The sequence below is a fragment of the Strix uralensis genome, chromosome 2 (genome assembly GCF_047716275.1).
Source record: "Strix uralensis isolate ZFMK-TIS-50842 chromosome 2, bStrUra1, whole genome shotgun sequence".
NCBI lineage: Eukaryota > Metazoa > Chordata > Aves > Strigiformes > Strigidae > Strix > Strix uralensis.
The window spans coordinates 127370132-127514310 of record NC_133973.1 but is presented as its reverse complement, the minus strand read 5'-3'; the positions used below and the strand labels follow the sequence as shown (position 1 = coordinate 127514310).

The 144179-nt window shown below is 38.3% G+C and overlaps 1 protein-coding gene across 3 annotated transcripts; it reads right to left on the bottom strand.

The window, feature by feature from the left end:
• Positions 1-30587: 30587 nt before the first annotated feature.
• Positions 30588-143227, bottom strand: SLC36A4 (solute carrier family 36 member 4). Of its 3 annotated transcripts, none has more exons than XM_074860293.1 (11): positions 143185-143227; positions 127551-127674; positions 126703-126793; positions 125454-125542; positions 124044-124139; positions 122042-122126; positions 110730-110957; positions 109382-109480; positions 92422-92591; positions 85490-85659; positions 30588-35545 (listed from the first exon to the last, which is right to left on the bottom strand). In XM_074860293.1, exons 1-11 carry the CDS (start codon positions 143210-143212, stop codon positions 35238-35240), a joined length of 1488 nt encoding a protein of 495 aa, XP_074716394.1. In that variant the 5' UTR covers positions 143213-143227; the 3' UTR covers positions 30588-35237. The 3 variants fall into 3 exon arrangements, with proteins under 3 accessions (XP_074716394.1, XP_074716395.1, XP_074716396.1); XM_074860294.1 differs by lacking the exon at positions 143185-143227 and adding an exon at positions 139268-139612 and having other exon boundaries at positions 127551-127693; XM_074860295.1 differs by lacking the exon at positions 143185-143227 and adding an exon at positions 139268-139290.
• Between the last annotated feature and the right edge of the window lie 952 nt (positions 143228-144179).

The following is a 144179-nucleotide window of genomic DNA, read 5'->3' as shown; positions in this document are numbered from 1 at the left end:
TGTTGCACAAGCACAGCATAGTGTTAGAATCACTGAAAAAAATGGTCACTAGTTTGATCAACTGTCCCATGATATGAGCTCCAAAGGAATAAAAATTCTTACATTTTATTACAAAACTTCTTTTCCCCAGTCTCCTCAGGAAAAGCAATGATCCCAACCACATTTGATTCCAAGCTCATTTCAAAATCTGAGCTGGGAGACTGGGATGTTATCAAAAGTTCTGAAGAAAAAAAGAGAAAAGCAAAAACTGAATAAAAGGGAAGGAAACAGTTTGTTGCCCCCGCCTGAAAAAAGTCTACCTCAATAAGCAATGATGGAAAACAAAGTATAGCCCACTGAATTAACCACTACCATTCCAAACCAAACATAATGGCATCAATTTGACAATTTTTAATAGAATCCAACCACTATTTGTAAACATGTGCAGTCATACAGAATGTCATCTAATCTGTCATTTCCTTTTTATTATATAATAAACGTTGTCCATTTTGGAATACAGTGAGAGAACAAAGACAGAAGATGGGTCTTTCTTTTCAGAAATGGATGGGATTTTAAAAAAAAATGTCTGAACGGAAAGAATATTTTGGGTGTCACTGACAGATAGCCACAGCAAGCACAGTAAGTATTCAAAGGTGTTTGTTCGTCCAGGGGTAGATCTCCATACTTCTAGTGCTGAAAGGCAAGTATCTGTCCCCCACAACGTGTATGGTCAGCATCTCTTACAGAGAGGAGTAAAACAAAGAAATGTCTGAACAGTTTAGGGAAATTCTGTCATTTCCACATTTGGCTTTACAAAGAACAAGACAAAGTTATCCTCTTTTTTTTACCACAGAATGAATTTGGAAATGTTGACTTTTTATTTTGATGTGCATCGTCAAAATAGCACATTTTGAAATTCACAATATTGACATATACTCTTTGTTTCACAGGGCACATGTAAATCATTGTTAGAAGTATTTTCAATTTTAATAACAGTTTTGTTTCAGCTATAGCCTTGTATATGCTGTTCATCTGTCTTCGCTGCCTCCCCTGACCATATTCCCTGGGCTACTATCAAAATATCCCCAGTGCCTTAGATAAATCTCATAGCTAGTCAGACAAAAATCAACACATTATCTATGAGTCTCCAGAGACCTATATCTAGAAGTAAACAAAACAGATACCTGATAAGAGAGATCCCAGAAGTAAATGTTCTAGAGAGAAAGGCACTCCACTGCCTGTAACTGGTTCAAAAGCCAATGCTTCAGAAACATGGACTTTATTGATGTATTTAGGTTTTAGAAGAACATTTTAGCTAAAAGCAATCTGAAAATAAATGTTTCAATTTTATTTCCTTATGAAAAAATGATATCAAAATTTAAGATTTCCTATGACAAACTTAACGCAAAAAACGCCCATATTGTGATCTGTATCTCTTGGCTATTAATGTCAGAGTCCATGGATAACAAATGGACATTTCTGACTGTATCCTGTCAAGGGCAGCAAGATATGTGTTAGCAAATCCTTTATGATGACAGTTACCTGCGTGCAAATAACTGTAACTAATTATTCTTTCTTGTCCATCCCTGTATTTCTCAGAAGTCAGGTAACTTTCAGCAGGACAGAAAAAAACCCCAACAAATTCAGGTGAAGACTGACACTTGAGACTTTTCTCAGGCTGAGATTTTCTAAGGAAGAGAACTCCAGGTTTTGAATCCAGTGATATCTAACATGCAACTTGAAGTCAAACATCTGAGCTGGCTCAGAGGCGGCTGCTGTGCTGAGTTCCTTTTTGGCACACATTATTTCAGACTTGACTTGCCTATAAGAACTCAAAGTGGGTGCAAGTCTCACTGCTGGAAAGCTCAGAATTTGAATTCAATATCAGCATAATAAATCAAAATTCTTTCAATTATAACAATGGAGTTGTGGAAATTGATGGTTCTTCTACCACAGTTTTCATCTTCTGTGGATAAGACAGTCATAGATCTATATATCAGAGGATTTTTTTTGTTTGTTTTGTTTTAATGGCTTAATGGAAGTATCTCTATTTTTCTCGGGCAGATCAGTCAGTCTGACTCTCTGAGTCATCCTGGACCAGTCATTGTAACCACTCCATGCTTCTTAATCCACTATAAACAGATATATCTCTTTGAAATCCTAAATTAACACAATGTTTTTACACTCATTTAAACTGAGTTGATGAGACTCATTACAGGCATAAATAGGTGAATGCCACTGCTCTTCATTACTGTTTGTAGAAACTCAACTGAAAAATACCATCTTCAACTGCCAAATATCCTCTCATTGAGACTGTTTTGAAAATAAACTTCCCCCCCCCCCCCCCCCCCCAAGCAGCACTATCCATGGCAATTTTATGTTTTAAAAACACAGCAACAAATACACTAATTGTATTGCTTTTGGCTGTCTGCTCCTTCTCTCATTCATACATCATTCAGCTTCCTTTTAGGAGGTGAAAACATCAGCTAATCTGTAGAAGGAGACAGCTGCTTTGAACCAATGATTTCCTATAATGCTCTTTTTTTATATTCTCCTGTGTGCCATCATGGTAGATCAATAATTTATATTGCATTTAATTATGCAATAAGGCACAAGTGGGCATATTTTCTATAGCTATTCCATGCACATCAACAAGGCCTTGTTCCCTTTAAGGCCTTGAAGCATGTCTAGTAATGTACTTATAAAACTTTCCCTTTATGTTATTTTAATTTATTTTGGGAGCTTTTTTTTTTTTGAAAGGGGAATTTTCAGGCCAAACTAGAGAATACTCTTATTGCTCTGGCTTCATCCTTTTATATGGCAAGTACATTAATAAATAGCACAGTGCTGTCCTGCGCTGAATTGTTATTCTAAAAATCTTGCTCAGGCTTCACAGGAGTGTACAGGAAGCAGAAATGGGATCTCAAGGCAGAAGAATCAAAAGTCATTAGGTTTGTTCCTTGTTACTTTAGACAAGACACCAGTAGATGGTCCCATTCTTGGTATTCCCTTTGTTTTCAACAGGATTCTTGGAACACCTGAGACTGTCACACTCATGCTCTAACTCACTCCAAATCTTGGGTTTTTCCCTCCTGCAATGGGCTAGGAGTGTTTGCTGACTGAGAGGATTCTTGTAATTCACCAGTAAGCATAAATACTTGCATCCTATTTCTGTGTCAAGCATTTTTTTGTATCTCAGATATTCCTCCACATCTGTGGAAATAGGACAGATTCACAAAAATATCCTGAACTGAACCTTCTTTTTTTATTTACAAGTGAATTCTTTTTTCAGAAAACATTTCCTTTGTGTTTGCCAGAGGCTTCACTTTGTTAAAGAACACAGTAACCGTTAGGAAGCCAGTCAAAATTTTCCTATCAGCCTGCCCAAGAGAAAAGGCCTTCAGAAATGGAATTGCTATCCTGACAAAACACTTCTTCTCTTTAATGAAAATCTAAAACATTTCAAAGAAAACTGACAATAAAATTAATCTTCTTATGTGTCTGGAGTTACAGCTTTCCTGGAAAAAATTAAACATTTCTCAGTCAAATCCATTTGTTGTCCAACTTCCAACTCCCTTTCCCTTTCCACAGACTAAGCAGTGACCTCTTTTTGCCCATGGGTTGAACTGTTTTCTCAAATATAATAGCAATTGCTCCCTTGTCACATCAAAATAAAATTTACAACAGTAGGGCAATGCCTTTGTGACACACAAAGCATTGCTGTGGCTGTTCAGTGCTGAATTTTCACACTTAAGAGCTGTTTCTCCAAAATAACTACAGATTCCTTTTGCCCTGACTATTTAGGGCCTTTGCTAAATCTCTCTCAGGAAAAAGGGCTTCATGGATATCATGCATGGTCTTTTCAGGTTCACATACAACTCTCCATCCAGTGCCACTGACTGAACCCTCTGTGCCAGGACACTGCAATAAAATGTGCCTTGGAGTGAAGTGTCCCTGCGAGGGTGGTTGGTCTTCCTCAGTGAGCTTCCTTCAAGCTATTGCTGAGGAACCAAGCAACACCTGTATCTGGCAAACTACTGGAAGTGTCCTCCAGGATAAGACTGCAGGAGAGATGCTCATCTGGAAGATATTGACTCCACAGCCAACACCCCTGTCTTCAATAACTGGTGGTGATATTGGCTTCCTTGGTTACACTATAGGCTACCTGTCTGGAAAATCTTAAAAACAAACAATTGATGTCTTAAATAAAATGTAAAGTTTTCTACCACAGAAGAAATTTGAAGTTAAAAAAAAATCAAGAATAATATAATGCAAACCTGCACTGCTTTAGCAAAGCCATTATCTTCCTATAGATTTTAATAATTTCACACTCCACATGCAAAATACTTTTTAAAAAAATTTTATTCTAACAGCATGGTACAATGGAAAAGATGACATCTGGGCACAGGGAGGGCCAGCTGCTGCTGAAGGGATAGGAAGCCAAGAGCTGAGGGTGACCCCAGCACAGGCCATGCCCTCACTGACCAGACACAGTCCTGAGGGACCTGAACATGGCAGACAGCCGGGGTGTGGTAACAGGGTCCTTTGACAGCCCCAGACATGGCAAGCAACAAACCAGGGCTGGAGTCCATCCAGGGAGACAAGTCAGGAGCAAAATAAGATGGAGCCAGAGACAGGTCCGGAGACAAGGGGCAATGTGATTTCCATTTCTGCCACTGATTTGAATGGTCTTGGAGTAATAAGTTAACCCTATGTGTTTCACAGTATTTTGTAAAATAAGCATAATAAAATCTTGCACTAACTACACAGAACTGTACTGTGAGACTATTAACAGCATTTCTGAAGAACTTTTATATCCTCAGGCCAAATGTATGTAATTGGCAATGTTCCTTAACCTTACAAGTGCCAATCTGAGCAATAGGAACCAAATTCTTTTTTTCCCTAAAGCCACTGAAGACAGCAGACCAAGTTCGACTCTCATACCTGATCACATCACATTTTAACCCAAATCTCTTTGGTATTGCTATTAAAATTTAGACTTGTTTCAAACCTGCAAAATCTTTAAAAAAAAACCAAACAACTTTTAGTGACAAAAACGGAGCTACAGTCACCTAAACACAGTATTATGCTTGTCCCAGTTTCAAGTAAACATCCTCCCCTGAACCTGTGACACATTTTCTATGTATAAAAGTGACACAACTAGAGACAGTAGAGTAACATATGTGATATTCAAATTAAAGCAGGAGGAGCCAGCTGCAGCTAGCGGATCAGAGCAGGAACCACAGCTTCTGGCAGCTGTTTCCCTTGCTGGTACTATTGCTGCTCCATGACCTGTCACTCATATCTTCTCTCCACTTTTTTTTTTTTTGTCCTTCCTATATACTATTTACATGGCAAGATCTACAGAATTAATACCACCTACTATATAATACTACCTGTATAGTAGTACCCAAGTGAGCTTGGTAATGCTTAGGGTTGTCATATAGCTTACTACAAATAAGTAATGAGCATGGGAAGAAAGCAAGTGGTATGTTTACACTGTACATACAAAATCTGTATTCTGCAGAGTGAAAGCTACCCAAACCTGGAATCAGAACACCAAAAATATATGAAGTAAGCACAGAATGACAAAAGAGACAGCAAAATCGCCACAGAAAAGAGAGGTGGGCGTGTCAGGGCTTTGGAGTGCTTGGAAGGAGGGAAGATGAATGCCAGAAGTTTTTTGGCTTTATCAGTGATGTAGTTTTATAAGAATAGGGAGAGTCAGGAATACTTAAGAAGGCTTCAGAGAGAAAGTTTGGCCCATCACCCTGTGTACCAAGCTATGAGCCCAGAGTTGCCTATCAAGAGAAATTGGTGTATAAGAGTTATCTTGTTTTCAGGTGTGTAACAGTATAATGTTATGGAACTTTCGTGCAGATTTTCCACAGTGGAGATTTACAGAAAAAAAATCCAAACTTTTTTGGAAACGATGAGTTACTTCCTCAGCCCTTGCAGAACACTGCGTTGGGCTGGTTAGTAAATTGGATCCCTATTCTGCTCACACTGGGGTGTGTGTCAATTCTCTTGTTACTTCTGGGTTCTCCCGGTATTATTTAATTAGAAAAAATTTTTGAAGCAGTAACACATTTTGGGGAGACAAAAAACAAAACAAAACAAACCAGTTCTGCAAAGGGAGATCCATTGATTTTGTATTAATGTTTAAGATTTTAGAACTTTCTTCAAGAAGTTTCCTGTATTATCACCATACACAGGGCACATCCCAAGCAGATGGCATTTACAGCTCTTGTCAACATTTTAAGAGTCTTATTTGTGGAAAGTAAATTAAAACCTACATTTTATTTTCTATTGAATACACAATAGAAAACATTTCCAAATTACATTTGGAAGATGCAGGTCCCTGTAAACACTCTTTGGGACCAGTGTGTTCTAGGATGATTACTTGGCTTGTCCATCTTGTTCCTGTACTTGGCCAAACAATTTGTTTGGCAACATGCCATTGTTAAGCTTTTCTTTGGGAAACTTATTGTTGTCTAACTGAATGTGCAATGAAGATATGTGAATATTTAAGCTGCAACAAGAAGGTAAGAATGTCAATGGTTTTGTAAGTTGCATTTTGAAAAAGCATGTCCTCGGCCTTGATGGACAATGACCTCCTCTAATTGACAAAGTTAGTGAGCAAGATTTTTAAATAAAAAAGCCACAGAAATGTAAATAAAAGCCCCGATGTTGATTCCAATGCAGGAGAGAATTTAGAGAGGAAATGTATTAGGTTTATCATCCTCACATGACAAGACAGTGCAGGACACATACATTTTTAGCAATGTTAATAATGAAAGTGAAGTAAATGTAAGTATCTGTCTAGAGAATGTAATTAAAAATTAAATTTATTTGCTTACCCATTTTTTCACTTTTATCATAACACTTGCAGTTGCTGGGTAACTGTAATGCAATGAGGGGATTAATGCCCAGTTTTCAATGATGTCCTATTCACTGCAGGTATAGAGTTGACACTCAGCTCTTGCTAGAGCATCCCTGGGGATCCTCGGTACAGAATCATTAAGTTTCATTACAATTCAATTTTCTAGTCACTGAATCATCTTCTCAGTCTCCTCTTTAAATATATACCAGATGCATTGGATTTGTCACCGTGCTAAGAGACAGGAGTGTTTTGTAACACACATCCTTTGCCAAGTCTGTGGAGAGGTGGTATTTGAACCCAGATTTCTAGGAAGAAATGGTCAGTGAATTAGCCATTCATATTGCCTCCCTAACGATATGTATGTTTTGTGTATGTATTATGAACAGTCATACATAAACTCAGCAAGGCTAAAGACAATATTTATAAATAATTATCACTTTTAGTCTCCTGTAGCTCAGCAAGACAATGAGCCTAGTTTAAAACTCAGTGATGATATTAGGAGGATTTCCATTGTCACTTGGCTTTGGGTCAGGCATTCATATATATATATTCATATATATATATTCATACATATATATATCAGCAGAAAGCCATTCTTGTGATCTTTGTCCATGCATCCGTCCATGGGCTAAGCCACCATCAGCAGTTCACATGACCCACTCATGAGACATAGATGAGAGTAGTTCTCTGACCAGGACAGAGAGAGAACGGAAACAGGCTTAAAACCTTGTGTTTGTGACTGAAGAAAAAGTCTTTTAAAAAAGCATTGTCTAATAACAAGAAATTGAGCTAGACAAGAGAATCAAATGCCAGCCCCATCTTTCCAGACATTTTTTTTTGTCAGTAATGTTTCTATATGGCTTGAGAAGTTTAGAATTGAGGGTCACCTGAAACTGCAGGTGCCTGTATTTAAGCAGATCACCTTGGAATCCCTTTATAGCTGATGAAGAGGCCTTTAAAACAGTAAAGAGGAATCCTGATTTAAAAACATCTTTCACTCATCACAGTTAAGATGAGGACACAAGGTGACATCTTAAGTGTAGACATCTGCACTGCCCATAAGAGAAACTGTGAGATGTGTTGCACCCTTCTACATACTTGAATTTTTTACTGTTTGCCTTGAAATCCCCTTTAAAATATTGGAAAGCAAATACTTTTTCCTATTTAATTTACATTATACTATAGTTCAGGTTTACATGACAAATCAATTTAATAAGGTTTAATTAAATTCTTAGCTATATCATCATGTATAATTATGTGTATATTATGGAAGACAATTAAAAATTACTAGAGACTCTTGAAAAAAAAAAAAAAAAGGAGGCAGAGCTAGGAGGAAGCAGCAAAGTGGAGAAAATACACAGCAAAAGCAGACTGCTGATGAAAGAATGCAGTAGTCATCATTGTGTGCACTGGCACCAAGCTGCACACCAGCATGTACCACCTCACTGAAACCAGCAGGTTTCAGCATCTTGGGATGCCAGCACAGGCTGGATTGGCAGCTACAGCCTTGGTTCTTCCATGGGTGAAACTCACTATGTCAAAAGTCCTACAAAGAGCAGGTGTTTGGGGCTCAAAGAGTGAGTAGGAATATAGTCAACCACTTCCTGCAAGTTCTAATTCACAGTACACAACTACATCTAATTTCTACTTGTGCTTGTCCTCTACGAGTGAGCTCGGTCACTGCTCCAAGGACAGCCTGCGGATGTTGCAGATTCTCTGGAACACCATTTCAGCTAATCACCGTGAAAGGACATAGGTGCAGCTCATTTGTACAAACTCCCATAAAGACTGTACTACAAGCTCCTCTCTGGCAGCTGTCTCTCCTGTTCGTTCCAGATAATTTATCTCAAAACAGAAAAATCTCTGAGCATGCACAAGTCAGATCTGAGATATTTCAAGAGAGAGTGAACCTCATATCATGACTGATGAACTATAAAACCAGCACAGTTAAATGGAAAATTGCTTTTTTTTTAAATTCCCTTTTAATGTTTCCTGTTTTCAAATATTGTGGATTAATTTATTTGAAAAATAAGAATAATTTATCAGAAGATTTACTAGACTCTAACATAAGATGATCATAACTGCAATATTTCATATCCAAAGATGAGTAAAAATACTATGATAATCACTCTGCCATGAGTATAGTGCCACTTGATTTGAAAGTATGAATTATCTAGGAGATGTGACTGCAACTTGAAGACATCAATAAACCATCAGAAATAAAATAAAAGATACCAGAGGCCAATGAAATAATGACTTTTCTTATTACTGACTGGAATGACAATGAAGGTTGTGTTGGACATCACAGAATGCCTTTACCAGGAAGAAAATTCTGCACAATGAGACCTAAAATTTTAGGGACAGTGAGTTTAAATTAGCACACTAACTTCACTAAATCACATGAATCCACATCATCTGAGAATCACACTTCAGGTTTAGCTAACATCTTTAGATAAATCAAAATTAATTTTGACAGTAATGGTAATTTGAGGAAGAATAAAAAAAGGGTGGTGTCCAAAGACACAGAGAGGTTGTTTTGGAGCTTGCACAATGCTCAGCCTAGGATGGAAGGGTGTGCAACACTTTCTTTTTAAGCTAATAGCAGGAAGTGCAACACTAGCAAAGTCTTCACTAAAAGCATTGGGTGGTAAGAACATTTTCCCTACCAGAAAAAGACATTTTAAGAAATTATTACAAACTATCAAGGAGCTGTTTTGTTCTCCTTATGCTCAGCACACTGGCTATGCAGATGATGTTATTCCTTTGAGTCTCTCATCTCCAGGTTGCAGCCATGCCTCCCCTGATATTTTACCTATAAGCCTTTTTCAGTCAGGGACAATAGTTACATTGCTTGTCTCCACAGCACCAAGGGATGTGAAGGATGGGATCACCAAAGCTGCCCAGCTTACCATCACTGACAGCCTTGATAAGGATGTTTAAGCAAGGGTGATCCACATCAGAGTTACCTTCTGTGTCCCTGTGCACAGCTGCTTGCAAAGCACTCCCCAGCCCCTCCAGTGAACCTACGGCCTAATAACAAAAACCACTAACACAACAAAAAGAGCAGGCAACACTGAAAGCACAGACAGTGCAATCCGTCCAACATTAGGGAATAATCAGGTGATGTTAGTGAATGCTGGTGGGAAAGGGCAGCACATCCTGTACTATGAATAAAGGCAAAAATTACAGTGGTCCCTGACAATCTGACCTCAGAGAAGATAAATTCCAGACACCAAATATGGGGATTGGTTTAGTCTATAGATGCTTTGAGAGGTTTTAATGGCATTTGAACCACCAGTGTATCCTAACAGCATAGATTTAGCAGCAGCTAGAACCAGGGAGATTTTAACTGCCCCATCTCCATTTTCCCTGTACCCACACCAGGGCTGGAAACACAGACTCACGAGGAACTCGACGTGACCAGTGACTTGGCCCCAGGTCGCATGCCATGGATTACTCTTACAAATGCATAAACTGAACCACTCAGAGGCATTTTTGCCCATGCCCACAACATCTGTAACTGCTGCAAAAGTGACGACATGGGCTGACCCATAGCAAGTTCCCATCAAACTCCCAGCACAGGCTGCAGCTCTTTTCTGCCTCTGTCTCGCAATGATTTCACCAGACTGCAGCAAGGGCTCAGGGTTCCTGGGTTTCTTCTTTCATTTTTTTCCATAATGTTTGATGCTTTTGGGGAAAGAAGGTGAAGTTTCTTTTCTTGCTGTTTTTTCTTTAAGACAAATTCTTCTTTTTCTTTCTAATCTTCATGAAAAAGATGTCCTATATTTGTTTTCTATTCAGTTTTCCCCTTTCTCATGTTTTTCTTCTCTCAGCATAATATGACATTTTGAAGTTTTCTGGGCTGGAGAAGTAAAACTGCTTTTTGCCAGTGAATCAATTTTTTTCTCCATCAGAAGAAATCTCTCAGCTTTTTTGACAGACAACAACGCTACCCAGACAAACCATATTCAACAATGGAGGTAAGCAAAAGCAATAAGATTAAATACTGTTTGGTTTATTGTTTTTGTTGAGAATGTTACCTATATACTCACTCTGGCTTCCTGATGAACACACAGAACGGAGAAACACAGACAGGGAGGCAGAGAACAACTTTAAAGTTAATATTCCATTAATACGAATATGAGTTGTTCACCACCACAGTGCGCTCAGTGTGAGGGATTTTGCACTGTAAGGCACAGGCTGCCTTCCGAGAATGGTTCTTTTTCTTCTCTTATATACACTGTACCTGGGATATTTGTGATGTATTATGAGAGACATGGAAAAACTGAGAATGAAAACTTTCCCATTGAACATAATAGGGGTTTTGCCAAAGACTTCAATTCTGCCCAGAGAATTTATAAGTAGGTATTTATCTAAGAGGCAGAAAATCTGAATTCTGCTCCTTAGTTTACTATTGATTTCTGGCTTGATGTTAGTATCTCGCTTAAAGCTTCATTTTAAAGGCAGTTGCTTCTCAACAGTTATAAATTTTTGTTCAGGTCCCAAAGAGAGAATTTACAATCTTCTGAAAATTCAGCCATTAATCTCTGCCCTCTAGTGCTTCATCTTTCATAAGTCTTTTGATTCCCACATTTTAAGTGACCCTCCTCTTCAGATTACAGGACTTTTTTGTTATTTGCCTCTATTAGGATGCAAGACCTATATTAAACATTTTTCCAGTGCCTCACTGTATCAGGCCCAAGCTTTGCATTATTAGACTTAAGAGAAATACAAATAGAAAATAATGATATATGTTGTATTGAATTTTACTGAGGTCAGTGAATACAACAGCTTTCATTTACTCAGAGTACGTGTAGAAGTGAGTGACTGAAACAACTGAAAATGAAGAAGGAATACCAAATTAAGAGTTCTATAACAAAATCAGAGGTGAGAACAAAGATACAGTCCAAGGAACTTCCCCAGAAACTAAGCAAACAGACATGCACATGTCTGTATCTGTTTAGGTGTACTGGGTTTATGAAGCAGTTTTGGTAGTGGGGGAGAGGAGTTACAGGAGTCATTTCTGTGAGAAGCTGCTAGAAACTTTCTTCATGTCCAATAGAGCCAAGGCCATCTGGCTGCAAGATGGACTCACCACTGGCCAAGCAGAGCAACAGTGGTGATAACATATTGATGAAAGTTTAATAAATGCTACACAGCAGCAGCTGGAAGACAAGAGTGAGAATATGTGAGAGTAACATCTCTGCAGCCACCCAGGTCACTGAAGAAGGAGGGGCAGGAGGTGCTCCAGGAGCCAGAGCAGAGATTCCCCTGCAGCCTGTGGTGCAGCCCATGGTGAGGCAGCTGTGCCCTGCACCCATGGAGGTCCACGGTGGAGCAGAGACCCACCTGCAGCCTGGGGAGGACCCCACAATGGAGCAGGTGGATGCCTGAAGGAGGCTGTGAGCCCGTGGGAAGCTCACACTGGAGCAGGCTCCTGGCAGGACCTGTGGCCCCATGGACAGAGGAGCGCACACTGGAGCAGGTTTGCTGGCAGGACTTGTGATCCCGTGGGGGACCCACGCTGGAGCAGCCTGTTCCTGAAGGACTGCAGCCCATGGAGCAGTTTGTGAAAAACTCACATCGGAGAAGTTCATGGAGGACTGTCTCCAATGACAGGGAATCCACATTGGAGCAAGGGAAGAGAGTGAGGAGGAAGGAGTGGCAGAGACAATGTGCAATGAAGTGACTGCAACCCTCATTCCCCATCCCCCTGTGCTGCTTGGAAGGGAGGAGGTAGAGAAAATTGTGAGTGAAGTTGAGACCAGGAAGAAGGAGGGGTGAGGGGAAGATGTTTTAAGATTAGTTCTTGATTCTCATTATCCTACTTTTTTACCAGTTAGAAATAAATTGTTAATTTCCCCAAGTTGAGTCCGTTTCACCATGATGGTAATTGCTGAGTGATCTCCCTGTCCTTATCTTGACCCATGAGCCTTTTGTCATATTTTCTCCCCTGTGCAGTTGGTGAGGGAGAGTGATAGAGTGGCTTGATGCCAGCCAAGGTCAACCCACCACATTAGGAAAAAAAAAAAAAAGAAAAACTATAGAAATAGAAATGAAGAAAGAAGACAGAAGAAAAAGACAAGCAGAAAGGAATCAGTACAAGTACAGTGAATTGCATTGCCTAAGAGAAAGAAAGGTCTTAGGGAAAATCTAGTTGAAAAGACAGTTGAGACTTTAAGAAAAGGTTTCCTCTTGTTTAAATCTTGAATATTCTGGGAAACAGAGGTATGAACACTCTTGGCTAATAAATGAAGCTGAAGTGATTAAATAGTTGTTTTCAGTAACAGTTCTATCTCCTAGCACATAGGACTCTGAACAATAAGCAAAAGGGAGAAATAATGGCATTTACTATTAAGCATTTACTCCATGCTGTAACTCCAATGAGAAGGTTGTGGAAGTAAAGATTTTCCCATTTTTTGAAATGGTTTCCTGTCTATTGCTAAATTTTTTCTTGGAGCTCTAGAAAAAAAATTTTTTTTTCATTCACAGAGGGGAAAAACTTAATAAGGGTTCATCTCCAAGGAGCAAGGTTTGCAAATTATTTTTGATGAATACATCCACTAGAAAGGAAAGAGGATAGTGTCCAGCAGTTTGATTAAAACCCAGCCACTGTAAATAAAAAGAATGGAGGAACCCCGATAACCTAATCAGAGCAAATGGACCCCCTGACACAACTACTCCCAGGGCTGTCTCAGGAGAGTGATCAGTCACATTTAGCAACTTCTAACAAACAGTTTGAGAAAAGAAAGTCTTAAAATTAGGAACATCTTTACAGAAGATAAAATCTGATGTATCTGCAGGCAGCAATGACAGACCAGAGGTACTCAGATTTTCAAAAAGCCAGTTATAGATTATTATTCTTGTGGTTGTAATGGTTAGTTGCTAAGGATGCAACTACCTGGCTTGCAACTCATAAATACTAGTAGGAATCTGGGTTCATGTCCTACATGAGCTCTCATTCCCTTTCCCCTACAGGGATCAGAGTCTGGCTCCAATCCTGTTTCTATCAGCTGTGCCTGCATTTCCTTTATCAATGGGTGTCCTTACAAACCTCTGTTACAGTGTCCTTTCGTTCTCTAGTGTATTTTGTAAAGTATGGTCCAATATTTCAATAGCATCCTTATGGGTGGATCCACCATCCTGAGGCTGAACAGTAATTGTTACACTAGGCCTGGAGTGCTTTTCAGTTTTTGGCTCCTTTATGCTAAAAAGACTTTGACATACTGGACTGTGTCCAACTGAAACCACCATAATGGTTAGGGGACTGGAGCACATGGCATCTAAGGAGACACTGAGAGCTGGGCTTAGTCACCCTTAAAAAGAGAAAGCTAACCATGGGGGGAAGATACTGCTATCTTTACTACCTAACAGGAGATATAGAGAAGACAGATACAGACTTTTTAAGAGATGCATAGTGATAAAACAATAGGCAAACAACAAGTTGGAGCATGAGAAATTCCAGATAAATAACAGCAAAAAATCTCCATAAGAATGGTCAGACATTGGAACAGAGGCCCATACAGGCTGTGGAGATATCCAAAACTCAACCTGACAATGTAACCTCCCTGGAGACTGGACCTACTTTGAGGACTACACAACTTCCAAAGGTCCCTTTCAGTTTCTGTGGCCCTGTGAAGGGACAGGATTTCAGAGGATGGGATCCAAGGATAAGACAGGGATTGCAGTAATCCTTCAAGTACCCAACCAGCTACTAAAATACTAGCACTGCTTTGGAAGTGCTAATATTTTGTTCAACAATTTACACCTATATAGTGATCATGGGAGGCTCAAAGTTGGATGGACTATGACCAGATAGTTCAGCTAATTGTAATCATCTCTCCTACTCCATGTGCACCACTTTTCTTTCTTCTGTCAATCCCTCAGCATTTACCAGCCACTTAGCTGTTCACATGTTCACAGGGCCTGTCTAAAGGGACCTCTTCTTTGACTACAGCCTTTAAAAGTTATTGCAAGTCTGAAAACTCGATGCAATGAGTTCTTGGTTGCTCAGAAAGACTGATAATAAGAGAAAGGATCCAGTACCTGTTCTTAGTAAAAAAAACACAGATTCTTGTAACCTTCTTCGTACTAAAAAAATCCTTATTCACAAATATTGCCACCATGGCTCTAAGTCAGAGCTGTATGTGGAAGGGTGAGAAGGATTATGGAAGCCTTTTTTGACATGTCATTTCAGTGGATAATTGGTTCCTGTCTGGTGTCATACCCAGTATAACTTGGCTCTAGCTGAAATGAGAAAAAAAAAAATATTCTGTGATTATCTGCTTTAAGTTTTTCCTTCCCGTATTCCCTTATGAGCAGCTTAAAGTAACACAAACTAATAACAAAGCAAAGGTACCACCTCCATGTAGCAAAGTGTATATGGGATGATCATTGTTGTTCCCCTTCAAGAGGAGGATCTCTCTAGTGAATGGTTTCGCACCCCCATGTATCACCGGCAGGGGAAATAAAGTTTGGAACTAGCCCCAGCATCTGGCTGACAGACTACAGTGCCATCGCCTCCAGCAGGAGGAGTTCCTCCCGGTGAATAGGGAACTTAACCTAATGTGAGAAAGCAGATTTGGAATAATTCAAAGCTTCAGGAAAGGAGGCAGTGGTTGTTTCTGGAGGCTGCTCCTCTCCTGACAGGTATATAAGAGTGCCAGAATATTTGGCATGAATCAATGGTCTCTACACTGGATGGCTAGAGAAGCTCATACTGCTGCCTGCTCATTAGCAGAGCAGAAGAGAAGGGCCCTTTCATCAGTGATTACACACTTTTTGCTAGAGGGAGAAACAGTTTATGCTCTTTAAAATTGCCTCTTTCTGAAGTATTTCTCATTATAGAAGACTGCAGAGGAAATTACAATTCTGTTATTTTTTTTTTCACCATGTGAGTACAAAATGAAATTATTCCCTTAATGAATTAATGTGATACCTGCAAATAAATGTGAGATAAGATCTAGGACAAAACCAATGCTGCCTAAAAATCTGTGAAACTCTGATGAGGAAATTGGGCAGACAAAAAAAAAAAAAAAGTCATTTGGTTCAGATACTAGAGATAAGCCAATGTGATTTTATTTCTTTTTTTTTTTCCTTCTTTCTCCCTCCAGGGAACTATATAGTTATAAAATGGTGTTTTGCCAGGACCAGGTGTTATTAAGTAAAAATCCCTCATGTCTGGATAAGTGTTTTACTCACTAAGCTATTACATAAAAAGCTGGTAGTGCAAATACTGCCCTTGCTTTTCTGAAAGGAAGGCAGTGGTGTATTATCCGTATTTAAAAGCATGATAGTTGCCTAGACCCAGAGACATTACAGGATACATTCAAGAAACCTAATATTCCGGGTATAAGTGGGATTGCAAGCACATTTTTCTCCTCTGCATTGCACCTCCCTCAGCTCTGTGAATTCATCCCACAGCCAGAAATGCTCAGTGGAGTGGGAACACCCCAGATCAGACTCTGCGGGTCTGCTTCAGACAAAGACAGCCAAGGTCATAGAGGAAGCCTGAAAAAAAAATCCAGACTCCTCATCTGCAAGAAGCACTTCAGAAGTACCAAACCAGACTTGTTAAGATGTCAAGAAGTAGGAGTCTCTTTCAGACCCACAACTATTTGAAATGCAGCTCTTACACCTCCTTGTCTTCCTCTCTTTACCAGAGTCACGCTAAGGATGTTGAAATCTATACTGACAAGAATTAAGGATCCATTTAACCTCTGTGCCTAAACTCTTTAACAACCTAAGCTACTTAATAGCATACATGTAAGAGAAGTCACCAACTTAGGTAGTGATTCCTTGGAGGGCAGGTTTCAAAGTTATTTTTCTACCAGGGTAGGAAGCAATTCAACATAGGAGAGCATGGGCTAAAATACTCTCATTTTAGGGTAGTATAATCTGGTTTTGCTTTAAGTCTTGCCTCCTTTCTAAGCAAAAATGATGTTTCCCACCTGTGCTTGAGCACGACCTGGTTCTCCAAATGACCCAGATTCACCAGCCCCTGTAGAATTTAGCAATGGCTACTGGGGCACGATTCTGGTTTCTCTCACATTTTAAATACAGTGTTAGGAGGTAACTGCAAACAGCTGCAGCATGCCTTCTGCCAGCTATACAAAAATCAGTGTTGATCATTAACACTATTGACTGCATGAGAAGGTGGTTTAAAAAAAGTTTCCTAATTGCCCCCTTTTCCTAAAACTCTAATCACTGCTGATCCCCTCACTGCTGCCACTTTGACAGCAGTCAGCAGCCTGTTAACACAGACATGAGCTGCAGAAGAGGAGCTGAAAATGCCACTTACTTTTTAACAACACAGTATTCCTTACCCAAATAAATCCTTACCCAAATAAATACTTTTCATTTATATCTTCAACAGTCTTTGACTACCTGTCTGTAGTTTCTGTATTTGAAATCAAGCAATCAATTATAAGTGTAATTTCAGATGCAAAATTCATTGCCCACTCAAAATGATTTGAGAGACTATCTGGACAGTTTGATGGCTGCCTCCAGTTACACCTAAGGGTTTCGTCCATCCTCTGAAAAGCAAAGTGATTATGGATAGCTAACCTAGGAAAGACACAAGCTAAGTCCACAGGCACGCAGTGCCATGAAAACCCAGAGCAAAGCAGGGTGCAGATCATATGAGAGTTAGCCCTGTGTTGTGCTGAAGTTAGCAGACGCTAGTTCTCAGCCACACAACACCAGTTTATTGGTCCCATGTGACCTAAGTCCAGGTTTTATTAACACAGGCTTCCCCACAATACCAGCTTCAAGGTCAGTATGGGCCAAGTGGGGGAGTCTGCTTGCAGCCTTTGCCTAGCTGACATACTTCGGAAGTGGCCAAGGAGCTTTCCAACCCACCGTTGTCAGAGGTCCATCTCCCTCCAGGAGATCTATCTCCAGACTTAGAAGGGCTAACAGAAGCCAACATTCTGATGTCATAAAAGGATTACAGAAAAGCAGAATGGGAGGAAAGAAACTCCCTCTTCCTCAACAATTGTCAAAGAAACTGGACTGTTTCTCACCTAAATCTTTCCCAAAGTCTCCTATGAAGTGCCAGCAGTCCTCTGAGCTCAAGAGAAGTCAGTGAAACAGAACTCTGCACTTAATGGCAAAGTCACTTTGACTGAACAAGTGTATTTCCATTAAAAAAAAAAAATCTATTACAGAATTTGATTACAGTCCTCATACTTAGGCATATAAGTATAAAGGAGATAAAAAATGTAAGCCATTAACCATTTGTTTACAGGTGCAGCCTCACCAAAGGCTTACTTGTGTTTTGATGATAACAGAAATATTCAGTAATCACCCATTTACACTAGCCTTCTCAGAAGGCAGCAGGAACTAACACTTTAATAAAATGTCACACACAGCTTTTACTTCAAAACATGTCAGAGCCTGCTGAAGTCAGGGCAGTGAAGTTTATCTTACCTAAATATATAGTTCCAGACAGATATGTTAGGTTCCACTTACAATCTATGGAGAGAAACACCCTTTTCAGATCATGATTCCTCAAGACTATTTCAGTCATCTGCTTTAGTAGGAGATGCATCACGCCAGCAGGGCCCATTTCTCCCTGTGGCATACAGAGGCAGTCTCATATGACCAGCCAGATGTGGATATCTGAGTGTGGTCAAATGAATTCCACTTTCCCAGTCTTTGCATTGACTTAGCAGGCTCTGGATGAGAGGTCAGCAATATGTTCTAGTAGGGTTAACCAGTTTTGGAGACTTTAGTCCTAAAAATATACATTGCATTGCAGTATTTCACACTTGAAATAAGCAGTGTCCTTTAGCCAAGCCACAAGCCATTTTGCTGGAAGACATTGTTTCCCTATTGCACTCCTTATAATAGTATCAAATTCACTGTTGGTTTTGACATGTTATATTTTCTTTTGCTGTTCTCATTTTGTTTAGTTCTCTAAAATCCACTGTCATTCTCCAGGATCCATCACTCTTCCTGACAGGCCATACCAGACTGCTCCAAACTGTGGTGGTCAGCCTCAAAACTTCTACATCTAATAAATCTTTAATTGTCTGTGATATTTCTTCATGTCCTCCCAGAATTCTATATTGCTTCACTGTAACTAACTTAGTTGCAGCCGGGATCTGCACAGGAGGGATTTTCACTTTGCTGACTGTAACAGGTCTGGCACTAATACAGGGTTTAACTCCAAACTGATACTGACCATCAGAAAGATTTAAAGTCAGACTTTTTAGAATGTCTATACCTTTTATATATTCAGGAATGGGGACAATCATGACTGAATATAATCATTTTGAGAGTTTTCCTATTTTCATTTCTATTTGTGTTTGTACAGCTTTAATTTATTTTCCTCCCAAACCTGTAATAATTACAGGTTGTCCTTTAAATTTCCTGGGATTCCCATATATTAAGGAGGCCTCCACTCCAGTGTCAATTAGGGTATTTACAGTTTTGCAGACACTGGTTGTTCTAAAAAAAAAAAAAAAAAACAAAACTTTAAGCTCTACATATGGCCGTCGGTCCTTCTGCACCCACCGCCCTGGAGCTTGGCCATTAATTCATATGTGCTGATTATAATATTGATTCACCTCCCTTGCTTCCTGCAAAGGGTACAAGTCAGAGAACGGTGCCCAATCCTCTTTCACCCCCAGAACCAGTGATCCAGGGAGTTAATTCAGGTAGCAGATGGGAAGGAATGAAGGAAAGAACTGAAAGGGCCGCATGCTATTTGTCAAGAATCATTTAAAATCCACTGGAATTTGTTCCACACGTAGGCCTGCCATCCATCTAGGATTTCTTGTTAAGGAATAAAATAGTTCACAGTGCCTGGTTGTTACTTTAAACCAGCCACCAAGTCTGTAGCATTTAAATCTGCAGAGATGCTCTCTGTTGCGTTAGCTAGAACTGTGGATGCAGGATAAATGATTTCTTCAACCGTCACATATGTTCCTGTTAAAAATCCAACAACTCCAATGACAGCTATGAAAACATCTTTAACTACCATCCATAAACTTAAGTTTTCCTTGTAGAAAGTGAGGATTTCAACCAGAGGTGGCAGAATCAGTGCCAGAGTGCTGCTGCTGACAGCTCCTACGAAAGAAATCACCAGGTCCAGGCGAGGGATCAAAACTGCTACAGCACCTGAAACACAAGAAGAGTAACAGTGCCTTCAGATTCAACATCCTCATGAAAAACAAAACCATGACAAACACATAAGCTAGTGGTTCAGGCTTTTTACGCAGTTCTGCCAGACACTACTTTTCCAGCTACAAGTGGTGTGCACTACACAGGCTGATGCATGTACTCGTGAGTAAGATACATCTTCATGCTCATGGGAGATACTCAGTTTCAATTCTGAATTTCTGCACGAGCTGGCAGAGCTTCAAGTGTTCTTGGACTTACAGGGTAAATAAATGTGGCCTGCAAATAATGGAGAAACATGAAGTTGTATGGAGATGTTTTGCTTTTTTGGTTATTGCGTTTTGAAAATGAAAGAACAAAGTTCAGGAAGAGCAGGGGAAGGGGCTGTTACATGCTGCCCAGGAGACAGTGGGCAAAAATATATTACTGTTAATTACTATATATCACTAGTAATCTAAAAGTGACATAAAATAATTCAAAATGAACCAAACTTGCTGGCCGCTTGGCAGTCTCACAATCAAAGTTTAAGTCACTTTTACCTACAAACTTGCCTCTTGAAAAATGTCTGTACCATTGCATGCAATTTGTGAAATGCCACTATAATAATTGCCCAGTTAACTAAACGAGAACTCGGCTCTGCCAAGAGACGAGTCTGAACACAAGGCCCACTAAGCCTCTTAGCACAGTGTAAAAGGAACAAGCTTTAGAAAACTCTTTTCTCTTAGGATATTATTAATAGCAGGAATAATTAATAAAGAGATATTGGTTTATAGATTTAATTAATAGAGCACAGGTGCTCCAGGAACAATACTGACAGTTTAAGATTGTTCAGAAGATAAGTAACCATGATGACCGAAGACTGCATCAGTGAGCAGTGGTGTCAGAAGAAGAATTGGAATGGAATGATGAGAACTAGCCGAAACTGTGGAATATAATGGACTTTTGCAATTGATGATGAATTGAGAGCTGAAACTTCCTGGAAAATCACCAAAGACTCTTTGTATTGTATGTTATGTAGAATCATATATAGAGAGGGCACTTTTTGTTAGCTGTTGCCACTCCCTGAGGTGATGGCCCAACTCTGAGCTGTTAATAAAGCAAGCCTAGATGTACCCGCAGTCTGATGAAACCCTTTAACAGAATTGGCACCCCAGATGGGACACTAGGACACAAGAGAGGAAGAGTCAGATATTCCTCTGGACAAACCCGTTACCAATACTCGAACTGCCGGCAAAGAAATAGTAGGTGAGTTCACCTAAGAGACTTGGGCACGGGTAATTCCAGATAGAATTATACTGGAAAACTCTTGTGTTTAAATTTGCAAAGAGAGAGATAAAAAATATATAGAAGATGGGGATAGCACCCAGCGTTGAAAGGGGGACACCCCTTGCTGATGTTTTAGAAAATTGGGGAAAGATACCTTTGGCACAATCATTACAGAAAAGAAAACTGATAATATTGTGCCAAGAGGAATGGCCATTCCTGACAAGAAATAGAGGAGGAGCACCAATGGATGTATGGCCTCCGAAAGGAATATTTAAACCCCATAAGCAAAAATTTCTAAGGATAATTTTGGAGGATTCTGGGAGTCAAGATATTGATTATTGGTATATTTGGTATAATTGGGGTCAACAAAGAAAGAAAACCTCTTTGATAAAAACTAAAGGGAGTTTACTGCCTTCAGCTCCTGAAGCTGAAGAAACTGAATTCGCTTTTAGAAGTGGTGGCATATATCCAGTGCATTTGGATTGCATCCTAAATCCAATAGCAGGCCCTGGTGCAGGCGCTGATGTCTCTCCAGTAACAGTAATGATGAGACATGAACCTTGGAAGCAAGGTGATTTAGTAGTTCGGCAGACAAAAAATGCCTCGCTTATGAAATGATGCTGAAAAATGTGCTTAATTGTTGTTGGGAATTGTCACTGATTACACCCCTAATTGGAATGATATGAAAACTTTATTATGAGAACTATTTCAAGCAGAAGAAAGGGAAAAGATTTTTCAAAAAGATAAAGAGATTGCTCAGAGACCAAGGATTAAATCCCTGGCCTGAGCAAGATTCAAATTGGAATTTAACAACTACTGAAGGAACAAGAGCTCACCGGGCTGCTATTCAACAGCTAATAGAAGAAGTCCGACAAGCAGGTGAGAGAGTAACTAACTGGACAGAAGTTTTAGAATGTAGACAAAGACCAGACAAGCACCCAAGTGATTATTGGGGCTGATTGAAGGCTGCTGTACTAAAGTATGGGGGTATGACCCGTGACAATTTCCAAGAGCCACTAGCTGTTAGCCACTAGCTTCCCTAGAAGCTCTACAGCTGACCTGCTTGCAAATTTAAGAAAAATATTTCCTCTTTTTATGTCTCTAGTTCCATACTTTGTGTTTTCGGTATATTTAAGTAGTTAGATTGGGAGGCCAGGGACCAGTCTTTCACTGCTTAACTTCTCACAACAGTTAGTGGAGCCCTGACTCATGGACTGTGTCAGCCCCAAACTGCCCCAAACAACCTCACATTGAATCTTTAATATTCAGTAGTTTTTGTTTCCAGTGTTATGTTTTCTCCATTTCCTCCTCTTCCACAATATGTCCTTAGTTTTACTTCTGCTCTCACTCCCATATCCAACATCTCTATCTTTGTCCAACTCCCTCTCAGTGTAGGACATTGTGGCGGTTTGACCTTGGCTGAATGCCAGGTACCCACCAAGTCGCTCTATCACTTCCCCCCCCTTTCCCCCTTTTTTTCTCAATAGGGCAAAGAAGGGAAAGAAAATAAGATAGGAAAACAAAACAACCCTTGTGGGTAAAACAACAGCAGTTTTAATATAAGCAAAGCAAAGCAAAGGTCCGCGCGCGGAAGCAAAAAAAAGAAAACAGATTTATTCTCTACTTCCCATGAACAGGCGATGTCGGGCCTTCTCAGGAAGCAGGGCTCCAATACGTGTAGTGGTTGCCTCGGAGGACCAAGGGTGACCCCACCCCCTTCCTCCTTTCTCCCAGCTTTATACTGAGCAGACGTCATATGGTCTGGAATATCCCTTTGGTCAGTTCGGGTCAGCTGTCCTGGTTGTGTCCCCTCCCAAGATCTTGCCCACCCCGTCCTGTGGGAGACAGGCAAATCAACATCGGCCTGTCATCTCTGCGCAGCCCCTGAGAAGCAGCTAGGCTTTGATGAGAAACAGGCCTTGGGAGAAAGATAAGAAACTGCCAAGTTGTGTCAAGGTGGCAGGGAAAAACAACGGACAGCTGCAACACTGAACTGTGGAAAAGTACTGAACTGTGACAAGTTACCGCCATGTGAACAGTGCGTGAACAAGAAGTTGATTGGTCTGCACAGTGCGTGTTGGAGTGGTCTTATGCTGATAGGAGAAAAGGTTGATAGCTGTCTAATTGCTGATTTTCTAATGATGAAGTAAGAGCTTTGGTGAGAGCATAAGTATGTACTATTGTAATAATAAAGGGTCTTTCCTTCTGCACTTCATGGAGAGTCCATGCCTCGCTGTCCCACTGTGGGGGGAAAATGTCGGAAAGAGCCTTGGTGCTGTGTAAGCACCACTCAGCAGTAGCCACAACACCAGTGGCTATCAACACCCTGCCAGCTCCCAACATAAAACACAGCACCATGAGGGGTGCTACAGGGGAAAACCAATTCCGGCTCAGCCAGACCTAGTACAGACATTCAATTGCATTAATACATATTCTTCCTTTCCTTCTGCATCATTACTGAAGAAATTACTTGACAACAGAAATTGCAAAGATCTTTGGCTTACCACCTCGCTCTGACAAAAATATTACCCTTAGTCCAAACCTTGTATGTTCTTTATTTCATTTTCATGTCCCAGGAGAGATCATAGTCAGGCTTATTTGAATTCTTTCTGAGCGTGAGATTTTTCAGACACTGTATTTCATGCTCACTGCTTAATGAAATTATATGCTATAATCCAATAACATAATAAACTAGATAAATTGTTTTGCTTTCAATGACCATCTTAGTAATTCCATGAAAAAACATCTGACAAGATTTATTCTTTATAAACACACTTGTTTTTTTCCTCATGTTTCTGAGGACCAAATCTTTTTCTCTGTTAGGCTATTTACATACTTCTCTATTAGGCTGAAATACCTCCATAAAAATAAATAACATTATGCCAACTTTGCACGAGGTATTTTATGAAAGTTTCTTCCTCTGCTTTATAGCCAAGAAGTTTTGGATACTGACCTTAACCAATATTTTTCAAAAAGAACATACCAACTTTTTCTTGGTTTAGAGTTTTGAGACATATTAGATCTCATTTTCAAGTATATTGACACCTTTGTTTGTTAGACACACAGAAGTACTAGAAAATTTAAAAAATATTAACTTTCCTCCTTTCCCACTGTCCATGAAATACAAATACTGCTTCACTATCTTGAAGGCATATTATGAGGAAAAATATGTTAGTGTAACTTAAGATCTCAGATACTGTGCACATACAGGTAGACAGCTCCATAGACATAATTTATTTCTTCCTCCCCTTACACTATTGAAAATTATTACACTTCAGCTGTGGTTATATTACTTGTGCTAACACATAAAATACCATTTTTCATCATTCTGTACTTTATCCTTCACAGACCCAGGATGGGTTGTTATCCCAGAGGAAATCGCTGAAATGAGGAACATGAGAAAGATCAGGTTTATGCAATACAAACCTGACTCAAAACACAATCTATACTTTTGTGCCATGTAGGCCATGTAAGAAGGCAAAATATACACTGTAATAGCTGCAATTTTTAGTTTATACTCATTAGGGTAAGAAGTTGATATTACATGTGATGTCTTTTTTTTCATTTTAACCAGAAGTCATGGGTCTTCTGAATCCTCCTCCTCAAATTGTTCATGGCACTTAGACTCCAAAATTACAAAGAAGTCTTCCAAAGTTGAATCAAATCCAGAGTAGAGGTGTTTCAGTAAATGAAACCATACTTGCTTTCATGCAAGACACATCTTTTGGGAGCTGCACATTAATCTCAGAACAAAAGCTCTCTTCTTCATGCGATATTTGCATAAGTACTTCAAAAGGTGGCTGGACAGATGACCTGAGCTCAGAAGAGCCTTCCCAGACCCTTCTGAAGGGGACAGTTGTTTCCAGCCCACCAAGGAAAGCAGATGCTAGGCACAGCTATAAGCTAAATCAACTTTTAAGCTGCAAAAACAGAGAGAGAGGCAAAAAAAAAGCAGCTTAAATTTGTCTCTATATAAAATATTAATAACTATGCCACAGGGTTCACATCTATGAGTTTACACTTCTTGTCATCAAGTCATCGTGCAGAATATACCTTATTCCTATGTATCATTTGAAAAATAACCCTAATTATCAGAAAACCAGTCAATTAACAGGAAGACTGATCCATAAAGAGCTAATGGTGAGCCTTCAAGACCTGCTGGTCTCTGGCCTTCCCCTTAAGGGGAACATTTCAAAGGTGCTCCTGCACTTTGTGTTGCAAACATCAGCACTCTTGTTGAAAGGCTTTCTGGACTTCATATTAATCAGTAGAAGAAAGACCATCAATGCCCTGTTTTGCCTATGTGAAACTGATAGCATAAACCAATTATTTTTACTTCACAGCTACAGAGAATTCTCTGACAATTTTCTCCACATTTCTCTTCTGATTTTGTGGTAGTAAGATCAAAGCCCCTGTTGAAAGGACATTGTCAACACAAGTAGTCTTTTTAATTTCAAAACAAGTTAAAAACAATGCATTGCCATATACATCTGCCCAATGTTCTTTTAGTAATTTTTTTTTTCTCTGCAAATACACTTTCCTATTTTATAGCCTATCTGTTCCCTCTCTTTTCAGATGAAAGACTATAAAAGCGGATTCTGGAGTGAGACCTGAGAACAATAAAAACCGCCAAGTAAACTAACTTAATCCACTTCATCCCACCAGTTATCACAGCTGGTGTTGACTATGTAAACAGGTTCCTCCATGAAGAATAAATCTAATGAAGCCTGATATCACACAGATCTGTGTTTAATGGTGCTTACAGCCTCTACTTTCCTTCCCTCCTTTACCAAAACTCCTCATCCATCTCCTAGAAACTGAAGGGGCAAAAGCTGATGGAAGTTGTGGTTGCTTGAAAGCTTTGGGAGTGCTGCTGCTGGAGCAGCATGCTGTAACGGCCAAGCATGGTGATAGTCAGAGCAGATGACAATCACACAGAGTTCATTTGAATGCCTTTCCCAGAGTCACAGTTTTGACAAGATTTTAAAGAGTATCTTTGACAAAACTTTGAAGGTGATAGCTATGCCCTCTGCCAGACTAGTGAACTGGCCAAAAAGTGTCAAGGTTAGTAAAAGGTGATAGGACAGGCAAAGATCTACATATGCAGTTACATAATTCATTGCCTTGACATATCAGGCTAAAAATCTCAAATTTTCCAGAAGAAAATGTCACCAGGGAGAAAATAGTGCAGTTGATGTGCAATGGACTTTTCCGAGAGAGAACAGAAACCTGGCATATTTATCCATCAAAGGGAAATATCAAGGTGTGATCCACACCTCCTTGAGGAATGGATGCAAATTATTCTCTCTTTAATAGATAAATGCCATATCAAGGCACAAAGATTATAGACTGAAGCTAGGACTATAAGGCTGAAAACAAAATGCAGCTTTTAAGAGTAAGGGACAACTTAAAACCTGGCAATCAGAGTAGATGCAGTGCTGAGAAGGCAAAGTGACTATTCAAGCTCTATGAAAATGTGAATATTGTTGCCTTCACACTTTCACAGCTGCTCCTTTTCTTGTTTCAGTCTCTAGACAAGTTGAGAAAGAATCCAACACTTTTTGTCTAGCTCTACTAAAAGCAGTCCATGTTTAATTAATACATATCCATTTCTGTTCCAACAGTTGCATTAACCAGTAATGAACAAAAGAAAAGGTTGTAGCCCCTTACTCATACTCCTGGGCTATTTTTACCTTTCCATATTTTTAGCAAATGCTAGTTAAACTCTGCAAAGTATGAAGTGAAACCAGCAAAGCAGAAGTGTATTTTCTGTGTATTTATACATCATTTTTTAAAATATATTTTGCAGGTTTTTTTCTTATATTGCTTGGGAGTCTGTCATGGTTTAACCCCAGCCGGCAATTAAGCATCACACAGCTGCTCGCCCCCTCCCCCTGCCCTGCAGTGGGATGGGGGGGAGCAATCAGAAAAAAAAAAAAAAAAGTAAAACTCATGGGTTGGGATAAAGACAGTTTAATAGGGCAGAAAAGGGAAAAATAAATTTAATAATAACAACTAATAATAATATTAATCATAATAGGTTATGCAAAAAAAGTTATGTGTAGTACAATTGCTCACCACCTGCTGACTGATGCTCAGCCAACCCCTGAGTCACAGTGTCCCCCAGCCAACTCTCCCCAGTTTATATACTGGGCATGATATCACATGGTATGGAATACCCCTTTGGCACGTTTGGGTCAGCTGTCCTGGCTGTGTCCCCTCCCAGATTCTCGTGCACCCCAGCCTCCGCTGGCAGGGCAGTATGAGAAGCTGAAAAGTCCTTGATTTAGTATAAACACATTGGTGTGTTATCAACAATATTCTCATCCTAAATCCAAAACACAGCACTATACCAGTTACTAGGAAGAAAATTAAATTTATTTCAGCCAAAACCAGGACAGATGCTTTTCAGAAGCATGTTATTATCCTGAACTGCATTATTTCTTACAGATATTTATTTTGTCCCTGTATGTATTATAAATCCAATAAAAACTGATTTAATAGAAAAGTTTTTTTAAAATGCTCCGATTTCTGAACTGTAGGTAATACAGTTATTACAGGTAAGTTTGAATGCATTTATCTTTCTCGGGCTCCAATTACAGACACCATTTAAAAAGCAGATAACAGTGTTCAGTGAGGCTGTGGGACATTCACAAGAAGAGAGGGGTGTAAGGGACTGTGTCAGCCATTTTGTCTCAGCATTGCTGTTATACCATTACCCCCCACCCTCCACCCAAACCCGAGCCACAGGGTGGTGTAAGATGGCAGCTGTCTGTTTCAGCCCCATGCCATTTCTTCGGCCGGGCCTCGGCGTCCCATTGCTGGGAGGACAAAATCTGCCTGGAGCTGGAAGAGCTGCGCATGCGCGCAGGGCCAGGGGGCGAGGGGGACGTCTGGAGGCTGAAGGCGTCAATGGCCGACTCCCCCCTCAGTACGAGCACTGTGGGCATCTGGGCATGCGCACATGGGGGAACATGGGGCGGCGAATATGAAATGAGCTCTGTGGCAATGAGCGAACTAGAGGGGGGGACTTTGTAAAAGGGGCTGCGTGCTCCTCCCTGTTGTAGTTTTTTGCCTGCTTTCCATCGCCTTCCGAAACTTCTCGCCTGCCGACACCCTCATCCCGAAGCCGTGGCCATCGCCTGCCGAAGCTCTCACCTGCCAAAGCTCTCTCATTTGTAATGCCACAGTATTCCTGGGACATTTGCACGAGTGCCATGCAAGATACTCCACAGTGACTAAAATGACAACATGTGCTTATGTGTGGGCAATATATCCTGTGCCTGAAGATTGGTATTGATACTTAAGTCCAGTTCAACAACAGCTCACTATTTTGTCTATATGCATCATGCTCACTGCAAGATCAGGAATTGAAAATGGTGAGGGATGAAAATTATTAAATTATCTTACTCATTTCTGATTGCCGCTTCATTCATGTGCACCCAAATCTCTCACAGAGGCTTTTCATATCTTGGAAATTAATCTCCCTCCCACATACTACAATTTATTCATTTTCGGCCTAATAAATATGAGTGTTTGAAAAAGGAAAACTACCTTCTTGCATTCATTTTGTGTTCTACACTTGTGAAAAAGTAGTTTTGTCTCACAGATATCTAAGCTATACAAAATAATCTAAAATGTGAAGTGTTGGCTATAATGTGCATTTTTTTCTTCTCCACATATTAGAGGAGAATAGTAGAATTTAGTATTCCAAATAACTAGCCACCTAGGGCCAATTTTTAAAAGAAATAAACAGACTTAAAGCCCTCACAAAATTTAGGAACTGAAAACTCAGGTTAAAAGGACTTGGAGTCTCAGAAGTAGGAGTGCTGCTGAAAGTCAACTTGTAAAGGTACATGTCCCTAACAGCCAGATCCAAGAGGGAATTTGACCACCGGTGTTGTGGCAGGTGCACCCGCCCAATGAAAGCAGAGCTTCTTGGCTGCTGAAGGGCAGCAGCTCCTGGCTGCCTTTGTTCTCAGGGCCTCGAGGTAATTGGGGCCTTTGGCCAATGGGAGCCGCTATTGACTACAGGTCAGATTGGGCCTGGGTATAAATGGAGTCCTCTGGGGGAGCCATTTGGGCTCGTCCCCTGGAGCAGCAGCTGCGGTCGAGGACTTTCCCCTGGGGTCAGGACGCTGCCCAGGGAAACTCCTCGAGGTGCCTTGGGTCGGGACACTGCCCTGAGCAGGTCCTCGAGGTTGAGAGCCCTCACTTGTCAGGTGAGTGATAAAGCGTTTTGGGTCGCTGTTAAACCCCAGCGAGTGGGGCTTTGTTCTGTGTTTTGGATTGCCCTTAAACCCCATAGAGTTCTTTGTTATGCGTTTTGAGTTGCCATTAAACCCTAGAAAGTTGTTCTGTTCTCCTCTCACAGACATTCAAACCTGTAACTTATGGAGAGCTGGTTAACTGTGTTAATAATTAATTTTTTATTTTTGGTGGTTAGTTGCTCATTTGGGAGCCTCTGTAACAGGTGTGCTTTTGCTTGTCCTTTAGGGAGATAAGGATTCAGAGTCCCCCAGGAGACTGAAAACCATCTTTCCAGTTGAACAGCTACAGTCTCTCTGCTGGTGTTAGAGGACTTTCAGAGCATTCTAGGTTTCTTATTGACAAAACAGGTTTTTTTTGGTGGATCACTCTCAAGGACATTTGTATATTATTTCTGTCTAAACTGTATTTATACAGGTGACTGTAATGGGTTGGGTGTTTCTGCATGCCTCACTGAGCACACCTTCAAAGGGCCTTGTATTAAAGTGGGGAATACAAGTACTTTTGCAAAATTAGATCTACAAATCATATCCAATAATTAGTGAGAACATGAAAGCTTATACTGCCACTTTTGTTATCAACTAGTAATTTCAAAGTTAGATAGAAAGTACAGAACTTTCATATCAATTTCTTCCATACCTATTATTCAACACTCCAGACTTAAAGTTAAGGCCAAGTCCATACCAAGTATGTAAGGGCTTGTCCAATTTTAAAAAGTCTGGCTTTTGCTTCGCAGTTTTCCAAATGGGGACTGGAATTTCAGTGGGAACTCCTGCCTTCCTTTGTACATTTAGAATTTAACTCATTTACTAAATCACCTCTAAAAAGATTCAGATGGCTAACTTTAACTATGCCCTCATGAAAAACCTTGGAGTGAAGGTGGGATTTTTCAGGAGTGCCTATATGACTTTGAAATGAGATTTATTATTAATGAAAAGGCAGCTCTTGAACTTGTCTGACAGTCTCAAGTCACTTGCCATTCCTTGGATAACTTTAAAGGTAAATTCTGCATTAAGACAGCTATTTCTTCTAGTGATGGAGTAGTGGTGACAGTGAGCTAGCAGGGTAATATTATTGTAGTTTTTATTGATACAGAAGATTTAAGTTACAGAACATTAGGCAAACCCATCCCCTTGTCCAATATTTGAGGATGAACAGTTACAAGAAAATGATCCAGTTACATATAGTGCAGCTAATGATTAAATTACACTAAAACTGTTAACAATATTATATTGTAAAATATAAGTGCATGTACAGTACATAAATACAATAAGCTTTCTGTTCCTTGCCAGGAACATAAGTCAATCACATACATTTTTCAGTTTTAATTTAGCTTGTGCTAAAGTACGTTTCCATCTTAAATATATATTAATGTAAACCATACCTATTAAATCTCTCAGTTTTACTACCTGCATCTTGCAATTTATATTACAGTACTTTAAAAGCTGAATGAACACTTATTATTCAGAAGAGGTTTCTGTCAATTTCCTGTCTTTTAAATCTTTGGCAATGTTTTGCAGGAACACTCTTATTACTCAGACTTAGTAGTTTTTACTACGTGACATTTTAATCTTATCCAAAGCAAGATACTCTTGATTCCTGACTCTTTCTATTTGAAAGAGCAGGCCGCTCAAACGCACTGTATGAGTGTTAAAATAACAAAAATCCTACACTGTAGGAGAAAATTGACATTGTGCAAAATATATTAATAAACATTTTAAAGATTCAAAAGATACAATATTGTCAGACGTGGCAACACTGGCGCATTGCATAAACACTACTTCATATCTGATCAGTCAGTGGCAATACATGGGTCTGAAAATCTGCTCCTTGACAGGCTGCTTCCCGGTCAGACACAGCAGTAAGATGTGTAAGGGTTTTTATTTGGGCCAAGTTATGCAAAGTTTGATGGCTAAGATTACATTCCTCAAACCTATCAAGCTCCTAAACAAGTCACCTGACTTTCAGAAAGAGATGCTGTATTCACCTGAATAGCAAGGCTGCCTATTTAGGTTCTAGGTACCCAGCGCAGCAAATCTTCACTGATAGTATCATGTCAGTATTCACTTGCACCAGCCAAAAATCACCACCAAACTCTGAAATGGTCCAGTCTTTCTGCACCCTGGCAGAAGCATCTTCTCAGAGCTGCTCACTAGGGTACAATTGATGCAGAACAGATGATATGAATGGACTCGATAGTCCTTTATTCTCCAAACACACATGGGTAGTATAAGAGTCGGTCAGAAGATCAGCGTTGTCTCAACCTTGTCATCAGGGACATGGACAGTAAGGTACCTGACAACGGCCTGTTTGAAACACAGTTGCCGATCCCAAGAGTGGAATGTGGTGCAAGGGCTCTTGAATACAGAACTGTGTGCTACAACGAGAGCTGTGCTATTCTTCGGAATACTGGACCTTGTGGTACAAAGAGTGCAGTGCTGCTCTTCGTACCTGAGCCATGCAGTACAGAGTGCTGTGCTATTGTTCAGTACCTGAGCCTAACTGGAGCTGACAGAGATGACCACCTAACTACTGTCAAAAAAGATGGATCACAACTTGCCATAACGACGTGAACTTTAGACGAACTTTGCTTCATTATAATATCAAAGCACACCTCCTGGTTGCAGGCTACCCACCTCTAAGACCGACCATGCCTCGGACACTCCCCCTCGTGCATGCACAGTAGCCTCGCTCGAGAAGGGCGGAGATCCCTGAGGCAGAGGAGGAGCAAGGTGTGTCACTAAGCATAAAATATGACTTCTGGACAATGAAAATTTGAAGCTTCCCCACCAAGGATCACCACGATCAATGACAGAGCATTAGCTGGGCCCGGGACTGTTAGGATGTCTTGAGATCAGCGGTGGTAGCTATAACCTCTCCTTCTCTCTAAACTTTACTTTTCCCCTTTCTTTCACCCATCTCTAACTATCACGTGCCACTTCACAAGCAACACAATAAAGTTTCACTGTTTGATTGATGCTATCCCCTTTGGTGTTGGTCGCCTTAATTTTGCACTTTCGAGATCGTAGCAAACGAACCATCACGAGTCCACTGAGTGGACCGTGACAGGTAGAAAGGTGCAAAACTAACAGGAAAAATAACTCTCATTAAAACTTATCAGTCCTACTAAAAATGTTCCATGTAGAAGTATTTAATGTCAAAATATGCTGCACAGAAATATATTCTATCAGTGTGCAGTGTATGGTTTAGGTAAACAACAGATTCATTATGAAACAGATGGAAACACTTAGATCCAGTGTCTTTTAGAACAGCTTACAGACTAAAAAATCTTTAAGATGAAAAGCTGAAGTTTGCCTCTCTGTTAACTGTGTTTGCTCCCCTGTGGCACTTTCACATGACAGGTTATCTCTATAGTATCATACCTGCAGAAACTCATCCATTTAAAGGGCCTGCCAAGTATTTAACTTTGTCCATGCTAAAATGAAAATAACAGCATTACTCAGAACTATTGCTTGAACAAATAACATGCAATTTGAACTACATGCTATAACAAATCCCTGTCAGAAATGCCCTCATCAACATGGTGATGGAAGTGTTCAAATACAGCCACCATATGGTAGATGACTAGGGAAATATTCTGAAAATATAAATATAGGTATATCTAGCAGTGTACAACTCTAGCACTGTAATGCCAAATGGTAGATTACCAAATGGTAGATTTCTGAGGAATATACAAGAAAAATATTACATCTATTTCTATCTTAATTTATATGAATACAGTAGAGAGGTTTTGGCATATCGTATTTCTTGGGGGAATGTTATAATTAAAAATATTTCTTAGAAAAAGGAGTTTCTTCATAACAAAAATTAGTATGATAAATACAGTTCTATTCTTGTACAAAATATAGAGTGTTTTTAGAAAACAAAACCAAAAATATAGCTTTAGCATTTGGAGTGAAAGTCATCGATGTAGTGTGAGTCACAAAGTCAGATAAGAACCCTGAAAATCAGGTTTCTGGCTGGGGGCTGAACAAAACTAATTTCCACCCAATAACCAATTTGTTCTTTTTTTCTTCCAAAATAGACAACAGAAGCAAAAATGAGTAAAGGGTATGTTAGATCCTATTTAAGGCAGAACATAAGAATGCAAAAATAATTATATGTTCCAATAGAAATACAGATAGGCAGTCTACAGACTTCTAGAAATAGGTAAAAACAAATCCCAGTATTCTGTACACCTGTATAGTTGAAATCAAGGATAAAGAAATAGTGTAAAAAACGGACACCAATTTCTATAACGTACAAAAATAAACTGCTTATCATTTGTGGTGTTGAATGGTTTTGCATCATGAAAGTAATATTCATCTGAAATAACATCCTGTAACTTTTCATTCAAAATCCAAAAGGGATATATGATTACTTTATAAAAAAAAAAAATGTTGTATTTTCACATGTATACCCTACGTCTTATATAAACTGTACCTCTCTACAAAGTACCAGTAGTTGAAAGCAAGTCCTGAGTCACTTCTTCAGACAACCTGCAGGCATGTGGTGCGCTTGAGGAAGAAAGTGTTTCAAAATAGACATCCTTGGTGCCCGCCTCAGCTCACAGTCCTGTGGAATCACAAGTTCTTTCACAAATCACTCACAGCTTATACACTTACAGTGTGAAAGTATGGCACAAGATCCATTCTAGAAAGCAGTGTCTCATCCTTTACTTTCTCATACAGAAATCAACATCATGAATCTTTAAGCTGCTCTGGACAGTCAGACCTCCATGGCTCTGCTGAGCACCACAGTTGCCATCTCCCTGGAGAAGGGGTCTGGCCATGCTGAACAGCTCATGGTACAGGAACATATAGTAACAAATCATGTAAAATGACAAGAATGCTCCTAACTAGATACCTTCTGGTATAATAAAAGATGCAGCCTTTACTTCTAAACCTTACCTTACAGTCTTGTACATTCTTTAAATGTTAAGATGGTGAGCATGAAAAAATGCCTTTATGCTTACTGTCATGTAACCCACCACCAGCAGTGCTCTGCTATACTAAACAGAAAGGGCTTGGTCCGTCCAGTTGCTTGAAAAACTCCCCCTGAAGCCAATGTGAAAAGACTGAACAAGAGTCAGAGTCATTTTGCACAGTGCACTCTGATTCCAGACATACCGACGCCCAGGAACCAGAGCCAGGCAACTGCAACTACCCAAAACTTTCTCTATGGCAAATATCTAAGTCCCCAGAATGGAAATGAAAAACTCAGCTGCTCTTTTTTAAAACTAAAGTGCCTCTGCTTCACTGAGGTGCAATTCACCCCGTCACAGACAGCCAAAAAGAAGGTCTAGACATCGCTGAGCTCCCACTGCAACCCTCACAACAGAGCTGCAGTGAAAACAGTAGAGCCTAGACTTGCTGACTGGATATGAGGAATGGACTGACTTCCACCTTTTCTGAGGAGGAAGGCATCTTGACTTCCTTATAAAAATGCTTCTTTTTGTCTCACAAATAACTTAAAATCATATTTCCTTCCTATTTTCATGTATATATCTTAAATCCTGACATCAATTCAGTTTTTCACCAGATGAGCAGAGGTTGAGAGCAGAGGAGTTAATTCAAGATGGGAAGGAATGAAGGAAAGGGCCACATGCTATTTGTCAAGAATCATTTAAAATCCACTGGAATTTGTCCCACACGTAGGCCTGCCATCCATCTAGGATTTCTTGTTAAGGAATAAAATAGTTCACAGTGCCTGGTTGTTACTTTAAACCAGCCACCAAGTCTGTAGCATTTAAATCTGCAGAGATGCTCTCTGTTGCGTTAGCTAGAACTGTGGATGCAGGATAAATGATTTCTTCAACCGTCACATATGTTCCTGTTAAAAATCCAACAACTCCAATGACAGCTATGAAAACATCTTTAACTACCGTCCATAAACTTAAGTTTTCCTTGTAGAAAGTGAGGATTTCAACCAGAGGTGGCAGAATCAGTGCCAGAGTGCTGCTGCTGACAGCTCCTACGAAAGAAATCACCAGGTCCAGGCGAGGGATCAAAACTGCTACAGCACCTGAAACACAAGAAGAGTAACAGTGCCTTCAGATTCAACATCCTCATGAAAAACAAAACCATGACAAACACATAAGCTAGTGGTTCAGGCTTTTTACGCAGTTCTGCCAGACACTACTTTTCCAGCTACAAGTGGTGTGCACTACACAGGCTGATGCATGTACTCGTGAGTAAGATACATCTTCATGCTCATGGGAGATACTCAGTTTCAATTCTGAATTTCTGCACGAGCTGGCAGAGCTTCAAGTGTTCTTGGACTTACAGGGTAAATAAATGTGGCCTGCAAATAATGGAGAAACATGAAGTTGTATGGAGATGTTTTGCTTTTTTGGTTATTGCGTTTTGAAAATGAAAGAACAAAGTTCAGGAAGAGCAGGGGAAGGGGCTGTTACATGCTGCCCAGGAGACAGTGGGCAAAAATATATTACTGTTAATTACTATATATCACTAGTAATCTAAAAGTGACATAAAATAATTCAAAATGAACCAAACTTGCTGGCCGCTTGGCAGTCTCACAATCAAAGTTTAAGTCACTTTTACCTACAAACTTGCCTCTTGAAAAATGTCTGTACCATTGCATGCAATTTGTGAAATGCCACTATAATAATTGCCCAGTTAACTAAACGAGAACTCGGCTCTGCCAAGAGACGAGTCTGAACACAAGGCCCACTAAGCCTCTTAGCACAGTGTAAAAGGAACAAGCTTTAGAAAACTCTTTTCTCTTAGGATATTATTAATAGCAGGAATAATTAATAAAGAGATATTGGTTTATAGATTTAATTAATAGAGCACAGGTGCTCCAGGAACAATACTGACAGTTTAAGATTGTTCAGAAGATAAGTAACCATGATGACCAAAGACTGCATCAGTGAGCAGTGGTGTCAGAAGAAGAATTGGAACGGAATGATGAGAACTAGCCGAAACTGTGGAATATAATGGACTTTTGCAATTGATGATGAATTGAGAGCTGAAACTTCCTGGAAAATCACCAAAGACTCTTTGTATTGTATGTTATGTAGAATCATATATAGAGAGGGCACTTTTTGTTAGCTGTTGCCACTCCCTGAGGTGATGGCCCAACTCTGAGCTGTTAATAAAGCAAGCCTAGAGGTACCCACAGTCTGGTGAAATCCTTTAACATACAGTATGGCCCATCTCACCTTCTGAAACAAAACCATTCATAGAAACAGAATCCATCATGTTGGACCAGAAGCGCTTCTGGTTTTAACCCCTTCAGCTGACAAGCCTAGGCAAGCTACCCTAGTTATTAACTCAGATACACCAGTTGTCATGTAATGTTTTCAGTCCTGTATTAGAAAACAGCTTTCAAAAGGTAGCTGAGCACAGGCCTCTATATGATCCCCTGTATGTGGTGGAAATGTCTTTTTTCCCTTCCATGAATACATCACCATCTAGCTGTCAGACATTAGCATAAACATCCAGAGCATCTGCCTGCTTGCCATTTCCTATCACCTCTCATCAAGACAAGGAAGCAAGCAAGAAGAAAGGGAATGGTGAAAACTGGTGTAAAAGCCACCAGCAAATCAAAAATACCACATAGTGTGTTTTGGTTCTTCCATACCTCCCTTCTTAACCCTTAAACCATAATAAAAGCATGTTTGGCTTTACAGCGACTCCTCCACCAATCAAATATTAGGCAGACAATGTTTATGTCAATAAACTAATGGAACAAGCAGGAAGGAAATCCTCACATAACACGTGAGGATTTCCTTCCTGCTTGTTCCATTTCATCGTGAGGATGAAAACGGAAATGGATCCTTTCATCGTGAGGATGAAAACCAGAAGGTGCGTATCAGCTTTATAATTTCTCAAGGTGAGCTTCCTATTTGCAGAGCATCTTTGCAGTGGACTGAATGCTACCAGATGCCCTGAATTTTGACAACTTCTAATTCTGAAAGGCAACATACTCAAATTATGTTAGGGTTGATGCTCTCCATCGAGAATATCTAACTTGGGGAAAACTGCATTGGCAAACACACTCAAAATTCACTTGCAGAACACAATAGTTATCTGCTGCTACCAGGTTTGCTACACGTTTTAATAAAACCCCTAAGTACAGAGATCTCACATAAAAAGGAGGTAAGACTGAAAGTATAAGCCCACAGAGAAATAAAGGATTCTCCAGCCCATCCTATTTGAAAGAAGCATATCATGAACAGATCTGCCATGAAAAATCAATTAACTTGTTCTTGCTTGTCATTACTAAAGTTTATTAACACTTTGTGTTTCTACAGAGATATGCGAGGCACCACATGACCAAAGGAGGCTTGGGCAGAGACACAGGTGTCCTTCAGGAAACCTTTGGAACACCCTGACACTCAAAAATAGGTAAGACAAGTTTTTTATCCCAGTGTTACGATTGACCTACTCAATGCCAAACAAGCTGTTTCTTCCATTGCATGAATACGACATTTAAAGACTGGATGTGTCACATGTTTATGCATTATCTAGGACAAAGCTGAATGAAATGAGACAGGAGCCATGCCAAAGTTAATAAGAGTCACAAAGTACCCACCTCTAACTTTCGCAGCCATAACTCCCATTCAAGCCATGAAAGTAGGCACCATGAATGCTCAAACAATATAGGATGAGTGCTCAGACCAGACTGACTGGCAAGCATGCTTGGTACTTGCACAGCAATGCACAGTCCATAAGTAATTGAAAAGTGCAGCTGAAGTATATTTGCAGTGACAGGTAAAACTCTCAGCTAATTAATATTTTGAATGTGTTCTTATGAAGTAAAAGAGAGGGCTGCACATTTATTATCTTGTCAATTTAATAGGTGGTGGGGTGTATTTGTTAAATATAGAATTTCAACTACTGTAACAGACCTCTTTCAATTCTACATCTGTCCAGAATTTAGAAGGCACTCATTAATTTATAGTTCATAGTTTCGTTTGAAATATTTTGATTTATTACAAATAATGAGAATATTTTTCCTATTTTTTTAATTGGAAAATACAAAATTACAGTTTATAATTGCTTCAGGTTACAGAAAAGCAAAATGCTGTGTGTTGGTTTGGATCACGTCAAACGTTTCTCTGGCTCATACGAATTTGCATGAATCTGGATATTGCTGTGGGAGGAAGCTTGGAAATGTATTTCAAGGTTTTAATTAGTGTCTTATTTATTCTCTAAAAATCCAAGAGAAATACAACTCATGTTTATTACCTACAAAAGAATGTCCTCAAAAGTCAAGAAAGGTGTCCAGTTTCCAGAATTAAACAAGGGGCATTCCTACAGGTAGAGAGACTGATTTTCCCAGCCATGCATAGGTTTTAAAAATACATCAAGAAGAAATTCTGAACCTTTATCAACAGTCATGAAACCTTCTGGTTTGAAAGCTCTGGGAATCTCAACTGAAGAAATAAGTCCTACAATATTAATATGACACTTATTCTTTGGCCAACAGTTAAATTGTCTTCAGTCTCAAATAAAAGAGCAAGGGCCATATGAACAAAGCATCCCACAGAGATAACAAGATACAGCATCATGTTGCTTATACCTTAAACTCTGCAGTCTAATCTCAAAAACTAATAATAATGGATTCTCCAGCCTTTCTCAGCTATGTAGTCACCCATTTGTGTCAGTTGGGGCTTTTCCAAGGGAGGAATACTATAGTTGAATGCTTCTGTTTTCTTAAGGGACATACTACCCCAGTGGAAAGATAGCCTTAATTTTATTCTGTTTATTTTATAGTGCTGCTTCTTTTACAACTTTCTCTCCTTGTTACAGAATCAGAACAATACTAGCCAGACTTGCTTGCTGAGGTAATTTCAATGATTGCTGGGGAAAAAAAAAATTTTGCCATCTTTACTACTATCCAACCTAAGTGCATTATAACTGCAGATGAAGTCAAATATGCAATTACCCTACTCCAATACTTCCTCTAGTAATAAAATATCAAGCTACTTTATTTCTATCAAAAAGTAATGCATATGCTATGCTAAATCTTTGAGCAAGACGGGTATTGCTATAATTAGGCTCTATGGATCTGAATAAAGATTGAATTATAATTTTGGTCCTGTCCATACACAGATCAAAAGCAAAACATATTATGACTTCATCAGGAGATTTTAATGATACAGCTCACTTAAAAAGCCTTTTTTACATGTTTCTAGTAGGACTTCATGTATTTGTAAGCATTTATAGGAAGCCAGAAAGCCATTTTGAAATTTAAAAGGGTAATAATACTGATAATTTCTACTAAATTTTCCTTTAGCCCAATAATAAAGCTGTTTGATATTTCTTTAATAAAATCATTAAAAGCAATTACTTTCAGATAGTACTAGATTTTAGATTTTATCTAAGTATTCAAACATAATTCAGACAAAAAAACCCAGGTCAGCAATACTTAAACATGTGCATCTGAAGAAAAGAAGTAATATATATCTTACCAGATCAGTAGCATGGCCCAAGCAAATTGTCCTAATAGCAGATTTTATAAATATGAATGGTCAAAAAGACTGAGGGCTTCTTAAGTATGAGAAATGTTGGATATTACTACAGAGTGGTTACTTCATACAGTTGAAGAGCAAAATAATTGTCTCAAGCGATATACAACCAGTTTTCTTCAAAGGTAGTGATGGTGCTGGAAGTCAGCACACCCCAGACTTACTCTCTATATGTACCACTTTTCCATGACCAAATCAGAAGACTGGAGCATTGATGTATTAAAGACGGGTGTCTGACATACATATGGCTTTCCAAAAGCACAAAACACAACTGTATTTTTAACAGATGCTTATGATACAGCAAAGAAAGAGACCCTTCCAGAAAGAAAAAATGCCTAGAATTAAATGTTTGCCAAAGAATTCTGCCTGTAGGCAAAATGGCACTTCAAAATATCAGCCCGAATCCTCCTTCCTATTCTAATATCCCAGGCTGTGTTCTCTATCCATCTTTCCTTACCACAGTAGTGCTCAGCCAGTCAAACTGGCATCCTCTTCTTCCCTTCACCCTACTGCACTGTTTCCTGGATCCTCTTCCCTAAAGCAGCACCTGCGTATTTTCTTCCAACTCACTCCTTTTCTGCAACACTCCCTTCCACATTGCTCAAGTTTTTTTCCTTTACCTCCTAAGAGAATAGAAAACCATTCTCTGCTACAGACTACCCCAGACGGCTTAGGAGGTTTGGCTGCAAGGATTTTACATGTACAGGCTGGACAACTACAAAGTCAGGACATCTACATCTTCTCAAGTGGTCATTTGACCAGGGGATCCGTGTTGTGTTTTCTGTGCAAATGTATCTCCACGCTCTGTACATTAGTCATATTTCCACCTTGGCTCGCAGGCAGGCAAAACAGTGCATGCTACCCCTTGGACATCAGCTGAACATACACAGAATCACAGAATCATAGAATGGTTTGGGTTGGAAGGTACCTTATAGATCATCCAGTTCCAACCCCTCTGCCATGGGCAGGGACACCTTCCACTTAGACCAGGTTGCTCAAAGCCCCGTCCAACCCGGCCTTGAACACTTCCAGGGAGGGGGCATTGCAGGCTTTAGGGAACCACAACAAATCATTTATCCGTCTTTTATAAAACAGTAACATACTACATCACAATTAAAGCAATTCACATTTTAAAAATAAATGACAAAAACCTAATAAAATTTAGTATTTCAATAAAAAGCTGGTCGTTTAAATAAATAACAAAAACTAATGCCTTCCCTGAGAGTTCCACAGTGGAAACTAAACTGTTTGGATACATATATACAAAGAAATATGAGACCAAGTGGAAACTTGTTACTTAAAATAAACTAAGGCAAATAATCACTTAAGATCATTTGTGAATAGTTTACAGAGCTTTGCGCACACGTAGAAAGAAATCTACATATTGATGGATGCAGTTTAAAAAAAAAGATTTTAGATAAAGATCCTGATATTACATAATTGTGAATTAGAAAATTTTTTTTTCTGACCAGAAATGCTAATTAACATAGGGTTTGATGTGTTGGTTTAGCTGTTGAGACATCAAAAGACTACAAGATACATACAAAAGATATTTTCTTTAAAAAATATTTAGATTCAGTTCACCAAAAATAATTTTCTTAATCCAGTTTCTTAAAAAGCATGCTTTTAAATACCGGCTCAATCTCAAAACCAAAACTAAACAGAAAAAGGAACAAAGCAGAAGATAAATTGCAGTTATACTACAAGGTGACAAATTCTACTTTCAGACTGGAAAGAAAAAGAGATACAGCTTGCACGCAGGACAACCACACACATCATATAGTTTGGCTTTATTCCCTTTGGAATGAAGAACTCTTTCATCATTATCTTTCTGCAACATACAGTATGCAGAGACAGAAAGTACTTCACATCATTTGTCCTCATGCTACAACTCACTGTTTATTGTTGTTTTGTCCTATGTTAGTAGGAAAGACTAGACTAATACAGGAAGAGATGGTTTAAATATCCTTATCCTTCACAATGAGATGTAATCCAGGACACTGCCCCGACACACAGCAGAGCCCTAATAACATGTTAAGGGAACAGGCAGATCCATCCCTTCGCCAGAGCCCTCCACATCAGTTTCTCAAGGATGTGTTAAGTCAATTCATTTTTTACAGCACTTTGCATCAGAGATTTCAAAGCTGTTTACAGAAGGTTTTGTATTTATAATATTTTATTCCTTATGCAAAAAGATGCATAAAGAATGATGTCAGACCAAACAGCAATTTAACGGGAGCACTGAGTCCAGTTTTCTTACCAGATTACCTAAAATGGCTACAGCCAAGGCTCAGGACTGGCACATACCACTGGTACGAGAGCCCCCTTCCAGGACAGCTTTCCCCCATGCTCCACTAATAAAATCTCTCCCCTTGAGTTGTCTGAGCTCTATATAACCCTAAAATTTCTGTATAAAATACAGAATAAAATTCTGTAATTTGTTCAGACTTCAGTTTCCAGGACCTGCACCCATTTTAAGCAGAACTCAGTGTCACAACAATCCCACGGAGGAGGAGGCTGCATGAGCAGGTATAGATTTACACGGACAGGGACAGAGGAGCAGTGATGCAGCTCTAAGGCAATGCTTCCTGCCACTCACCTCCTCGGGACCACTCAAGAGTGACTTGCTCACTCCTAGTCACATGTCAAAGTGGTAGTTAATAAACTGCCTGGCTTCCTCATCCTGTTCTGCCTGTCCCCCATCACATCTTCGGAATTAATATCTTTTTACTAAGCACACCTCTTGGATGCCAACGCACAAAGCAAACCAGGCAGCAAGAAAGCTCCTCATGCTGCAGGCTGCCTGGAGCTGCAACACCAAGTGATCTTCATAAAACCAGAAAGCACAGGTGTTTGGCATAGTACATTCTGGATTAAGTGTAAATGTTTTTCACCATTTAATTAACTACAATCCATGGGCTTACAAATGACATCTAGTTAAACTGTTACATTTGAAACACTGTATTTATTCATTTGTCTCTGCAGTAAATTTATTTGAGCTTTGCTACCAATACTTTAGCATACAACTCTTTCTAGACATACTTCAGAGAAATAACAGTAACATAACAGCTAGATTCAACAAATGAATGGAAAGCATGCAGCAAAACCTAAAAAAACAGCATAGAAAAGATGGAACAAAACAGAGATGGAACAGCATAGAAGAGATGCTATAAAAAAGTGAAATTTAGAAGCCTCATATGGACATGTCTGGATGGTCTCAGGAAAGCCAAAACTCCATTGAAGCCGAGACATTCAAGAGATGCCAAGGGCAATAAGAAGCGCTTTTACAACCACATTGTTAATAAAAGGCTGAAGAAGGAGAGTGTAAGCCTACTGCTGAATGGGGTGTGGGATTTAGTGACAGTACACACAGGTAAGGCTGAGGTACTCAGTGTTGCCTTTGCCTCAGCTGGTCTCCCAGCCGCTGTGATCAGTGAAAGAGCTCAACAAGAAGAACTGCCAGCAGTGGATGAGGATTGAATCAGGGATTACTTGAGAGAACTCAAGCCATAAAGGTATGCAGGACATGACTGGTTGTATCCAAGAGAGTTGAAGAAAACTGGCCAACGATCTTCTAACACAACTCCATATTGTCTTTGAAAGGTCATGGAAACTGGGGCAGATCACTGGTGACTGGGGGAACTAAATGTCATCAAGAAAGGCCAAAAGAATAATCCAGGGAAATATAGGCAAGTCAGCTTCACTTTGGTCTCTGGAAAAATCATAGAGCAAGTCATCTTGGAGCACATTTCTGGGAACATGAAGGAGAAAAGGGTGTCTGGGAACAGAAAATGGATTTATGTAAGATAATCATGCTTGACCGTCCTGATTGCCTTCTCTGATACAATGACTGGATTTATGGACGAGGGGAGAGCAGTAGATGTCATTTACCTCAGCTTTAGAAAGGTCTTTGACACTGTCTGCCACAATATTCTTGTATCTGGATGGAGGGAAACCAGATGGGTAAAACATACACTGGACAAAACAGTGGTTAATAGGTCATACTCTACCTGGAGGCTGGTAAAAATCCTACAGCTAGTAGGGAAAGTAAAAGCTTCTCGTAACTGATAAAAACATGAAATGATCACTTAAGATTACATGAATTATGTTCTTTAAGCCTAGAAAATGAACTCACTACAATACTCATGTCTCACAAAAACATCCCTGTAGCAAGCACAAAGTAACAGTGCTTAAAGTGGGTTGACATCACATTTAAGTCCAAGTTAATTTAAATAATTGATTTTTAATCATGATTCAAAGCTGGGTTTTTTTATTTCTTAAGTAAAATGGCTTAAAAATATATTCATTCTTGCTATAATACACTGTGTTATTTAAATAACAGCAGTGCTGAGTATCTTACAAACCAAATACTTTAGTCTCCAGAGAAATTTTAGCCACTCTCAAATGGGAAGCCACACTCTGATTTCACACAATGTTAAAAAGTTTTTCATACAAAGCAAATGCTTGGATTTTCATGTAGGTTTTAAGTAACTGAATTGGCCTGCTTATTTTGGGCTGTGAAAATGCAGAGGTTTTTGGTATGATCGGTACTTATTGCATATGGCGCATACTGCATTATTACTGACATGCTGATAAATTAACTTGTGAATTTACTGCAACATATCAAAAGCAAATAAAAAATAAGGCCCATTAAAAGATAACAATTGCACTGCAGTGGGATGACCGGTGCATTTACAAAATAATGCTTTGCAACAGCTAGTGTCACAGGCATGAGTTAGTTAAAGCCTGCTGTGTTGATGGATGATACAGAAAAAACAAGCTGCCAAGTGCCTTGGCTTCCCAGAGAGAATCACGTGCAGTAGCGAGTCGAGGTTCAGCTCCCTGTGTTGGCAGGCTTAGGCAGATTAAGTACTGAGTTATGGCCTGCAGTCCAAATCCATCAAAAAATGCAGTCATCTGCAGATGTTTTTAATCTTAATTTGTTGGCATTTCACCTCGCAAAGTGAAATTTGGAGAGAACGGCTTGCTTCATCATGCAGGAGAACTCGACTGCCAAATGCATAGCTGCCTACAGCTCAGCAAGGGGAAATTCAGGCGCAGTGTGTGTCTGAAGCACCGTCCTCTCCCAGAGCCAAGTCAGCTGTGCTCACTGCAGGCTAGGTCTTACTGCACAGGCCACTCTTTGCCAGATGTCTGTAAACACCCACTGCGTGCTATGCATGTCCAAGAGAAGGGGTCACCCTGCTTAGCATTCATTCTTAATTTTTTGTGACCCAAGTAAACCAACACCTAACATAAATATGTGACTGCATATCATAAGCCTGTACAGCTATATACTATCCTTTAGCTATAATTTTCAAAGAGCTCACTATCATCTTTTCAACTTGATGGGAGAGGGAAAAATAATAGGCTAATGCTTTAGGCTGTTACACAGAAATAAGGGGAGTCAGGTTTGATGCTCTCCTCAAGGGTTTAAAACCCACTTTGAGAGTCCCAAACACTGGGTTTATAGTTTTCACCTACAAAATTACCTTTCAATTATTTTTTTCTAAAGATAATGCTGTTAACTAAATCATGCAAAGAAGTGGCAAAAATTTAATTTTACTCTTGATTCAGAAGATTATTCAAGTTATGTCTTTTTTTTAAAGAGCCCCAAATTGCTGAATCACTGAAGTTTTGCCAGTGGAATTATCAAATTTTCTGCAGAGTTTTTAAAACACAGCACCATTTCAACATTTCTAGGGGAAAGAAAACATTTTAAAACCTGTGCACGTTGTCAACATACAAATGATGTAGCTATAAACATCTCACTATGGCTCCTGAACAAGGAGTTTTCTGAAAACGAACATGTTTTCTACCATTCACAACTTTAGCAAACTTAAAGTTACATTTCAAATCAGCTTTTTACTTAAGAATGAAGCAGTTTAATTTCCTGCCCTATAAAGGTCAACATAAAACAGCAGGCAGTTTTCATGTCAAGAAGTTTTCTGTCAAAAACAGTACTCGTAAGAGCCAGTGATTTGGCAGATCTGCACTGGATGTAGTCATAGGATGTAGGTTGCTCAGAAACAGCAGCACAGCAAACAAGCACTTATCTGAGAAGGAAAGACAGCAAAGAAGCAGAAAACATCTTGATGGACTACTGACTGGAAAATTAACATTTTCACAGTCTATCAGGATACAAGCAGTGCAGCTGGTCTAAAGAAATGGTCAGTGAAAGTGATTTTCCACAATGAAAGTGATCTTCCACACTGTACAAGTACCAGAGCAAGACAATCTCTCAAACACCTTATAAATCCCCCATGGTTCTAATGTTTGGGATTGTAGGTCCTGTAATTTTTTATCTCTGTAAGTAAAGGGAAGGCACCATATCCTTAGAACTAAAGCTTTTAATCTGTCCATAGGAAACCTATTTTCAGCATGTTTCACTTGCACTGGGTTGTTAGTAGCTTTGGGCATATCACTTCCCCTTCCCATGCCTTGGCTTCCTTATCTGCAAGATGGCAACAATAGTAGTGAGTTCCTTTGGAAGGCGCTTTGACAGTGACAGATAAAAACAATATAAAAATAATAAACTTTAGTATCATTCCAGTAGCTGTTAGGGCTTTAATGCTTATGCTGGAATTCCAATATCAAAGAGTATCAAAGACTCTTAACTGTCCACGTGCCTACATAACAAATGGTAAATAAGGAACTGAGCTGGTGTTACATGATCAGACACCTTGTTATGACTATCCTCAAATGCTCTGCATTCTGTTTTGGGGATGGTTTTCTTTCTATACCAAGCTTCACCATAATTCTTGGGCAAGGCTTTTAAGGGGACAATGAAATGATTATGTGAAAATATACTTTATAAAGTATGGACTCCCACAGGATAAAAGGCCATACTAAATATCAAGCACAAGATATTACTGTACTATAATGCCATTTTTTAACTAGCAGGCATTACAACCACCACTGCTAACATAATTAAAAGTATCAGTTACCCAAAGTAAAAATGGTGCCTGCCAGTAGCATTCCAAAGATGCATAAACCTGGCAAGTCAAGTGAGTATGCTTCCAGCTATAGCTCATCTGAGATGCGTGTGAAGCACGGTGCTGATGTCTATCCTATAGCTGTTTAGATAATCACTATCTAACTTTCCACAGGTAAAAAAAACCCAACTTTTTTTTTCCCCCAACAGTTACTGTTGAGTTAATATTTAAATGCAATCTCCCTTTCATTCTCAAAAAAAGAGTGTCTAAAAAAAGGTTGGTTTTCAGATGAAAGTCATTAAATAAACTTTAATTTAAATTAGTTATTATGTTTTTATGTAGCAGCATAATTAAACAATAAGCAATTAAAGACAATAGGATTGTCTTTTCCATCGTATAAACTACTCCATTACCCCAAAGTTCAATGTCAACATGACAGGACACATGAAAGGCGACACAGAACATAGGCATTGGCTTCAGTTTACCTGTTTCAGAATGGGCTCATACTGGATACAGCTTTCAGAGAACATTCTCCCTTGAACTTAGGAAAAAATACCAGGGTTCAGTACTGCAGGAGAAAAGGCTTTATGAGAAAACCTCATTCCTCTGAAGAACATAAGCCAGTTCAGACAGTCCCTCAAAATCACCATGCTTCTTTTGCAACTAACACTACTTATGTGATGGTGATACCAAGGGATAGCATCACTCTTTGTGGAATCCTGGCCATCTGGGACAAAGGCCCAAATGAGGAGCTGGTTTTCTGCTACACATATTCACAGTGCTATCACAGTAGCTAACCTGAGCACCTAAAAACCCACTACTCACATGAATCTTTCTGGAATCCTGAATTTCAATATCTCCATGTGTATGCCCCTTCCAGGCCCTGAAACAAAAATCTATTTTGATGGTTCTTAATATTTTCCTGTGGAGCTGAGTCCAGCCTAATATCCACATCTCAGAGAAGTCAAGCTTGCTAGCTCCTGTTTCCCAAGACAGTGCCAAGCATCAAGCCAGAGAACAGTCTGGGAAATAAGTATCATCTACCCTCTTTATAAACTTGTGTCAGAGAAAATACGAAATACAAAGGGTATAAGATCAAAACAATTCCCCAGCTGATTCCCCTGATGTCCTAGGCTATATGTTAGACATGGACATTTCACTGACAGATGCAACACAAATGAAGTTACACTACACACCTATTGTACATGTATGTGCCTATACTTGGTCACCTAAAACTTAAGTGTCCTTTACAAACCTGAATACCATCCCTTCTGGGAAGATACACTACCTCCATAGGTGAGCTACCTCTGTGGCTGAGTACCCTTACCACTGGAAGTTTGTGCTTTTTAATATGAATTTGTGTAATGACAACTTCCAGACAAGTAACCTTTGCTATGAAAGCTCTATCGACTATCACAAGTCACTTAACTGATTTGTGGGTATAGATAATAAACTGAACTTTATAATCCTCCTTCAATGAAGCCTACTTTCCATCATCTTCTTTGTTGTATATTGTTATTAATATAGGACACTCCTCTGCCTAAAAAACATTACTATGTACATAGTATGTACGATGTACTAAGTACCATGTCCTTGCCTCAGTCACAACACAGTACTTTTGAGCTCACGTTCAACTAGTTAATTACCTCTGTATCCCCCCTTTCTTCTTAGAATGCCATCTTCCCACAGCTGTTATAAGACACTATTCAAAATGTCTGTGTGCTATGTATTCTTCATTATTTATTAAGTGTGTCAGTTTTAATTCTAATTTTTAGATGATGGGCAAAAACACCAACTAGTGTTACATCTAGTACTGATTCCACCAGATACCCTTTAAAAATAGCCTGAATTCGGTATCTGGCCTCAATGACAGCTTCTTTGTGAGATATAAATAATTGCTACTGAATTAATCTGAAATGGTTACTTTACAATGATAAATTACCATAATTTTGTGTGATGAAAACTAAGTTTACATTTTTGTCTTTCTAAATTATTTTTAATCTGGTATTCCCACAGAAAAAAAAAATAATGTGATTCATTTGGCAAGATAACTTTACATAAAACTATTTTGACTGCCAGCAATCATATATTCATCTTTTTCTTCTAGCTAGCAGACCTCTCAAATAATATGTCCTTTTTCCATGACTGTTAACACTTGTCACTCCCTAATATCAATAAATTTCATTGTCACATCATTGCTAAGATTTATTTTACTTCTGATAAGCCCAAAATTAGCCATCTTATCTAGATCTACTAATAAAGCCAACAAAAAATCTTTAGTATGTAATACCCTCTGATACAAACACTTGCATTAATTAAAATTTACTGGAGTATTCTTATGGAAATTATTATGTATATTCGCTGTCTACAGTCTTTGTATTACTAACAGTAGTGTAAACTAACACAAAAAAGTGGATTACTGTAGGTTTGAAAATCATCAAGCCCCTAACTTTTTACTGTCAAAAGAATTGGTGCAATGACTTCATCGTTAGCTCTGGATCACACTGTATTTATAATGTAATATTCAAATTTAGAGGACTTTATTAAAGAAAATTAACTTTGTGGATTAAGTATGGGGAAGATCTTACACTGGTTTTTGTTCTCAAAACATTGATGTGGATGTTGGAACACCAATTCACTCTCAACCTAAATTAAGGGAGCAGTTTATTCCTTGCTAAGAGCTTTGTAAATATTGATTTACGGATGCAACTATAACCATGGAATTAGAATACTGATCTACCCATTGTCAGTATAAGAATCAATTTAGAAAACAAGTGAATTATTAAGAACACAAAATTTCCACAAGTTTTGTCAATTAGAAGAAATTATATTGCTGTTTATAGATCAGATGGGGAAGAATTTCCTTTCATTAGTTTTCCTCTAAAGAAAAGGTCATGAAAGAAACAAGAAAAAGGAATTATGAAAATACTCACAGCATAATGGTAATATCAAACTGTATCAGAATGGACTAAGAGGATTTTCCAATCTAAGTAAAAGAAAAAGGACGAAAAACTATAGCTGATGTGGATTTAAGCAAAAGGGGCTCATGGTAAGGTAGATCAGTATTGGCTGTTGCTTTTTGGGACAAATAAAAACTGATGGATGGATCAATCTTGAATGTAAACAGCATGTCACAGAAAATCATATTTTATAGGTTAGGCATAGCTGAACACCAGAGAGTACTGTGGAGGACTGTTAACATGGTCAGAAAACACAACAGATTAAAATTTTGCTCTCAGTCCCACCAGCAAATACCCATACTTTGGCAGTAACACTCAACATTTGTGTAAATGAAAGTTTAGTGTGTACCCCATGGACTGAATAACCCACTGGGTTTTGGGTAATTATACTTAATTATTAAAATATGTATTTTATAGAATTGAATTTATATAATTTGCATAAATTACAGACTAATGATTATAGTTAACTATAAAAAGAATACTTAATTTCAGTTATTGTACAAAAAGCAAAAAGATATAGCAAAAAAAAGAAGTACATAATTGCACTGCATGTGGACAGATTAGGCACACATTCAAGACTGGATTGCTCTTCCAGACTTGATGTCAGTGAGGTATATGAGATCGTCTCGCAAAGACCTTGAAGGATCTATTACAAGTGAAATGAAGAACAGTTTTTGTACTAAGGAATGCTCGGATTTTATCCCTCCCCTTCCTCCCTTTGTTATCACAAGGTATCTTACACACTCTCAAGATACGTGATTCTTTTTGGATGAGACAAAGCACTCGAGAACACAGTGTAAAAAAGAAAGTCCTTCAACGAAGAGGAAGAGTAAATGACAAGGTCTTAGCCATCGCTTCCACTTAGGGCATGAATTTAGCAAGTCTATCCATAGGAACAGATCATACAGCCGTTCATAAGCACCTTCCTCTTCAGAGGGAGTTGCGATATTTCAGTAAGGCAGGGAAAGGAAAATCACATAAAGTAAAACAGTAATGTAAGAATGTAACACTGCAAGGATGTAAGTAATTTAAATATGCTATACATTTTTTCTTGATTTTGCCCTAACATTTTAAGGCTGTATACCTTTATTATGACAAGCAATCTTTAAAGTGCTAACTGCAGCAGGCTGGTGAAGTCACTATAATGGAAGTCACAGAGGACTTAATTCTCATACCATTCCATCTGTATCTCAAGACTTGAAGTTAACTTTGCTGCCCATTATACATGGTAAGGGTAGAGGTAACAAAACAAAATAAAAATTTTAAAATCGCTAATTTTAACCGACAGCAGTTCAGAAGACACAGCAGCTGCTATCACCGAGCAATTGCTCTCCAACGCTTTATAAAACAAGCCAGACATTTGAAAGCCCGTTGTGAGGATCAGCTTATCAAGCCACTAATCATGAATAACACTAAGGCATCATTTTAGCTTTTATGCTTATTTGAAGCACTAGCAAAGAAAATGCCTGGAGTGACTGATTCCAGCTATGAAGTAATTTTTTAAGAAACAATTTAAAGCAAAGCAATGTTTCACTTTTATCGAAAAGAAAATCTTTTTCCAGTATACAAACTGGCAGAGAAGTTACACTTTGATGGCCCTGAGTATTTTTGTTACTGCTAATTGTTTTCAACACTCAGTGAAAAAGCTCTCAAATATTTTCAAGGAATGCTTATCACTACCTTTATCCTTTGCAATCTTCAAAGGGCTTACTTGCAATCTGCCTATCATTTCGAGCATCTCGAAAGAAACACTCTGCACATTTAGCTCTCTGAACAATGACCTATCTATGCATGAGCGAAAAATGTTTTTCCCAATCTATAAATTAGGAAATTATTTTGAAAATAAATTTCGAAAATAATTAGAAGTCTGCATTCAGGATCTCCTGCTAGTTGCAACACAACCTTAGCAGCAGATGTCCTGCTGGGGCTCATTTCAAGAGACTTTCAAATATTTCTGAAATTTTTTCACTCGGTATACATTAAATAGGGTATTTCACCAGTCAAATTTCAAATGCTCTCTCATGTTAACCTAATACAGATAGGGAAGAACAGTTTTCACTCATTTTAAAATGAGCTCACACAAGCCTGCAGTCAATTGGAGAAGCTGACTGCACTACCCTTGCCTTCCCTGGGAAAGCAGAGTTTGCTCTCTACCAAGTAGTGCTGTTTGATGCACTTTGATGCCCTGTCACTCTTAAATTTGTATAAAATCTTACCTAAATGCCTCTAGTTGGTTGGGTGATACCCAGAGTGTCACACACACATAATGCATAGAAATGTGTGTCAATTCTCCAGTGAACTCTCTGCACAGAGTCCATAGCAGGGAATTCACTGGATCACAGTTTGCCGCTACTAGAGCCACAGTTGAGATTCTTGCTGGTCTACTTACAGGTAGGAAAAATAATTACCACTAGAAAACTAAAACAAAATGTGAACAATTTGTAAACATAAAATGTATCCAGATATGTTTAGCTGAGTCATTTCCTTCTTGCTCAGTAGTCAAATCTTTCCATGTGCTGCATTTGTGGCTAAGACATTAAAACATGTGCAAATCCTTGCTTGAAACATTTTCCTAATCAGTCAGCTGTACTAGTTAGACCATTTTCTTCTACAAGCTTATTGTGAGGATAGCATACCCAAAGAGAAATTAAATCCCACAGACCATAGCTGGGTTATGGTTCTCTTTTCATCTTGTTTCCTTGTTTGCATTAGAAAGAAATACTCCAAAGGAAAAATGGCTTCTGTAGGTAAGTTGCAAAGACTGATAACAACATCTCTCAGAATTTTGCTCCATTTTACATTTTACACAGATTCCTGAAGGGAAACAATCACTTTCAATGCTTTTGACAATAATTTTCAGTTTCCTTTCCTCATAGAATTACATTGCTCCCCAGTCATATTCATGCCCTTGCTTAGTAACATGCTTAATAGGTCTTATAGCATATATCTGAAAACAACTTGGAATTGTGTGTGTATTACTTTCAGAAGTATAGTAAGTAACATCATAAGTCTCATTATTAAGTGATAGACTTCATTGTCAATTAAAGGAATTTATTTTAACCTTTAACCTTTGCTACAATGTTTAAGATGTTTTCTCTAATTAATGACAACTTACTGTTGTACAATTACCAATTTGCAACTTTGGTAGATTTTAAAAAAACCAAACACTCCCCCCAAAAAACCACAAACCAACAGAATCTGTGTGATTTTCCCCACTTAGTCATTAGAAAACCCAAAACTTTCTAGAAAAGCTTAAGTATTGAATACTAAGACCCAGTGCACCTTTAGCTAGAACAGAAGCCTCAGACCTGGAACGCTGGCACTAGTTACAGAACATTACATGGTGCCAGAAAGCAGCGACCCTGAGAAGTACCTACAGGTTAGGCTGAGCAAGTAACTTGGGAGCAAGTCCCAGTAACACTGTGGCAAAAGGGCTGCTACACTCATTGGACACACACACAAAATTGTAAATCAGGACAGAAAAAATACGTCACTTCTGCACAGAACTGAGACTAGGAAAGAGGGAAGCGGGCACAAAAGAGTTCTGTAAACTAATTAAATCGGGCACAAACAAAATGAACAGCAAGAAGCCAAGGCCAGATGTATCTGGAAAGTACTTCATAGTACAGTATTTCCATCTTGCCTTGAGTTTAAGACTGCATGATAACTTAAGAAATGTAGTGAAATGTAGCACAGATACTAAAATTGAAGAAAACCCAACAACAATTCATCAGCCAGTGTTACTCATGAATTCAGACTGATCAACTACTGGTCTCTTCTTGTGTAATGTCTAGGGTCAAGAATGCAAAGAAGTCATTGATATCAAGGGATGAAAATAAGTCAGAACTTGAGGTTTTAAGAGAAAAAGATCAGTATCCACTAAAAATAAACAAAATCAGATAAAATAAACCAGAAATATAACATCATGTTTTTTAAGCCACTGACTTTGACTTTCCTGAATTATGAGCATTCATACCTGCAGCCAGATATTCCCTAAAATAAAGTTAACTTTATGGTAAAAGCAGTATTTTTTTTATTAGACTAGCTGATGTAGCTGGAGAAAGCAGGAAAGTTTGGAAGATTAGAATCCCTCTGCCAAGGGACAAATGATGATAAAGTCCAATTTGGAACTTGAGCTACATAACTGACAACAGTAACTGGACAACCTTTAAAAAAATTTACTCCCAGAACCTTCAGTTTATTTTTCTACATAAATAAAAGCATTACAGTTTGAGACCCCCCCATATTATATAGACAAGTTCAGGCAAACAGATCACGCTAGAACTTCTGTTACTACAGGGCCACCTTGACGCTCTTTTCCTGGCCCAAGTGAAGTGTTCAGCAATTCCTTCCCCGAAGGACAATACACTGATCATCCTTCAGAAGAGATTTTCCTATTCTTCATCACTGAGATGAAGAGTAGCTTCTATCCACACTGCGTTTCAGAAGGGATGAGAGGAGGTTCTTACTCAAGTCCTCAAAAAGTTCATAGATGATTGAAGAAGTAATTATCATAGCTCTGTAGAAACTCTGCAGTCCCATCAGATTTGTCCACAAGCTGTGACCTAATGGCCCAGGCTTTAATAAAAGGACTAATGGGGTACACAATTACTCAAAAGCTATGTCACAAGGAGACTTTTAATAAAAAGAGCTGGGGTCCAAGCAGGAATTTCAACAGAAATCCACATTAGCTACTTGCTCAAAGTGATTTGGCATCTTATTCTTAGTTGTCACACTGCAAATAAAGTATTCTACAGAAAGTGTATATAACACATACCTATTTTTACAGACTAAATCATCAGTACCTTAAAGCTTAAACAGGATATAAAAATTGCACTAGGCTTCTAACATAGCAGCCTAATTTCCAAAGGGAGATACACCCACTCAAGTTACAGGTGGGCAAAGGACCTTTGTTGGTTGCTGTAAGAAACTAAAATTAAGACCAAACACATTATTATAAGGTCTAAACTGGTACGGTGGATAAAGTTTTCTGTATAAAGTACAATCTCTGCCTGTAATTTAAAAACATATGAAGCAACATACAATTAAGAATGGAACAAAACTCACTGTCAAAGACATTTTGGCAAACAGAGCTTAAGACTCTTAAATACTTATGGGCTGCATTAGTCCATCTACAATCCTTTGTCTCTATGATGTTGAAAGGAAGTAAATACCAGCTTTTCTTGCAATCTCGTTACTGAATTTACTAAATGAAGTAAAATAAAACAATTTTTATTCTAACCTTCCTCCTGAAGGAGGTTAATAAATTACATGTCAGCTTAAATTTTCAGAAGTGATAAAAAGATATTGTTTAATTTCCTCCCTAGGCAATATGCAATTAAAAGAAGCAGAGAGGAGAAAGCATCTAAGGAGGAGTTGCAGTGGCAGGAAGATGAGGCACCCAGAGAGCCTGTCAGAAGTGCTGTATCATGCAGTTCTACTGCAATTTAAATGGCTGTCTGCTCACATTTTCTCAATGTTGGTAAAGAGAAAAATATTTCACTTTTGAAATATGTTCTAAACAGACATCACTTATTACTAGCAGACTTGTCACTCTCAGTTCAGTGTACTGAGTGCCAAACATTACAAAGTTGCATCAGTACGAGGAGCTGAAAACAACAGTGCACCGACGCATTCAGGTTCTTGCCATACTAATGCTTTTCTGGAAGCCCTGAATTAGCTGCAGTCAAAGAAATGGAGATGGAAAGAGGTGAAACAAAAGAGAAAGTAATGATTCTCAAGGAAAGAAAATATCAGTGATAATGAATGCAATGAGGTAAGACACTGTGATGATTAATATTTGGACATCTATAATATCACTATGGCAGGAATTTACTGTGCTAAATGTCATATAAAAAAATCAATTTTATTTCATACAGCTCCATTTCCTTCCAGAAAATTTCTCATGCCTTCAGCTGAACAACAATCTCACTTTTGACTTCAGCACAATTTTTTTGTAAATAGATATCAAGAGAGAAACATGGAAAGACTGTAAGAAGGAGGTAATTTTATTTTTCCTATCATAGAATAAAATTGGTGCAGAATCATGCTATTTTTTAAAGATAGTTTACACCTATTACATAGAAGTCCCTGCCCTGCAGAATTCATAATCAAACAAAAAGCTAAATGTAAGATGCAGTAGTTGCACATCAGGACAAAAATAGCTTCCTACTTTAATGCTAAGCATTTTTATATTTTGTTAGAGTTGTATTATAGTGTCAGAAATATAAACATAGTCTACTCTACATTATTGTTTAACTGCCCGTAAAATTGTACACTAAAAATGAAACCTTTCAGAAATGACATTGAAAAGGATCCAAAACAATTTCCTTTCTCCATTCAAGAAAACAAAAATGAATTTAAAGAAAAGCTTTTCCTGTATAATGCTACAGTTGAAAATGGTATAAAATAGAAACTTCCGAAACTTAGTGGTGTTGCTGGAGACCCATACTTTTAGAAAATATCTACTTCAGTTAGGTATAGAGGAGCAGCCTGAAATGCTTGACAAGCTGTAATCAACATCATAACACTGCCTAGTTATGTCTTCGGCAAGACCCATCATTAAAGCAGAATACATTCTGACTCCAGTTGGTCCTCGATGATAATTGGTAAAATTCCTAATAGATATGGGAAGCACACATTTCAATACCAACACAAGATGCCAAGAAGCTGGGTGTGCAACCTGGACACGAATGAGTTAAAATTACCGCAGTGAACGGCGCAAATGTTACTTGCCAAACTGCAAAAGTTAATTTATGGCTCCCTGGTGAGAAATGCATGTCATCTAAGTGAAAAATCACAATGAAAATATCTTGGGTTTTGACGTTTTGAATGGCTGAACCTGGCGCCTGCCGGAGGGCAGTGTGTGGTCCTTCGCTTCAAGTGCCGACCCCAACCCCGACAGAGATCAGGAGGCCACAGTGCGGATGCTCCCTGCAGCCCCTGCACTCCCTGACTCAAAGATTGCTAATGTACCACAATACCTGATTTCTGCTGGGGCACGAAATGGAAATTCTGAGGTAACAGCAGACTTGGAAAAATGGCAATTATCTCCAGAACCCACTCCCCATATAACTCCCCTGTCTGGCTGGTTTGGAAACCAGACAGGAGGTGGCGTTTAATAATTGATTATCTATTGGCACCTGAATGCTAATACAGCCCCACTAACAGCTGCTGCACCAAATATTGCAACCCTGACAGCCACACTACAAGCAGCTGCACACCCATGGATGGCAACACTAGATGTGAAAGAGATGTTCTTTATGGTCCCCTTATAAGAAAAGGATAAAGAGAAATTTGCTTTTACTTGGGAAGGTATACAATATACCTTTAACAGACTCCCACAGGGGTATAAACATTCACCCACAATTGCTCATGCTGCTCTTGCTGAACTTCTACAGTCTCACTCGCTCAAGATGTGAAACTGTACCAACATACAGATGATATTCTCATCAGAGGAATTTCCCCTGAAAAGGTGAGAGAAATGGTAGCAGCAGCGTGGCAAGCCCTACATAAAGCAGAAGTTGAGATCCCACCTGAGAAACCTCAAGGACCAGGTAAAGAAGTAAAATTTTAGGCACTTGGTGGATTGCAGGTATGAAGTGCTAAGGCTTAGACAACTGGCCCAAGCCAGAGTTGACCTATAGATGAATCCTGTATATTTTATAACTGATAACCATTGTCCTAATAGGTATTATACTAAGTTATAACAAACCAACTATTCTGATGTGTACTGAAGCCTGAGCAACAGGCCCTGAGCGGAAGCTGCTAACTCAGTATGTAATTAATGAAATATGCATGGAAAATGTAGCTATCTTAAATGTATCTTTTTCTTTCTTTATGTGTGGATAAAATAACAGGGTCGAGACAGTTGTCTGTCACTGTGGCCTGATGTGAGACCTTGCACATAATCTAATTAGATAAACAGAGGAACTCCCTGAGCTTCTCCCTTGAGCCCTGGCCAGGCTCTGGGGAAATCTAATGTGAGATTGCAATCAGATATTTCCACTTAAAACAAAGGTGCCAGCTATTCTGGCTTGCTGATTTTTGGGTATATAAGGCTGGACCCACTCACAGCGACTTTGGAAGCCTCACCTATGGGTGGCTGCACCGCGTAGGGCTTCCCACTTGCCGGGACAGGCTCTCCAAATCCTCGCTGTAACCGGGGCTGCCCAGCGCCTGTGGGTCTGGATGATGGTAACGGGTGCAAGTGGTGATGGATCTTTCTTAACCACTATTCTCTCTCTCATGTAGTAGTGATTTGATGCATTACCCTGTATTTTCCTATTTAAGTGCACTATTCTGTCATTTCTTACTGTATGTTTTCTGTATTATTCTGTTATATTATTTAGTTATTTCTAGTAAAATACGCCTGCTCTTTTCACTCTGGTGTCTGAGTTTAATTGGTATCCCTAATCAGCAAAACAAGGTAGTGCAGCAATTCCACTGGACACCCTAAGTAAAACAGAACAATTGCAGATACCACAGTCTAGGAATGAGTTACAACAGCTAATGGGAACTTTTGGATATTGGAGAAAACATGTGCCTGGATTTTTCTATCATTGCTCATCCTCTGTATTCACTTTTACAAAGGAGAAAACTGTGGAAATGGGACCCAGAACATGAAGAGGCAATCAAAAACGTAATACAGAAATTAAAACCATATCAATCAGTGGGGCCAATTCACCCCTGCGGTCCTATTACAGCAAAATGGGGTTTTGCTGAACATGGCACTTACTGTAACCTATTTCAAACTGGCCCTGACAGACTAAAGAGACCTTTATTATTCAGCTTCACTGCATTTAAAGAAACACAACAGAAATATTCCAAGTTGGAAAAGGAAATTTTGTCTTTAGTCTAAGCAGTTAAACAAGTTGATCCACTAAGAGGTAACCTGTCTGAAAAACCCCACTGAGTATTGTATTGTTTTCCCTTTCCAGGAATGATACCAGGAATGATACCAGCACTCTCCCCTGGACATCGGGCCAACCATCGAAGGATTGCTTATCCTTCTCACAGCAGTAGTCATCGCCAGCATCAACCAAGTTTGGTTCATACATCAACAAGCTCACCTACGGGTGGAGACCCTCACTTCTTTTATTTATGCTAATCAATATGGTAACTATAGCACATTCTGCACCATACATGTTTCTCAGTTGTAGTTACAATCTACTATAACACCAATTATAAGAGAAGGTGAAGAGAGCACCTTATCTGCTGAAATTTGAAAGTTAATCTGGGATAATGTATCTAAACGTGAAAAGGAATTCCAATCCTGGTGGCATCTAGTTAATTCCACTTATCAACCCACCAGCAATAAAGCCACAGCTTTAGTTTTGACAATACGCAATGCTTCGGCATATACCATATACCCAACGGTTGCACTGGGATTAAATCCCAATGGAACTGTACTCCATCCATTAGAACATAGAGTGTGGCCCCAGCAAAATGGAACCAAATGGCAAACTGTTGATATTGATGCATGTGTTGTACGGGAACAACAAGGATTAATTTGTGACAGTAATACCATTAAGGCCCAAGACATCTGTCCTGATACTGAACAAAGTGTTTGTCATTTTGAAATGCACCCCAATGAAATCCCTGAAACCAGAGTAGCATATACTGGAAATGGATGTGTTTGTATAATAACCCTCTGTAATTCTATATTTATATACAACACCACTGCAAAAACAAATAATCACTCAAATATCTGTATTTGTAATTTCACCAAAATTACAGGCTGCTACTTTAATTATTCATCTCCTGTCACAACCCACCAATTGCTACAATCAAACTACACATCATATCAAGATTTACTACCTACCCCCATTGGAATGAATCTTACATTGATAAGAAAACTGTTACAACTTGATGACCTGAATCAATTGCTAAACCAAATTCAGAACAACGGACAAAACCCCCTGATTACTGTCCATCTTGATGCAGAAGAGACACACCATATCCTAGAGAGAGTGAAAAAGGATGGAGAACACCACTGGTAGGAAACCCTTTTTGTATACTCTCCCACAGCAACTGGGACACACCTCATCGTGGTTTTATTGGCTCCTGTCATACTATGCTTGTTACTGAACATTGTTCTATACATCAAAGTTTGGAAGATGACAAAACAGTGATGCTATTACAAGAACCTCCCTATATATATTATCTAATCCCATTTGATGAAATAATATATATACTTCTTAAAAAGTTAGAGACACTTACCTAACATAAATTTTCACTCAAATTGTAACTAAAATACAGCACTGTCTATTTATAGGCAGAGAGGCAAGAGGTGACCACACCACCACTCTGTGGACAAGACAGTAGGGCTCTTGCTGGCCCTGCTCTGAGCAGGGGACCAGGGCTGACAATCTCCACTGGTGCCTTCCTACCTCTGCTGTTCTGTGATTCTAGATTTGCTTTCATGTTTTGGAAGATTATTTTGTCATTTACTTGTATAATGGAACTGTTTACATATATAGGTGCTATACATCTCAGTTCTTCCAGACTTTTCCTCTTCTCTTTTTTTCCCCTTGTTGGGACTAATGCTTGGAAGGGGCATAAAATAATATACACACTGTATACACACACACACATATATATATATGAACACTTGGAAGATCAAAATTTTCAAAAGAAAAAAAAAGTATCAGCTTAGAATAAAAATAATTTGGCCATATGAAGTACATAGAGTTGCACAGACAGATTATAAGAGCACAAGTAGTAATTTAAATGGTAATATTGAACACAAAGTAAGACAGAATAAAGGTCAACTTCATAAACTCTAAACTGAAGAACACAAGAAGTACTCACATTAACTTGGTAATATAAGCATTTACCTTTTTCAGTGTGATATTATAGCTAACGGTTTAACAGAGTGCATGTTTTCTCTAACCTGATTTTTGTATACTTACAAAATAAACTGAGTAAAAGGAATTTAACGTACTGGAATTATGGCTTTTATATCACATTAGAAGACTTTAAAAACTTGTATGGTTGTAACATATGTGCAACTCTGAAAGGCAGGCAAGGTGAATACCAGCATTACTAACATAAAAATCCATATTTTATACTATCTTATACAGCCTGTGTCTAATGATCTCTCTGCAAATGACTTAAGAGTGTCCCTTTGTCTCTAGACCCTGAACCACTCAACTAGCAACAGGGGAAAGGGGGATTAACTGCACTGTAAGAACATCAAGCAAAGCCAGAGTATTTGTAATGAGTGGTATGTGTGCTAAATGGCACCAATTCTCTAGAACTCCAAAGTACCCAGTAATTAGGCTATCTCTTGAAAACACTTGGACAAATAAGTAGATGGCAAGAACATAAGATGGTAACAAAGGCACATCTAATTTTCCCAGTATGTATATGCATCACCAGCTCAGTGGCCATCCCCTACAGAGCAGATCAGGCACAATGAAGACGGTGTAAGTACCGTGTTTTACATCTCCACTAGGCAAAAACATACACACTAGCATTGCTACTTCATGGAGGAAAGACACTACTGATGTTAAACAGGGGAAACAGAAATAACTGTCCACATTAAAAAAATGAAAATGAGACTTAACATTGATGAAGCCTCAAAACTAATATCTGGTTTCCAACAGTGGAATGTAGTGTTCATTTCTTCCATGAATACATCATATCCCAACAGAATATTGTAATATGAGAACACGGGAGAACATTTTATAAGTCAGAAAACTACGAAGTGAAGGTTTCTCATCCAAGCAAAGAGAAGATTCTGTTGTTACAAAAAGATGGTACAGAACTGTGTTGTGAATAAATGTAAGTATTTAGTTTTTAAAGTTTCCAATAAAGTAACTTTTTTCAACATTTTTCCATGCAATGAATTAGCACCCATAACAATATTTTAAAATATAATTTAATTAAACAGGTAAGACATTAAATATGATTTTGCTATGACCACAAAAAGTCCACATGCTTTGTACACACCTAACAGTGCAGGCTCTCTGGACTTATCTGGACCTGTATGAACCTGAGCTGATTTTAACTTGTCTTAACTGAGAGAGCAATTCTCTAGCCATCAGAACAGTCAAATTTACATTTGCCTAACTTGTTCTAGCTTAGTTCTGTGAATACAATATATGTTAACAATCTAGCAAATTCATGTGCCTACTGAGTAACCCTACATTGTGTATATCAATTTCACATTGTGCATAGCTTTTCTGTAATAATTCATTTGGACTATGAGTGTTAGCGTCATTATAACTGGACTAATAACAACTGCATTTTATTTTAGTTACACTCATAAAATATTAGACTTAAATAATAAATCCTTGCATCTGTGTATAACATGTTCTGTCTTAGCCCAGAGCAAAATTTTGAGTGTAAAAAAGAATGAAATTTAAGAATAAATTCTAACTGAGACTTGAGCCAACTGTATGTATTGTTATGTGCCCTGCTATTCTATCACAATAAAGAAGATCTAACTGATCACACAACTTAAGTCTTAACACACAGTATGTTGGTTTTACAAGCTAAAACATTGACAGTTTCAGAATAAACTTCATATAATTTAATTCAGATCAACAGCATTTTGCCATCTGCACCAGTCCACTTCCACACCTGTAGCTGCTGAATATTTTTCTTTCTGACATACTATCTCACATGTACTATGATTCTTGTCCCTTTATAACAATGAATATCTTTCGGTTCTCTAAAATAAGGATTCATCTTTTTCCATTCCTCCCCAAGAAACTGCTACAGCTCCCAGATTTATTCACCCATGTTATGCCTCAGATCTATAACAAAACACACATGAAGGTTCAGTCCCAAATTCAGTCCCAAACCCTTAATTCAGTTCACTGGCTTGGGATCAGGCCAATAGCTAGGAAGATTATTTTTGCTAAACAAAGTTTTTTTACTATCTATTGATAAGCATCAGCATTTATGGAACAGAAATACCCTACAATTACATTATAGGTTTCAGCTTTCTCATACACAAAGACCACTGGAACGAGATAGAAACTGAAAGATAACTGCAATACAATCCGTAAGACATAATTACTATCTGATTATACAGCATTTCAATACAAATACAGGGTAATTAAACAAGACTTAATTCAGACATTGCAGCAAGTGTGCCACTGCCAGCACTGTGCAGTGCAGCCTGGCTTTGACTGTTTTTTCTGCCTTCACTTCTGCACTGTGAAGGCACATCTTCAAAAGAACTCTGTATTTGACACTGAAATATACTTTTTTCAAACAATTTATCTTCTTATAATTTTAAAAAAAAATATTCCCACATGTCCTGGACTGTAGTAGTACCCGACCACTTACAAACCTCAGGAGAGAGCAAAGCCCTGCACTAAAAATCCAGAGATGCAGGCAGTAGTGCTGAGGACCATAAGGCTGGGAGTCAAACAAGACTTGTGCCCTTGTCCAGATGCTCCTCAGGTACTATTTTTACAGGTTGGAAGTCACTCACTAGAAGTATATGGAGTGGTTTTAGTACAACACTACTACAGAACTTTTCATTTCAGAATAAAAGTTGAAAACCACCATACATACATACCCTATAAACAACCTGGAATGGCTGGGCTCTGATAGCATAAAGCCTGAAAGAAATGTGCAAAATCATAGAAAACTGGAAGAAAAAATAAGAAAAAAAAAAAAAAGTTCCTTTGACTAATCTCTGCATTACATACGTTGGAAAGGAATTCTAGTACATGAAATCTAATCACATTCCCAACACGAGCAGTTGAAAAATCAATTCAAATGCCTATTATAAGGAAAACCGTTGCTTAGTTTTGAATCCTCTGCTACTTCTTAGAAGGGTAAGAAGCTATTGCCTGTATCTGTAAAACAAGTTATTTGAAAAAACCAACTGATCGCAGAAGTTTAACCATCATTTACACTACTGTAGAATGTTTGTTTCCCACTTCAGGAAAGCTCAGACCCTGAAGCCTCTCCTCACTGAGTTAGAGGTCAAGCAAATACATCACCTACTCTGCAGCTCTCTGCAGTGGTGCTGCAGTCAATGCCAGCACCCACTGTTAGAGAGCAAATAAAATTACCAGCATTTTTTCAGAATCTTGCTCCTTTGCATTATAGTTTGCGCCATTACAGCTCTACACTGATTAAAAAGCTTGTGACCGAAAGCAAAGTGTAATCTTCTGAAAAGGTTATGGAACTATGAAATCAAGGGAACTACAATTATATACTCAATTACCCAGTTTCATTATTTTAAAAAGCTATTGTGTAGTAAGAAACTCAATTCTAAATTATAAGCTGTAGTAACTCCACGTTCTAGATCAATTTAAGATCAAACTAATTTACATTTTAAGTAACTCGTTGTTTTTTCACTTTAAGTTAGTCCCAAGATTCTGGTGCAGCCTTTGAGTTCAAAAAGTAACTAACTAGATAATGAAATTATCAACCTCAAAAAGTTCACATGCATCTATAAATAAAAGATTATACACGCAAATCCAACAATTCCTTTGCTCCAAAATTTAAACAGTACCCTCTGTACAAAAATAACCCAATACAAGACTAAATCAACACAGAAGGGCTTCTATCAAAACGGAAAAAAGGAACAGTTAAGTTTAGCTTTCTAAACTTACAGGTACTAAAGATGGAAGAATGGTTTAGATACAGAAGCTGAAAATTATGTTTGTTTTTATAAATTCTCGTGCTCTCAAAACATATTATTACCAATGATTCAGTCCCAATATTTCTGCAAGTAAGACACCTATAAATATTAAAAGAGTCTCTCTCCTTCAAAATTACTTTTTTCTATGCTTTTTTATTTTAAGACTATTTATAGTGGACTTTTTTTTTAGAAAACATTGGATTTTTGTATTAGGAAACTGAAATTGCACAACCATTTATTTGACACTCCAATTTTCCATGGTTCCATGCACATAAAAGAAATAAAAGATTTTTAAAATGTTGTGCAGTGTAGGAATTTCAAATAAACTCTGTGACCAGAAAAAGAAAAGCAAAGGAAACAAAGAAATTGGTAATAAAAGAGATCCTGAAAGAACATACAAGCACAATCTCTTCCAAGTCATCTCAATACATACAGGTAGCCAGTTGAAATACCTGATAGCCCAGGCGACACCAAAGATCACAGCACAACTGCGTTCCAAGGAGAGGACAACAAAAGTGTAACAGCTTTTTTAAAAGAGCAGGTGTTTTCATGCAGAGAAGAACAGAAACAGCAGAATTCTTCCTTATCTTTCCATTTCCTGTAGCCCACTGAATTGCATCAAAACACAGATAATACTTTCCTAATGTTAAGTATCCCCACACAGGAGTTACTCTTTCACAGTCAAAGAAGAGTGAAGTAATTCTTGAAGCAACTACTGCAAGCATATCAGCAATCAGGCAAAAAAGTTAACTACAATTGTAGCTGTTATGTGTACTTTTGATACCAGCCATTATTTTGATGATTTATAGTTTTAGTCTATACACTACAGACTATAGCCTATAGTGTAAGAAATGCTCACCTACTCTCTACTGCTGTGTGAGAGACTCAGTGAACCTGGCTTTATACAAGAGTGGTTAGAGTCTGCTTCATAAATTTTCTCTCTCTAATGTTTTGTGGTCTGCATGAGAAATATACAGACATATATCTCAATATATGCAACAAAACAAACTACTACATAATGTTTTTTGCTTTTTCTTTTCATTGTGGTATTATTAGAGAAAACTATTTTGATTCTCAGCTTGTGGGATAACTTTCTAGTTGTACATAAACCAGCAGGCAGCTTTATGGAAATACTAACCTTTTTCAAAATATACTGTTTCAGAATAGCAAATATTAATGATATTCTAAATAGAAACTCTTTCTCCAGTTTTCTCTGACACATCAAAAGAGATTGAGCATGTCTAGTGTTTGCTAACACACCACACAGAAAACACACAGAAGAACCACACCAGTTCTTCTAGGATCTTCCATTTGTGAAGTGTAACTATTCCAACCGACAGAGCTGAAGAGGTATGTTACAAAAAAGTCAGCCATAACTTCTCTCTGTTCCCTTTTAGTTAAGAAAAGGCCTTCAATACCAACTGGAAACATTACCTTGCCTGACTGCCTAAGGATATAATGTTATTATGTTCCATATCCTGGCAAGTAAGATGGGCAAAACTCAGCATTGTGAATTAATCTGAACTCTGCTGAATGCTCTGTGAATGCTGCTAGGTTCATGGCTTTTAGTTTCAAGTAGTGGCACCAAGAACCACAGAACCCAAGATCCTTTTGAGAAAACCTATCACGCTATTCTTTTTTTATTATATGCAGTCCTTTGTTACAAAGAACTTGAAGGCTGAAAATCTTTAGTGAATTTAAAATGCTACCCTGTACTTTGGTAACCAAATCAGTAATAATATATTCTTGCTTTATTTTGCTATCAAGCACTTTGTTTATATTTAATCATAGCAATTATTTCTATTGTGCTTACCCCTGGTAATTTTATGTTATACAGAATGACAGTTATTTCAGCTAACACAATTGTTCACAATAATTTGTGTGTTTATTTTTATTGTGATTATTGTCATTCCAGTTCTCTCATTGCAAGAGTAGAGCACTCAAAGTTACGCATATACAGACCGTTTAATATCTAAGCTGTTCTTTTCCTTGGGGTTTAACCACCTACTAAAGAAAAAACAAAAAAAACCACTATGCAATGAATGAAGAAGTAAATTAAAATAATGTTATCTTCTGATCCCTCTGATAACTGCCAATAAAAACTGTAATAGAAAGATGAAAATAGATACTGTATTATTTATTTTTGCATTGAACTATCAGGGTTGGGTTTTTTTTGCCAAGCAATGGCTTTTAAAGAGAGATATATTTACCAGCATGTATTAATAAGAAACTGAATCACACAGAGCTGAACCTGGGCTGAAGTCGGAGAACACTTGCTCTTCTACATATACTCTCTCTCACCCCAGTACATCCTTTTAAAAATATATAGATCAGACCTGGACTGATACTTAAAGCCATGGAAAACCAAGTTTTATATGGCAGCTAAACAATGTCCCGTGTCTTATTCTCTGACAATTTCACTGGCCTTTTTGCTGCCAGGGGATACTGGGCTGATGGTTTCAGAAATCTCTTGACAATGACTCTAAGATTCCTTCCCAAGTTTTAATGGGCACTTCTAAGCCCAGCACTACTGTAAACACAATTTAAATTGCCATCCTCTTGATGCATTACCTAACAATTTATCTAAAGTTATTTTCATCTGCCAGCTATTTGCAAGCTTCTCACATTTGCAAGCTCCTTCCACAGTTCCTCACCATTGGCATGGCATTCTACTACCCACAAAGTCTGATTATCATCTCCATCCTCACTAGACATTTCTTTTTAAAAAAAAAAAAAAAAGCACCAAAATTATATTGACAGCCTGCCAGAGTCCTATGGTGCTGTATTATTAACAATTCTGCATTTTAGTTCCTTCAGGACACTTAGGTGAATAAACTTAACAAAGAAAAATAGGAATACAGAAATAAGCTAGTTCACCTCTTGTCATGGAGGAAATCTACACAAATATCAAAAAATAGAACTGAATTCTTTTCACCTAAATCTGGGTGCCTACAGACAAAGCCAGCTGTACAGACTCCATTATATTAGGTAAAGATCTAGTCAACATCATATATTAAATTTTGGGTATAATTCACCTAACGAAATATGAAATTCTTCTTCAGAAAGAAAGACACCACCCCCATTACACTGCACTGACCCCATGGATTAAAACATATTTCACGGTAGTGGGAGCCGACACAACTAATTTAGATGTAAAGATTTAAAGATATGCGAGACATATTGCATGCCTAGATGTGTAATCTTCCAATAGTTAAAACTAGTTGAGGAGACTTTTGTGCTTTATGACTGAATTTATTTATGACAACTTTATGCTTTATGACTGAATTAAAGATATTGATACTTAAAACAATGTAAGATCTCACTAAAAGCATGACAGTATATGTAAATCTGATGAGGCTTATGAGGATCTAACTAGACCATTATACACCATCCTCCCACTGTGAGTTTAAGTTCCCTCTTAAATCTTGTGAGAACAAGTGTTGCACCTATGCATAAGATGACAGAAAGGCTGCCCATGAGAACTTATATACCAAACAAAATCATTTCAAGGGAAAGGAGGAGAGATGGCAGGAGTGCAGAGCACTTGCAGATGCAGCTGATGGCAAAAGAATCTGCTCTGAACCCACATGAAGAGCTGTGTTACATTATGCAATGCCAAGTATTCTGAAAAATGATATTCTAAATGTTTAAAATTGGGCACTTAAAAGAATGAGGTTGACCTCAGTTCTTCCAAATTAACTCTCACCTTTACCTGTAGAAATTCTGAACACACATTTGTGTTTATAATGTACTTAAAAACTAGTGTAAAGAAAAAAGACCTTGAAAGTTATTCAACTTCCAGACTAGATTTGAAGGGTAAGTGGATAATAATTTGCAGTTTGTTAATAACGCACTATCCATATTATGGCCTAAATGAGGGAAATATTCTGTAGAAAATCTACAATCTCAAAATTCCAAGAGTGATAAATATGGTTGAGTCTTAAAGGACATCAAAAGTAGCTATGAATATCTATGTAGAACCAGAGACAACTAAGACTGCACATGCAAAAGAAATAAACTGGTAACCCAGATCTGCTTATCAGAGAGACCATGGAAGTCTGTCACAGCATATGGCCTTTATTAATTCACTTATTAAAAGCTAAGGGAGTCAGCTTGAAAAACTTGCAAACAAGCAGTACATTATCTTCTCCACATTCTGCAGTATGGACTATTAAATGAGTTCAAAAGGAACAAAATAGGAATAAACAAATACTATTTTTTACAACACAATCATATTATTCTTCCCTAATATCTCATACAATTGAGCTGTAAAATAGGTCTTTATGCAAAAATTTCTTTTTTAAACATATTAGAAGTCAGAGTGAAGATGCCATACCTAATTTACATTTTCATGGGGCAGCATAAAACCAGTTTGCAGCATCTGACAGGACAAAACAGACTTGATGTGAATGTTAACCAACGGTACAGCTGAGCTACAGTCAGACCAGATTAGAGTAACTGTAAGTCTGACTGACAGGATAAAATTTCCAGAAAGTACTAACACATCTGAACTCAGTAAATTGCTTTTTGTCCTACAAATAAGTAATCATACATGATACTCTTCAGTAATTGTCACCAGCAGATATTCAACAAGAATTGTTTGCACTGAGGAATTAAGCAATGTTTACAACTGGCATTATTTGAGAATACAACTGGAATATTACATGCATAAGAGTTTATTCTCTGCTGAGAATGTGGCAAGTTAGATGCACGGTTCTCACCCACATTTATGGGAGATGTGCATTAATTTAGTGTTCCTGAAAAACAAGACTGTAATGGGCTAACAATACAATTTAGTCACTGTATGTAAACTTAATAAACTAGCTAAGTGGGTCTACGACACTTAAAATACTGATATTGAAAGAATTCTTTAGGAAAAAAAAAATGTGTGTTTAGTTTAATTAATATTTTATTGTATAATGAAACTGTGATGAATAGGACAAAACGTTGAGGTTTTGAATTTTTAAATTTTGTGCATGCCTTAACTTTCAGTAACATGAGTGAATGCCCAATGGATGTCATTCTCGTAATTAACGATCATTATTCCTACAGTGCCATAAATGTGCATATACTTCACATTCAGAGGAACAAAATGGAGTTTTAGCTTGAGAGAAGATGAAATGCCATATAGAAAAGTGATCCTGTGACAGTGTAACCATATTAACAAAGATGACACCTGGAATTCAATATCCAGTTTTAGACCTCCTTGGCACCAGACAGATATATGTACTGGAGCAAGATCTGCAGAGGGCCACAAGATGGCTGAGGGGCTGGAGCAGCTGCCTTGTGAGGAGGGAGTAGCTGCTGTATATACCCTGTGAGAACTTCCTAACTGGAAACTGCTGCATTCAAAAAGAAATAATTTCAGTTTAGGCCTCATTTTGACCAAAAAAATTTTTTAAAAAAATTGATCCCTGAACTACTCATTAATGACAGGTCAGTGATCACATCTTCCTTGCTAACTACTGAACAGTTCTCTCCAATGAAAGTCGGGTCTTAAACTTCAGTCATCTAACACTTACATCCTGAAATAAGGAAAAACATGTTTACTGTCCGAGCTGACAATCACTGTAGGAAATGGGAAACTAGAGAAAGCAATCCTGACACTTGGGGAATAGCACACAGCCCCAGGACTCCTAGTCTAGAATGAAAGACTTTGCTTTATCGTCTTGGGAACCATGGCAGCTACCCAGGTGAACGTGACACTGATATTATAGTCAAAAGCAATAACATGTTCATAAACATGAAAGAATATAAGGAAAAATAGGGAGGTTATTGCCCTGTGATGAAAATTGTTTCTGTTATGGCAGATGTGAAAGAGACTGTGTGAGTATTCTTTTATACTCTGCATAAAAAAAAGATTATCTTAAACAAGAAGGATTGGAAAATGCCTCCTACACTCAGTCTATTTAGTTTACCAAAGAGTAGACCAACTATAAATTAATTATAGCCTGCTTGCATTAAACACGTGGAACAAAAATATGTGGGAAGAAAGGATCCTTAAACCTAGCAGAAAAAAGATAAGCAAGCATAGTAACTAAAAGTTGAAACTTGATAAATGCAACACAGAAAAAAACTTAAATACACAAATAGAAGAGCATGGGTAATAAGCCACTAGAGTCATCTTTATAATTAAGACTGACACTTCAAGTATTTTTCTCCCCTTTGAAGCAGACAGAACCAGAGTTACACAGGATGGTGGCTCCTTCTAGCAATTGAAGAAAAAGCTTATAAAGAGCCATTCCTAAAACACTGATTCATGGAAAGGTGCCTGGCAAGACCCAAGACACAAAGGGTTCTGGTCCCTTTTCTTCCACTGAAGAAATGTTAATGTTGTCAAGCAATTCACAGTTTCTCATAATACCACATCAGACTGTTATACCCTTAGGAGGCAGGTTAATTTATCACTACTCCACAGTTTATTTGGCACAAAGAGGAATAAGAATTAGATCTAAGATATGCAGCTCAACAGAGCCACAAAAATTAATTATTTTCATTTTCATTCGTGATACTTTAACCTTTCCTTAACTTCAGCTAGCTGCCTTGCAATTTCTTTATAGCTCATTAAATATTATTTCAGATTGAATTTGTTAAAAAATTATAAAAAATTACTTCACTGTACAGACAGGGCTTTAATTTAAGCAATGACATCCAGAATGATTACGCTGTTTTCCCAAGAGTGACAAATCTAGAATACGTGCTTCTGCCATCAAAACTCCTTCAGGTCTCTGAGTTGCATATTAACTCTACTGGACATCTCCACAAAATATATAACTTCTAGATGGCAACCTTGAAACAAGATCAAAATTTTAAATCAAACTCCACATACCTTTGGAATGTACCATTTTACATTTAACTGAATAATAAATTCTTTTAGCCTAGTCTATATGTCTAAGCATTAAACTGTTAAAATTAAACTGTTACCATATTCTCAGTACACTTTGCAGCAAGTATTTGCAATCATTTTGCCTCCACATTCCAATAAGAAATATAGTCTGTAACTATCAAATAGGGATAATTAAAGGAAACATAAACGACATAATTGCAGCTCTCTTAGCCAAACCACTTAGACTTCAGATGTAGAATATATTCTGTCAAGTTGATTACTTGTCACATAATAATAGAGGTTCATTCTGTGCGTTTGTACTAATAATGCTCTGGCTCCTTGATTCACATTGCAGATTAATTACGTCAGACAATTAAAACAAAGCATAAAAAAAGGGGAAAGGTATAAAAATAAAGATGAAAAAAGTAAAACAAATGCAGGAAAGTTACAAAACAAAACTGTTTCGAATGCTGGATAGACAATGGATAAACACAGAACAAGAGACTGAGTGGCTTTTCCAACAAGTAGTAAAAATGGAGGTAAAGATATGAAAGGTCAAGGAGGATACAATTAGCAAAATCATGGGGAGGTACCAGTGGAGTGAAAAAGCAGTAGTTCACAGAAACAGAGCTGAACTGTGCAGAAGAACAAAAATGCAGCATTTGATCTTAATTCAGCAAAGACAGAGGGATTTAGCAAAGGCTACAAAGGTAGAAGTGTGACAAGACAGGAATTCTGCTAACCTGGAGCATGAGAAGCAACACTGGGAGCCAGGGAAGAGGGAATGAGAGCTGGCAGTGTGAGACGATGATACAAGAGATCTAGATTTTTTTCCTAACAAAGAGGGCAGTCAGCCTTTTTGCAATATATCAAAAATCATGTCAATAGTAAACAAGGGACTGAAAGTTGCCACAGAACAAAAATCTGAATACCTACCACATCGCATGTAGTATAGTATATATATGCTAGCTAAGCTATTGTAGAGTGTGACTTTCATTCTGTGTATGGTTATATTATATCTTATAATATGCATGGGTTTATATATGTATTTAAAAAAAAAAATCATAGGATGTAACGGTTAAAAATAGGTGTAGTAACTCCCAGCTGCATAGGATGCACTCCTACCGGAATGACTGTCCACAGGTTGTAGAGATGGAAGACTAACCAAAAAGGTAATGACTAGCTCTGTAGATTTAGCCAGTGCTCTTGATCTGCCACACTCACAAAAGTGTTTAAAAAAGGCAAAAAGATGCACAGAGATCCCATTTTTTTCTGTTCTCAGAAATGGCAGCCTCCAGTAAGTGGCTTTGATGCAATATTTCTCTGTTATTGAGGCACAAGCTAAATCTCTTCAGATACCATGATTCAGAATATGGTATGATCAATCACACAAATAAGACTTACCCAGAGAAAAAAAACTGTCCCCATCTACCCTCTCTTCCACTCTCCTTCCCCACCAATAGGCAGGAGCGAGATTCCAAAGCCCATCTTACCATCCTAGAGACTTTGGATACAACAAATTATTCAACCCTGTGAAACATTTTTCCTTTTTAAGATGTTTTTGTCCAACTACAAGTTTCTCATTGATTTACTTGATATTGGAATTCATCCATTACATAGAAATATTTGCACAGGAGGCAGCATTAGGACTTTTTGTTGTCAAGTCTAATAATATGGTGCAGCATGCTTTACAGCAACTTTCAACAGGCTTCCTGGAAACAATGCACAGTCATTCTTCCTTAACTTGTAAAGCATGGGCTGAGTTTTCCTTGCAGGAGATATACGCATGAGTAATCCAAAATGAAATATGCTATCCCAGCATTTTCCTGAAAGGAGATTCTGCTAGTGTTGCCACTCAACCTTCTCATGGATTTCTAACTTTCCCCCCAGATTCCCTTCCTCAGTTTCTCTTCCACATGTCCCTACTGCCCTCCTAACAGGCATTATCACTATTATCACTAGTAGTCCAGAGTTGAGCATTCAGGCTAAACATCTAACACTGAACAGAACACACAATATTAAATTCTACCCATCTTCCCAGCAGTAGAAACACCTGATTTTCCAACCCATACTTAAGACAAGTTTTATGAAAATTTTCTATTAATTCAATCATCATACAGACCACCAGCCTTCTTTCAGAAGTGGCTGAAAAGTTTGGCATTGGGCTAACTTTGAGCACAAGGTTGGACTAGATGGCTTTCAAGGGTCCCTACCTTAAATTCTTCTATTACTTTATGATTTTAAAAGCTACTTGTGGGAGGTACATTGATGGAACAACTGTGTACACCTAATTCCTTTGGAAACCTGACTTTGAACCAACCAGTCTTCAGTAGTGGAAATTATGTTTCAAACTAATTAGTCAATGTTTGTAGCTAAATCATCTTATATAATTAGACACACTTGCCTTGAAAACCTTTAATTAATTTTTATTGAACTGTTTCACAGAGTGAAGGCAACAAGCTAAAATATAAATAACTCCTTAGAGCTGGGACAAGTGATTCTACGGGAAGAAATTGTTTAGCATTTTTTCTCTCCTGGATTCTTCTTTACAAAACAAAACAACCTTGGCATTTGGTACATCCTTCTACTTTTCTGTTATTTTTATAAACTACTAATATGCCTGAATGGAATACCTTGTACTTTAAGTAGAATGCAACTGACAATAAGTCTCTTCATTATCTTGGCATACCATTGACATTTACAAGATTACAAAATACTGAGTTTAATGAAAAAGAAGAAGAAACTAAAATGTTACTTGAAAAAGAACTTGAAATATTGACTTTGCAAAAGCTGTTTAACCTCTCAAAACTGAAACACAAGCATTTACAGGCCTAGATAGAAAACTTTCTTTTACATAGCACAAAAGTCATGTTACTGCACATATCTTAACTGCTTGTCAAGTTCTAAAAAATGAAACCAAACAATTAAAAAAAAAAAATTTAAAAAAATCCATCAACCAGCTTTTAAGAACATTCCTCTAAGAATGTTTCCTCTCCTGTCGCCAGAACAGATGAATGTCCTTCTTTCAGGCATATCAAAGAAAGTACTAAACTGATATATGGGAAACATACCGTTTCAAAAAGGCCACTACACAATTATACAAAAGAAATCAGCTGACATCAACAAAATTGTTAAAATATTTTGAAATTAAACATCTCCAATTTTCTTTCAAACATTCAGGTAGGTAATACCAACAAATATTTCATGTAATCATGGTAATCATAATATAACTTCTTATCTTTTCAGAGCATAACATTGTCATCATAAAGGTTTTTTTATCCAGAAAGAGACTATTTATACAAGCGCGCAAATTTCTCTGTTAACTGTATTGCAGTGGCCCAATGATGCATGTGCACACCACACCACTGAAAGGATGGTAAACAGCTAGAATAATTCAAGAAAAAAAATAGGTATAGGTATAATCCAACTCTCATTTCAAGCAGGTACTGGATTATATGCAGTAAGTAACATTTATTTGATATGGACACCTCTGTCCTGAAAGCTAACTTAACTTTTTGACTCAAAAAACGTTTGCCATCTTGCACTGACTATCTTTATGAACCACGCTCTGCAAAAACTACACATCCATGCTACTCATCCTAACTGAAGCAATTTTGTTTCTATAACTTAAGACTCATTACAGTTATAGAACTCATCTGAAATTCGGTAAAGCACCAGGATGAAAATAATAGAGTATCTGCTAAGGGAATTTTAAAATTTACTCGCTCCAAGAGAACATAGAAACAGAATGAAACAATATATACTTTTTAGTCTTGTATCCCAAACTGCTGCCTCCTCCCTTTTTTCTTTCTGTGGGACATACTAACAGAAATCATCCCCTATGGTTAGCAATGCCATTATCCACAATTACAGAACATACTAGATACCATCTTAAGCATGACAAACACCTTATGAGATTCAGCTGGAGGACAAAGCTTCTGAAGGTAAAAAAAAAAAAAAAAAAAAAAAACACGATCAAAAGAACAATTTTAGTCTTATTGCGACTCCTTATTGGCAACGGTGAAGAACAACCCCAAAACCCCATCCATCTTGGAAGGTGAATAAACATACACAAGCTTTTTCCTCTACCAGTCAGGACTGTGGTGAACAGAAGTCATCATATATCAATGCTGCTCTAATCTGAAAATTTGACTATGCATTTCTTTGCTAGAAAACCGTCTTAATATTAAACAGCAGTTTTTAGGACAGCACACTCTTCTGATGTCCTTTTCATTTAAACCCACTTACTAGAGTATGTCTGAAACACTGCCCCAAAAAATCAGCCAAAATAGTACACAAATTAAGGCAGCTCAACCTTAATACACAATCAAAGCATCCAGTATATCTTCTGTACTCAGTCATCTTGTCAAAACTGCCCTCTGAGAACACGGAGTACCAGTAGATAGGACATTCAACTGAAACACCATGGAATATGTAAAACTTCAAAAGCAGCCTGCTGCAACTTTCAAGCTTGTAATTAAAAAGGGACTGCGTGATATTGTATGATTATCAGTTACATATACTTTGTTTTACCATAAAAATGCCTTGCTAATGAGTTATGGGTTTATAGGACAGTAACGTGATTCAAGGTATTTTTTACTGAAGGAAGAACGACAGTCTAGATAACCTTACCTGAAAAGCCCATTGAATTAAAAACATAATTTAACTTTGAAGAACAAGACACAGAATTTTTATTTTGCTGTGTTACAGAACAGCTTTGATCAATGAGCAATTACTGCAAGTCAAAACACAATATATTCCATCACTTGCTGAACCGAAAAATACACAAAAACGTTAAACACAGAACATGAGGGTTTGTGCTGATTAGTGAATCCAATCTGCTCTTTTCTGATTGAATGTCAGAGCCAGCATGAGGAAGAATATGGGATTACATGCCAGGGTAGGATAAATAAAAACAGAGTGAAGAGTAAGATATTCTACATTTGTAAGCACTAAGCTGTTAGTTTGACTCATGTATCATAAAACTGTACTGTAAAGATATTCCTCTTCCTCCCTCCATCTCCTAAACTCCAGAATACAGCTCTTCTGGTTGTGCCAGGACAACGGTCTGGGGGCCACAGTGCAAGTCAGGTCTAAGGTTAAAAAAATGAAAAAAAAAAAAAAAAAAATAGAGGGGGGGAAAAAAAAAAGTAGTTTTACAGGAAGCAACAGGGAAAAAACAAACCAATGAATCCTTAACTGTGACTTTGAAAACATCCCATTCACTTTTTAATCCCTGTATCACTTGTGCTACAGCTCCCTTAGACTTTCTGTAATGGTAAATCAATGTTGCCCATTATCACTACATCTACACTGTGGGACCTTATCAAGTGAAAAAGTACAGATAAATTTTAATAATATTCAATTCAGATCAACCAAGTAAGCATAGCACGGCATTCTATTACTTTTGATATTCCCATTAACACAATAAACCTTTTCAACTCTGTGTCGTTGCATATCAAAAGGGAGGAAGGAAAATATGTGCCAGTCTGAAAATAACGGGGAGATTTTTAACAATGTCAAGTATCATTATCTATTTCATCTTAACTGGGCACTAGGAAAAAGGGGTGTTTTATCATCTGCCTTTTCCTTCTCCCTTAGGAATCTTTGGATCTTACGGAAATTTCAAGTCTATGAACCACTGGATAGATGTAAAATGCACGAGGAAAACATGCAAAAACAGCTGCTCCACTCAGTAAGCATGACAGAAAATCACTGGCTCATGTATGAAGGCACTTTCAGAAGGCACCCCATAAATGACCTTCTCTTCTAAGCCAGTTCATGCATAGAAATATAATGGGCCAAAATAACGGAGAGATACAAAGTCATGAACATATTACAAAGTTCTCTTTCCATGAGCTAGAGAATATAAATATTTTTGGTTTTGGACAAAGAATTTTTGTATCACCATTTCATTATATTTGTAAGCATACAGATAGAAAATATAAAGTGGAACAAAAAATAAATGCAGGCTTGATTAGTTTTTAAACTATTGTTAGAAAGGGAAGACAAGATTGAATTGCAAGCAACTAAGCATGACATTGAGCATCACTTCTCACTCTTCCTGAGAAGGATTCATCATACCAAATGCCAGATATATTTCTCACCTATAGTCCTTCAAACAGCCCAAAGAAGGAAACAAGTACTTCTTCGGCCCAGTTCAACTCATCCAGAAGCAAATACGTAAAATAGATCAGACAAATTGTGCCCTTCCGCACCTATTCCTGTCACTTACAAGGAGTCTAGCTAGGATGACCACTGCAGGTGCAGAGGTCCAGAGAACAGACTTCTGCATGCTAAGCTAGATGACTTTTAACCCACATAGCACTTTGCAACTTATGCCATGCGCCAACTAAAATCTTCAGAGCATGGACTGGCACACAGGATTACCCTGTAAATGGTATGAATCTTCAACTTTCACTTCACATTAAGTGAATAAATGTTGCAAAGGAGCCTGTAAGAGGAACTATAAATTAAGAAGGAAAAAAAAAAAAAGCTCTGCTATAATCCAATTTTCAATTAAAATACCATAATACTTTTCCACAAGAATTCCTGCAGAGTTGTAAAATACATATGTAGTACAAACACTGAACTGTGGCAAGTAGGAAGGTCTGTTTACTAGGAAATAATTACTGCCCCAGAATAGGATCAACTATTTCAGAGTACATAAGTGCATTGCTGAACTATTTGTTCTTCAACAATTTTTTAAATAATAAAACAAATGTCTCAGAAAAAGCAAGCAGATTTTATGACAAAGACATTGCTGTTATTTTAAATTATTTTTAAATTTTCTTATTACAGATCTTTCAAAATTATCTGTTTTTCACCTCATTCACAAAGACCATACTTTTCTTCCTGTCCCATATCTACAAAAAATTTTGGAAAAGAGCTGCACTTCAAAATCTGAATTTATTCACAGAATCCTAATTAACACCTGAACGGAAGGAGGTCCAACCTACACAGTAATAATAAAATAAATTTTAAAAAGCAGGATATATTTTAACTTTTCAGGAATTCACTTCACAACCTTAACTTTCTGTATAAGGTTTTAAAAATATTAAAATCTGCAAGTAATATCTTGTTTGGGTCCATATCACAGTCACTGTTAAAGGAGATCTGATATCAGCTGAAACAATGGACCAAAATGAAGAACTAAAACAGTTGGCTTCATAAGGCTTTGATGAATACTAAAAACAGACTGTTTTGTGAGACCCTACAGTCACTTCTGGACCAATGCTAGTTTTAGAAAGAAAATCCCCAACCAATACGTTATCTCATACAACATATATTCACAAGTTAACATCTCTAGAACAACCTGTAATAAGAAACACTTCTAGCACCATTCGACTAATCCACAGACATTTGGTATCCATATGTTCAAATCAGGTAAAAAAAGTTTAATATTTGTACTGTGAGAAAGAACATTAGTTCCTATACGTACATAAAATGTTGCTTACACCAACGGCAATTCATAAAATGTGCCACAATTTGTAATGGCACATCAAAAGAAAGAAATCATAATCAGGATATAACCCTGATATTATGAGATACATTCTTCTTGTAAAGATACTAGAAAAGGTTGGAAGAAACTGTATTTCACATAGCTATTTCTCATGCCTAAGCATATGCCCAAAAACCACACAGTGATGCTTGTTCTCATCTCTCAACTGAAAATCACAGCACAGGATCTTCTGCTAGGAGGTAAGAATTATGCTCATAAGCCATCTATATCCAAAAAAAAATAAAATACAAACCCACACTGGAAAAAAAAATCTAATTAATTAATCAAATATTTCATTTTATTCCTTTGACAATTCATAAACAATTATTTTGTGTTTAAACCCACATTGAGGGCCCTGTTGGCAGTCCACACAAGTATTCAAAATCCCATCTGGAATTTTTTTATATCACAAAGTTAACTATTTGATTTATCTGTCATTAATATTACCCTTTAAAATGAACAAACTCTTATTAAAAAAATTTTGTGTCTAATGACTGATAGTCAAATCACTTCTGTATAAATGATTATCACTTAATCCTAAAAGCATGTATTAAAATCTATATAGATCTTAAAATTCCTTCATGTTACCTCTGCTGCAGCTACTCTAAGTGAGTATTTTATTGGCACAATGTCATTAAACAGTGTAAGATATCTGGTAAACATCATGTCACCTTGTATCTAACTGTTCAGCATCAAGAACTGTTCTTTCCTAAAACCACGTACAGTTAAAATGGGGAAATATTTAGACAAGCATAACTGATAAATTCAACTAAATGATGCGTTTATTCTCTTGGTAAAATTATACATTAAGCTCAGGCTAATTTTTTTTTAATGGAAAGCAGCTCACTAACAGCTCAGTTCACGCTCAGCTGGATCAGCCATTCAATAAACGTGTTTCATTTCAAGCTAACAATCAAAACAGCTGACAATTCAACTGGTATCTCCACATACACATTCAAATGCAGTATTTCTTAATTTTCATTTTAACAGGAGCACCATGGCTGCAGAAATACAGCCCTAAATTAAGCTATTAAAAAAAAGAATCTGTATTTCTTCTGTGGATGAAAGATACTATTAACTGTCAACTCCAGCTTTCTCCATTGTATTTGCTGATGCTCTTCAGCAGCTTTTACCAATTCACCAAAAAAATTCTTTCACCACTATCTTGAAAGCAATAAATCAAACACAACTTACTCTTTAAAAACTAAAGTACTGCTTAAATTGTTCTTTTCTATTTTATTCCTTTACTACTTACAGATTTGACACCACCATTCAGATGAAAACTATTTTCTCAATCATTACTTTTTTTTTTTTTTTTTAATTCTTCCAACACCTCCAGCAAACACAATTTAATTTTAGTGTCATTTTGGCAGAAGACATGAGTAAAGCCTTTGGTAGACAGTAAGCAAGAAATTTATATTTACATGCTACTAAAGTTTTTAACCACAATTTTCACTAAGAGATATCAATAGAAGTGAATATGTTTGACGCTATTTAGCATCAATATTGAGTAATGCTTGGCAGTTGCAGCTGATCATCTTCAGATCTCCTCTCCATCTCCATAAGATCAGCATAGTTTGACACTGTTAACACAGGAGAATTAACTGTTTAGGCTCAACAAAACCATGATCTCAGTGTCAGGTAAGCGTAGAAGAAGGAAGGAAGAGTAAAAAACTCTTATGACATAATGACAGCTTATTTCAAGCAATGCACTAAACAGGACTCATTTGGGTAGAAGGTAGGTTCCTTGTTCTCCAAGACTAACTGGTCTCTCAAAATATAAAAGTAAAACTTCTATTGTTCTATGTAAAGATATTAACAAAGCTTTTGAAAATTCAGTCAGGATGGTCCAGTTCTTTCAGAAGCAAACTAAAAAGCTTCACACTCAAATGGTTTATCCCAATATGCAGTAACCACAACCCCATCACATAACAGGCTCAGCTAAGGGCTGAGCCATGGGCAAGGTGCTGAACCTTTATCCAAGCAGATACAGCAAACAGAGATCCAAACTATTTTGTTTTAAAGATATAAAATCAGGGTAAATACTTTCAACTTTATAAAAATTCCACCCTGACAAATATTTTAAAGTACTGAAGTTATCTGACATTCAAATATCCCAAACACTAAGTAAAATCTGTGAGAAAAATAAATGAAAAGCATTTACACTTCAAATAAAAATGCATATGCAACAGTAACAGAACCTACTGAAACTGTAAGGATATGGTTGTAACATCTGTGCAGGATCAGATAGATTTTCCGTCCTCTTATGTCTTACAAGGAGTGTCTCCTTACTATTACATGCTAAACTGACCCACCAAAGGACAAAGCTGGCAAGTCATCAGGCAGAGGCTGCAACACAGGCACCTCCTGAAGACACCTCCTTAGGCAGGTATGTGGAGGACTCCTGAGTGATGAACTTCCAAGCATGACCTGAGGGCAGCTAGTGAGTATCCACACAACACTGCACCTCTTTATCTGTTCTCAGTGCTTTCCAAATCCTGTGGTGGCTCTCATCTCATTCCTTCTGTTTGTATGTGTCTCTAATTTCTAACTTTGCCCTTCACAGTGATGCTTAGTCCAGCTTTCAATCTTATTTCTGCCTAGCTAGCTACAAGACTACCTCCCACCTACTTTCAACAACTACCAAACCCAGTCTCCAGCTCTAGTCTGGTCTTTCAACACAAGCATAGCTCATCCCTCCAGTCAGTGCACAAGGTGCTCAACTGAGTTTATAAAACAACAGCTTAGTGTTATGATTTATGAAGTATGGTGTGACCTTCCAACTTGCTACACCATACACAGTGAAATTCAAGCAAAGGTGAAGGGATGTACATCTCTTGCAAATGAAATGAAGTGTTCAATATCAAATGAAGGGGAAACTCCCCCTCTCCCTCCTTTATCTTAAAATTCAAAAGCATCTGATTTGCATTTTTACCCATGCAATACTAAGATGCCATTTTAACACTAAATTGGAAGAAGGGAGAAAAGCAGTAGGGAACAAGGTCTGTCAAGTCAATTGCACTCAGTTTCCTTGTTCAAAAAGTACAAACAGGGGGCTATAACCAAAGGAAAAGCATGCTTCTGCCAGTTGAGCACTCTCCCAGCAAAATTACTCGTTACAATTTGCTTTTACCTTGAATAATAGCGTGTCAGTCTTGAAAAAGCCGCTAAGAACAGATGTGAAACTTCAGACAGCTACTGCAAACATTGTTCTTAGATCTATTTGTAACTTCCTTTCCAATATGGTAAAAACCTATCTTCTGAATAGCTTTAACTACCAATTCTGTCAAGAATAAGAGTCCAGGTGATTTCACTGCTCCTTGGCAATGGCTCAGTGAGTCAAGACTGACCGAGTCCCAGAGCAACAACCACCCAGCCCAGCCATACACTCCCCTGCTCCAAGCTTGAAGGCTTGGCTCAGACTGGTGACATTAGGAGTCAAGTATATTTTCCATAGCATGACCAGATAAGGTCTCTTTTGTGAAACAATACCAGAGGAAGCAGAACATGCAAATCTAAAAATACCTAATGTACTCGTCATCATCCTCCTGCAATGCTAAGTGCTCAAAAGTAAGCAAGTAAATCATGAAAAACCCTAGGCAATGCATATGGTTTTTTGGATGCATGTTACATCTCCAGTCATTTTTCAAGTCCTTACTTAAAACAAACCTCACCAGACAAAAAAAAAACCACCGGGGTATGCTTTTTCCCAGCAAAGTTTCTGATATAATGATAAAACAATAGCCTAATTTTTATTTGAGTAAACCCAAAAGCCCCCCAAATTAGTAAAACTGATTTTTCAAGTCGTCTTTTGAAAAACTAATGTGTTATTGGCAACACAACTGAAGTTTCTCTTTTCAGAGAATTATTTTCAAGGAAGCGGAGTCCCTTTAATCAATGTATGACCTCTGAATGGTACAGACATTACAACATATTCTGTCATCAATACCCAAACCATTTAACTTTTAAAACTCAATCTAAAAAGTTTTGGATTTTTTCTTTCTACTAAACAGTTTCTGAATCATTTTAGGAACCATGTTCTGCCCTTAGTGAAAGCAAAGCATTATTTAAATCAATTCTGTTTATAACCAGTGTTTCAATGAAAAATGACAAACAGAAGATGAGTGTAAGCATGGGAGCTTACTCACACAATTGTTGGTGAAAAACTATTATAGATACTGCAGCTATAGAATTTGTAGAAACCACTTGAAAAAAAATGAAAAGACAACTAGGATAAATACAACATATCAAACACTTAAGAGCAAACTCTTAATTTTATTTTTCTGTGCCTTGCAGCAAACAATTTAATACTCTCAAATATCCCAGTAACACCTGTAACACTTCAGCAGGTCCCCTTTAGAGATTCACATCACAGGTCAGTTTCAATGGCACAAACCAGGTCCAATTTTACTACACACATTTTTTTTTCAAAGAAATAAAGATATAGCATTCATTTTATACTGAATCATTTTAGAGTATTTATTATGCCTTCAGAAAAGAAACACCATTAACTGTTGTTTTATAACAAAAAAAAAAAAGTGAAAAAAATCACAATGCACTATTGCATGAAAAGAAAAAGAAGAAAGAATACATATCAACATACCTCTGGGAAAAAGGGACCCACCACTAATTAATGCTGTATTAGATTCTTCCTGTCCCAATTCACCCAACTGTAGTTAATTATACCTAATAGGCATCTTCTTCATTCTCAAGTCCCACTCACAAGGTGCCCCACCTCTGATTTGTTTTCATTTCTTTTCAGCTTTCACAGATTCCTCTTCCAGATTTCAAAGTTAATTTTCTTTCTTTTTCTACTTCCTTTTCTTGGAGTCTGTTACCCAGTTTTTCCTTCCGAGACTACCCAGTAATTACAAAGCTCAACAATAAAATTGGAAAAAAAAAAACCACACAAAAACAGCTATGGCTGAATATCATGGAGTCATTTATAATTTTCCCAAGTCAAACAGGGAACTGTGCTTTTGAACGTATTCAACACAGACTCTTCTTCTCAGACACATCTCCAAAAACATCTTTCACCTATAAACTCTCAAAACCTTCAGCTGTAAAAAACAGTTTGGATCTACAAGAATTTTAGTTTTTCAAACATACTGTGGTATCATTAACAGGGCAGGTTATAAGGGCAACATAAAGGACAACAGAGAATGAGTGGAAGTTGAGGGCCTCATGACCCCAAGATACAGTTAGGACTGGAGAGTTTACTGCGGTCCTGTAGAAACATTAAAAAGCATTTTGAAGCTTGAAGCATTTTTACCTAGATGCCTCTCAGGTATTACAAGAGCTATTCATCTACCCTCAATCTTAAAATCTTAGTAGGTTGGCTATGCACCATGAACACTAGAAGCAGAACACAGGCTATATGGTGCTTCAGGAGATTTGCACTTCATTATTCAAGAAAGCTTTTCACTTTTTTTTTTTTAAATTTCACATAGCAGATGTATTTTCAGAGCAGCAAGTTATTAGATCAATGGTGTTTCCCTTTGCTTACCGCAGTAATTAAATTGCACCAACATTAAACTGTTTCTCTCAACAGACTTGACCTTAAGAAGGTCTCACTGGATGTTCAAGTTCTCTTTGACAGCGAACAAATATTAGCTGCTGTCCAGCGCATTAGACACTGCTCAGCATTCATCAAAAGAACAGAGCCAACAAAAACTAAACTCTTCTCTTTCATCAATACTTTCCCCCTAAAAAATAAGGTTTAGCATTTTTTGCTTGTTTGGTAGTTTTGATTCTTTTTAAGGTAAACAGCTCGTTCCAGTACAAATGGTGGAGTCAAGAAGCCAGCTTTGTACTAGAAACAATTTTTTATAACAACTGAGAAAATGTTCCTATGTTATTCAGCACTTTAGATGGGAGCTGTAAAGACAAACCTAAACTTTCTCCTCAGTCCATTATCTTCAGGACTATTGACTCCTAGATGAGATCATGCTCACCATTCAGTGAGCACTGTTGATTACTGCTAGTATCTATGGTATCTAGACTAGCTGTGAGAAAAGCAGGGACACAATAGGAAGGATGGGAAAGAGTAGGAGACAAGAGAGAAAAACAGTAGGAGAAACAGGCAGTGAGGGCAGAGATACCAAATTACTTTGCAGCATTATCACCTAAAATAAGTGGCCCTCCATGAACACTCTGACCAGGCATCGTGTTTCCAGTGCTGTTTTAAGGATACAGAGCAACACACCTTAGGCTTAATCCTCACACCGACATAACAGAAAAAATATTTCTCCATGAGCAGTATGTACTGCAGATCACATAGAGGAAGGCTGACATGAAACTGCAGTGTGTGTCAATTACCTAAAAACTTTTATTCTAAGAAAATTATTTTCAAGTTGGCAGCTTTAGAGTATTATTGGCAAAAGATATGGTTATCAAATAACTGGTCACACCTACTAAAAAAAGAAGTGTGGTTAACATAGAAATGCAACAATAGATTCACTTGTTCATGAAGATCAAAACATACTGAATCATTGAAACAAAATTTCAGGTTTGATAGCCTCTGGAAAAATATATTACAAAACATGTACTTAAATAAGCAGGCCTCAACAATGCGTAATAGCAAGCTTTTTTATGGATGTATAGTATATGTACTGATGTAAGTATACATACTTACAGGTTGAGCAGACTAGTAGTGCTCTCACCACAAGCTCACTGAGTAACTTCCACTTCTGCTCCACTTTGGAGGTGACAGCCGGAATGAGAATCTCTGCAGGGACGTAGTACTGAATTGAATAGGTCACAAAAATCCCAAAGGAGTACAGAATTTTTACAGACTGATACAACCTGTTGAAAACATTTACAGACGTTCATGTAAGTTGCAAAATCTTCCTAAAAAAATTAAGATTGCTAATGGCACTAAGGTTTTATATATATATTTAAAAAAATATTTTTCCCCCAGCAAACAAGAACATAACATTATCTGCTCACAAGTTATAACAGCCTATGAAATTGCAGAAGATAAGCCAACTACCAAAATATGGGCCAAAAAAAAAAAAAATCATGCAATCATAAATGAATAAACTTAAAGCACAACAGGTTAAACAGATGGCAGTTATTTGGGAAAAGAAAATTCACATAAAATATAATCTGTACATTGATAAACCTTTCACACTGGCAGTAAACTTTAGACATTTTAAAGACAAATTCCAATATCCTCCAGATTTCTGCATATTCACAAAGTATTGCTAAAAAGATTTTTCACACTGGGAAGAGAGCATCTCAGGAAATTTAAAACTGGAAGGAGTATCTTCTAAGGCTAGAAAATATCCATAACCAAATTTGCTTGCTGTCCACACTCTCCTCTTCAAAACCACTAGGTACAGAACAACATTACGTTACTGTGCCATGTCATAATATTCCATAGGGTTTATAGCAACACAAAGGAGTACCAAGTTCTAGAGCTCCAAATTGTGTCAACCTTATGCCAGGGGCATGATATTTTACTATGAAAAAGAATGTATGTATGTGTGGAAGAGTTCAATTCTGATGCTCAAATGTCCTTCCAAACATAGAGGACTAGAGCTGCTGGAACTAGACAAACATTTTAGGGATCAAGCTATTTTTATTTTTTTTAAGAGACTGTGTATTTTCTTGAAAAGTTACTTTATGATGGTTTTAAATTCTGTGCCAAAGACAAGCTACTGTTTTTCACCACTCCAAGAGTTCAGTTACATAAAAAGCAAAATTATCTCTACACAGACTGGTAAAATACACAATTTACATTTTAAGAAGAGGGGAGAATTTTTGTTCTCATTAATCTCTCTCCATTCTAGTGTTATTCCACTCTGCATGTCATCAAAGTATAGATAAAATGTTCAGAAAATGCAACATAGTGTACAGTTTCTTTGTAACAGTATAGAACTCAGCTACATTTAACTTCTCTCTGCCTAAACTGGTTCAAAATACTACTCCAAAAATATTAACTGACTTCAGATCGTCCAGCTTTCACCTTTATGGTTTGGTTTTTTTTAGATCTGTGCAGAACCAAAAACCCTATCCTGTGAGTAAAGGAAAAGATTATCAGTATTGACATGACACTTTTTTTCTGATAAAAGATGAAGACAAAAAAGGATAAAAGTTCACATCTACCCTTATATAAACTACATCTCAGCAAGACATATAACAAAAGAGCTGTGAAGCTCAGGTACAAAATAAGCAAAATTTTTTTTTTAAATGCTGAAATGGGTTGGCAGCCTAACTTCAATATAATTTTGCAAGGACTTGTGTATCTTGCTTCTTTACGTATGTTGAAAAATAACCCATATATTGGCATTGTCTTGCCAAATTTTAGATAACAAATATCTTTTCTTCCCCCAAGATAGTTAAGATTTTTTAGATATCATGCTCATGCTCTTGTCTCACTTATCGTAACGCAGTAAAACCCATTGCTATATGGTTGTAGCATTATTGTTTTTTCCTTCATGATCTGTCTGAAGGTTTTCCTATATCTCCATCTTTTTGTAAACAAAATGTCTACAGATCTACTCCAAGGGAAGGACTCTGAGAAATCAGGTCAAGATTTTTTGTTAACTTTTCAAAAAAATAGAGTAAATCTTCCAAAAAACATGAAGTGCGGACACTCTTACCACCGTTATTTGTGGCTGAATAAACATGCCACCAACAGTTTTAAATTTAGATGTATTTTTAATCTATGCTGCATAAACTACAAGCATTTATCATAGGTCTGCTTACAGCCAACTGATAGAAGTTATGAGTCTTTTAGTATGATTTTCTTTCTAAGAATGCAACTAAGAACACAATCAAAGCTTTTGGGTAAAGTTTTGGTTCATTTGCCATGGGGTGTTGTATGTTCACAATGAGAGAGGAAGTATTTCTCATAAACAACCTGTGATAACAGAAGATGATGCAAAGCAAACCAAAGCACTCAATATCCTTTTCTGCTTCAGTCCTCAAAAAGAAGTCAACTGCAACCAGAAAGCACAGGCAACTTGCAACAGTAAGAAAAGAAAAAACAGCAGCCAGAGTAGGGAAAGAACCAAGTAGATCCTTGTCTCTGCATCTCTCAAAGCCTGGCAGGGGTCACTCAAAGTGTACTCACTTTGAGTATCATAACCTGTATCTGTTATTACTAAATAAAATCCAGCCAGGACTGCTTTTGGCCCCTCATCCTGGAGCCAAATGGCACAGCATGGCAAAATTTTTATCCATACAGTTCAGCTCTTTCCCACCACAACAGGATGCCTCCATCATCCTTCCTTCGACCTTTTGATGGAAGTGTTGAACACACAATCAGAAATGGTTTTGGTACACTGGATCGATTTTGCGCAGTGGAATACAGATGATGAACTCAAACAGCTTGGCCTTTCATGCTTCTCATCTCACAACTACAAGCCAGTTCATCAAGTTTTCAATTTTTGATGATACTGAAAGACTGCTAACAAAAAACCCCAGCTTTTTTATTACCTGAAAAAATATGCAAACGAATTAAAAATGTATATATGGGGAAAAAAGAAAAATACACTTTGACTAAAAATAAATATTGACTAACAGGTTCTAAGTTATTTGTATCAAAGGTTTGACCATCACTGAACACAACTCAATAAATCCACAAAGGCATGTTCAAAGGGGCAGAAAAACTATGATATCACTTTACATGGTGACATAATGGTGTAGCTAGTTTGGAAGCCACTGCTTCTGTGACACACTTCCTTTTGATTGCTGAGCAGCTTTAAGTAATTTAGAGGAAAACACAGAATCACTTTTCTGTCAGTTCTGCAACACTGTCCTTATTCCAGAAGCTTAGATGGATTTTATCTGGTTTACAAAAAGAAAAACTGACCAGCTACCCACAATTAGCCTGTAATCCTCAGGCTTCAGATCACCTCAAACCTTTACAAAAATAATTTTTTACAAGATATTCAAAAACAGGATTCAAACTTTAAATACACAGTAAGCATCTCCATTACATTATTTTTCTAGCTTTACAAGGATTCAAATATTTCAAATTAGGAAACAATTTTTATATTACTAAAGTGATTTTACTAGTAATTTAATATTATATTCCAGTCAGATAAAGATGGTTCCTTAGGCTACCTTTTAAAAAAAATCATGCGATATGTGCAAAAAGTTAACAAAAGTCTGCCTCTTCAATTCTATATTTTAGATTTTATTGTACCTCTTTTAAGGGAAAAACTTGGAAACTAGTGTAACAAAACTTGCATATCAATACAGCTAGACCAAATAGGACATTAATTATCCTAAGATTCCACCTGAACTAGTACCTTGTATCAATTTTGTTGAACTTTAATATGCTATAATATTTGTATGGTAGTTAACCCTTGGGATTCACAGTAAGGGAACTGTCGCACAAAGATTGTCACTTGTATCTTAACAAAGAACAGCTGGTGGAAAGAACCTTCAGACATAAGAAGATAAGACCCCAGCCAAGGACAAAGAAGAAATTTTTTACAATAAGGGTGGCGAGACACTGGAACAGGTTGTTCACAGAAGCTGTGGGTGCCCCATCACTGGAAGTGTTCAAGGCCAGGATGGACGTGGCTTTGAGCAACCTGATGTAGTGGAAGGTGTCCCTGCCCATGGCAGAGGGGGTTGAAATACATGGTCTTTAAAGTTCTTCCCTAATCCAAACCATTCTATGTTTCTGTGAGACCCTAGTCAAGGACAATACTAAGTACTAAAACAGAATTTCCCATAATCTGTATTTGCAGATGTCAGCAGGACTTGGTTTGAATTGATGGTCATGTGACAATAATTATGCACTTTTTGACTATAAATATGAATATAAATATGTTTAGGCAAACTGTGCCCCTCCTTGGCTTGGATCAGGAGGCACCTTGTGATCATGAATAAATCAAGTAAACTATACTCTGTGCCTGTGTGTCCTCTCCTCAGTCAGCAACAAACTGTGTAAAAAGATTCATGTCACTAGGTACTCTGCGTACTTCTGAGGATATGAAAAACAATTACTAAGATATTCTAAACAGCTAAACATAACTGCATGTAAAAAAAAGAAAAACTATTTAATGCAGTCAAATAGAATTCTTTGATTCCAGAAAGTTGTTATTAAAAATCAGCAAAAACAAGCTGAAAACTACTCTTTTCATAAAGTCAATTTTTAACACATTCTAATTAATATATTATGCTGAGTAACAATTTGTACTCCAAAACGCAATCTAGACTAGAACTGCAACAAGTCTCTTCTCCAAAAGCTCCTATCTAGCAGAATGTTTTTAGAATATAAGCAGTTCTCTATTTAAATTAAACTTAAGGACTTAACTGGTCTACGGCCTGCATATGCCTTCTGGTCAATTCATCTATGAGAACATCAAATAAAACTCAGAAAGCAGAAAAATTTTAATTTTCTTTATCAGGAAAGGCTTATTTTTAAGACAGGGATTGTCCAACTGAAATTAAACACATAAGCCAAGTCTCACTGCTTAGCTATATTCCAGGTCTTTCACATGACTGCTATCTTATAAAAACTTGTCTGTTCCTTCTGTTTCTCTAGCTCAATCCAGCCACGTACTGACTTTTTAAGTGAGGATAAAACAACAAAATATTGTCATATGGTTCACTGGAAAATTGTTTTGCTAGCACAACTAATTGCATACATTTGCTCATCAGTACTGTATCAGGTAGACCCACAGTACTGCGCAGCAATAGCGTTGTACATCACAACCCATGGACATACCACTGCGCTGCTTCTCCTTCTAATTTTGTTTGGTGCTCGGGGGTACTATCCAGAGTAAGACAAAAACAGATGACTTATCTCTATATAGTGCCCTGAGCAGCTCGGAGGTTATTAAACTCATAATGCCAGTTCTCCACCTTATAGAACACCAGTTTCCATCTCTTTTATTATCTCTTTCTTTGCATTAGGTCTGTAAAGCCATCAGGATAAATACCATCTTATCATCACATCTGCACTGTAGCCAAGAGCTATTTGAAAACTCTTATTTGAACAACCATGTTAGACAACAGTGCTGCAGAATAAAGCATAATATTACATCAGAATAAAGTTCATCCTGTTGCTTGCATGAGCACAGTAAAAAGCAACAGAGTGAGTGAGCAACTTTACCTTATATTCCACATTGCTCTCCCTCCTCCTCTTTTAAGAGCACTTCTCTTAAGGCACAAATGAACCCAGACCTACCATTTAAAACAAGCTCTTCACTAATCATATCAACAATGAGCAATACCATGTAATACTACAAATAGAAAGTATTTTCAGTTTCAGATGCATCATACAGACAGAATGGATGTAGTAAAGTCTGAAGACTTCTAGGTTTTTTTAATGTATGTTCAATGAAAGGACACAATTAAATATATATCATGAGCAATATGCCTCAAAAGCCAGAACCAGAGGAAAAAAATAGGAAAAAACCCACAAAACCGGCAAGAAATTGAGGCCCAGATCTGTTTTTATAATAGCAGTACAAAAACAAAACTAGCAAAAAAGCAACAACAGGTACATGAAATTCTAGCAATCGAAAAAACATTCATCCTTCAAGACACATTTTATTATCATTTCATGTCAGGCAATTAAACAAACTTCTGAAGAATATTAAAAATGCATAGCTCATACTGACTCCAAGGAATGAAAATGGAGAAAAGAGAGTTAAAAAGTAACACTTGAAAATTAAGAACACTCTTTAAATGTGTTCTACTCTTTCAAAGAGTAAAAAAGTCACCACTCACTTCAGCAAAGCAGGTTTTGTTTCACATAATTTGAGATTTCACTATTTCAATATGCTACCACAAGACACCAAAGAACAAGGAGATGTAAGCATATAACATGTGAGACATTACTTGAGCAGAATGAAAACAAAATACTTTGCAGCTTTTACACTTATACACTGTTGATGTACCTAATTTTAGGCCCATTGGACCAAAAGGTATTAAACATACATTTAAACTGTTACAGCATATATCCATCCAGAGATACAGAACTAACAATGCGCCAGTTGAAACAGTCTTCAGTGCTTCTTCAGCATGTGACATGTGAAGCTCTCATAGTATTAAAACAAAAGCTAAAAAAAAAATTATAATATCCCTGAGACAGTGGCAAGCAGAAGCTTCATTTTCCTGATAGGAAGCCATTATTATACATTATCCACAGATTTGCATCTGAACGACAAATCTATTCAGCTTTGATCTCTTCTATTCCAGTTGTTTACCTGCTAAACTCAGTGATTCCACTAAAAAAGGCCACTATATTACCAGGATATCCAAAGTAAAACTAGCAGTTTTCAGAACTGCAATATAGCTGGTTGCAAAGCGCATATTCTTCCTTCAATACACCTGGAACTAGCTCCTGCTACAGATGGAATACTTTACTATAAAGATTATTGAACTGTTTCCATATGCAATTCCTTCTAATACGTAAGAAATTGCTGGCTAGGATCATAGCTCAACTGTAGAAGGCACAGAAATGGTATATACAGTATACTTTTAAAAGAGTTTGAGCACCTATCAGTTACAAGCATGACAGCACTGAGGCATGGAACAAGCTTTGCAACATTTTTGCCTTCCTGATTACTGGTTTTAAGTCACATATGCACTTACCATATATCTTGCGGCAGGTTTAAAGTTATGCTGCCTTTGATTTCATCCCCAAAGCGCAGATACCCCAGAGTGGCCAGTGAGATATACAAGGTCATGACTATTCCCATGCCAATGTTCAGAGCCTGTGGGAAACGAGTGGTGTCCTTCATTCTGTTTTCCAATGGAAGTACCTGTAAACAGAGGGAGAATCAATTCCATTTTATGTGCTCACAGTAAAACTCCCCCCTTTCAAAGCCAATTTCCAAAATTTTTAGGTGATTTTATTAATTAATAAGAATACTGTACAATAACATTTTACAACATGGAAGATTACTATGTTTTATGTAGAAATGTTCAGTTACTGAAAAGCACCTATCCTGGTTGGAAAACAGCGTCAGTGTGGAAATATAAAGCAGTATTTAGGAATACTGATAAGAGAAACTTATGGTGTCCAGAGGAAAATACATAGGCAATATAAGTAACATGATTTTTTTTTGTAACACAATTGTTCCGAATCCAAGGGTAATTCTATTTTTATTAGATGTATCTGCATTGTCAGCCTCCATCACAGACAAACCTACCATGCACATGGTTGACACACAAGCTCATGCTTAGCAGTCAGCCTCAGCTCCCCTCTGGGTAGAGGGAAGCTAGAGTCTATGACTACCAGAATATGCACTCACACTCCTTTTCATCTGGCTGACAGAGACAGGGCCAGGCATACTAAGCACTGTTTTTCCTAGACATAGTGTAGGTGCTTTGAGACTGAACTACAGCCAAGTGAGCTTGCTGGGCTTGCCATCACTTCAGAGTGAAATACAGGCATTACAACTACTGCATGCAGTTTGCTGGAGAGAATGTACTATACAGTGCACAGAAAAATATAAAATATACTTAGTAAGTTCAACTTAAGTTTTCAGCCACCAACACAAAATTTCCAGGCAAGGCAAGAAATCCAAGTAACAAGCTCACATGCTGCTCTTCCCACCTTGAACTTCATCAGCATCACAGAATCTTTTATGTCTCCATTAAGACACAAACTGAAGGTATGTGGATGCTCCTAGACAAGCATACTTTCCCCATATCTTTCAGAAGAACTGTACAGTCATCTCAGATACTCAGTATGGGATATAGTTCAAGGTTACAACACCATTTTGTATGTCTACATATAAGTAAAATGTCTATGCTTCTTTAATGAAGATCAGTAATGAACAGCTAGTCAATATAGTCAGTGGAATAAAGATCACAGTTCAGCTTATCTTTCACTAGACATGCAGTTTATATTTGATTAACAGTAGGACACTGTAATTAAACAAGCTTCTCATCTCTGAGTAACACTTATGTCAAATCTAATACAGACAAAACAGTTTCAGTGCAACAGGGTTGCCCTGTAAAAGCTACTGTCCGTCATACAAAATTGCTTTTTAAATGACTGAATATTTACTGTTTTCAATTTAACCAATGTAAGTTATGAAAAAAGCAGATTCCACCGGTTAATTAACAAATTGGTATATTTGAATTGCTGATGTATTGTTTTCCACAGGACAATCATTCCTTTCCTCCTGGTCACCCACTTCCTGACCTATCATTGAGCATCACCACTGCCAATCCATCCCACATTGTTACACTTCTCATACACCAGAAATCCCGAATAAGTCATTTTTCACTTGGGAACAAAGAGATCTCTAAAAAGGTGCACATTTGGAGGCATTTCAAACTTTTAACTCATCTTCAATTAAAATACATTATACATCTTAACTGAGGATCTTCTTTATATAATTCAGAGCCTCCAGTGCTGATGTTTTTCCCCTAGAAAGCAATCTGAGTTTGCACTGTAACTTAATCTGCTTAAGAATGCAAATTTTAAACCAGGAAGAGTTTCAAAACTTAAATCAATTTATAAATGACAGGTGTTGAGCAGCAGGAAAAATACAAAAGGAGACATGTGGCTAGAGGTATTACTTCATTGACACACAGACAAAATATGTTCATTTCTCTAAATGAATTAAGCTTCTGTGTCCATATAGTATCTATCAAGTCATCTTTTTATGTTTCACATCAAGAACTGCCATGTAGGACAGGCAGCACTTCAGATTCTTTTGTCCTCAGTTGCAGTTAGAATCTTTTAATGTACCTCCTTATTAAGAGCTTTGAAGGATGAAAATTACAGACAGATTTTCCCTTCATCTGAGTTTCCCCATTCTTGACTTCCTACAAACAGAGAGCATTTGGGTCTGGAGCAGCAATAGAAAAGCTCATTCAGCATGTATCTATTAATTCTCTGGTGATTATAAATGGAATATATTTTCTGCATAAATTCTGCCATGTTCTACAGCTTCTGTGAATCTTAACAAGCATAAATTGTTACAGTAAGATCTTACTCCAAGCTACATTATCTCTGCAGATCTTTAATGGCAATTGCTTGCCCAGCTTACAGATACCAGGAGTCTCTTAAGTTCACTGGCCCAGAGATTTGATTTCAGAGTCTCCAGCATTCATTTCGTACATTCCTGGCAGAAGGAGGACAGTGAACTCAGACACACATGCCAACCATGAAAAAATTATCATGTTTTTCCACGATGGCTCCTGGCAGGAAAGAGATCCTGGAGACTGCCGGTTCCTCTGAAATTGGAAAAGCAATCTGTAGGGGACTACAAATGGGGAAAAAAAATTCCTGTGGTTTCACAGTCAGAGGGAGCTCAAGTCAAAGACTACAGGACTGTTCATGATGATGGACCTGTTGGAGTGGGACCCAGAGGAGGGCCACAAAAGTGATCAGAGGGATGGAACAGCTCTCCTATGAGGACAGGCTGAAACACTTGAGGTTGTTCAGCCTGGAGAAGAGAAGGCTTCAGGAAACCTTATTGCAGCCTTCCAGCAGTTAAAGGGGGCTTATAAGAAAGATGGGGACAGAGTTTTTAACAGGGCCTATTGCAGGAGGACAAGGGGTAATGGTTTTAAACTAAAATCAGGTAGATTTAGACTAGATATAAGGAATATAAGGATATTTTTATGATGAGGGTAGCGAAACACTGGAACAGGTTGCCCAGAGAGGTGGTAGATGCCCCATCCCTGGAAACATTCAAGGTCAGGTTGGACAGGGCTCTGAGCAACCTGATCTAATTGAAAATGTCCTTGCTCATGGCAGAGGGTGTTGGACTAGATGACCTTTAAAGGTCCCTTCCTACCCAAACTGTTCTATGATTCTATGCCTTCTTTCAGGCAAAAAAAAAAAAAGCCCTGCAGGCTATTCATAAAAATGCAGAAGAGTAAGAAACTTCCTACTTTTTAGCTACACCCTCAATTGAAATAGCAAAACATTGCACATGAATGACAAACACTGGCTATGGCCATTCTGAAAGACAGACATTAGAAGAAAAGATATGTTTATATGACTGTATCAGATTTTAATAAATAACTATTATTAGTAATAATAATAATTACACATACACAAAGCTTTATTACAAATGCAGAATGGCTTCCACTCCCTGTCCAGAGAGCAGAGCAGGAGAAAGGAGCATGCAGCACATGGCAGCATTCAGGAGGTAAGTAAGCAGCAGGTGGAAGCCAAAAGACAGCACAGGAGTTTTCCTGCTGAGCAGGAAATGCTGCAAGGCAGTGGAGGGACTTGAGACCAGCCTCTCAGGGACTTAACCCCTAGGGAGCTCTAGCAACCATGACCAAGGCAGTTGGGACTGCCATTGCTGTGGGAGGGGTGTACGTGGAGCCTGGAGACTGCTCAAGACTCTGCAAGACTGCTGGACCTCAGTAACAGAGGTAGCGACTTGCTGCAGGGCAAGGTCCCCTGCACCAGCTGGAGTGGCCACCCCTGGCATGTCAGGAATTGGACCAAAGACAAACTCCTGAGGGAAGACACCATCCAGACCTGGGGCTACAGGGATTATGAGGTGCTCCTTCCTCAGGGCAGGTTGAGGGCAACGGTTGCCTCGCATGCACAAAGTGCTCTGAATTGCCAAGCCAGCATGGATTTATCAGGGATAAACCACACAGCCAACCTCATGGCCCTTTCCAATGAACAGATCGGCTCTATGGACAAGGGGAAAGCAGTGCATGTGATTTACTACAACTGAGCAAGGCTATCTATGCAGGATGCCACAGCACCCTTTGTAACCAAATTAGAAAGAAAGGGACTGGATGGAAAGATTACAAATTAGGATGAAAACAGCCTGCACTAGAGGAATCAATAGGTACTGAATTCAACTGGAGACTGGTTACTTAAATTGCTCCTGCAGGGCTGATAGTAGGGGTGATGCTAATTAATATCCTCATTAATGACTGGATAATGGAACAGAACATACCCTTAGCATGTTAGTAGATAACATCAAGTTGGGAATAGTAGTTGACACAAAGGAAAGTAGAGCCTCAGTTCAGAGGGACCCAAACAAGCTGGAAGGACTGGGCAGAGAGAAACCTCACGAAGCTCAACAAAGACAAAAGCAAAGTCCTCAACACTGGACAGAGTAATGCCATGCAGAAGTAGAAGCTGAGGACTGTCATAATAGGGAGCAGTTCTGCAGAAACGGACCTGGGCATCCTGATAGACAGGAAGCTGAGCATGAGTCAGCAGCCCACCTTTATGCAGGCTGTGCATGCACATGGGCTACACCAGCAAGCAAATAGGCAGCAGGTCAAAGAAAGTGATTCCTCCTCTCTGTGGCACTTGATACCATGTCCCATTTTGGTCACCCAGTACAAGATAGACATATGGGGGAAGTCCAGCTGAGGGAGGTCAAGGCTAGCAGGCTGGAGCACATGAGAGGCTGAGAACTGAATTAACTCAGCCTGAAGAGAAGGCTAGGGCAGGAAATCTCCTTGAAGCCTTCAGCTAACCAAAAGAAGACAGGACTTGCAGAGAAGACCAAGCCAATTTCTAAGAGGTGCACTGTAAAAGAATAAGAAGCAACAATCACTAGCTGCAACATAGGAAATTTTCAGTTGGACATAAGGAAAAATAACTTTATAAAGAGAACAGCTAATTGCTGGGACAGGCTACCAAGAGAGTTTGTAGAGTCGCCATTCTCAGACACTTCATAGATCAGCTGGTAGAGTCCCAAGTAAACTAATCCAACTGAAGGTAAACCTTTTCGTGAGCAGCAGTTTGAACTTGACCACCTCCAGAGGTCTTTTCCAATTTAATTTTTCTGGGGTTCTATGGATGAACATTGTTACCTCCAGCAAGATGCTGTGATTTCTCATAGGCCATATGTGAAAAAACTGAAAAAGTGATTATTATGAGAAACTCAGTCTAGACATCAATATGTGAACTGAAGTAATGTGAAATTAAGAGAACAAAAAGCAAGTACCATTTACAGTCCTCACAGGCAACCTAAAACTATTGTTCTATTTTATTCTTAACAGCTGTTTAAATTTTATTTTTTAGTTTTTAATATTTTTACAATTCAAACTTCTTTTTACAGGCAGACAAGATTATCATACAATTGTCTATCTGAAACTTAGTTCATAAAGGAAAACAAAGGACCAGTGACATGTACTATGTCCAATGTGCTTGAGTCCAGAGGAAGCATTCAAACCTAGCATTTTCTAAGTTTCTACCTATACTGCAATTTTTTATCTTTTGAATTTAAATGCAGTCAGTCTGAAGATCTATGTTTCTCCAAGAAAACAAAGACTTAATTAAGAAAAATAAAAAAGCAATTTAAAAACATTATAGGACAATTCTGTTAAGCATACTAACTCTTGCTTTTTAGCTATCCATTAAATCGAGTTTACTGATTAAACTCAATGATGTCACTTCACGCACACTAATGAGTAGGTCAGAATAAAACATACTACATCTAAACATGTGTTTCTACATTATCAACCCCACTTTAACATGAAAACTTTCTTTTATACTGAATTTAAGGAAAATATATGCAAAAAGAAATATAGGATAATAATATCATTAGACAGACACATTAATATACTTCTATCTTGAAATCATATTTAAAAATGCTAATTTCTCCCTGCTTATCCTTGAGTTAGTATCAGGATTAGATGCACCTCCAAACTGAACAGATGAGGATGCTAATGCAGCCCTTCCCGCAACACTCAGTACAGGCGAGCGTGCCCCTTCCCAGCCTCAGCGACAACCCTTCCCAGGTTCAGGTGCTCTCTCTGAGCAGCAGTAGGCATGTCAAGCCAGTTGCTGTCACTGCAGGAGATGCTTCCCTTAGCAGAACTGATCTCCAAAGAAATTATGCAAAGAACTTGATCTGGGTTTTATACAGTAACATCTATTCCAGACAAGCTGAAAAGTTCTATACCTCACAGTATTAACATGAAGCCAAGTAACAACCAATTACACATATATCACACAAACTCACTGCTCCCCACGCTGCTAAATTCCATTAGGATCCAAAAGAACCATGGAGTGCTCATAGGGAGACAGAGGCTGACAGGAGGTATGACATGAGCCAGTGCTTGTTCTGGCACTATGTCACTGCTGGGCAGCTGCTGGATAGATTTTCACTCTCAATTTCTTCCCAGTCCCTGTATAGTCCCTGTTGCAACGACTTCAGAAAACCTAACATTTAAATTGAATGCAAAAAAGATAAGGTTCTTTTCACAATGTTTTTTAGTTTTGGTTTTATTGCTTCCTTTTTGGAACACTGAAGCTGAACATGCCTTCTTGTCCTTTTTTCTGGAGCCAGAAATTAATTTCACTCTTCAATTCTTTTAAATTATTTTCTTAAAAAGCTAACACCCTACCTAGATGATTTAAGAGCTTTGAAAGAAAAAAAACCCACATCTCTGATTCTCTCTGTCCAATACTTGCGTCATAACATCTTCTCTCAAATGGGATATTGCATCAATTCAGTATCTCACACTAAGGCTTCTGTGTTGCTCTACACTTGTTCAATCATTTCTGCTCTAACAAGCAGTATCATTAATCTAGTCCAGTACCTCCCATGCTCTTCTGAGCTATAATCTATCACCACATATTCAACCACTGCACAAACTAGTGATGGGAAATACTATGGTCAGGGAAAATGTGGGGGAATAGTCTTCTCTCCCAAGCAAGGTCACTGGGGGCAGAATGCTGGAGGCAAGAGAACCATGAGATAAGTTTCAGAGTTTTGAAGATTTTTTTTTTTTAAAAAAAACTTTTTTTTAACAGGTCTTTTCCCTGCTTCTCATTTCCATGTGCTTCCTTCATGCTCCCTCTCCCCCATTTCACACTGGTCCCCTGTCATAGCCCTAAAAACCTATGAAATTATTATGAAATATTTTAGACAAAGCTGATCCTTTTCATAATTTCTCTCATTTTCCATCATTTTTCCAAACAAACTCAAAAGTACCCATCATTTACTGGTAAAGAAGCATAATCAAATCTTTGAAATAACCTTGCTAATCTATCATCATCCATTATGCAAAGTATTTTCCCTTTCATTTCAAGCTGCATGAAGCAGGTATAAGGATCGCCCAGTAATACCACTGTCTCCTCATTCCTTGCCTTGAATATCCTGCTACAACCAGTCTTTCTACAACTAAGCTGCAGGGGGCTGTCTAATTCTAATCAGAAATCTCTAAATTACAGTTTATACGACTGGACCAAAAAAACCCACAAGAGAATTCAGCCTGCAAATAACCAGATAAACTGTGATTTAATTCTCATGGCCACTAAAAACTAATCTTGTAATGGGAAACTTAATAGGAGACATGCTTAACGTTTAAATAGATACGGTCATCTTTCCCTTTTACAGGAAATACCACTAAAATAGCAAGAATGAAGCAATCCTCCATCCCTTACACTTTTAAAGTAAGTATTTCAGGTAGAAGAGACAGCTATACAGATGTTTTAATTAGTTTAAGGTACAGACAACTCAAGAACTTTGGAAAATTAAAACCAATGTTTTTACAAACATTAATTAAAAGAAAAAAATCTATAATCATGACCTTCTGCAACAAAATAAAGCTATGTTCATTCAAAGCAAAAAAGCTGAGGTAGCTGATATCAAAGGTATTCAAGACATGTAAACATAAATTCTACTACTTAATCCACAAAAACAGATCATATCCTCAGTAAACCAATGCAGCTCAGACCTGGTCCCTTCATTCTTGTCTGCAGAACATACCAATTAATTCATTGGTTCACTGAAAGGTGGCTCTACAAACCTACACCATACTGGGGAACCATCTGCAGAAAAAGTATGGTTTCTCCAAGTAAAATAATGATCATAGCATATGTCTATTACATTGCTATGCTTTGCTTGCCTGTCCTTGTCCATCTCCTCTTTCACTGTATAGAAAAAGTCTTATGCAATAATTTGAGCAACAAGCTTTTATTCCATCGCTTTTAGATACATTTTTAAAGCTCAGTCTCTTGAGGAAGATACAGAACATCACTATTTTTAAGCAAGTGCAACAAACAATCTAATTTGCCCCAACAGATCCCTCATGACTGCAACTAAAAGGGTGGTTACTATTACCCAAGGAAAGATGCAAGGCAAATGGTGACTGTACATCAATTTTTACAGTAAAAGGTTTATACAAAATAAATCCAGAAGCCAAGTTCTCATGAGAGAACACTACCTTCTGGAATCTGCTGAGCAATTCCAACCACTCAAAAAAAAAAAAAAATTTTCTTATATTCCAGCAACTTCTTACCTGTTTCACCAGGGAAAAGAATTACTCATATCCACAAAAAAACCCAATCTATTGCTCAATTCTGATGGCCTTGATTTAACAATGCTTGAAGGAATTATATAAATCCTACTTAGCTTGCCATCTGAATCTGGCATTTTCTCCAGAGGATCTTTTCTCCTTTTTACCTCTTTATGCTTATGAGCTTGCTTATCACTCCATTATGACATCTATTTAATCTTTATCCTGCTCTGAAATTTAAAAGAAGCCATGCAAGTTTGTGTACTATCATATCTTATCTGACTTTATTTGTGAATGAAGTCTAAAATACCACCCTACAATGCAAACTGAAAACTGAAGAACATCATCTTAGCTCTGCTATAGCAGTGTGCTCCCCTCCCCAACCTGACCTGTATTTCCCACAACCCTATTAAAGTAATAAGCACCAGTGACTGGTCATAATGGATGTGTCTGGTTATGATTGCTGCATCCAGCTCAAAGTGGATTTGGGGGAGACAGATAACAGCACAATAGCCAAGGGCTAATTTGAACAATGCGCTCACCTAACCATTGTGGTGGTCAATGTCCAACTCAAGCCAAATCGGGAAGAAACTAACACCTGTAGTCAGTATGTAAATATGACTAAATCAGCTATCTTACTCCATAAATAGTGGACAGCCCCGAGCCCGTTAAGCTCTCCTGCACGGCAGTGCCTGCATGCCAGGATCTCCCCTTGAGTAGGGACACCTCTCGAGATTACTCCTTCAGGTTGAGAGATCCTTTGCCACAACAGATTCTTGGTAAGTGATTAATAGCATGCTAAACTTTGAAATCTTAGCTAAGTGATATAAAGGATTGATTGTACACATACATAATCCTTTAGACATAAACCACTGACCAAGTCTGGGACTAAGCCTGGATCCAGACACACCTAGACTCCTCTCTGAGAAGGAGTTTAGAACACAAGGGGGTTCACTCTGCACTCGTGACTCTACAGGAGGGTCTCCCTGACAGTTTTTTCTGACCCTGTCCTCTATGCAGTAAATATCAAGTGAACCTTACCATTGAATCTTGTTAAACGACTGTCGTGTTTACTATCAAACTTTCTTAAATCGCTGTTTTATATCTATAAACATATTGCTACTTCTCTCTTACAAGTGAAGTGTGTCACTCCATCCATGACATCTGTCACTAATATTTTAAAATATTTGTCCTGTCACAATCATTGAAGTGTTATATGCTTTGCTGTCTTTTACATTAGCATGCAATTTTATCTGGCAAAAGAATATGCCAACAGAAAATTATGTTCCTAATTAATCAGACAGTTCCAGCTACACTCCTTAGTTTTACTTCCCACCCCCCAGCCCACTGCATTTGGAACTGTAGCCTACAGACTATACAATATTATATTCTAACATGTCCTCTATAATTTATGCTACTCTCAAAATTTCTACAAGATAAGTGATTAAAAAAAATATGAGATAGAAACACAAAAAAGTGTTGCTAGAGAGTATATTTCACTGCAATAATACATAAAGGTATAGTACATACTCTTTCTGGTTCATGAGTTAAATATTAAATTTCCCAAAGCTGCAATGACACTTAAAACTTTATGCCAGCCAAGAAGCAAACCCACATCAAATTTAAATCACCTTAAAATAAGTAGTAATGATCACAAAATAAGTAATGATGATCACAAAGTACTCATCTATATCAGCTACTTTGTAGGCTGGAGCCAAACAATTCATGAACTTTAATCTGTTGCAATGCAAGTGGTTTAAAATTTAAAAAAAGTCTTCCCAAAAGGTCTTTTGACTTTTATCCAAAAAGCTCTTCCACCCATATGTTGCTTTAGCTTCTAAAGTGACAAAGTATACAGATACTGCAAGGTCCTGCATGGGGCTGAACAAACTCTGTAACTGCAGAAGTGAAAAAATAAATTGTTTTCCATCAAGGAGTAATGAGTATCTTGGGAAATAAACAGGATTAAGGAACCTACAAAGTTTTACAACTCCAAATACATAATTTCTCTATCCTGGGATAAGGAACATTGAAAACAGCCATGCACGCTCCTGGACCAAGACAGTTAAACAATGACAGGACCCCAACATAGAAAGCCCAGCAATAGAAAGGGTTTTGCAATTCACATCTTACATTTTAACATGACCATTGTTGACAGAAATAACCATCCTATTCTGAAAAAAAAAAAATCAATCCATCCAAAACAGAAGGGAGGGAAGCCATTGATGATTGTATTTGCTTTTCTTAGAAGAATAGAAAGTTTCATACGCTTCCATTTGACATGAAAGCAGAGCACCTTGACAGCTAAACTACTCATCACTTTTTCTGTGAAGCACTCAAACAGCTCAAGTACAAGACAAGTTGAATACACAACAAAGACAAGTTGAAGAATACACAACATGCCACTTCCTACTATAATCTTCTTCTTTCAAATGCCTTCACCATTATGACATTTTTCCTTACCACCTCTCCCATTTTCTTTAGGATTTTTTTTCTGCTGCTCTTGACAAATCAATATGATTTTTATGCCACAATGTTTATTAGGGAGCCACTACTGCCACTTGCAGAAGTGTTCAACAGTGGATAATTAGGGTTCTTTCAAATCCAGGAAAACATGTACTATTCATAAAAATTTTTTTGTTTAGGAACACTATTCCTGAGTGAACATTCAAGAAGATTACTGAGTTTAAAAGTCCTTTGACAAAATCATAGAAAAAGAAACATTTGAATGTTGCAAGCATCAGGTATGGGATGCTGTCTGAAAAAAATTATATTCATGAGTCTTGTTTGTGTTAGCAAGATTCACCATAAATATTGGAAGTATTAAAGACAAAATATGCACAAATAGTTCTCCAGTGTAAAAGGAAGTTTCTCCATACTCAGGAAGTGCAGGATATTCATAAGGAATATTTAACGTGATAAAGAGATAATATCAAGTTGCCTGAGATTTCACCATCATTCTGCTAAATACGATGATAATTTTTCAGTTTCTGATACATTTTTTTATCTGCTACATCTAACAACATTCTCAGTTTCTACAGATTTGCCCATAACCTTTTTCCTCCTCTCTTACATCAATCATCTCCAGAAGACATCCAAACCAAGTGATTTTGCACAGTAGCTATTAACACGCCTCTTGCTGACACAACATTTAAAGTCCATATTTACCACATACATTTAGGAGAAGGTCATCTCCAGAGTCATCAAATCCAGTCACCCACATTTGTTTGTCCAAATGCAAAACGTCATCTGAGAACTCCGACCTTCTGTATTTTGAGGACACAACCCTTTGCATCATCTCAAAAGAACACCGATAAAATTGATACACCCCAGTCTAGAGATGTCCCAAGGAGATTTAGATTATGTCATGTTACCTGTTAAAGCTCTGTTTCTGACAAATCCACTCCAGTCTTAAAGACAACAGAAGAGTGCCATTGGGTTTCATTAATTATTTTAAAGGATAACACAAATCTGGCAAAAGGATTTTTGACAATGAGAGGCTTTTATCTCAAAACCACAGGCCTAACAAGCTCATCTGCATCACTTTCAAAATCCAAATAACGACACTTTAAAATTATAATCCACTTAGTTTTCACGTTTTGAAATCTCGATTTGGTTAGCTTCTGCTAATGTGATTCCAGAGCCTGTCTTTTGGTATACAAATACCACCCTACTTTCTACTGCAAAGCTGTGATACCCAAGTTCAAAAGCAGTTTCAATAGACATCTTCAAGTAATAGGCTAAAATGTCAGAAAGCTTATTTTCCGAACCTGAAATGAATGTTGGAAACTAACATTTTCTCTTTGCTAGGCTAATCAGTCTGCAGCACTCAATGGGGGAAAAAAAAAACCCATACTCAACTGTACAAACCATGCTTAACTTAGCATATGTAATAGAGAAGAAAAATTATCTTTCTTGTTTAAATGTTATGAATCTATTTCACCCTCTTTCCCCCTGAAGCTTGTATTAAAATATCATTTCCACATTTGGATTTGGTTTTTATACCTCAAATGAGAAAGCCAACCAGACTTTCACCGCAAAATATTCATTAAGTGTAACTGCTATTATATAATCATAACATTATGCAAAGCTATTACCTGCACATGGTAATGCTACAGACATATCCAAGCCTGAAGGCTTTGGTTTTACTTTCTTCTGAAAAGCACGTTCAAGAGATTTAACTACATTTTGAGCATACTCAGGGGCACAGTCTGAAGTTACTTTTTAATTCAACAACACAAATCTCACATTCATTATAAAAACTAACCTAGTCACCTTCAGAACATGAAAGAGGCTCTCAAACGTAGATCTTACAAAATAATGTTACACGTTCTGTGAAAGATACATTCACTCCACTATAGCACCTGCAGCTCCTGTATTCAAGAAGTTGTGTTGGTATTCTCTTCTCTTCTGTAGCCTGAACACCAGCCGTGTGATTTGCCAGTTAGCATCATTTAGCACAGTGAACCCACAGCCAGAGAGAAGTTAAAGCACAGAGGTAAACAAGCACCTGCAGATTCTCCCATCCCCAGCAGAGCCCTCTACTCAAAAAGGTCCACTGAGGGCTGAATAGAGATTTTCTCCATCTCCTCATCAACATACCATTGCCTTCTGAACCAAAATCTTCACTTCAAAGATTAAAACAAACCCAAGTATCTGAAATGGTCAGCTGTATCCACTTAAGAGTACTGCGTTTCTATTGCTACTACTGTTCCACAACCTATATTGATGCCACTAGTCAGTATGATTTTCACAAAGTCACCCTAATGATCTTAACTTCCAAGTGCTGAAATCCCAAACCGACTCTCACCCCTATGAATGATAAACACCAGCTTGATAGTACTGAGCTCTCAGTTGCTGTTTGCTAACTCAGTATTAAGGGATCACTGGGTACCCCTGCTGCCAACTCCTGTCAACACACAGCGATGATTGCCACCTGGCTGCCAAGACACTCACAATTTGCAGCAGGTACCTCACACCAACCAGCAGTGACCACATTTTTACAGACAACTCAAACAGGGAGCAAAGAAACAAATAGCACAAGCAACAGACTGCAGCAGATTTTAATCCTGTTACAAGTATCACTCAGAGTTTAACATGTATTATCATTAATCAGACTTTTTGATAGCACTAACCTTATTTCTGCTGTAGTTGTAGCAACAAATGAACAACTTGCCTGGACTTTATCAAAATGACAAAACTTCAAATCTGACATCAAATAAGAGCTTGGCAGATATGAACAGCTTAACCATAGTAATATCATCAACTCATCATATTAATTATTTTTATTTTAATGAAAATATCTCAAAATAGTTTTACAGCACCAGCTGATGAAATGTTTAACTAGCTCTTAGTATTACATGAGTACTAGATTCTAGGCACAGCCTTGGTTTATTTGAGATTCTATATTTCAATTAGAAATAGGCTACCCTTCCTCCTTTGTGTTACTACAGACACAAGTCAGTAAAATTAAGGTTCTTAAAGTCTATTATCCAGGGATCAACTATAGCTAAAGCTATAGTCCAAATTACTTCCATACTGCTGATTTTCCTACCACACAGGGACAGCTAATCAGGCCTAAACTAATGACAGATTTTAACCAAAACCCATGCTCATACACTCACCATCTAAAAGAGAAGTACACTCTCTCAATATCAAGAACAAAATCCTACTAGGAATCTGCTGAATCACTGCACCTCCCCAAATCACGTTTCCCATAGTGAACAGGACTTTAGACCCTCCTGTTTAATTAATCTCACTAATTCTAATAGAGTAACTGAAGAACTACGGTCATAAATCAAGTGATGACAAGTGCTAAACTAAAAGAAACAATTAAAAAAAAAAAAATCAATACAGAAAAATCTTTTTGTAACAACAGGATGAAAAAAAATCAGTGTTAGAATATTATCCCTGTAGTCAATTATTTGGTTCAAAGCAACCAGAACAGATGTTTCCATATTGAGCATGACATTATGAATTGCCAATTATTTTCTGCCTACATTAGCCCCTCCCCTGTTACTAAAACCAAAATCAATTAAGTATCTTTGAAAATAAATCCACCTGACTGTTATAGCTAAGGTTTACTGTTTTATAATGTGCCTTATAGATAATTTATTCCTCTACTCAAATTGCTGATCATTAAATACTCCCAGCAGGAAAGACCATTTTACACAGAACAACAGTGGTAGAGAAACCACACTGAGGGCAATTTTTCTCTCATCAGGTTCTGCTTCAGATGACTTAACCAGCCCAAAAAACAGAATTTCATTTGCTGTCCCTGTTCATAACATTCAGTAATCTGTCAGATCTCAGATGAGTACAGTGTGAATTAGCATAAAGAATGTCTGAAATTGAAGGAAAAGGAAAAAAGAGGCCTCATAACTGTTTAAGGCCAACTTATTGCATAAACCAACCATAATCTACTTTTCTGACGAAATTAAGATCTTAAGTTTTCTGTTTATAATGTAATGTTCAGATAGCTTCACAGAAATAAGCATTATCTGCAAGACATTCCAGAATAAAATCTAAAATCAAGTCTCTAACATCAAGACCAAGATTAGGGAAATCCATTTTGAGTGCCTACAGTCAGAGAGAGCAGACTAAGGAGGCAATCTAATTCAATAGTGGGGTTTCTTCTCCTTATCAGAACTATTCAGCCACATGGATATAAGAACAACAGTAATTAAGACACAGAGTAACAGGTTATCACAAATCAGTAACTGACTATGTGAATATGCTTAATCCATTGTAATGCGAATTGAAACACATTAGCTTACATCTCAATGAAAGAATTTTAAATGTGTTTCACTTTACATTTGCAAGACGTCACAAACACACATACAGATACCTCACAGTTCAGTCTATGATGGTAACTTACTGAGCTGTAATATAGTTATCAATTAAATCTATCACCAAGAATTGTATGAAATATTAACTATTTAAAGTGGAAATGTGTGTCTCACTTTTCTTCACACATCTTTTTTATTTCATGCTTAAACAACTTTATTTCATACCGATAATTGAAATTCATAAAGTAATTTTTTTCTTCAAATCTTCTCTATGATGCATGCAACTACAGCATAAGAATGCACAGCAAACACTATGTATGTTCAAAATATCCCTGAGAGGCACAGACATATTAATATCATTCTACATATAATGAAGAAATATTAATCTCTAGATTTTTACTTTTACTATAATTTTAATTTGTAAAGGTAGCCACATCATTTTAACGGTATATGTAACACAAACACGAAGTATATCAAACCATAAGGAATAAAAACATTTAATTAGTTTGTAAACACCAGTAACAAAGTGAAAAAAATAGAAGACACTCTTCATTTGCCTTGAAGAGTAAGTAAAATTATGATCAGGTAAGAAGTTGAGACAGCCTATACAATAACTGTATAAAGCTAATATCTAATAATATCAAGCAAGGTTTTTATTATTTAAAGGTACAACTCAAATGAACCCTTCATTATACGCTCTTGCATGAAAGAAGAAAAAAAGGTTGGAGTTCTTACATATTTCATTAGTAACAACCAGGGATTCAATCAAGCACAACACTCTGGGCAGTTCTTTAAAGGTTTACATTGGAAGTCAACGCTACTACTGCTGATGTAAATTTAAGGAGCTGTCTAATGTGCCAGAAAATAACTAATATACATCTATTCCCTACCTATAATTCGTTAGACTACCACTACCAAACGGTAAGCCTTCCACGCTTTCCTGAGGCTCACAGGACTCTCATTTGCAATTTCCTGGCTGCAAATACACACCCACATGCTATGCAGTCCACGAGCAACAAATCTAATACAGCTGGGATATATATCAGACCCACTGTACATAACTTGCATTTACACACCTGCAGTATGTATAGTCTGTCTGGGACAGACTGCACTATTAAAGAGCAAGAAGCTTAGTATAGCCCAATTTATCAGATTCACTGAGCATGGGGTTTTTACCCAAGACCTGTAGGCATCAAACAATCCCAAACAAATGGCTGTTTTCCTATGACAGAACTTCCAAATGATAAAAGGAAAGATGTCTAGATACACTCAGATATAAGGTAGCCAAACCTCTGCACTGGTCAGTTCACAGTCTGAGAAACAGTTGAGAACAGTTTGAGAAACAGAGATTCACAGTCACTAGATCCACACATCCTGTGTGAGAAAACACACTTTTGTAACATAACAGGAGTTGTGTCATCAACTTCTGCCTCATTTGACAAGATTTAACCCTTTTCATATCAGCATGGGAGATCAGCACTTCAACAAGAACAACTAAATAACAGCAGGAGTAAAACTGCCTGTATCCCATATTCAGGTATTTTGAAGAGTCAGTAAAAAGCACCTACCACACCAATTCCTTCAAAAGCAAATATTGCAGTCCCAAAAAACAGAGGGTATTTCTTCCAGCCAACCACAGGAGGCAGTTTTCGAGGATCTATGATATCCTGAAGAAAACAAAGCAAAACAGTGCTATGTAATTAGCTGTTCCCACAATTTTGATTGACGCATTATGCTACAGGAAAGAAAACTCAGTAGATGTTGACAGTGGTATATATGTTGCTATTTACAATTCCTGTTTTTCCTCACAAACTTAGTCCTTTATACACATTTATAGCTGCCTTCTCACCCACACATAGACACTTGCAGATATTCTGGTTTCATATTACTGACAGTAGAAATTTTCACATTTAAAGTATCACACTGGTGTATATGAGGGAGCATCAATTAAAACAAAAGGCAAAGCTCACACCTCAAGCTTAATCTTCTGCAAACCTATATTATTCTCAGAGTATTGCATTTTCTTATCTGCTTTCATACTGCACAGATATTCTTCATAACCATAAGGGACAGTAAAAGAAAATCTTTTCAATACAAGCTGAGTTCCTACAGAACAATTAATTACTCTCTATCTCCCCCAATCTCTTTATGTAACATCTGCCTCCCTGCTCAGCCAATACCTCTGGCTGGCTTTTCTGCCTTCTTCCCCATTCTCTGCTTCCCACTCATTTCATAACACTCATGTGAAAGCTTTCTCAAACAGGAGTGGTGCTCACCACTTATCCACACTGTGTATGCAGCAGTGTCTATGCCTTATCACTTTTCAAAAATTGTAAGAAAGAAAAATGAACAGGTTTCTAGATCTAATTTTTTCTCAGCCATCAGTTTAATTTGTTCCATTGTGAAAGGCCTCCAAATATGAAAACCAGCAGCAACACAGAAAATGCAGCAACTATTCAGCTTCTCAGGAGATGGAAGTCTGCAATATGTATTCTTAAAGGGTAAGTCTTAAATTTTTTCCTGATTGTACTGGAGAAACACTAGAAATAAACGTTGCCATTGAAAGTGTTCTGTTGCAATAAAAAGACTGACCACAGATTAAAGTCTTACCAGTTCTGTGTGCAACCCCTAAAAATTCACATATTCTTCCACTGAAGGACTCCAAGTCGTTACAATACATATTTTTATTATATTATGTGGAGCAATATTATCTTTCTTTCAAAAATACTGTAGAAGTCTGTTTAAAGGATTTCTCAAGTATTAAGGCACCTCCCTAAATCAAGATGCCTCAATAAAATACAAGATAATTCTGCCTTTCAGAAACTGTCAGTCAGTATATATCTATCAGACATCAACTGCCACATCAACAAATGCAACTTGCCACAAAAAGAAGACAATATTTTTTTTTATACTCACTCTAACAATATACTGGTAAATGATCACCAGGCTGACAGCCATGGACAGATTGGCAAGCAATGAAAGCAAGGACAGGCTCTTAAGGTCACGAATAAAGACTAGGAGGATCATGAATGGCAGGAAACACAGCATGTATATTCGTAAATCAGTACTCTCTTTCTCAGAAGAGCTGCCAGCGGCACTGATGTTTATTGGAGCAGTCTTGTTTTCCAAGAATCCTTCATGGACCTGTAGAAAAAAACCCAAAATGTGTTAAACAGTGGTAGCACTGAATCTCTGTATATGGTCACATTGCTGTTCTGCTATATCAGAATTTGTTCCTCTGCTTTACCTGCGGAGTGTCAGGCATTCCAGGACCCCTGTACTCTCAGTGCAGAGGGGAAGGCAAGGCACTTTTAGCAAGTGTTTCATCCTTAAGACAAATGATGAAATCGGGACCTGAAAGATCTGAAAGCATCTTTATCCCACCACTGACTAAAGAGGAAATCCACATGAGCAGTTTAGATAAGATTCCTTTCAGAAAGGGAGTATGTTAAATGAATGCAAGCAAGATGGATCTAAGCCTAAATATTAGAGTTTGAATTTTCCTAAGAAGAGTAAGGGGGTTAAGATGACCAACTACTATTGTATCTGAGTTCAGTGCCTAATAACCTTATGCCTTTGCTATGTGCATCATAGCAGCACACGTACAAAATAACGTTAGAATATGAACCTGCCTGTATTTCTTCTAATTCAAATTATTCTATTTTTCACTTTTTACTTTTATTGATCAACATTAATTCAACTCTAAAAACCAAGAGCTCTGAGAGAGTTGAGAGTCCTTTATCCATTAAAGTGATATAAATCAATGCCTACAGATAAACAGTCGTATAACAATGTGAAAGCGCATTAGGCTTTTTGTATATAACAATAGTTGCCTATGGTGCAATTCAGAAGCGGAGTTTGGCACTATTCACAACTCTCATTGATTCTTTTGAAAAATGTTAATGTGGCCATAACTGACAAAATTTGTTTTGTGGAAATATAGTCTTGAGCTATGTGCACATGACGATCAAAACATCAAGAGCTGGTGGTTATTTTGCTTGTGGCAAAATTGTAACAGTTCAAATCCATTTGGTTTAAATTTTATCATGCCTCTCCCCTAGGAGTGTATCCTTCCCTCTTCCCTTCCATTGCATTCGCCATCTTACAAATCAGCACACAACTGTGCTTAATCTGTTCATGCTGTGGAAGGCCTTTGGCTTGATGACTACAAAAAGATACTTAGGCAGTGGAAAAAAACATAGTTCCTTATCGCACAAAGAGACTTAAACAAAAAAATGGGAAATCAATATATAACAAAACAACTGGAGACAATAGTCTGACTCCTAAGTATGGTCAGACGACCAACTACTGTAGCCACAGTCTTAATACAGAACTGAACACAGAGGAAGACTGTATAAGCCTACAATCCCAGGAAGTATACAAGTGTAGCAATTCTTAAATATTGTTATCTGTATCACATAGTTCACAGGCATGGTCCCAAGGCTGATTAATTTATGGGCAATTCTTTCAATGTCAGTTATCTGTGCAAGGGAAATAATAAGATCATAGATCCTGCCCCAAAAATCTAAACACATTAAGCTGTTACAATAAAAGAAGCAAGTATTATCATTACAATGTAAGTTTTTACATAGCCATGGCAGCCCTAAGCAAACACCACAATTACCAGTACATAATGGCATCTATTTTATTTTTATATAGGTCAGAGCAACTCAGGGCTATTCATTTTTTACTTTGAGTAAGAGGACTAAGTGGAGAAAAAGATGACAAGCTGGAGATACAGTAGACAATCAAGGGAACATTGGCACTATGAGACTTTCATGAGGCAGAGGAAGTTCGTTGATAATGGTTTACATACACTTGGTTTTACAAGTCATTCAAATTAGTAAGTGTGCCAAAACTCAGACTTCAGAAGTCTAGGAGAAAAAAAAAATTTGCACAATTCACTTTATTTTCATTGTTTCAAACAATCCACAAACTCAGGAAGACAGAATTAACTTAAAATTCTTCTCTCTGTAAAAAGCACTAGACAGATTTTTTCATGAAGAAAAAGGGAAAGATAAAAGATACAATTCTGTGACCACACATTTTCTAGAAATCTCACTTTAAATGACAACAGAGGACATCAGTCATTAAGGAAACACTGATGGCTTCCACCTTGAAGAATCTTAAGTGTCACTTACAAGACATTGAACATCTGTTAGTTTTCATTAAGATAACATTTTTAGAAATCTATGAAGGAGAGCTCAATACATTTAGAACTGAATTCCAGTGAAGGCAAGCACCTACAATAACTCCGGTCTGCCAAGCAATGTGTCAAACACTTAACAAATTACTTCACTAATGCCACATGAAGTAAAGCTCTCTGTAGAAGTTTCCTGCTTTCCCACCATACTTAAAACAGAAATACAGAACAAGCACTTTACAGCCTTTCACTTTAAGAGTCTCGTGTGTTTTACTTGCTTGCATGCATTCACAGGTAGCCAGAGCTGCTCCGCACACAAGGACAGATAAGAGGGTTTTCTAAGAATTACAGTGTGATTTGAGCATGTAAGTCCCATTGAAAAGCTCAGCTACAATAAAAATTTAACTTCATGTGCCTTCAATTTATATAAACATCTGTAAGCCTGATGAGCTATTTAAAAAAAAATATATATTCCTAAAAAAATAACTGCAAGCTGGATACAGTTCAGGTTCTAAAACACATTTTTAAAATACCACAGTACAAACCAGCTTCCACTCAAATCATTTCAAGCGTTCAACCACTTCAGTTTTCTCTTAAGACAAAGACATTCTATTTTTATATACAAACACCAATAAAAAGTTCCTAAAAATCAGAAATATTTGGGGTGTTTTTCTACTAACACCACCAAATTCCAACCAGACATTCAACCAGAGTTTACTGGCTAATATGGCTGGAAAATGTAGCATACAATATTCTATATAATTCTATTCAAGACTATGTCTACTGTGATCAGTTACCCCCATGATGGGCTTAAGATCAGATCACAGCTTCATGTTGTGTTAGGTAAGAGTGGTCATACGGAATGGCATTTATCTGTCTTATTTTCACAAATATAGGAGGAAAGCACAGAACATGCTACAGCTGCACACAAACTCCCCAGAACCATCATCAGATGAATGAATATTGATGCAGAACTGGCAAAAGACAGCCAACTAAAATTATCAGACTGTGACTCCCTGACCCTAACTTCCCGCCTCCCACTTGCACGTTTTCAGATATGACTTATACTTCTACAATAAACAACAACACTGTAGTCTGCTTTACAATACTGTAAGCATGGTACCCCTTCTCCCACCACTCTTCCCTGCCCCAGCATTCATCAGAGGAAGGAAACAGAGACCAAATGGATTCTCAAAAATGCCAGGACTTGCAGAAGCCTGCCTCAAATCCTGATCCTTGAAATACAGTTTAAAGAAGTCAGGGCATGAAAGACATTCTAGATGGAAAAAAAAAAAGAAAAAGGATGAAATTCTGAACCTGCTCAGCACAGATTAGTACTCTGAGTAAACCAGATTTGCAGTCACAGCTGTATTAGTCCCAGACATGAAAAGCACCTACTACTACTATGTTTTTAACCCAAACGCTGCAATTCTAGGTCTGGAATAAATGTCAGTTCCACAAAATTCACGTTTTCCTGCTGCCCCTTCCTCTCTTCCACACCATCTCTCATTTGAGTCACTTTGCCTTGTCAAGTCTTCCACCTACTAAACAAAACATTGTATTCTCAACAGTCTTCTCCATTTACCTCATTCAAAAATGAAGGTTTGGATTGACTGAATCATAGAATAATTTCAGTTAGACAGGACCTCAGGAGGTCTGTAGTCCAATTGCTTGCTCACAGCTCCATCAGTTATGGGGTCAAACCAGATGGTTCTTCTCCAGCTGGGTCTTGAAAACTTCTAAGGATGCAGTCTGCACAACCTCTCCGGGCAACTGGTTCCAGTGCTTGACTGTCTTTAAGTTTTCCTTTGCCTCAGGTCAGAAACTCCTGCATTATTTTATGACCACTTCCTCTTGTCCTCCCACCTGACCTCAATAAAGAGCTTGGTTCTATTTTGTAGACAACCTCTTTGCAGTCCTGGGGGGCTGCTGTTAGGTACTCCAAAAGCCAACTCTTCTCCAGGCTGAACAAACTCAGTTTCTCCAGCCCTCACAAGGCAAGTGCTCCAGGCCCGATCATTTCAGGAGCTCTCCCCTGAACTCACTCCAGTTTGTCAATGACTTTCCAGTACTGGGGATATGCAAAACTTGACAGAGTATTCTAGATGTGGTCTAACAAATGCGAAGTAAAAGATGATAATCACTTTTCTCAATCTACCAACAATTCTCCTGTTCATACAATCCAGGATGCTGTTGGTTTCCTTTGCTATCGGGGCACACTGCTGGCTCATGATCATAACCAGTACCCTCTGAGCTTGACCATAAAACCAGCTTTTTTTTTTTTTCCCCAGCTAGTTGTCCATCCATCCATCCCGACCATAACAAGGATATTGTCACACACCATGAAAAACCTTGCTAAAGTCAAGGTGACATCTAGTACTTTCTCATTATGTACAAATTCAGACTTTTTTTCTTACAGAAGGCAAACAAGTTGGTCAGTCCCTTCGTAAATCCATGCTAGTTTCAGTCACCTTATTCTCTCCCTCATGTGCCTAGAATGCGGTCCAAGAAGACTCAATCCCTGATTTTTCAAAGGGATTGAAGAGAGATTCTGTATGGACTTTCAAAGACTTCAGGTTTCTCCCAGCACTCTCAGATACAGCCCATGTGGTCTCAGACTCCCTCCTTTGTCTTCAGAGCACAACAGTGACGCTGCTTTAACCAGACTTCAACAGTATAAAGCAGGGTAATTCCTTACTCTTCCCATCTTTATTCTGTGTGGTCACAGCTGTCATTGTATGAAGGTATTTTGTAACTCAGAAAATGGAACAAACCTTGTTTATTTGTGACAGCCTTCACCTTAGTGAGATTTGGCCAACCCCAGAGGATTATTCTTATTCTATAAGTCTTTAGATAAATAAAAAAAAGAAAATCAAGAGTCCTGCCTGAAACAACCCTGTTTCTTGAAGCCTATCCTATGGAGGATTGTGGCTTTATATAGAGAAAAAAAAAACCCACATGTGAAATGGTTAGTTAAGTTCCACCTATCTCCTAGTAACTGCTGAAAGTGCACACACTTATCCTGGGCACAATATTTTAGAGATCAGCTTGCCATCAGATGAAGCGGTTACTGTGAACTGTAACACTGTTAAAGACAGCCGTATTGTCTGGGTGAGGAGGAGATTTCTGAAGTTTACTCACCACTAGCTATTACTTGAGTGCAAAAAAAATATGAAGCCCATGACTTCAAAACTAATATTTCAATTTTTTAAAAAAGAGAAACTTCTGAAAGTTTCAATTCAACTGCTGACTGTCAAGCTGTTTATACACAGGTTTTAGCATTACTAAAAAATTTCGGGGGTGAATTTTATGTACACATACACACACATGTATATACCACGTAACTGATACTATGGACACTATTATACTGATATAAAAGCACAGGAGGACAATTTATTCCCTTTTGTTGATATACGTATCTTTAAATCAACTTCATATCAATGAAGTAGTTTTAACAACATCAGTCAGAGTAGTACCACTCACGGGTTTAGACAAGACCACAGGAAATATCCATAAAGCAGAGGTGGATTTTGAGATGTGACAGAATAGATTCTGTACATTGACTCAGAAGAGGCACACCAGATAAGATCCAGCAAAGGCTAATCTTGTGGGAGAGCTAAACAAACAGGCAGAAGTGACTGACGAGAGGAAGAAAACTGAGTCGGAAACTAAAATGCAAAAATTATAAAAACTAAGGATCACTATTGTCCTTCTTAGAGTGAAGCACCTGGCTATGGGAGATTTGACAGTAAAGAGCAGCAGAGGAAAACTCTAATGAAAGTGAGATTATACTGATCTGTTCAGGTGCAGGCTAACATTACTGTCACTTTGAAAGTGTTTTACTAGATTTTTTTTTTTTTTAAAAATCAGAAAACATTTAAAACTGTTCTAACAAGTAGCAAAATACAAAGCAGCTGGAGGACTTTTTTTTTTTTTTTTAAACTCTCATATGCTGTTTAGCTCAGTCTACGTTTATTGCTGATTGTGTTAGGACAGACTAGGATTTACTGGCTGTCTAACCTAGTCTCTTAAATATTAGAATTAATATAATCTCAGATTCCTATTCTGGAAAACAATTAGTTTCAATCTCCCACTGCTCTCTACGAGCGCATCACTGCATATGGCAGTCATGCTCGGCCAAGAACAGCAGACATTCTATCTAATTATCTTTTTCCTAAAGAAAGCAACACAATCTGAAATATCATCAGAATATCAGCCAACTTAGACAAATCTTTTCACTTATCCATTCAATGGATCTGTTCTTGAAAAAGGCATACATATACACATATTCTTTTGTATATGTCACAGAGCCCAGTGAATATTGTTCAACTTCCAATCTCAACACACATTATCTGCATTCTGTTCTATGCTTATCATGACTGTACCTGGAAATTCCACAAACATTTTCCTAAACCACATGAGGAAATATCACTATGGTTTTAGAAAGGAAGTACAGAGCCACTAAAGTCACTAGGCATACATAGTGACTACAAAGGCTAGTGAAGTCCCCAATCACAAGGTGACTTCCATCAGAAGTCACTTCAGTTATTCAAGCACTACCTTACGTGATGGCGTGATGTCTGAAACAGCTTTCTTTACAGGATTGCTTCACCTAATGTCTCATTTACATAGCTCAAGCACAGCATCCACCAACTTCATCTGCATCCGGGAAGATCAAACACTCGTGCAAGTCTGATTAGATTCCTTATGTCAGGCATTCAGAAAATTACTAATGCACAACTAGAGACTAAAGAAAATTCAGTTTAACTGATGAACACACTTCTTCTAAGAACTATCACAGAAGCAAGAAACAATTCTGTTTCTTTAGTCTCTTTGACCGAGACCACTGTTTTCTTGCCTGTATCGCAAAACTCGTTCTTTCTGTCACACAGTCTACGGACTTTTCAACATCTAGTAGGATCAAAACAGTAGGTCTTTGAGCTCATTGGTTCCTTTTAATTCCTTCCTTATTCAAGGTGTAGTAACAGCCAGTACAACAGGCAAGGCCAGATCTGGCACCAAACCAGTATGTTATCAGGCAGATAAAGGTTATATTGTAATCCTGCAATTTGGCATGAAAAGGCCAAAGAAATGTTTCACAGTTCATTTAGTTCTGGTATTTCATTATTACTCAGTACTCAACTTTTCAAACTACATATTTTTCTCACTTCTAATTTTATGTCCAAATACAATTTCCTAATTTTTTTTTCTTCTTTACATTTTACAAAAACTGGGGGGAGGGGAGTGTCAAATCTCCATTATGTAGCATCCCACTGATGGGTCATCTTCAAAGTTCTAAAGACCTAATAATGTGCTCCCATGCAGCAAGGGCTTGGGCAGCATTTTTTAGCTTTATCAGCAAACAATGAAAAAAGAACATTTTTCCAGAGAATTCAGCAAATATTCACAAGCAAGTTGATGAATGCCAAGACTCTGGCCTTAAGGTCTTCTGTTGCTCAAGCAAGAAAAGCAAAGTAACTATGGCATGAAGGTGGACCACGCTCTTTTGGGCACAGATTCTTTTTTCTATCCCAATGTGTTCCTGCTCCAGTCTTGCTGCAGTCAATCACCAGCTCTTGTTCCAGTTCTACCATTCTTCTCTAATTCTGTACAGTGCCCCAGGAAAATATTCCTTAGGAAGAGCTTCATCTGAGATTTGATATACCTGGAAATAGGGCCTTGTAGCACAAAGCATTTGGAAAACTGTAAGGTAATGCAGCCAACATTGTTATAATCCCAGAGACAGTAATGAGAGAAGATATAGCACTGAAGCTATACTGCACATCCATTAGTGAGAAGGGTATATCAAATATTTCACACAATTCAAAAGATGAAATAAATATTTAGACTCACATGTACCACTGTGTGTCTAACTAGATATTCACCTCAAAGTGATGTAGACTGATGAATACTCAATTCACATGCCAGAACCACCCTAAAATGCTTTGTTGCTTTTTTGTTCTGTGAAATAGTAAATAAGGTGAAGAAAGAAACTACTCAATTTGGTTTGGTACTAGTTTTAACTACAAATATCAAAGAAAAGATTGCCATGGAGGCTCCCACTGGTTCCAGTAGGCTGTTAGTTTGTACACACCAACGCACAAACACAGTAAGAGTATGGAGCATAATGCAAAGGTATTGGTCAAGGAGAGGTATTAGTAACATTTTTACTATATTTTTCCTGTATCTTAGTTCCTCATTCTCCCATTCCCTCTGCTCACTTTCCTCACCCTTCCACTACCCCAATTAGAGATTTAAAGCAGCACCAATTTGTGTTCTTTGGTGCCCTCTACAGGACAGATTTCTGCATCAAAAAGTTGCCAGAAAGAACCACAAGCCTTCTCCCTTCCAGAGGAAAGAGCACAGGGCAATGTGAAACAACACGTGGAAGTGGGACTTCCAAACTGCAGATGACTAATTCGTTCACAGGGTACATCATGGGTCTCTGCAGCTACTGCTTTTGCAGCAGTTGCTTTCCTGTAAGATCTTTCAACTCTTCTTCAAGAAAGCAGCAACAAATTTCCTGAAGATGTTTCAGAGTTTTTTTTAAAATCTACAAAAGCCAAGGTCAGTAAGTGTTCAGTCTCATCTTTTGCTTAAGGTCAAAATACATATATAGCAACTGGTTGATCAGATACGTATTTGATAGGAAAGGTTTTAATCTGACAGGACAAACTTACATTACGAAGGATGCAATAAAAATTCCCACTTCAGAAGGCCAGCAAAGGGACATCAGATGTAAAATATGATTTTTACGTATTGAGATAGATTGAGACAATAAGACTGCAGTTTTCAAGGTTGGCTTTTTTTTTTTTCTCTTCCAATATGCAAATTACAGTGTATCCAGCTTCCAAATACACAAATTCACCTCATCTTGACAGGATCTTCATCTGTAAAACTTGGAATACTTTTTAGACACAATATAAATACTCATCTACAAGGGGAGGAAAACAATGTACTATCTTCTATATACTAACTGCCCAAGGAGACACTCTTCTTCCTAATTAAATTAAGCTATGCAAAGACACCTTTATTCTACCTTTTAGGCAGAATAAGAGTCCATATGGATGATTAATGCTCAGTAACCTGCCATACCTTATTCCTCACCCACTTCACTAATTACAGAAGCACAAATGTTTAGACACAGGCCCAGATTCATCCTCATTAGCTTTATGTCAAGTGACTAACCATAATCTTATGAGTGGAACACACAACATAACACATTGGTAGAGGCCTGGAATCTTAATAAGCTCACGGAGGAGAGAGCACCACAAGCTCAAAGGGCTTGTGGCTCCTGTTTGAGCACCCAACCTGTGCTGGCTGACCTTCCCTGGACCACCTGCTCAGATACACAAACTGCTGACTGCAACTGCTGAGTGTGCAAAGAAGGACCAAAAGACATCAAGGACCCTGTCAATAGAAAAATCTCCACCAATGAGAAATAGAAAAGCTTAAGACTGTAGAATGAGAGACAAAAAACACAAACGAAAGCAGGAGCAGCTGTCATGAAAGTGATAAGCATGGTTTTGTTTGCTTTTCTCAGTGATGGATGGTTGTGGGAGAGAAAAGGGATAGTTGGGTTTTATTGAAAGGTTTGGGGGTTGCTTGGGAGGTGTATAGGCATTTGTGGTTGTGGGGATTCATTCACAATTTTTAACTGACTTTTTCATAAATGTGGCATGACAAAACATTTGATTTTTAGATATCCTTAAATCAACTTGCACAAATGAATCACAGTATTTTTCTAAGAATTAATATCCAATCTATTTACAAATCTGTAACATATTGAAATGTATTTGCATATGTTTAATACTACATATTATATGTGTTATAGTATTTACAGTAAAACATGAAATGCTGCATGAGCAGTGCTATTTAATATTTTCATTAATAACACAGATGATATAGTAAACAAGGCTTAAACATCTGTTCCAGATGGAAAGTGAAAGAATATTGAAGAACAGGATAAAAATTCAACCTTGAGAACTGTTAATTCAGTAAGGAAAAATAAATGATTTTATAGGTAAGCAGAAACCACCTGTACAGAAAGAAGAACCAAAATTGCCTAGAATGCAGCTCTGAAGTAAAGGATGAGAGATAGTGGATCAGAAGTCAGTCATGAGTTAGCAGTGACATGCTCCTGCAAACTGACCATTATACTGAAGTGTCAAGTCTGGAATATGATCTGTAAGACCTGTGAAATAACCTTTCTGCTCTATTGATCACAAGCAAAACTTCAACTAGAGTAGCATAACCAACTTCAGGGATAAAACTTGGAAAAAAAGAGAGAGACGCGACCAACTGCAGAGCATTCACAGAACAGCAAGAACAATTACTAGATTCTATCATGTCTCCCCTCTATCTAATATGTATTAGATAGAGGGGAGACATGATAACAATATTCAAAAACATAAAAAGTATCCACAAATAGAAAAGAATAAATTACTTATAGCTAGAACATGAAATAAAGGACTTAAAACGCCAATAACAAATTTTAAGTTTCTACAAAGAAGCAGCTGTCTAACAGATAAGAAAGCATTGGAACTGGCTACTGAGGAGGCTGCAGAAATTTCAATGTCAGGCACTTTTAAGAATAAAAATCAGGACTAGTTTAGATACAATGGATTCTGTGGCAGATGAGACCATTCTAGAAAATTGAAAGGACTAAACAAGAACCAAAGAAAGATTCCAGTGACATGAAAAGAGTAAAATATACCCAGGAGGTCAGGGGAAAAAAAAGGGTCTGCAGAAGGCTGGCAAAAAAAGAAAAAAAATCAGAGACAACTGGCTCCTAGACCAGTTTCAGCCTTATGTTCTATCATTTCCACCATTAATTTCTAAATTCAACAAACAAATCAGAGGGCAATGAAGCCACAAACACTTGCACAAGATCTGAATTTAGTTCACCTTGCACATTGCTCCTTTTTACCAAAAGCTTTTTTGTGGAAATTGTGGTAGAACCCATTCTGTGCCTCTCTCAACTTCACATTTTACAAGCAGTTCTGTTGGACTTTATGACAGGAAATAAAAGTGAGGAAAAATTAATCTAAAACCATAACTGTTTCCATACAGTAACATTACTCACTTGTTTCACATTTTCTGCCAAGAACACAACATAAACACTACAAAATCCCAGCTGTGTTATCACTAGGAAAAAGTCCACAATATACCTGAGGAAGAAAAAACAAACATATATTATACTTAGGATCCAAACAATTACCCATTTCTACCTAATATGCAATTATTGCTCCTTTTTACAGTAGTCAAAAACGCTAGATTCAAACATCACATTAATCTCATGAGCACTGCAATGCAGGTTCTTCTTATGGCAAAACAGTGTAGTTTTGTATGTGTTTGTTTTTTAAGGTAACTTTGAGTAAGTATAAAAGTTTCTCAATTAAAAAAAAAAAGGTAGTCACATATTTTAAAGTGGTATAAAATCAAACTCAAAGTCCTAACAACATGGTCCGAATATAAACAACAAGCATATATATTCAGTGCACATATAACTTTTTATAAGGGAGTGTAGTGATGAGGGGTAATGGTTTGAAACTGAAAGAGGGCAGATTTAGATTAGATATAAGGAAGAAATTCTTCCCTGTGAGGGTGGTGAGACACTGGAACAGGTTGTCCAGAGAAGCTGTGGCTGCCCCCTCCCTGGCAGTGTTCAAGGCCAGGTTGGACGGGGCTTTGAGCAACCTGGGCTAGTGGATGGTGTCCCTGCCCACAGCAGGGGGGTTGGAACTGGATGATCTTTAAGGTCGCTTCCAGCCCAATGTTCTATGATTTTGTAAATTCTACTGGCATCCATTAGCCCCTAACACAGCAGTTTTCCACCAGGACCAGAGATTAAATGTCTCATATAGTCTAAGCAATATAAGTTTCATCAATTCAAGATTACAAACATTTTTACATCTTACTAAGTGTAATAAATTTATCCAAATAAACATTCAGACACTGTATCTCATTGAAAAAACACTCCAAATTATGGTTCAGATTGGTTTTGAAAAATCTTATACACAATGGTGGCCTGAAGACATGCTGTAATGAAACTTGCTAGAGTCAGGCATACAGCAGAGATGTGCCCCAGAGAATGGATTTACTGCAGCAGTGTCTCTGGAAATCAAATTGCCATTTGCTGCTTGAAACTCTTAGGTGCATTACAGAATTGTCATTATATCTCACTACAAATCAGTTTTCCCTCTAATTGAGCTCTACTCCATTCCTATGAAGTCATCACAAAAGATCTTAAAAGACCAGCTCACTTTTTTTTTTTTTATTCAAAACAAAGTAATAGCCAAAACACATCATGCAAGATGCTGCATCCTTGAAAATAACAGGACCAAAAGAAAATTATTCCTCAAGTGAGGAAAAAACCCGCTTTAAACCAGCACTGAACAACATGTCTGAGTTTGAGTTTCACTACTGTGTAGTCATACCATAAACTCAATAAATAGCTATACAGTAACAAATGGCAAAGAAAAAATAATGGTCTTTTTTAAAAGAGGAATAAAGTTTTTAAAAGAGGGATAAAGTATTTAAAAGAGACAAGCTATTAATATCTGCATGCCATTATTGCAAAATATAGTAAATATTTCTCCAGTATTTGTACATAATATTTAAACAGGAATCATAGAATTACTTTCTTCCTTTCATAATAAATATATTGCAGTAATTAACATTTGCAGTGTCAACCTGCTTAAAGAGGGAACTCTGATGCAGAGAAATGTGTTTACAGTAAAAGAGAATGAAAACTTAAATTACTTCACTACATTAGACAATACAGAATCAATTTCTGGTTATACCACATCTCTTCCTATATTACTAAACAGAATTCTTTTCTTCACAGCTCTTGTAGATCTGAAAATTGAAATGTCTAACAGAGAGAGACACTCCTCAATCGTCCCATGTCACCACTACTAGCTGGCTGCAGGAAATAACAAATAGCACTGCATAAAAATATTTCAAGAATGAAGAATACATTCTTAAAGCAAGTAATATCTTAGTAAAATGGAAATCTCCTAACTATTCCAAGTGTAGACATTAATTCTTAATATCAAATTTATTAAATTCTAATGCAAACTTACCGTCCCCAAGAAGCTCGTTTCTGAAGAGCAGTCAGGGGCCCCACTTCCATGGCATAACTAACTGTATCACTATACCCCAGTGAGGATTTTTTCATCCTGAAATCAAAGAGTGAAGAAAGAACAGTTACTAGAAACTGTGAGGGCCTAGATCTTACCTTGAAAACCCTGGTGGCCTCCCAGGATTATAGTAAGTAATCACTTGTGGCACCATTCTGTGGCTGCTGAATTTTAGCAATATGGTTTAGCTTCTTTCCCCCTGGAAGGTCTATTCAGCACTGTACAAGCATGTGAACCACAATGCCGCTTCCCCCCTAATTCAACAGTACTAAATCAGTTTCTTACAGAACAATTTTCTTGATAAATTAATCCAAAATTGTATTCTTACAGTATCAGTTTAAGAAATTAATCTTAAACCTAAAAGAACTTGAACAGGATTCAACAGATTTTCCTGGACAAGCAGTCAATCACAATTGTTTCACTGATCTTAGTTTTATGTACATCTTAAAAGGCCATTCAAAAATACAGAGGAAAAAATCAAAGAATTCAGGAATTACAGAATCCCTTCACAGTACAATATCACATTAAACTGATAAGATAGTTTTTCCAGCTACAGGGACACAGTTTGTGTTTCTATTCAGTTCAGAAACTTCATTGCACTTTTTAAATACAATACCCTCCCACTGCTTCTCTTTAACACCTGACAGTAAGATCAAAATATTTAATAGAAGTCACTATTAATCAAAATACTCTATCAGTCAAATGTGACTATCTGCTTCCCCCCCAGTATTGTACATTTTACATGGAGGAGTATCTAGTGTTTATCTGCTCACTAGCATCATTTTAACACATTTCTTCAGCACTACAGTATCAAAGAACCAAGTTGTCACAGTCCAAAAAGACAGCTCACAGATAATCACAGAAGACATTAACAGCAATTCTTAGGTTGTATTTTATTCCTATAAAGTACTTATAAACTGGCTATTTATAAATTGGACACTTTTCAAGGCTGTGAAGATTCAGAAGCTATGAAGAAAGCTTCGACTATAAAAAAGGACTAACAGACTGAAGCTAAGCGATTAAAACTGCAATAAAGACCTATTAATTGCCAGCAAAGACAGGGAACGGGATACTGATTAACACAAGTTAAACCAACTTCATTTTGTGTATGAGCAGAGAACAAATATTTTTTCAATGTATTAAACCTGTGTTGCACAAAGCATAGCTATCATTTATAGTTGCACGATAAGAATTTGAGTGTTGTTTCTTTCAAGTACAAGGTTCTGAACTGAATAGAAGAAACTGCTACAGCATCAGGCCATTCTGTAGGCCAAAAATCAGAAATAGAAAAGAAGAAAGAAAGAAAAAAATAATACTTAAACTCAGCAACATAATGAGTAATTCCACATTTACCTCTGACATAGACAGTGGCTGCAACGTACCAAGATGTGCATACAATGAACAGATATAACTCCTATGAGCACAAGGCTGATTGGTCCAATCTGGTATGAAAAAGAAAAAAAAAAAAAAAAAACAAACACAGAGAACACAGGAAATAGAGAATTTTTCATTAAAATATTCTGGGGGAAAATAATTGCATGCAAAAATTTCACATTGTAGCAAATCAATTAAGAATTTAGAATTTTATGCAAGTGGATTTTTTTTCCCCTCTCAGAGGAGGATTTGCTGCTGATGTTTTATGGCATTCCTTACTTTTAGTTCACTACTTGACAGAAGGCTACTCAGTGGCAATCAAGCCGTAAATACCAAATGGGCATGATCATTCATCTAACAGCTTCATTAAGATATCTGCTCAAAAAATTTGTAAAGAGAGAAGGCTGCATACACTGCACAATTCGAAACAGTGGTTTGAACCACTTTAAAGTGGCAATGACAATAAAAGTTTCTTTCCCTTACATTAGTAGACTTAATGATGTGCAGTATAAAAAAAACACAGTCACAACACTGGTAACTTCTACTATTACAAGTTATAGATAATTTTCAAATTAAATCACTTGTTTCAGAGTAGAAGTTTGACCAAAAGTTTTCACAGAAGGTACCCGCTTTTCACATGTAACTTTCACTCTTAAACCGAACATTGTGTAATAAAGAATTACAGGATTATTGAGTCATAAGGTGAAAATTTCACTTGATGATATTTTTCCTGCCTTAAGAAATGCATTGCTTGTTACCTGGTATAAACAAGCTGTGCTACACCCTGTTTCTGCAGAAACACAAGACTGATTTAACAAGCTGATGCTGCATCCTAGGACATACCATCTGGCTCTAGAGAAGTCTGGACAAAGATAAGACAGCCCCATAATAACAATTCCCATGAGACATCATAGGAATCTGAGTGAATCAAATCTTTCTTTTTTCTGACAAAATGTTTGTTTTCACCAGAAAAGCATTTTGGCTAAGCAAAAATACAACATATGCTATAAAGTCTTCAGGGTGAATTAGTAACTTTAACAAAAAAAAAGAAATCTCTCAACCTTCAGTACTAACTTCACCAGACTAAATAGGAAAAATAGAACACAACACTGTTGAAGTTGGTAGTGACAAACAAAAAGTACCAAGATTTAAGTTTTGCAGGCACAGACACATATCTGTAGATCTTTCTAGATAATTTTTCTAATCTATGAAAAATAGTTGAATTTACCACAATGCCAGCATTCTTTATTGCAAGTGGGAGACCAAGAAGCCCAGTTCCAATGTTTCCCTTGAGGAGGTGCGTAAGTGTTTGTATAAACCTGAGGATAAAAATATAACAAGTCGCATTAGAAGTACACTGAGATTGGGGGAAAGAAGAAAAAAAAGGCAAAACCAAACCACACCCTCTGTCATTTATTAATAAAGGGAAAAATTGGGAGCTTCAACTACTTTAAAGAATGCCCAAGCACATTCAAATAATATTATTATTGAGCTTTACATGTGAGCTCCCTCAAATAGAACATACAAGTTTGATCTTCAGTGTCTTCCTCCAGCTTGTGAAAGGTTATTTTCTGTGCAATTTTATTGTCCTTTTGCCTCAAGGTCAAAATTACCAAGTTTCATCAATGTTATTTTAGCATCAGTAAAATTCAAAGCAATTACCAACTGCAAATTACAAGTTTGACAATCAAACCTTTATCAAAAGAAAAAAAATAACCTTTACAAGTTCCTCTAATTAAACTTTAACAGATTATTTCCAAAGTCTTCTGAATTTTCTTTATGAGAAAATAAAAATCAATCAAAACCTTCTTTGGTCATTGGATTTTGAGTGGCCCAATCACTTTATAAATGGGCACCTTAGAATATTTTACAGCCAGTACATTGTTAGCTTCCAAAGAACCGAGAACCTACTCAAAAGGGGCTGGTTTTTGGCAAAACTATGCAAAGTCCTCTTGTATAACCACAAAACTGTACCACGGGTGCAAGAAAACCCCTTAAGAGTTCAGTGAACTACTCATGAGAAACAAGGTGGAGGCAACAAATTTTAACAAGCTGATAGTTAAGAGTAATACATACGTAATGCCTTCTTCATTATCAAGCTGGTATTGCTTCTCAACTGGCAGGAAATTATTTTCAAGCTCTTCATCCGAGATACCATCTGAATTTTGTTCATCAATTAAAGGTTTCATTACTTCCATGTCTGTACAACAGAGTTAAGACTATATTAGTATGAGAAACAAACTTACAGTTTAGATGTAAAACATGACTCAAACTTCCATGCCATGAGGTTTACATGTGTTCCTAACTATAAAGTTAGGTAGATAGATATGCACAGCGCAAGTTTGCACAGGAAAATCTCTCTCTCAAAAGTGGCACACCATTTCATTGTTGTCACATCCAAACACTACAGTTTGTCATTAAGAAAAACAACTTTTTATAATCAAAATGTTGATGGCTTAAATCATTTTGCAAGCTAATACAACATAAAGCGAAACAGTAAAGTCATCCATTGTTACAAAAGAATGAGATTCATCTTACCATCTTTAGTTACTGCAAAACTAAGCATTTAGTCTATTCTTATCAGCAGTGAGCAATGGCACGCCCCAGTCATCCCATCCTAAAATGGACAGGTAAGACAGGTACCGCAGATGTTTCCAGTCACTGGCAAGAGAACCAAGGAATTAGGCTGCATGCTTTGAAAGCTGCATTTTCATTAAAGTAGCATAAACTGCCACTGCAGTCTACAAATGCAATTGCACCATCCAGCTAAATAACAGCATCAAGCAAGCAGCCAGTAGTGAACAAAATTGCCTTTTAGGCAAAACTAACAGCTTACACCAGTTTAATGTTGATTAAATTATAACAATTTTTAAATTACTACTGTTAAGCAAAACAAATCCTGCTAAGAGCAAAAAGATTATTTACCTTATGCTGGCCTACCACAGTACCCATTCATAAAATATGTAAACAAGTCTCAACTTTTGTCATTTTCACCAAAAAAAAGAAAGCCCTGTGATTTTCACATTTTTTATTTAAAAAAAAACTTACTGAGTATTGCTAAGGGTGCAAGAGCACACCTTACTGAATTATTACATTATTTACAGAACTCTGAAAACATTGAAGAATATCACAAAAGACATTAGCTGCATTATAACATGCTTCACTATTCAGCAAGCAAAAGTATTTCATTGAGTGAATGTTAAATACCTTAACCATACTAAGCTTATATGTTTTGTAAGAAAAATACAGATACTAACTGAATACCTGTGAAATCTGTAACACCAGTGAGACTGTAGATACATTTAAAAGAAGTTATGGACAACCGACATCTTTAAAGTATATATTGGCATATGAACCTGCCAAATACAACTTTTATTTGCGGAGTTATTACGGTTAACCTGACAAAAATTACTGCTTAATTTGAAAACAAGATACAAGCACAAAACCAGACAGGAAATACAGAACATAATGAAAATTAGTCATTGTATTGGGTTTGTATGGCAAGGTTTTGGTAGTGGCAGGGCTACAGCAGTAGCTTCTGTGAGAAGCTGCTAGAAGCTTCCCCCATGTCTGACAGAGCCAATGCCAGCCGTCTCCAAGATGGACCCACTGCTGGCCAAGGCCGAGACCATCAATGACGGTGGCAGCATCTCTGGGATAACATATTTAAGGGGGGGGAAAAAACGGCTGTGGAACAGCAGCTGGAAGAGACGAGTGAGAATATGTGATAGAAACAACTCTGCAGATATCCAGGCCAGTGAAGAAGGAGGGGCAGGAGGTGCTCCAGGAGCCAGAGCAGAGATTCCCCTGCAGCCTGTGGTGCAGCCCATGGTGAGGCAGCTGTGCCCTGCACCCATGGAGGTCCACGGTGGAGCAGAGACCCACCTGCAGCCTGGGGAGGACCCCACAATGGAGCAGGTGGATGCCCAAAGGAGGCTGTGACCCTGTGGGAAGCCCACGCTGGAGCAGGCTCCTGGCAGGACCTGTGGCCCCGTGGACAGAGGAGCGCACACTGGAGCGGGTTTGCTGGCAGGACTTGTGACCCCGTGGGGGACCCACGCTGGAGTAGTTCATGAAGAACTACAGCCCATGGGCAGGACTCACGTTGGAGAAGTTCATGGAGGACTGTCTCCTGTGGGAGGGAGCCCACACTGGAGCAGGGGAAGAGTTTAAGTCTTTCCCCTGAGGAGGAAGGGGTGGCAGAGACAATGTGCGATGAACCAACCACAACCCCCATTCCCCATCCCCTGCTGTCCGGGAGAAGGTAGAGAAATCAGGAGTGAAGTTAAGCCCAGGAAGAAGGGAGGGGTGGGGGGGGAACGTGATTTTAAGATTTGATTTTATTTCTCATTACCCTTCTCTGATTTGATTGGTAATAAATTAATTTCCCAAAATCAAGTCTGTTTTGCCCATGATGGTAATTGGTGACTGTCCTTATCTCAACCCACAAGCCTTTCATTATATTTTTCTCCTCTGCCCAGTTAAGGAAGGGAGTGATGGAGGGGCTTGGTGGGCACCTGGTGTCCAGCCAGGGTCAACCCACCACAGCCATTCAACAAATCATTAAGGTTTTTGTGAAACCTTAAAAACATCTAACCTATCAGCAGGGCACTGAAACAAATCCTAAGCCAGAGGAACTTACAAAGAAAAACTGTAGAACACGTGTAATATATCCTGTAAAGCAGAAGGCAGCTTATTGAGGTAGTTAAAATTAAAAGCATTAGCTCAAACTGTCCTGAAAACAGCAAAGGGTCATCCCAATTTGATGTCAGTAAAGTTGAAAGCCCGTAATGAAAGGACTTTACAGAAGCAAAAATGACCAGTGGAGAACAAAATCAGAGGTCAGAGACTCAACCAGAAAGTCCACTGTAAAGCAAATTTATACTCAGTGATACTCTAATTACACAAGTCAAGACAGACTTAATCATCTTTCACTACACGGCAAATAATCTATTAATTGATCAAAAGAAGGGTCAGCAAAGGAAGTTCCTTCCCTCTACTCCCACAGCATTGTGTTGACTAGTTCTTGAGGATGCCACAACCTCTCTCAGCTCTGAGTCACTGCTGGGCTCACTCACCAAGACACTCACCAAGGCCTGACCTAGTCTAGTTCTGAAGTAAAAGTCTGTCCCCTCAGAAGTCAGAGGAAGCAAAGTGCCAACACTGGAAGTTTCACCCAGTAGGCAAGTGATTAGGCTCACTTTCATTTTTTAAAATACCAAGTCTGAACTAACAATCTGAAGTGTTTTCACTAGAACAGGCCAAACTACAAGTGTGGAAAGTCTGTGATCATGTGAGATTCAAAAACATATAAAAGAAATCATCATTAAATTATTTTTCCAGTTTTGACTCCATCACATTTTGTAGGGTGCTGTTTGTAATGCTAAAGAATAATGACAAAATGCAGCAAGTAAGGTTCCTGTTTGCAGTATGAGGGGACCAGGATGACTCTTAGGAGCAACAGCACTGGTATCAGCAACTGCTCAGTCAAGGGAGAAAAGCTGTTTTCTTCCATTCCAGCCTCCTACTGAAATGTTTGATATATACATACATTCGCACTGTTTACCACACAATCAGATCACACTCAGAGGACTCTGAATTTTATAGACATCCTATTTTACTTTTCTCCCAACTTCCTGACCCTTCTTCTGATCACAAAGGAAGTCCTTTAAGAATGGATTTAAACATACTCAAGCATTCCCCTCATTTTTTTAAGTAATAAGAATTTTTCTAAGACAAGCTATTTTTCCCCTCAAAAATTCATCTGCCCATGCCTAAAGCCATCTAGTCATCTAAAGGTTATTACTATCACTATCTCAACTCTGATAGTTACTTAACTTACTGTCGTGTCTAGAAGTGCTAAGTAACTCATGCTCTGGAGAAATGCACAGTAAGAAAACAGCCTCTGCCCTGAAGAGTCTACCAATCTAATTAATCATCCTCAGTTCACTTACTGGGTAATTTTTTAACGTTTGGGGGTTTTTTTAAACCATTTGTCATTTTTAACTTTTCCTGTGAAGTAGTTTGTAGCTTACTGAAGGACTGCTTCAGAGTAGGGTGTCCTTAAACAAGATTGCTTTTGAATGTTTTTAATGGCTTTTTGCTGTCATTTATGTAAATACCAGTCCTGACTACATCAGTACAAACACCTATGAAACATTGTACCAAATAAGCCCAAAGCAAAATACACATATTTGCTATAACTGGCAGATTTAATTCACACTAGAATCATCTTAAAACAAACAAACAAAAAATTAAAACATTCCAGAACAAGCTTCCAGTATCAAAATCTTTAACAGCAAGAAATTTTAAAGATATTTAGAGAACTTTCAAAGAAGTTCAAGTACAAGTCAATTTTTCCTAGTTATCAGTATTCCATCAGACACTGTCAAAGAAGTTACCTAACTTCTTTGTCATCAAAGAACAGCACAATCAGACTGGCAAAATGCACTGAATTTTTCTGGGTTCTACTCTGGCAGAAAAATAAAATAGCAGCTATTTAGAAACTAGTGCATAGCATCTATGTAAATTCTAGGTTACATCATAAAAAGGTTTCTTCCGTGTGTACACTAGAAAGATACAGAATTCAGTTCTTATTTTCCAATCTACCATTACAAAATAAATAGAACAAAAATGTTTACTATATTCTTACTACACTCTTGACCAAGATGCCCTGAACATGCATATGATCACCCTCACGGAGTGTACTTTAATCTGGAACTTGCCTTCTGTTGGAAGTGTGGGAAAAGCAAAACAGTGAAAATCTGCAAAACATGCATTTCCTTAACACATGGTGCCCAGAACAAACACAGGACAGGATGGACATTCAGTGATTTGTGTTGCCGTGGCACCAAGGAGGAATGTGAAGCGAAGTGGAGGCCTCGTGGTGCCGTTCTTCCAATTTTCTCAATGAACATTTGACATGACTTCCCCTTCTCTCAAGGACTGTTTTGCAGTACTCTGCGGACCTTATCTCTCATTCTTCCTCTTTTCCCACAAAAAAAGCGCACACCTTCACAGAATATCACAGAATCGTCTAGGTTGGAAAAGACCTTGAAGATCATCTAGTCCAACCATTGACCTAACACTGACAGTTCCCAACTATACCATATCCCTCAGCGCTAAGTCAACCTTACTTTTAAACACCTCCAGGGATGGGGACTCCACCACCTCCCTGGGCAGCCCATTCCAATGCCTAACAACCCGTTCTGTAAAGAAATGCTTCCTAATATCCAGTCTAAACCTTCCCTGGCACAACTTGAGGCCATTACCTCTTGTCTTATTGCTTGGTTAAAGAGGCTCATCCCCAGTTCTCTGCAACCTCCTTTCAGGTAGCTGTAGAGGGCGATGAGGTCTCCCCTCAGCCTCCTCTTCTCCAGACTAAACACCCCCAGTTCCCTCAGCCGCTCCTCCTACGACATGTGCTCCAGACCCTTCACCAGCTTCGTTCCCCTTCTTTGAACACGCTCAAGTGATTCAGTGTCCTTTTTGTAGTGAGGGACCCAAAACTGAACACAGTAATCGAGGTGCAGCCTCACCAGTGCCGAGTACAGGGGCAAGATCCCTTCCCTGTCCCTGCTGGCCACGCTATTTCTGATGCAAGCCAGGATGCCATTGGCCTTCTTGGACACCTGGGCACACTGCTGGCTCATGTTCATCCGCCTGTCAATCAACACCCCCAGGTCCCTCTCTGACTGGCAGCTCTCCAGCCACTCCTCCCCAAGCCTGTAGCTCTGCTGGGGGTTGTTGTGGCCCAAGTGCAGCACCCGGCATTTGGCCTTATTGAAACTCCTACAGTTGGCCTTAGCCCATCGCTCCAGCCTGTCCAGATCTCTCTGCAGAGCCTCCCTACCCTCGAGCAGATCAACACTCCCACCCAACTTCATGTCATCTGCAAACTTACTGAGGGTGCACTCGATCCCCTCATCTAGATCATCAATAAAGATGTTAAATAGGAGTGGCCCCAAAACTGAGCCCTGGGGGACACCACTCATGACCGGCCGCTAACTGATTTAACTCCGTTCACCACAACTCTTTGGGCCTGGCCATCCAGCCAGTTTTTTACCCAGCGAAGCGTGTGCCCATCCAAGCCACGAGCAGTCAGTTTTGCCAGGAGAATGCTGTGGGAAACTGTGTCAAAGGCCTTACTAAAGTCAAGGTAGACAACATCCACTGCCCTTCCCTTATCCAGTAAGCAGGTCACCCTGTTGTAGAAGGAGATCAGGTTTGTCAGGCAGGACCTGCCTTTCATAAACCCATGCTGACTAGGCCTGATGCCCTGGTTGTCCGTTATATGACTTTTAATGGCACCCGAGATGACCTGCTCCATGACCTTCCCTGGCACCGAGATCAGACTGACAGGTCTATAGTTTCCTGGATCCTCCTTCCTGCGTTTCTTGTAGATGGGTGTCACATTTGCCACCCTCCAGTCCAATGGGACCCTTGCACCAAGGAATGTGCTGTGTCATTACTCAAGAAACAATGGCCTGACCACAGTTCCACCCACTCACACATACACACTTAAATACTACCCCGAGTTTGTATCTAACTTGAAGGGACGATAATCCAATACCAAATTGGAGGGACAGATCAGTGGGTTTGTGCTCCTCACCCCTCCCCCCCAGAAGCGATGCCTTTTGGTAAGATTTGGGCCCTCGGTTACGCCAAGTGATTACTTGAGAATTAAGTGTGCGTGATTGCAATCAGTTTTTTATGTGTAGTGCTATACAGCCAACCTGCAGTTTGTGCATTTATCGTAGGCAATCTCAAAGAATCTGTAGATGTTGCATAAGAATAAACTGTAATATTCACGAACCTGCCTGCTCCTCTTGAATGCAACCGGACCTACAGCATACGGGCTGTTTGTGCATTTGGTGTCAGGCCTATAGTTATGGCCATAATTGTCATACCTATTAAGAGATAAGTCCAGCCGCCCCTAGCTCCTCCAATCTCTGAGGACTGGCTAGAACGCAAGGGGATTCATCTCTTACCAAATTAATTCATTACCTTAAATGCAACACCTTCCTTGCTTTCAGGATCTTCAATTTCATCATACAGTGTCATGGCAGCCAAGGCTGCCATCCATCTTCTTTCATATTTGTGAGTAGCAGAACCAGCAACGCTTTTCCCCTAGTTGGCTCATTAATCACGGAATCGTCTAGGTTGGAAAAGACCTTGAAGATCACCTAGTCCAACCATTAACCTAACACTGACCATTCTCAACTACACCATATCCTTAAGCACTTTCATGAAAGAAACCATCCTACAAGCCCCCCAGAAAAATCCTCAATGCCTTGGACCCTGCCACATTGCCTCCCTAGGAGGTATTAGGTGGTAAAAGTTCCCCATGAGAACCACGACCTGTGAACAGAAGGCTTCTTCTGGTTGTTTAAAGAAGGCCTCATTCATCTCTTCTTCCTTACTTTGTGGACTGCAGCAGACACATTTTTATTCCTGGTTGTCCTTACCTCTGATCTTAAGCCATAAGCTTATTTGTCCCACACAGCAATTGACTGATTATGACAAAAACCAAAGCATTTTTGGATGTAAGAATTAATGGAATAGAAGGAAGATGTATGCAGGTCAGACAATACATGCTGTCCCGATTTATTAAAATTGGCTTTATTTATCATGGAAGATCAAGAACAGGATGACAGATAACCCACGAAATGGAGGAGATGCTCTTTCCACACTGAATCATCATCCAAAGAGAAGCCAGCCTCTTCACCTATGAGACTGAATGCCTGACACTCAGTAATTACACCTTTTCTTCATCTTTTCCTCATTTGACCTACATCCTGACCTTTGTTCAGGAGTGAAATGGCAGTAATGAAAACATAAGCATTCTCAAAGAGACAGGAAGAAAGCTCACACGATTTACACCAGCAATCGACTCCAAAAAGCCAGCCTCTCCCCCAGTTGATAAGCCTGTTCCTGCATCTCCATCCTTCATGCCATACATACCATCTTGTATATTTAAATTCTTAAGTCCCGACATGCATCACCACTTCCCATACATTAATTCTTGTTGGGAAAAAATCCTTTGCTATCTGAAATATCAGTATCCACTGTGATTTTCAGGGACACCTCCTGGAGAAATAGCAGGACACTTGGGGAGCATACTACCACTCTGCCTGCTAGTGATAAGAGTAAACTTGAGTTTTAAGATGTCTACATGAGCATAATGCAGTTTTTAAGATGTATTTTTCACATCAAATTTTCAACATACAATTTACTCTTGGAGATTACAATCAATCATGTGACCCACTGCACTGATCCAAAAGAAAGATAACCAGCTTCCCCACCAAAAGAGATTACATGCAAAGTTTTTTAGTCCATACTATAATCAATACAAACCTTTAAAGACTTATGACCTTTAAACACCATCTTGTTCCACTCCCCTGCCTTAGCCAGGGACACCTTCCACTAGATCAGGTTGCTCAAGGCCCTGTCCAACATGACCTTGACCACTTCCAACAATGGGGCATCCACAACTTTTCTGGGCAACCTGTGTCAGCGCCTCACCACTCTCAGCCTAAAAAATGTCCTCCTTATTTCTTCCTTTACGTTCAGTTTAAAACCCTTGCCCCTTCTTCTGTCACTACCAGCCCTGGTAAAAAGTCTCCCTCCATCTTTCTTATAAGGCCCCGTGAAGTGCTGAAAGGCCACAGTAAGATCTTCCCGGAGCCTTCTCTTCTCCAGGCTGAACAACCCCAACTCTCTCAGCCTTCACAGGAGAGGTGTTCCAGCCCTCTGACCATTTTCAGGGCCCTCTTGTGGCCCTGCTCTAATGGGTCTATGTCCTTCTTGTGCTGGGGGCCCCAGAGCTGGATGCAGTACTCCAGGCAGGGTCTCATTAATGCTGAGAAGATGATCACATATGGCGGCAATTTTATACCATTTCCTAGGCTAACGGCAGTATCATAATAGTCCTTTTTTAAAAATTGCATGAGGAAAGATTTTGAATTTCCAATCATATACTGACAGAACACAGTGAGTAAAAGTTCCCCTCCATAAGCAAAAACTTTTGCCATGCATGCATCGCTAACCTTTACTGGCCTTGAACTTTTGCAATGGAATATTTTGTCATCATGCTATTTATTGAGCTTTCACATAAATCATTTCCCATATAAATGATCTTCAAGCACTCACAACTTTTACATGTTCTTCTTTTTCAGCTCTTCATTCTCTGCTGGATCCACTAAGTTATCTCCATATCAAAATAACATAAATACTTTGGGTTTGATTTGTTTTCATGTTTGTGTATTTGCCTGCATGGCATTACAGTTGTTCTCAGCCTCGTAACTATTCATTTTTTCTGCATACATTACAAACATGTATAAAATCTTCTTTGTAACTTCTCCTTATGCCTTTTGGTATATGCTGTTCTGTACTTGAAACTTTCTCCAGACAGTCTGCCATCTCAAGATGCATTGACAAGATTCAGGAAGACCATAAAACTGCCAAAAATCACAAAGGAGTTCTCTGAACTACAGCACAGCACGCAGCCTCACAATTGAGAAAAACAACTGTAAGCATGTGCTCTGGCGTATTTTCTTATTCCAACTTTTGACCACTTCAAGCACAGTTGTGCTCCTTCTTCACTTCAAGGTTTTCCACACTGTGCAATTATCTCAACCCAAAAGGCAAGCAACAGTGAATTTAATATAGCCCCCACTCTTTAACTTACACCACTTGGGTGAAGTACCTGACCATCCTTTCAAGGAAAAAATGGTGTCTAAATACATTTATCATGGTGGCTTGAATATTTATTTCCAAGTCCTGGGGAGGTATAAGCTAGATATTTTTTACTGTTTTCCCACACCATTCTGTTATTTTATTAGTGTCACTTATGCAACAGAACATCCCAATTTCATATTCAATTGCCTTCACAGCTGAAAGCGTAAGCTATCACTGATGATGACAGAAAAACAATGCATCATAAAAAAAATACTTACTTTGAAAACCACATTGAAGTTCTATTTATGAAGTGGCTTGATGTACAAGGCAACGCATTTCATACAAAACTTGAGTCTTAACAGCATGGAACCTTCTATATGAAAGGAGCAGCTGCTATTCTGTAGTCACTACGTGCAGGAACTGAAAGTTTTCTGCACACATACCGCTTTCTACCACATATTACAGTTACCTACATTCTGCATTCAGTACACATCCTGCTAACCTGTCCATCATTACTGGTCTACAGGTTGAAATGAATGAAGACCTGAATGTCAATAAAAGTTAATAGGATGGCAGGATCTTAGGCATTTCTTTAAACATGCTTCTTTCAAACACAGCCAGGCAGAAGAAGTCAGACAACAATCAAGCCAGTAAATGTCAAAACAAGGTTTTTACAGGGAATTTTCTTAGGCAAAGAACATACCACTGGCTGTTCCAGAGAGAAGGGAAGATTTCATCTTACTTAAACATTGAAAATGGGTCTATTTGTCCACAGAGAAAGAAGGTGATTTTCCCAAAATGTCCCACTAAAAAACTTTTTAAAGCTGCATTCAATTAAAACAAACATCTGTATATGTTTCTTTTCACAGATGCAATCTTTGCTAACTCCATTGCACAGTATTTGCATTATGCAACTGATTTTATTGCTATTATTTTACCACTGCTGTACTTCTAAAACTTCTAAAATGCTGATCAAACTGATAATCCTTAAAAGAAAAAAGAAAAAGAGTTCATCTAATGCATCTCAAAAACACAAACAGGCCTTCCAAAGCTCCAAGACCATTACCATCAGCTTTTCTCTGAGGTGGTAGCTGGTCACAACAGCAGCAAAACTGCACACAACTAGAGCACAGTAGGAGGTTTAACTAAGTATCTCCTATGACCGACCTTTTCTGCCGGATGAGGCACATTTATTTTAACCCAGTTATTATGCAGGCATTTATTTGTCTGAGCATATGCCTGGAAACAAAAATTACTTTTTTAAAAACAAGGTTTAAAGCAACAAATTTGAACTTAATAAAGACAACTATAAAGAAAAATATGACTATTGTTAAATATACTACTCCATACAACAAAAATTAAAGTTATATGTCCTTTATGTGTATAGGTCATAGTAAGTCTTGAGAAATTTTGTGTATTGCTACAAACTAAATCTCTTGCCTCTAAAATATAGTTGTAGGTCAGCAGAAAAAAAAAAACAGTAGAAATCCAAGATGACTTCTGAGGAAATTAAATCCAGAGTGAAACAATCTGATTTTAGATCAAGCACCCAGAAGAACACTGTGCCTGTAAAACTCCATGAAACAATAACCCTTTAAAATCTACATCCATTTATGAACATTTTTTTGTCTTGTGGGACCAGTACATAACCATGGTAGCAGTACCTTGAAATCTCTTCAACCATCCTTTAGCATAACAGTCCTGGGCAACAGATACAGAGGGAAATGGAATACATTAGGTCAACTATTTACCCATGTTCTCAGAAATAGCTTAAAGTAGACCTTAGAATATCCATTTCCTATCTGTACACGCAGGCTGGCAGTTCACTGATCCTCTTCTAACATAATAGCTTGTTTTAGAACAAATTCCACTAGAAGAGTTTTAAAACACAGGTAACAGCAACCAGCACCAATTCATATAGAGATAACTACACTTACTACAGGTTCCCCTGAAATACTTTGCTTCCTTCCTAGAAAGATCCAGTGTGCACAGTTTAAACACCATCTCAAACTGCAGCTACAAGAACAGCATATGCATGCCATACGTGAATCAGAGGTGAAGTTGGCTGCCTGCAGTCTCACAAAGCACATGGTGCAGAGCACACCTCAACCTACCTTATTTCCATGCTCCACCAAACTGTCCAGACTGTGTCCAAGCACCATACGCTATTAATGATCCAGTGTTCAGTCACAGGACTCACTGAAAATTTTGCATCATCTTTATTCAGCACAACTAAAAAATGAGGAAATTCACTTCTACACACCCTTTTGTTTTTACTTAGCCAAAGCACCAGCTAATTTTCAGCCCTGTCTTTCCTTCAGCTAATACGAATTTCTTTCTCCTCCTGCCACCACAAAAATCTTTTCAGATCAAATGCTGTGTTCAGATCGTCTTTAACAGTTATTTAAATGGTTGTCATTGTTTGTTTTCTTCTGTGAACACCCATGTAAGCAGGATGCCAAAAAGTTCTGCAAGTACTGCTACTATCAAGCAAAGCAACACAAAGTGCATTTCAATTTCTCTCAGAATTACCACTACAGCGTTAAACTGATTCCTTCACCTACTGGAGAGATAAATCACTGATTCATTACAGCTACACATCTAAGTGTCAACACTGTATCCTCAAAGACCTCTGACGAATTTCAATCACTAGCCAACCACTAGTCACATAGTGAGATTAAATATGTAGGGTTTAAATTGTTACAAACAGTATTTCCAGTTTTGCATCTTCAAGCGTATTTTTCTGTATCCTAGAATTTGCCAGGATCTTGCCAATGTTTATGGACATACTGCCAAAGAAACCTTCGAAATGTTATTAAATGTACTTAATTCTAAAGCTTTTATAGCACACTCAAGTAACCCTTTGGTTCAAAAGATCTGCAAAGAAATGAACTTTCACCGAGAACTTTAGTTAATTTTTCTCTACTGCTCAAGCAATTAACACTTCCAAAATTAACTGCACCACAAGGGATAAAACTAATCTCCTTCATTTTATGAGAGAAACAGTGACAAAAGGGTGAAGCAGTTTGCCAGGGCTGCACAGCAAGTTACAGGCTAAGGAGATATTAAAAACAAAGCCAAATACAATCTTCTATTGTTCCTTGGGAGAAGATCACCCTCCAGACAAACTCCCCTCTAAAACCCCTTTTCCAAATCCAATTTAGCAATATAATCCGGCTTTTTTTGCCTCAAGGGTTTTGAAGTCAGTGTCATTGAATAGAAAGAACTGGATTTGACATATAAGCATAAAAAGATTTGGGGGACAGGATATAGTTTATCATTGTTTATGTCAGCTGCTTTAATTCATTTATGGGAGAAGAAACATACAGGTCTTGTTGAAATACCACTTCACATGTATATTAAATGCCTGGCAAAAAACAGTATGCAAAAGGGGTCTTGTAGATACTTCACTGCTCAATCAGCTTCTACACAAGAACATGCCAAAAAGGCCAGAAACAGCACAAGATTCACAGTCCTGTGAAATGTGTTTATTAAACAGAGAGTGACCCAGAGCCTCTGTAATAGGGATAAAGATTCCATTTAATAAGCAGCTTTTTTGACTGCTGCATAAAAGAGAAAATCAGAACCACATAATCTTGACACTAGCCTAAAATGTGGTTTTATGCTAATATTTTCTCACAGGCTACAGAATGCCATATTCATGATCTGGAGGGCATGCCCAGAGCTTCGGTCACCTAACCAAGCCTGTGGCTGCTCTTATGGGACAAGATTAGTGATCAAGTCTCTGAATAGCAGAGCTTTTCAATTCAGCATTCTGAACCAGGGCTCTCAATAAAAAATTAGTTCCAAAAAAAACATTGTCACTAATTATTTTCAGAATCTGGAAATGGCTCAGTAAGCGGCTCGCTGTCTAACCCTCAGTTACTCCCTCAACCGCAGAAATACCTGTTTCTCCACTCCCCAAACTTCAGCCTATAAATAACCTTCGCAGCATTTCTCCAGAAGGCATCAAACTGTGAAGTACAGCATTGTCCACCAAACACACATGAATCTGGCAAGATATGCCACATTACTCAGCCATGTGCTTCCACAACCACCGAAGAAATTACAGATCAACATAAAGTGACTATGAATGGTAGTGCTAGGGGCATGCTTGTCAAGACTGAAGAACTTCTGTAGCTTTTTCTACTTCAAAGGGGAGCTAACAGATAATGCCATTCAACAGTAGACAAGGCAGCTCCCTTCTTATTTTTCACTACCACAACTCCTGCTGAATACAAGAGACGTAAGAACAAATAAAGAAAAAAACCCTCAAACAAAAATGTACTTCCCAGAATGAAAATTAAGAAGGAAAACTCACTTGGTTTAAAAATGTCTAATAAATACCAATTACATTTTCCAGAATAGTAAAATTTAGCATTAGCTTTTGGTGTGTTTTTCAAGAACTTTTAAAGCTATGTTTGGTGCAGTTATTTGAATCACTATTTATTTTTGTTTGGAAAATATATCTTTGTGTCATTTATTTCTCTTCATTACAGACTGTGACTTAATAAAGTAGATTTATTCTGCTTTATGGTAGAATTTATTGATCTTGAGAATGGTTATGTCTGAACAAATGCTGAAAGTCAATAATGCCACTCAGTAAGCAGGAAGAACTGTTTGCTTTTGCATCGTAACTGTCAAATCCAGGCGGCCAATAAAACGAGACACCTGAGTTATTAAACCAAAGTGTCCACAGATCTCCATAGTTTATTACACACTTTCAGAGGAGCACTTTTACCCCAACCCATAATGAATCATTTATTTGAAAGATGTTAGTCTTGAATAATCTACTGTCCTGTCCAGACCAAGCTACACATTTCTAGACGATTAATGCACTTTCAAGTGATGACACATTGGCAAGATTTATATTTTGTTAAGTATTCCATAGGACTAAACCACATAAAAAATTTCTGAAAGCTTATCAGATGTTGATCTGCATTTTTAAACAATCCCATAAAAAATTCTGGTTCTAAGGTTTCTAACAGAGAAACTGTCAAATCTGTGACCTTTGCAAAAAAAAATAAAAAAGCTACAATTTCTTTCTGCCACCTTTGCTCCAGAGGTCGCAATCTCTCACTGCAAGATAGATCAGCCTCTGGGACAACAAACTCTGAAGAACATCTCCTGCTTCCCATCATTACCACTGGACAGGACCAATCCTTGAGATTACAGCAGAACACAGCTTTGAGATCAGACTTTCAGTCTGCCCAGTCGAGCCCAGAATCAGCTGTACTTTGTACTGAACTGCTACGAGTTCTCTCTCGTCCATCTATGGATAGACAAATTAAGAAGTGAACACATATGTGCTCTCCCACACTTAGTTTTGAAGGTCCAGAGAGTAATCTGCAATAAATACAGCTAATATATCAACACACAGACACCCTCCAAAAAAACACCCAAACCACCCACAACCCTTCATCGTAGATAAAAGCATCATTTAACGATGCAAAGATAAAGCATTTCCTAAACTCCTACGCAAGACGGTGACTTCCCAATAAACCAAGAGCCAGCCAGGTGCGACTGACGCCGTCAGGGAACCGCCCCTGCCGCCCTGGGCCAAGCGGGGCCGCCGCCTGCCCTCGGCCCGCCGGCCCGGCTGCGCGGAGCCCCCGACCGGGTCCCCCTCCCTAAGGGGGCGGCGGCGGGTGGAGAGGCCCCGCGGTCCCTGCGCCGCGCTCCGCTCCCCGCGGCCCCGCCAGCCCCAGATGCCGCCGGGCCGGCTCCGGGCCGCTCATCCCTCGCCACCCGCCTCCCCGTCCCGGTGCTGTGCGCCGCGGAGGCCCGGGCCGCTGCGCGGCAGGCCAGGGCCCAGCCCTCCCCGAGGTGGGATGGTTCATCCCGCCCGCCTCGATGCGCTGAGCGCTGCAGCGCATCCCCCGTGGGCCGGACCATTCCGCCTCGAGGGGAGAGGGGGGGAAGCTGGCCGGCCGCTCCTCCCGCTCACGTCCTCTCCTCTCCGCGCCGCGGCGAGCCGCCATCCTGCCGCCCCCCGGCCGCTCCCGCCGCCAGGCCGCGCCGCACGCCTCACCCAGCTCCTCCCTGCCGGGGCCGTCCATCGCCCCGCCGGCTCTCCGCTCGCCCTTCCGCCGATGTGGAGCCGGCCGGCACGGCGCTGCGCATGCGCCCCGCGGAAGCGAACCATAGAGACCAGCCGGAGAGACAAGACCCGCCTGGGCAGGGTGGGTGTTGGTCCTCCGCGGGGGCTGTGCGGGGCGGCGCCATGCCGAGCTCGTTGACGCCTCCAGGTTTACGCCGGGCGCTTTCCCTTGTGCCTCGGCACAGCAGCAGCCCTGCTGCCGGGGGCCTCCTTAAGCATCTGCCCTTTACAATACCTGAGCCTCACGTGCACCAGCATGGCGTGGCCTTGTGTGTGCTGGGCTCCCCAGGTCAGCCTCACAATGGGTCTCTCTTGCTGGAGGTTGCCCCTCACACCCTCAGGCTTCTCTCTACACAGAGCTCCCCTCTGCCTCTGGGGCACCTCAGCCCGGTTGTGCTGCTGCAGCTGTGCACAGCTTCCCTGCAATGGGATGCGGGAGCTCTGGCCTTCCCTCCTCAACCCTCAGCAAGAGGGTGGCCAAGAAGGCCAATGGCATCCTGGCTTGCAACAGAAATAGTGTGGCCAGCAGGGACAGGGAAGGGATCTTGCCCCTGTACTCGGCACTGGTGAGGCCGCACCTCGATTACTGTGTTCAGTTTTGGGCCCCTCACTACAAAAAGGACATTGAATTACTCGAGCGTGTCCAAAGAAGGGGAACAAAGCTGGTGCAGGGTCTGGAGCACATGTCGTACGAGGAGCAGCTGAGGGAACTGGGGGTGTTTAGTCTGGAGAAGAGGAGGCTGAGGGGAGACCTCATCGCCCTCTACAGCTACCTGAAAGGAGGTTGCAGAGAGCTGGGGATGAGCCTCTTTAACCAAGTAATGAGCAATAAGACAAGAGGTAATGGCCTCAAGTTGCGCCAGGGAAGGTTTAGACTGGATATTAGAAAGTATTTCTTTACAGAACGGGTTGTTAGGCATTGGAAT

What these genes read in the sequence shown, in the direction of transcription:
- SLC36A4 (XM_074860293.1), bottom strand. Translation starts at nt 143,212, where the DNA reads ATGGACGGCCCCGGCAGGGAGGAGCTGG. An exon ending in TGGCAGAAAATGTGAAACAA is followed by an intron (nt 110,958 to 122,041) that starts GTGAGTAATGTT and finishes TTTTTTCTACAG; the next exon opens with GTCCATGAAGGATTCTTGGA. An exon ending in TTTACCAGTATATTGTTAGA is followed by an intron (nt 109,481 to 110,729) that starts GTGAGTATAAAA and finishes TGTTTTCTTCAG; the next exon opens with GATATCATAGATCCTCGAAA.